Source organism: Chiloscyllium plagiosum, unplaced genomic scaffold (assembly GCF_037043375.1).
Source record: "Chiloscyllium plagiosum isolate Xiang-an unplaced genomic scaffold, Cpla_swu_hap1 HiC_scaffold_44, whole genome shotgun sequence".
In the NCBI taxonomy this organism is placed as follows: domain Eukaryota; kingdom Metazoa; phylum Chordata; class Chondrichthyes; order Orectolobiformes; family Hemiscylliidae; genus Chiloscyllium; species Chiloscyllium plagiosum.
Genome location: NW_028270182.1, coordinates 62,975,262 through 63,119,440, shown reverse-complemented (window position 1 = coordinate 63,119,440; position 144,179 = coordinate 62,975,262).

Below are 144,179 nucleotides of genomic sequence, written 5' to 3'. Positions count from 1 at the left end.
ATATCTTGCAGACTACACACATCTATTACCTCTCCCAGATGTCACTCCTGATTATCTGCGTAATGTCTTGCAGACTTTACACATCGATTACCTCTTCCAGATGTCACTCCTGATTGTCTGTGTAATGTCATGCAGACGAGGCACAGATATTACCTTTTGCAGATGTCACTCCTGATTATCTGTGTAATATCTTGTAGACATGACACATCATTTACCTCTTCCAGATGTCACTCCTGATTGTCTGTGTAATGTCTTTCAGACTATACACATCTATTACCTCTTCCAGATGTGACTCCTGATTGACTGTGTTTTGTCTTGCAGACTATACACATCTGTTAACTCTTCCAGATGACACTCCTGATTATCTGTGTAACATGTTGCAGACGAAACACATCTATTACCTCTTCCAGATGTCACTCCTGATTGTATGTGCAATGTCTTGCAGATTATACCCATCAATTACCTCTTCCAGATGTCACTCCTGTTTATCCGTGAAATATCTTGCAGACTATACACATCTATTACGTCTTTCAGATGTCACTCCTGATTGTCTGTGTAATGTCTTGCAGACTATACACATCTATTACCTATTCCAGATTTCACTCCTGATGGCGTGTGTAATGTCTTGCAGACTATACACATCTATTACCTCTTCCAGATGTGACTCCTTATTGACAGTGTAATGTCTTGCAAACGGTACACATCTGTTACCTCTTCCAGATGTCACCACTGATTGTCTGTGTAATGTCTTTCAGACTATACATATCTTTCACCTCTTTCAGATGTCACTCCTGATTGTCTGTGTCATGTCTTGCAGACTATACACACTTATTACCTCTTCCAGATGTCACTCCTGATTGTCTGTGTAATGTCTTGCAGACTATACACATCTATTACCCCTTCCAGATATCACTCCTGATTGTCTGTGTAATGTCTTGCAGACTATACACATCTTTTACCTCTTCCAGATATCACTCCTAATTATCTGTGTAATATCTTGGAGACTATACACATCTATTACCTCTTCCAGATGTCACTCCTGATTGTCTGTGTCATGTCTTGCAGACTATACACATCTATTATCTCTCGCAGATTTCACTCCTGATTGTCTATGTAATGTCTTGCAGACTATACACATCTATTACCTCTTCCAGATGTCACTCCTGATTGTCTGTGTAATGTCTTGCAAACTATACACATCTATTACCACTTCCAGATGTCACTCCTGATTGTCTGTGTCATGTCTTGCAGATTATACACATCAATTACCTCTCCCAGATTTCACCCCTGATTGTCTGCGTAATGTCTTTCAGACTATACATATCGTTTACCTCTTCCAGATGTGACTCCTGATTGACTGTCTAATGTCTTGCAGACTATACACATCTGTTACCTCTTCCAGATGTCACTCCTGATTATCTGTCCAATATCTTGCAGACTATACACATCTATTACCTCTTCCAGATGTCACTCGTGATTGTCTGTGTAATATTTTGCAGACTATACACATCTATTACCTCTTTCAGATGTCACTCCTGATTATCTGTGTAATGTCTTGCAGATTATACACATCTATTACCTCTTCCAGATGTCACTCCTGATTATCTATGTGATATCTTGCAGACTATACACATCTATTACCTCTTCCAGATGTCACTCCTGATTGTCTGTGTAATGTCTTGCAGACAATACACATCTATTACCTCTTTCAGATGTCACTCCCGATTGTCTGTGTAATGTCTTGCAGAATATACACATCAATTACCTGTCCCAGATTTCACCCCTGATTGTCTGTGTTATGTCTTTCAGAATATACACATCTATTACCTCTTCCAGATGTCACTCCTGATTATCTGTGTAATATCTTGCAGACTATACACATCTATTACCTCTTCCAGATGTCACTCCTGATTGTATGTGCAATGTCTTGCAGACTATACACATCGATTACCTCTTCCAGATGTCACTCCTGATTGTATGTGCAATGTCTTGCAGACTATACACATCGATTACCTCTTCCAGATGTCACTCCTGATTGAATGTGTAATGTCTTGCAGACTATACATGTGTATTACCTTTTCCAGATGTCACTCCTTATTATCTGTGTAATATCTTGTAGACTATACACATCTATAACCTCTTCCAGATGTCACTCCTGATTGTATGTGCAATGTCTTGCAGACTATACACATCTATTTCCCCTTTCAGATGTCACTCCTGTTTGTCTGTGTAATGTCTTGCAGACTTTTCACATCTATTACCTCTTCCATACGTCACTCCTGATTGTCTGTGTCATGTCTTGCAGACTATACACATCTATTACCTCTTCAAGAACTCACTTCTGATTATCTGTGCAATATCTTGCGGACCATACACATCTATTACCTCTTCGAGATGTCACTCCTGATTATCTGTGTAATGTCTTCCAGACGATACACATCTGTTACTACTTCCAGATGTCACTCCTGATTGTCTGTGTAATTTCTTGCAGACTATACACATCTAGAACCTCTTCCAGATATCACTCAAGTTTGTCTGTGTAATGCCTTGCAGACTTTCCACGTCTATTACCTCTCCCAGATGTCACTCCTGATTATCTGTGTAATGTCTTGCAGACTATACACATCGATTACCTCTTCCAGATGTCACTCCTGATTGTCTGGGTTATATCTTACAGACTATACACATCTATTACCTCTTCCAGATGTCACTTCTGATTGAATGTGAAATGGCTTGCAGAGTATATACATCTGTTACCTTTTCCAGATGTCACACCTGATTATCTGTGTAATATCTTGCAGACTATACACATCTATTACCTCTTCCAGATGTCACTGCTGATTGTTTGTGTAATGTCTTGCAGAGTATAAACATCTATTACTTCTCCCAGATGTCACTACTGATTATCTGTGTAATGTCTTGCAGACTATACACATCGATTACCTCTTCCAGATGTCACTCCTGATTGTCTGGGTAATATCTTACAGACTATACACATCTATTACCTCTTCCAGATGTCACTTCTGATTGAATGTGAAATGGCTTGCAGAGTATATACATCTATTACCTTTTCCAGATGTCACACCTGATTATCTGTGTAATATCTTGCAGACAATACACATCTATTACCTCTTTCAGATGTCACTCCCGATTGTCTGTGTAATGTCTTGCAGACTATACACATCAATTACCTGTCCCAGATTTCACCCCTGATTGTCTGTGTTATGTCTTTCAGACTATACACATCTATTACCTCTTCCAGATGTCACTCCTGATTATCTGTGTAATATCTTGCAGACTATACACATCTATTACCTCTTCCAGATGTCACTCCTGATTGTATGTGCAATGTCTTGCAGACAATACACATCGATTACCTCTTCCAGATGTCACTCCTGATTGAATGTGTAATGTCTTGCAGACTATACATGTGTATTACCTTTTCCAGATGTCACTCCTGATTATCTGTGTGATATCTTGTAGACTATACACATCTATAACCTCTTTCAGATGTCACTCGTGATTGTCTGTGTCATGTCTTGCAGAATATACACATCTATTACCACTTCCAGATGTCACTCCTGATTGTCTGTGTAATGTCATGCAGACTGAACACATCAATTACCACTCCCAGATTTCACCCCTGATTGTCTCCGTTATGTCTTTCAGACTATACACCCCTATTACCTCTTCCAGATGTCACTCCTGATTATGTGTGCAATACCTTGCAGACTATACACATCTACTAACTCTTCCAGATGTCACTGCTGATTATCTGTGTAATGTCTTGCAGACTATACACATCTATTACCTTTTCCAGATGTCACTCCTGATCATCTGTGTAATATCTTGCAGACTATACACATCAATTACCTCTTCCAGATGTCACTCCTGAATGTCGGTTTAATGTCTTGCAGTCTATACACATCTATTACCTCTTTCAAATGTCACTCCTGATTGTCTGTGTAATGTCTTGCAGACTATACACATCTATTACCTCTTCAAGAACTCACTTCTGATTATCTGTGCAATATCTTGCGGACCATACACATCTATTACCTCTTCGAGATGTCACTCCTGATTACCTGTGTAATGTCTTCCAGACTATACACATCTGTTACCTCTTCCAGATGTCACTCCTGATTATCTGTGCAATACCTTGCAGACTATAGACATCTACTAACTCTTCCAGATGTCACTGCCGATTATCTGTGTCATGTCTTGCAGACTATACACATCTATTACCTTTTCCAGATGTCACTCCTGATCTTCTGTGTAATATCTTGCAGACTATACACATCAATTACCTCTTCCAGATGTCACTCCTGAATGTCGGTTTAATGTCTTGCAGTCTATACACATCTATTACCTCTTTCAAATGTCACTCCTGATTGTCTGTGTAATGTCTTGCAGACTATACACATCTATTACCTCTTCAAGAACTCACTTCTGATTATCTGTGCAATATCTTGCGGACCATACACATCTATTACCTCTTGGAGATGTCACTCCTGATTACCTGTGTAATGTCTTCCAGACGATACACATCTGTTACTACTTCCAGATGTCACTCCTGATTGTCTGTGTAATTTCTTGCAGACTATACACATCTAGAACCTCTTCCAGATATCACTCAAGTTTGTCTGTGTAATGTCTTGCAGACTTTACACATCGATTACCTCTTCCAGATGTGACTCCTGATTGACTGTGTAATGTCTTGCAAACGGTACACATCTGTTACCTCTTCCATACGTCACTCCTGATTGTCTGTGTAATATCTTGCAGACTATACACATCTATTACCTCTTCCAGATGTCACTCCTGATTATCTGTGTAATATCTTGCAGACTATACACATCTATTACCTCTTCCAGATGTCACTCCTGATTGTATGTGCAATGTCTTTCAGACTATACACATCTATTTCCCCTTTCAGATGTCACTCCTGTTTTTCTGTGTAATGTCTTGCAGACTTTTCACATCTATTACCTCTTCCATACGTCACTCCTGATTGTCTGTGTAATGTCTTGCAGACTATACACATCTATTACCTCTTCCAGATGTCACTCCTGATTGTCTGTGTAATGTCTTGCAGACCGTAGGCATCTGTTACCTCTTCCAGATGTCACTCCTGATTATCTGTGCAATACCTTGCAGACTATACACATCTACTAACTCTTCCAGATGTCACTGCCGATTATCTGTGTAATGTCTTGCAGACTATACACATCTATTAACTCTTCCAGATGTCACTCCTGATTGTCTGTGTAATGTCTTGCAGATTATACACATCTGTTATCTCTTTCAGGTGTCACTCCTGATTGTCTGTGTAATGTCTTGCAGACTATACATATCTATTACCTCTTCCAGATGTCATTCCTGATTGTCTGTGTAATGTCATGCAGACTATACACATCTATTACCTTTTCCAGATGTCACTCCTGATTGTCTGTGTAATATCTTGGAGACTATACACATCTATTACCTTTTCCAGATGTCACTCCTGATTGTCTGTGTAATTTCTTGCAGACTGTACACATCTATTACCTCTCGTATATTTCACTCCTGATTGTCTATGTAATGTCTTGCAGACTACACACATCTATTACCTCTTCCAGATGTCACTCCTGATTGTCTGTGTAATGTCTTGCAGAACATACACATCTATTACCACTTCCAGATGTCACTCCTGATTGTCTGTGTAATGTCTTGCGGACTATACACATCAATTACCTCTCCCAGATTTCACCCCTGATTTTCTGTGTTATGTCTTTCAGACTATGCACATCTTTTACCTCTTCCAGATGTCACTCCTGATTATGTGTGTAATGTCTGGCAGACTATACATGTGTATTACCTTTTCCAGATGTCACTCCTGATTGTCTGTGTAATATCTTGGAGACTATACACATCTGTTACCTTTTCCAGATGTCGCTCCTGATTGTCTGTGTAATTTCGTGCAGACTGTACACATCTATTACCTCTCATATATTTCACTCCTGATTGTCTATGTAATGTCTTGCAGACTACACACATCTATTACCTCTTCCAGATGTCACTCCTGATTGTCTGTGTAATGTCTTGCGGACTATACACATCAATTACCTCTCCCAGATTTCACCCCTGATTTTCTGTGTTATGTCTTTCAGACTATGCACATCTTTTACCTCTTCCAGATGTCACTCCTGATTATGTGTGTAATGTCTGGCAGACTATACATGTGTATTACCTTTTCCAGATGTCACTCCTTATTATCTGTGTAATATCTTGCAGACTATACACATCTATTACCTCTTCCAGTTGTCACTCCTGATTGTCTGAGTAATGTTTTGCAGACTATACACATCTATTTCCTCTTCCAAATGTCTCTCCTGATTATCTGTGTAATATCTTGCAGACTATACACATATATTACCTCTTCGAGATGTCACTCATGATTATCTGTGTAATGTCTTGCATGTGAAACACATCTATTATCTGTTCCAGATTTCTCTGCTGATTTTCTGTGTAATGTCTTGCAGACTATACACATCTGAAACTACTTCCAGATGTCACTCCTGATTGTCTGTGTAGTTTCTTGCAGACTATACACATCTAGAACCTCTTCCAGATATCACTCCAGTTTGTCTGTGTAATGCCTTGCAGACCTTCCACGTCTATTACCTCTTCCAGAAGTCACTCCTGATTATCTGTGTAATTTCTTGCAGACTATACACATCTAGAACCTCTTCCAGATATCACTCCAGTTTGTCTGTGTAATGCCTTGCAGACTTTCCACGTCTATTACCTCTCCCAGATGTCACTCCTGATTATCTGTGTAATGTCTTGCAGACTATACACATCGATTACCTCTTCCAGATGTCACTCCTGATTATCTGTGTAATGTCTTGCAGACTATACACATCGATTACCTCTTCCAGATGTCACTCCTGATTGTCTGTGTAATGTCATGCAGACTATACACATCTATTACCTCTCCCAGATTTCACCCCTGATTGTCTGTGTTATGTCTTTCAGACTATACACATCTATTACCTCTTCCAGATGTCACTCCTGATTATCTGTGTAATGTCTTGCAGACTATACACGTCTATTACCTCTTCCAGATGTCACTCCTGATTATCTGTGTAATGTCTTGTAGACTATACACAACTATTTCCACCTCCAGATGTCACTCCTGATTGTCTGTGCAATCTCATGCAGACTATACACATCTATTACCTCTCCCAGATTTAACCCCTGATTGTCTGTGTCATGTCTTTCAGACTATACATATATTTTACCTCTTCCAGATGTCACTCCTGATTGTCTGTGTAATGTCTTGCAGACTATACACATCTATTACCTCTTCCAGATGTGACTCCTGATTGACTGTGTAATGTCTTGCAAACGGTACACATCTGTTACCTCTTCCAGATGTCACCCCTGATTATCTGTGCAATACCTTGCAGACTATACACATCTACTAACTCTTCCAGATGTCACTGCCGATTATCTGTGTAATGTCTTGCAGACTATACACATCTATTACCTCTTCCAGATGTCACTCCTGATCATCTGTGTAATATCTTGCAGACTATACACATCAATTACCTCTTCCAGATGTCTCTCCTGAATGTCGGTTTAATGTCTTGCAGACTATACACATCTATTACCTCTTTCAAATGTCAGTCCTGATTGTCTGTGTAATGTCTTGCAGACTATACACATCTATTACCTCTTCAAGAACTCACTTCTGATTATCTGTGCAATATCTCGCGGACTATACACATCTATTACCTCTTCGAGATGTCACTCTTGATTACCTGTGTAATGTCTTCCAGACTATACACATCTGTTACTACTTCCAGATGTCACTCCTGATTGTCTGTGTAATTTCTTGCAGACTATACACATCTAGAACCTCTTCCAGATATCACTCCAGTTTGTCTGTGTAATGCCTTGCAGACTTTCCACGTGTATTACCTCTCCCAGATGTCACTCCTGATTATCTGTGTAATGTCCTGCAGACTATACACATCGATTACCTCTTCCAGATGTCACTCCTGATTGTCTGCGTAATGTCTTGCAGACTATTCACATCTATTACCTCTTCCAGATGTCACTCCTGATTATCTGTGTAATGTCTTGCAGACTATACACATCTATTACCTCTTCCAGATATCACTCCTGATTGTCTGTGTAATGTCTTGCAGACTATACACATCTATTACCTCTTCGAGATGTCACTCCTGATTGTCTGTGTAATGTCATGCAGACTTTACACATCTATTACCTCTTCCAGATATCACTCCTGATTGTCTGTGTAATGTCTTGCAGACTATACACATCTATTACCTCTTCGAGATGTCACTCCTGATTGTCTGTGTAATGTCCTGCAGACTATACACATCGATTACCTCTTCCAGATGTCACTCCTGATTGTCTGCGTAATGTCTTGCAGACTATTCACATCTATTACCTCTTCCAGATGTCACTCCTGATTATCTGTGTAATGTCTTGCAGACTATACACATCTATTACCTCTTCCAGATATCACTCCTGATTGTCTGTGTAATGTCTTGCAGACTATACACATCTATTACCTCTTCGAGATGTCACTCCTGATTGTCTGTGTAATGTCATGCAGACTTTACACATCTATTACCTCTTCCAGATATCATTCCAGTTTGTCTGTGTAATGCCTTGCGGACTTTCCATGTCTATTACCTCTTCCAGATGTCACTCCTGATTATCTGTGTAATTTCATGCAGACTATACACATGGATTACCTCTTCCAGATGTCACTCCTGATTGTCTGTGTAATGTCTTGCAGACTATACACATCTATTACCTTTTCCAGATGTCACTCCTGATTTTCTGTGTAATATCTTGGAGACTATACACATCTATTACCTCTTCCAGATGTCACTCCTAATTGTCTGTGTAATATCTTGCAGACTATACACATCTATTACCTCTCACAGACTTCACTCCTGATTGTCTATATAATGTCTTGCAGACTACACACATCTATTACCTCTTCCAGATGTCACTCCTGATTGTCTGTGTCATGACTTGCAGACTATACACATCTATTACCACTTCCAGATGTCACTCCTGATTGTCTGTGTACTGTCATGCAGACTAAACACATCAATTACCACTCCCAGGTATCACCCCTGATTGTCTGTGTTTTGTCTTTCAGACTATACACATCTATTACCTCTTCCAGATGTCACTCCTGATTATCTGTGTAATATCTTGCAGACTATACACATCTATTACCTCTTCCAGATGTCACTCCTGATTATCTGTGTAATGTCTTGCAGACTATACACGTCTATTTCCTCTTCCAGATGTCAATCCTGATTGTATGTGCAATGTCTTGCAGACTACACACATCTATTGCCTCTTTCAGATGTCACTCCTGTTTGTCTGTGTAATGTCTTGCAGACTATACACATCTATTACCTCATCCAGATTTCACTCCTGATTATCTGTGTAATGTCTTGCAGACTATACACATCTATTACCTCTTCCAGATGTCACTCCTGATTGTCTGTGTAATGTCTTGAAGACTATGCACATCTATTACCTCTTCCAGATGTCACTCCGGATTATCTGTGTAATGTCTTGCAGACTATTCACATCTATTACCTCTTCCAGATATCACTCCTGATTGTCGGTGTAATGTCTTGCAGACTGTACACATCTATTACCTCTTCAAGATGTCACTCCTGATTATCTGTGTAATGTCATGCAGACTATACACGTCTATTACCTCTTCCAGATGTCACTCCTGATTGACTGTGTAATGTCATGCAAACGGTACACATCTGTTACCTCTTCCAGATGTCACCCCTGATTATCTGTGCAATACCTTGCAGACTATACACATCTACTAACTCTTCCAGATGTCACTGCCGATTATCTGTGTAATGTCATGCAGACTATACACATCTATTACCTCTTCCAGATGTCACTCCTGATCATCTGTGTAATATCTTGCAGACTATACACATCAATTACCTCTTCCAGATGTCTCTCCTGAATGTCGGTTTAATGTCTTGCCGACTATACACATCTATGACCTCTTTCAAATGTCAGTCCTGATTGTCTGTGTAATTTCATGCAGACTATACACGTCTATTACCTCTTCCAGCTGTCACTCCTAATTATCTGTGTAATATCTTGGAGACTATACACATCTATTACCTCTTCCAGATGTCACTCCTGATTGTCTGTGTAATTTTTTGCAGACTATACACATCTATTACCTCTCGCAGATTTCACTCCTTATTGTCTATGTAATGTCTTGCAGACTATACACATCTATTACCTCTTCCAAATGTCACTCCTGATTATCTGTGTAATGTCTTGCAAACTGCACACATCTATTACCACTTCCAGATGTAACTCCTGATTGTCTGTGTAATGTCTTGCAGATTATACACATCTATTACCTCTCCTAGATTTCAGCCCTGATTGTCTGTGTAATGTCTTTCAGAATATACATATCGTTTACCTCTTCCAGATGTGACTCCTGATTGACTGTCTAATGTCTTGCAGACTATACACATCTGTTACCTCTTCCAGATGTCACTCCTGATTATCTGTCCAATATCTTGCCGACTATACACATCTATTACCTCTTCCAGATGTCACTCGTGATTGTCTGTGTAATATTTTGCAGACTATACACATCTATTACCTCTTCCAGATGTCACTCCCGATTATCTGTGTAATGTCTTGCAGATTATGCACATCTATTACCTCTTCCAGATGTCACTCCTGATTATCTGTGTGATATCTTGCCGACTATACATATCTATTACCTCTTCCAGATGTCACTCCTGATTGTCTGTGTAATGTCTTGCAGACTATACACATCTGTTACCTCTTTCAGATGTCACTCCTGAGTGTCTGTGTAATGTCTTGCAGACTATACACATCTCTTACCTCTTACAGATTTCACTCCTGATTGTCTGTGTAATGTCTTGCAGACTATACACATCTATTACCTCTTCCAGATGTCACTCCTTATTGTCTGTGTAATGTCTTGCAGACTATACACATCTATTACCTCTTTCAGATGTCACTCCTGATTGTCTGTGTAATGTCTTGCAGACTTTTCACATCTATTACTACTTCCAGATGTCACTCCTGATTATCTGTGTAATGTCTTGCAGATTATACACATCTATTACCACTTCCAGATGTCACTCCTGATTATCTGTGTAATATCTTGCAGACTATACACATCTATTACCTGTTCCAGATGTCACTCCTGATTGTATGTGCAATGTCTTGCGGATTATACCCATCAATTACCTCTTCCAGATGTCACACCTGTTTATCCGTGAAATATCTTGCAGACTATACACATCTATTACCTCTTTCAGATGTCACTCCTGATTGTCTGTGTCATGTCTTGCAGACTATACACATCTATTACCTCTTCCAGATGTCACTCCTGATTATCTGTGTAATGTCTTGCAGACTATACACATCTATTACCTCTTCCAGATGTCACCCCTGATTGTCTGTGTAATGTCTTTCAGACTATACATATCTTTCACCTCTTTCAGATGTCACTCCTGATTGTCTGTGTAATGTCTTGCAGACTATACACATGTATTACCTCTTCCAGATGTCACTCCTGATTGTCTGTGTAATGTCTTGCAGACTATACACATCTATTACCTCTTCCAGATATCACTCCTGATTGTCTGTGTAATGTCTTGCAGACTATACGCATCTATTAACTCTTCGAGATGTCACTCCTGATTATCTGTGTAATGTCATGCAGACTATACACGTCTATTACCTCTTCCAGATGTCACTCCTAATTATCTGTGTAATATCTTGGAGACTATACACATCTATTACCTCTGCCAGATGTCACTCCTGATTGTCTGTGTAATGTCTTGCAGACTATACACATCTATTACCTCTCGCAGATTTCACTCCTGATTGTCTATGTAATGTCTTGCAGACTATACACATCTATTACCTCTTCCAGATGTCACTCCTGATTGTCTGTGTAATGTCTTGCAAACTATACACATCTATTACCACTTCCAGATGTCACTCCTGATTGTCTGTGTCATGTCTTGCAGATTATACACATCAATTACCTCTCCCAGATTTCACCCCTGATTGTCTGTGTAATGTCTTTCAGACTATACATATCGTTTACCTCTTCCAGATGTGACTCCTGATTGACTGTCTAATGTCTTGCAGACTATACACATCTGTTACCTCTTCCAGATGTCACTCCTGATTATCTGTCCAATATCTTGCAGACTATACACATCTATTATCTGTGGCACAGTGGTTAGCACTGCTGCCTCACAGCGCCAGAGACCCGGGTTCAATTCCCGCCTCAGGCGACTGACTGTGTGGAGTTTGCACGTTCTCCCCGTGTCTGCGTGGGTTTCCTCCGGGTGCTCCGGTTTCCTCCCACAGTCCAAAAGATGTGCAGGGTCAGGTGAATTGGCCATACTGAATTGCCCATAGTGTTAGGTAAGGGATAAATGTAGGGGTATGGGTGGGTTTCGCTTCGGCGGGTCGGTGTGGACTTGTTGGGCCAAAGGGCCTGTTTCCACACTGTAATCTAATCTAATCTAATCTATTACCTCTTCCAGATGTCACTCGTGATTGTCTGTGTAATATTTTGCAGACTATACACATCTAGAACCTCTTCCAGATATCATTCCAGTTTGTCTGTGTCATGCCTTGCAGACTTTCCATGTCTATTACCTCTTCCAGATGTCACTCCTGATTATCTGTGTAATGTCATGCAGACTATACACATGGATTACCTCTTCCAGATGTCACTCCTGATTGTCTGTGTAATGTCTTGCAGACTATACACATCTATTACCTTTTCCAGATGTCACTCCTGATTTTCTGTGTAATATCTTGGAGACTATACACATCGATTACCTCTTCCAGATGTCACTCCTGATTGTCTGTGTAATATCTTGCAGACTATACACATCTATTACCTCTCACAGACTTCACTCCTGATTGTCTTTGTAATGTCTTGCAGACTACACACATCTGTTACCTCTTCCAGATGTCACTCCTGATTGTCTGTGTCATGACTTGCAGAATATACACATCTATTACCACTTCCAGATGTCACTCCTGATTTTCTGTGTAATGTCATGCAGACTAAACACATCAATTACCACTCCCAGATATCACCCCTGATTGTCTGTGTTATGTCTTTCAGACTATACACATCTATTACCTCTTCCAGATGTCACTCCTGATTATCTGTGTAATATCTTGCAGACTATACACATCTGTTACCTCTTCCAGATGTCACTCCTGATTGTATGTGCAATGTCTTGCAGACTACACACATCTATTTCCTCTTTCAGATGTCACTCCTGTTTGTCTGTGTAATGTCTTGCAGACTATACACATCTATTACCTCATCCAGATTTCACTCCTGATTGAATGTGTAATGTCTTGCAGACTATACATGTGTATTACCTTTTCCAGATGTCACTCCTGATTATCTGTGTAATATCTTGCAGACTATACACATCTATTTCCTCTTCTAGATGTCACTCCTGATTAACTGTGTAATATCTTGCAGATTATACACATCTATTACCTCTTCGAGATGTCACTACTGATTATCTGTGTAATTTCTTGCAGACTATACACATCTATTACCTCTTCCAGATGTCACTCCTGATTGTCTGTGTAATGTCTTGAAGACTATGCACATCCATTACCTCTTCCAGATGTCACACCTGTTTATCCGTGAAATATCGTGCAGACTATACACATCTATTACCTCTTTCAGATGTCACTCCTGATTGTCTGTGTAATGTCTTGCAGATTATACACATCTATTACCACTTCCAGATGTCACTCCTGATTATCTGTGTAATATCTTGCAGACTATACACATCTATTACCTGTTCCAGATGTCACTCCTGATTGTATGTGCAATGTCTTGCAGATTATACCCATCAATTACCTCTTCCAGATGTCACACCTGTTTATCCGTGAAATATCTTGCAGACTATACACATCTATTACCTCTTTCAGATGTCACTCCTGATTGTCTGTGTAATGTCTTGCAGACTATACACATCTATTCCCTCTTCCAGATGTCACTCCTGATGGCGTGTGTAATGTCTTGCAGACTATACACATCTATTACCTCTTCCAGATGTGACTCCTTATTGACAGTGTCATGTCTTGCAAACGGTACACACCTGTTACCTCTTCCAGATGTCACCCCTGATTGTCTGTGTAATGTCTTTCAGACTATACATATATTTCACCTCTTTCAGATGTCACTCCTGATTGTCTGTGTAATGTCTTGCAGACTATACACATGTATTACCTCTTCCAGATGTCACTCCTGATTGTCTGTGTAATGTCTTGCAGACTATACACGTCTATTACCTCTTCCAGATATCACTCCTGATTGTCTGTGTAATGTCTTGCAGACTATACGCATCTATTAACTCTTCGAGATGTCACTCCTGATTATCTGTGTAATGTCATGCAGACTATACACGTCTATTACCTCTTCCAGATGTCACTCCTAATTATCTGTGTAATATCTTGGAGACAAATACACATCTATTACCTCTGCCAGATGTCACTCCTGATTGTCTGTGTAATGTCTTGCAGACTATACACATCTATTACCTCTCGCAGATTTCACTCCTGATTGTCTATGTAATGTCTTGCAGACTATACACATCTATTACCTCTTCCAGATGTCACTCCTGATTGTCTGTGTAATGTCTTGCAAACTATACACATCTATTACCACTTCCAGATGTCACTCCTGATTGTCTGTGTCATGTCTTGCAGATTATACACATCAATTACCTCTCCCAGATTTCACCCCTGATTGTCTGTGTAATGTCTTTCAGACTATACATATCGTTTACCTCTTCCAGATGTGACTCCTGATTGACTGTCTAATGTCTTGCAGACTATACACATCTGTTACCTCTTCCAGATGTCACTCCTGATTATCTGTCCAATATCTTGCAGACTATAAACATCTATTACCTCTTCCAGATGTCACTCATGATTGTCTGTGTAATATTTTGCAGACTATACACATCTAGAACCTCTTCCAGATATCATTCCAGTTTGTCTGTGTCATGCCTTGCAGACTTTCCATGTCTATTACCTCTTCCAGATGTCACTCCTGATTATCTGTGTAATGTCATGCAGACTATACACATGGATTACCTCTTCCAGATGTCACTCCTGATTGTCTGTGTAATGTCTTGCAGACTATACACATCTATTACCTTTTCCAGATGTCACTCCTGATTTTCTGTGTAATATCTTGGAGACTATTCACATCGATTACCTCTTCCAGATGTCACTCCTGATTGTCTGTGTAATATCTTGCAGACTATACACATCTATTACCTCTCACAGACTTCACTCCTGATTGTCTTTGTAATGTCTTGCAGACTACACACATCTATTACCTCTTCCAGATGTCACTCCTGATTGTCTGTGTCATGACTTGCAGAATATACACATCTATTACCACTTCCAGATGTCACTCCTGATTGTCTGTGTAATGTCATGCAGACTAAACACATCAATTACCACTCCCAGATATCACCCCTGATTGTCTGTGTTATGTCTTTCAGACTATACACATCTATTACCTCTTCCAGATGTCACTCCTGATTATCTGTGTAATATCTTGCAGACTATACACATCTGTTACCTCTTCCAGATGTCACTCCTGATTGTATGTGCAATGTCTTGCAGACTGCACACATCTATTTCCTCTTTCAGATGTCATCCTGTTTGTCTGTGTAATGTCTTGCAGACTATACACATCTATTACCTGTTCCAGATTTCACTCCTGATTGAATGTGTAATGTCTTGCAGACTATACATGTGTATTACCTTTTCCAGATGTCACTCCTGATTATCTGTGTAATATCTTGCAGACTATACACATCTATTTCCTCTTCCAGATGTCACTCCTGATTAACTGTGTAATATCTTGCACATTATACACATCTATTACCTCTTCGAGATGTCACTACTGATTATCTGTGTAATTTCTTGCAGACTATACACATCTATTACCTCTTCCAGATGTCACTCCTGATTGTCTGTGTAATGTCTTGAAGACTATGCACATCCATTACCTCTTCAAGATGTCACTCCTGATTATCTGTGTAATATCTTGCAGACTATACACATCTATTACCTCTTCCAGATGTCACTCCTGATTGTATGTGCAATGTCTTGCAGATTATACCCATCAATTACCTCTTCCAGATGTCACACCTGTTTATCCGTGAAATATCTTGCAGACTATACACATCTATTACCTCTTTCAGATGTCACTCCTGATTGTCTGTGTAATGTCTTGCAGACTATACACATCTATTACCTCTTCCAGATGTCACTCCTGATGGCGTGTGTAATGTCTTGCAGACTATACACATCTATTACCTCTTCCAGATGTGACTCCTTATTGACAGTGTAATGTCTTGCAAACGGTACACATCTGTTACCTCTTCCAGATGTCACCCCTGATTGTATGTGTCATGTCTTTCAGACTATACATATCTTTCACCTCTCAGATGTCACTCCTGATTGTCTGTGTAATGTCTTGCAGACTATACACATGTATTACCTCTTCCAGATGTCACTCCTGATTGTCTGTGTAATGTCTTGCAGACTATAAACATCTATTACCTCTTCCAGATATCACTCCTGATTGTCTGTGTAATGTCTTGCAGACTATACACATCTATTAATTCTTCGAGATGTCACTCCTGATTATCTGTGTAATGTCATGCAGACTATACACGTCTATTACCTCTTCCAGATGACACTCCTAATTATCTGTGTAATATCTTGGAGACTATACACATCTATTACCTCTGCCAGATGTCACTCCTGATTGTCTGTGTAATGTCTTGCAGACTATACACATCTATTACCTCTCACAAATTTGACTCCTGATTGTCTATGTAATGTCTTGCAGACTATACACATCTATTACCTCTTCCAGATGTCACTCCTGATTGTCTGTGTAATGTCTTGCAAACTATTCACATCTATTACCACTTCCAGATGTCACTCCTGATTGTCTGTGTCATGTCTTGCAGATTATACACATCGATTACCTCTCCCAGATTTCACCCCTGATTGTCTGTGTAATGTCTTTCAGACTATACATATCGTTTACCTCTTCCAGATGTGACTCCTGATTGACTGTCTAATGTCTTGCAGACTATACACATCTGTTACCTCTTCCAGATGTCACTCCTGATTATCTGTCCAATATCTTGCAGACTATACACATCTATTACCTCTTCCAGATGTCACCCGTGATTGTCTGTGTAATATTTTGCAGACTATACACATCTAGAACCTCTTCCAGATATCATTCCACTTTGTCTGTGTCATGCCTTGCAGAGTTTCCATGTCTATTACCTCTTCCAGATGTCACTCCTGATTGTATGTGCAATGTCTTGCAGACTACACACATCTATTTCCTCTTTCCGATGTCACTCCTGTTTGTCTGTGTAATGTCTTGCAGACGATACACATCTATTACCTCATCCAGATTTCACTCCTGATTGAATGTGTAATGTCTTGCAGACTATACATGTGTATTACCTTTTCCAGATGTCACTCCTGATTATCTGTGTAATATCTTGCAGACTATACAAATCTATTTACTCTTCCAGATGTCACTCCTGATTATCTGTGTAATGTCATGCAGACTATACACATCTATTACCTCGTCCAGATGTCACCCCTGATTGTCTGTGTAATGTCTTGCAGACTATACACATCTATTACCTCTTCAAGAACTCACTTCTGATTATCTGTGCAATATCTTGCGGACCATACACATCTATTACCTCTTCGAGATGTCACTCCTGATTACCTGTGTAATGTCTTCCAGACGATACACATCTGTTACTACTTCCAGATGTCACTCCTGATTGTCTGTGTAATTTCTTGCAGACTATACACATCTAGAACCTCTTCCAGATATCACTCAGGTTTGTCTGTGTAATGCCTTGCAGACCTTCCACATCTATTACCTCTCCCAGATGTCACTCCTGATTATCTGTGTAATGTCTTGCAGACTATACACATCTATTACCTTTTCCAGATGTCACTCCTGAATGTCGGTTTATGTCTTGCAGTCTATACACATCTATTACCTCTTTCAAATGTCACTCCTGATTGTCTGTGTAATGTCTTGCAGACTATACACATCTATTACCTCTTCAAGAACTCACTTCTGATTATCTGTGCAATATCTTGCGGACCATACACATCTATTACCACTTCGAGATGTCACTCCTGATTACCTGTGTAATGTCTTCCAGACGATACACATCTGTTACTACTTCCAGATGTCACTCCTGATTGTCTGTGTAATGTCTTGCAAACTATACACATCTATTACCACTTCCAGATGTCACTCCTGATTGTCTGTGTCATGTCTTGCAGATTATACACATCGATTACCTCTCCCAGATTTCACCCCTGATTGTCTGTGTAATGTCTTTCAGACTATACATATCGTTTACCTCTTCCAGATGTGACTCCTGATTGACTGTCTAATGTCTTGCAGACTATACACATCTGTTACCTCTTCCAGATGTCACTCCTGATTATCTGTCCAATATCTTGCAGACTATACACATCTATTACCTCTTCCAGATGTCACCCGTGATTGTCTGTGTAATATTTTGCAGACTATACACATCTAGAACCTCTTCCAGATATCATTCCAGTTTGTCTGTGTCATGCCTTGCAGAGTTTCCATGTCTATTACCTCTTCCAGATGTCACTCCTGATTGTATGTGCAATGTCTTGCAGACTACACACATCTATTTCCTCTTTCAGATGTCACTCCTGTTTGTCTGTGTAATGTCTTGCAGACTATACACATCTATTACCTCATCCAGATTTCACTCCTGATTGAATGTGTAATGTCTTGCAGACTATACATGTGTATTACCTTTTCCAGATGTCACTCCTGATTATCTGTGTAATATCTTGCAGACTATACACATCTATTTCCTCTTCCAGATGTCACTCCTGATTAACTGTGTAATATCTTGCAGATTATACACATCTATTACCTCTTCGAGATGTCACTCCGGATTATCTGTGTAATGTCATGCAGACTATACACGTCTATTACCTCTTCCAGATGTCACTCCTGATTGACTGTAATGTCTTGCAAACGGTACACATCTGTTACCTCTTCCAGATGTCACCCCTGATTATCTGTGCAATACCTTACAGACTATACACATCTACTCACTCTTCCAGATGTCACTGCCGATTATCTGTGTAATGTCTTGCAGACTATACACATCTATTACCTTTTCCAGATGTCACTCCTGATCATCTTTGTAATATCTTGCAGACTATACACATCAATTACCTCTTCCAGATGTCTCTCCTGAATGTCGGTTTAATGTCTTGCAGACTATACATATCTATTACCTCTTTCAAATGTCAGTCCTGATTGTCTGTGTAATGTCATGCAGACTATACACGTCTATTACCTCTTCCAGATGTCACTCCTAATTATCTGTGTAATATCTTGGAGACTATACACATCTATTACCTCTTCCAGATGTCACTCCTGATTGTCTGTGTAATGTCTTGCAGACTATACACATCTATTACCTCTTCGAGATGTCACTCCTGATTATCTGTGTAATGTCATGCAGACTATACACGTCTATTACCTCTTCCAGATGTCACTCCTGATTGACTGTGTAATGTCTTGCAAACGGTACACATCTGTTACCTCTTCCAGATGTCACCCCTGATTATCTGTGCAATACCTTACAGACTATACACATCTACTCACTCTTCCAGATGTCACTGCCGATTATCTGTGTAATGTCTTGCAGACTATACACATCTATTACCTTTTCCAGATGTCACTCCTGATCATCTTTGTAATATCTTGCAGACTATACACATCAATTACCTCTTCCAGATGTCTCTCCTGAATGTCGGTTTAATGTCTTGCAGACTATACACATCTATTACCTCTTTCAAATGTCAGTCCTGATTGTCTGTGTAATGTCATGCAGACTATACACGTCTATTACCTCTTCCAGATGTCACTCCTAATTATCTGTGTCATATCTTGGAGACTATACACATCTATTACCTCTTCCAGATGTCACTCCTGATTGTCTGTGTAATGTCTTGCAGACTATACACATCTATTACCTCTCGCAGATTTCACTCCTTATTGTCTATGTCATGTCTTGCAGACTATACACATCTATTACCTCTTCCAGATGTCACTCCTGATTATCTGTGTAATGTCTTGCAAACTGTACACATCTATTACCTCTTCCAGATGTCACTCCTGATTGTCTGTGTAATATCTTGCAGATTATACACATCTCTTACCTCTCCTAGATTTCAGCCCTGATTGTCTGTGTAATGTCTTTCAGAATATACATATCGTTTACCTCTTCCAGATGTGACGCCTGATTGACTGTCTAATGTCTTGCAGACTATACACATCTGTTACCTCTTCCAGATGTCACTCCTGATTATCTGTCCAATATCTTGCCGACTATACACATCTATTACCTCTTCCAGATGTCACTCGTGATTGTCTGTGTAATATTTTGCAGACTATACACATCTATTACCTCTTCCAGATGTCACTCCCGATTATCTGTGTAATGTCTTGCAGATTATGCACATCTATTACCTCTTCCAGATGTCACTCCTGATTATCTGTGTGATATCTTGAAGACTATACACATCTATTACCTCTTCCAGATGTCACTCCTGATTGTCTGTGTAATGTCTTGCAGACTATACACATCTGTTACCTCCTTCAGATGTCACTCCTGAGTGTCTGTGTAATGTCTTGCAGACTATACACATCTCTTACCTCTTACAGATTTCACTCCTGATTGTCTGTGTAATGTCTTGCAGACTATACACATCTATTACCTCTTCCAGATGTAACTCCTTATTGTCTGTGTAATGTCTTGCAGACTATACACATCTATTTCCTCTTTCAGATGTCACTCCTGATTGTCTGTGTAATGTCTTGCAGACTTTTCACATCTATTACTACTTCCAGATGTCACTCCTGATTATCTGTGTAATGTCTTGCAGATTATACACATCTATTACCACTTCCAGATGTCACTCCTGATTATCTGTGTAATATCTTGCAGACTATACACATCTATTACCTCTTCCAGATGTCACTCCTGATTGTATGTGCAATGTCTTGCAGATTATACCCATCAATTACCTCTTCCAGATGTCACACCTGTTTATCCGTGAAATATCTTGCAGACTATACACATCTATTACCTCTTTCAGATGTCACTCCTGATTGTCTGTGTAATGTCTTGCAGACTATACACATCTATTACCTCTTCCAGATGTCACTCCTGATGGCGTGTGTAATGTCTTGCAGACTATACACATCTATTACCTCTTCCTGATGTGACTCCTTATTGACAGTATAATGTCTTGCAAACGGTACACATCTGTTACCTCTTCCAGATGTCACCCCTGATTGTCTGTGTAATGTCTTTCAGACTATACATATCTTTCACCTCTTTCAGATGTCACTCCTGATTGTCTGTGTAATGTCTTGCAGACTATACACATGTATTACCTCTTCCAGATGTCACTCCTGATTGTCTGTGTAATGTCTTGCAGACTATACACATCTATTACCTCTTCCAGATATCACTCCTGATTGTCTGTGTAATGTCTTGCAGACTATACACATGTATTACCTCTTCCAGATGTCACTCCTGATTATCTGTGTAATGTCATGCAGACTATACACGTCTATTACCTCTTCCAGATGTCACTCCTAATTATCTGTGTAATATCTTGGAGACTATACACATCTATTACCTCTGCCAGATGTCACTCCTGATTGTCTGTGTAATGTCTTGCAGACTATACACATCTATTACCTCTCGCAGATTTCACTCCTGATTGTCTATGTAATGTCTTGCAGACTATACACATCTATTACCTCTTCCAGATGTCACTCCTGATTGTCTGTGTAATGTCTTGCAAACTATACACATCTATTACCACTTTCAGATGTCACTCCTGATTGTCTGTGTCATGTCTTGCAGATTGTACACATCAATTACCTCTCCCAGATTTCACCCCTGATTGTCTGTGTAATGTCTTTCAGACTATACATATCGTTTACCTCTTCCAGATGTGACTCCTGATTGACTGTCTAATGTCTTGCAGACTATACACATCTGTTACCTCTTCCAGATGTCACTCCTGATTATCTGTCCAATATCTTGCAGACTATACACATCTATTACCTCTTCCAGATGTCACTCGTGATTGTCTGTGTAATATTTTGCAGACTATACACATCTAGAACCTCTTCCAGATATCATTCCAGTTTGTCTGTGTCATGCCTTGCAGACTTTCCATGTCTATTACCTCTTCCAGATGTCACTCCTGATTGTATGTGCAATGTCTTGCAGACTACACACATCTATTTCCTCTTTCAGATGTCACTCCTGTTTGTCTGTGTAATGTTTTGCAGACAATACACATCTATTACCTCATCCAGATTTCACTCCTGATTGAATGTGTAATGTCTTGCAGACTATACATGTGTATTACCTTTTCCAGATGTCACTCCTGATTATCTGTGTAATATCTTGCAGACTATACACATCTATTTCCTCTTCCAGATGTCACTCCTGATTAACTGTGTAATATCTTGCAGATTATACACATCTATTACCTCTTCGAGATGTCACTCCGGATTATCTGTGTAATGTCATGCAGACTATACACGTCTATTACCTCTTCCAGATGTCACTCCTGATTGACTGTGTAATGTCTTGCAAACGGTACACATCTGTTACCTCTTCCAGATGTCACCCCTGATTATCTGTGCAATACCTTACAGACTATACACATCTACTCACTCTTCCAGATGTCACTGCCGATTATCTGTGTAATGTCTTGCAGACTATACACATCTATTACCTTTTCCAGATGTCACTCCTGATCATCTTTGTAATATCTTGCAGACTATACACATCAATTACCTCTTCCAGATGTCTCTCCTGAATGTCGGTTTAATGTCTTGCAGACTATACATATCTATTACCTCTTTCAAATGTCAGTCCTGATTGTCTGTGTAATGTCATGCAGACTATACACGTCTATTACCTCTTCCAGATGTCACTCCTAATTATCTGTGTAATATCTTGGAGACTATACACATCTATTACCTCTTCCAGATGTCACTCCTGATTGTCTGTGTAATGTCTTGCAGACTATACACATCTATTACCTCTTCGAGATGTCACTCCTGATTATCTGTGTAATGTCATGCAGACTATACACGTCTATTACCTCTTCCAGATGTCACTCCTGATTGACTGTGTAATGTCTTGCAAACGGTACACATCTGTTACCTCTTCCAGATGTCACCCCTGATTATCTGTGCAATACCTTACAGACTATACACATCTACTCACTCTTCCAGATGTCACTGCCGATTATCTGTGTAATGTCTTGCAGACTATACACATCTATTACCTTTTCCAGATGTCACTCCTGATCATCTTTGTAATATCTTGCAGACTATACACATCAATTACCTCTTCCAGATGTCTCTCCTGAATGTCGGTTTAATGTCTTGCAGACTATACACATCTATTACCTCTTTCAAATGTCAGTCCTGATTGTCTGTGTAATGTCATGCAGACTATACACGTCTATTACCTCTTCCAGATGTCACTCCTAATTATCTGTGTCATATCTTGGAGACTATACACATCTATTACCTCTTCCAGATGTCACTCCTGATTGTCTGTGTAATGTCTTGCAGACTATACACATCTATTACCTCTCGCAGATTTCACTCCTTATTGTCTATGTCATGTCTTGCAGACTATACACATCTATTACCTCTTCCAGATGTCACTCCTGATTATCTGTGTAATGTCTTGCAAACTGTACACATCTATTACCTCTTCCAGATGTCACTCCTGATTGTCTGTGTAATATCTTGCAGATTATACACATCTCTTACCTCTCCTAGATTTCAGCCCTGATTGTCTGTGCAATGTCTTTCAGAATATACATATCGTTTACCTCTTCCAGATGTGACGCTTGATTGACTGTCTAATGTCTTGCAGACTATACACATCTGTTACCTCTTCCAGATGTCACTCCTGATTATCTGTCCAATATCTTGCCGACTATACACATCTATTACCTCTTCCAGATGTCACTCGTGATTGTCTGTGTAATATTTTGCAGACTATACACATCTATTACCTCTTCCAGATGTCACTCCCGATTATCTGTGTAATGTCTTGCAGATTATGCACATCTATTACCTCTTCCAGATGTCACTCCTGATTATCTGTGTGATATCTTGAAGACTATACACATCAATTACGTCTTCCAGATGTCACTCCTGATTGTCTGTGTAATGTCTTGCAGACTATACACATCTGTTACCTCCTTCAGATGTCACTCCTGAGTGTCTGTGTAATGTCTTGCAGACTATACACATCTCTTACCTCTTACAGATTTCACTCCTGATTGTCTGTGTAATGTCTTGCAGACTATACACATCTATTACCTCTTCCAGACGTAACTCCTTATTGTCTGTGTAATGTCTTGCAGACTATACACATCTATTTCCTCTTTCAGATGTCACTCCTGATTGTCTGTGTAATGTCTTGCAGACTTTTCACATCTATTACTACTTCCAGATGTCACTCCTGATTATCTGTGTAATGTCTTGCAGATTATACACATCTATTACCACTTCCAGATGTCACTCCTGATTATCTGTGTAATATCTTGCAGACTATACACATCTATTACCTCTTCCAGATGTCACTCCTGATTGTATGTGCAATGTCTTGCAGATTATACCCATCAATTACCTCTTCCAGATGTCACACCTGTTTATCCGTGAAATATCTTGCAGACTATACACATCTATTACCTCTTTCAGATGTCACTCGTGATTGTCTGTGTCATGTCTTGCAGACTATACACATCTATTACCTCTTCCAGATGTCACTCCTGATGGCGTGTGTAATGTCTTGCAGACTATACACATCTATTACCTCTTCCAGATGTGACTCCTTATTGACAGTATAATGTCTTGCAAACGGTACACATCTGTTACCTCTTCCAGATGTCACCCCTGATTGTCTGTGTAATGTCTTTCAGACTATACATATCTTTCACCTCTTTCAGATGTCACTCCTGATTGTCTGTGTAATGTCTTGCAGACTATACACATGTATTACCTCTTCCAGATGTCACTCCTGATTGTCTGTGTAATGTCTTGCAGACTATACACATCTATTACCTCTTCCAGATATCACTCCTGATTGTCTGTGTAATGTCTTGCAGACTATACACATGTATTACCTCTTCCAGATGTCACTCCTGATTATCTGTGTAATGTCATGCAGACTATACACGTCTATTACCTCTTCCAGATGTCACTCCTAATTATCTGTGTAATATCTTGGAGACTATACACATCTATTACCTCTGCCAGATGTCACTCCTGATTGTCTGTGTAATGTCTTGCAGACTATACACATCTATTACCTCTCGCAGATTTCACTCCTGATTGTCTATGTAATGTCATGCAGACTATACACATCTATTACCTCTTCCAGATGTCACTCCTGATTGTCTGTGTAATGTCTTGCAAACTATACACATCTATTACCACTTTCAGATGTCACTCCTGATTGTCTGTGTCATGTCTTGCAGATTGTACACATCAATTACCTCTCCCAGATTTCACCCCTGATTGTCTGTGTAATGTCTTTCAGACTATACATATCGTTTACCTCTTCCAGATGTGACTCCTGATTGACTGTCTAATGTCTTGCAGACTATACACATCTGTTACCTCTTCCAGATGTCACTCCTGATTATCTGTCCAATATCTTGAGGACTATACACATCTATTACCTCTTCCAGATGTCACTCGTGATTGTCTGTGTAATATTTTGCAGACTATACACATCTAGAACCTCTTCCAGATATCATTCCAGTTTGTCTGTGTCATGCCTTGCAGACTTTCCATGTCTATTACCTCTTCCAGATGTCACTCCTGATTATCTGTGTAATGTCATGCAGACTATACACATGGATTACCTCTTCCAGATGTCACTCCTGATTGTCTGTGTAATGTCTTGCAGACTATACACATCTATTACCTTTTCCAGATGTCACTCCTGATTTTCTGTGTAATATCTTGGAGACTATACACATCGATTACCTCTTCCAGATGTCACTCCTGATTGTCTGTGTAAGATCTTGCAGACTATACACATCTATTACCTCTCACAGACTTCACTCCTGATTGTCTATGTATTGTCTTGCAGACTACACACATCTATTACCTCTTCCAGATGTCACTCCTGATTGTCTGTGTCATGACTTGCAGAATATACACATCTATTACCACTTCCAGATGTCACTCCTGATTGTCTGTGTAATGTCATGCAGACTAAACACATCAATTACCACTCCCAGATATCACCCCTGATTGTCTGTGTTATGTCTTTCAGACTATACACATCTATTACCTCTTCCCGATGTCACTCCTGATTATCTGTGTAATATCTTGCAGACTATACACACCTGTTACCTCTTCCAGATGTCACTCCTGATTGTATGTGCAATGTCTTGCAGACTATACACATCTATTTCCTCTTTCAGATGTCACTCCTGTTTGTCTGTGTAATGTCTTGCAGACTATACACATCTATGACCTGTTCCAGATTTCACTCCTGATTGAATGTGTAATGTCTTGCAGACTATACATGTGTATTACCTTTTCCAGATGTCACTCCTGATTATCTGTGTAATGTCTTCCAGACTACACACATCTGTTACCTCTTCCAGATGTCACTCCTGATTATCTGTGCAATACCTTGCAGACTATACACATCTACTAACTCTTCCAGATGTCACTGCCGATTATCTGTGTCATGTCTTGCAGACTATACACATCTATTACCTTTTCCAGATGTCACTCCTGAATGTCGGTTTAATGTCTTGCAGTCTATACACATCTATTACCTCTTTCAAATGTCACTCCTGATTGTCTGTGTAATGTCTTGCAGACTATACACATCTATTACCTCTTCAAGAACTCACTTCTGATTATCTGTGCAATATCTTGCGGACCATACACATCTATTACCTCTTCGAGATGTCACTCCTGATTACCTGTGTAATGTCTTCCAGACGATACACATCTGTTACTACTTCCAGATGTCACTCCTGATTGTCTGTGTAATTTCTTGCAGACTATACACATCTAGAACCTCTTCCAGATATCACTCAGGTTTGTCTGTGTAATGCCTTGCAGACCTTCCACGTCTATTACCTCTCCCAGATGTCACTCCTGATTATCTGTGTAATGTCTTGCAGACTATACACATCGATTACCTCTTCCAGATGTCACTCCTGATTGTCTGGGTAATGACTTGCAGACTATACACATCTATTACCTCTTCCAGATGTGACTCCTGATTGACTGTGTAATGTCTTGCAAACGGTACACATCTGTTACCTCTTCCAGATGTCACTCCTGATTATCTGTGCAATACCTTGCAGACTATACACATCTACTAACTCTTCCAGACGTCACTGCCGATTATCTGTGTAATGTCTTGCAGACTATACATAATCTTGCATTGATTACCTCTTCCAGTTGTCACTCCTGATTGTCTGCGTAATGTCTTGCAGACTATACACATTGATTACCTCTTCCAGTTGTCACTCCTGATTGTCTGCGTAATGTCATGCAGACTATACACATCTATTACCTCTCCCAGATTTCACCCCTGATTGTCTGTGTTATGTCTTTCAGACTATACACATCTATTACCTCTTCCAGATGTCACTCTTGATTATCTGTGTAATATCTTGCAGACTATACACATCTATTACCTCTTCCAGATATCACTCCTGATTGTCTGTGTAATGTCTTGCAGACTATAAACATCTACTACCTCTTCGAGATGTCACTCCTGATTATCTGTGTAATGTCATGCAGAATATACACGTCTATTACCTCTTCCAGATGTCACTCCTGATTATCTGTGTAATGTCTTGTAGACAATACACAACTATTTCCTCCTCCAGATGTCCCTCCTGATTGTCTGCGTAATGTCATGCAGACTATACACATCTATTACCTCTCCCAGATTTCACCCCTGATTGTCTGTGTTATGTCTTTCAGACTATACACATCTATTACCTCTTCCAGATGTCACTCCTGATTTTCTGTGTAATATCTTGCAGACTATACACATCTATTACCTCTTCCAGATATCACTCCTGATTGTCTGTGTAATGTCTTGCAGACTATACACATCTATTACCTCTTCCAGATGTCACTCCTGATTGTCTGTGTAATGTCTTTCAGACTATACATATCTTTTACCTCTTCCAGATGTCACTCCTGATTGTCTGTGTAATGTCTTGCAGACTATACACATCAGTTACCTCTTCCAGATGTCACTCCTGATTATCTGTCCAATATCTTGCAGACTATATACATCTATTACCTCTTTCAGATGTCAGTCGTGATTGTCTGCGTCATGTTTTGCAGACTATACACATCTATTACCTCTTTCATATGTCACTCCCGATTATCTGTGTAATGTCTTGCAGATTATACACATCTATTACCTCTTCCAGATGTCACTCCTGATTATCTGTGTGATATCTTGCAGACTGCACACATCTATTACCTCTCCCAGATGTCACTCCTGATTATCTGCGTAATGTCTTGCAGACTTTACACATCGATTACCTCTTCCAGATGTCACTCCTGATTGTCTGTGTAATGTCATGCAGACGAGACACAGATATTACCTTTTGCAGATGTCACTCCTGATTATCTGTGTAATATCGCGTAGACATGACACATCATTTACCTCTTCCAGATGTCACTCCTGATTGTCTGCGTAATGTCTTGCAGGCGATACACATGCATTACCTCTTCCAGATGTGACTCCTGATTGACTGTGTTTTGTCTTGCAGACTATACACATCTGTTACCTCTTCCAGATGTCACTCCTGTTTATCCGTGAAATATCTTGCAGACTATACACATCTATTACCTCTTTCAGATGTCACTCCTGATTGTCTGTGTAATGTCTTGCAGACTATACACATCTATTACCTCTTCCAGATTTCACTCCTGATGGCGTGTGTAATGTCTTGCAGACTATACACATCTATTACCTCTTCCAGATGTGACTCCCTTTAGACAGTGTAATGTCTTGCAAACGGTACACATCTGTTACCTCTTCCAGATGTCACCACTGATTGTCTGTGTAATGTCTTTCAGACTATACATATCTTTCACCTCTTTCAGATGTCACTCCTGATTGTCTGTGTAATGTCTTGTAGACTATACACATCTATTACCTCTTCCAGATGTCACTCCTGATTGTCTGTGTAATGTCTTGCAGACTATACACATCTATTACCTCTTCCAGATATCACTCCTGATTGTCTGTGTAATGTCTTGCAGACTATACACATCTATTAACTCTTCGAGATGTCACTCCTGATTATCTGTGTAATGTCATGCAGACTATACACGTCTATTACCTCTTCCAGATGTCACTCCTACTTATCTGTGTAATATCTTGGAGACTATACACATGTATTACCTCTTCCAGATGTCACTCCTGATTGTCTGTGTCATGTCTTGCAGACTATACACATCTATTACCTCTTCCAGATGTCACTCCTCATTGTCTATGTTATGTCTTGCAAACTATACACATCTATTACCACTTCCAGATGTCACTCCTCATTGTCTGTGTCATGTCTTGCAGATTATACACATCAATTACCTCTCCCAGATTTCACCCCTGATTGTCTGTGTAATGTCTTTCAGACTATACATATCGTTTACCTCTTCCAGATGTGACTCCTGATTGACTGTCTAATGTCTTGCAGACTATACACATCTGTTACCTCTTCCAGATGTCACTCCTGATTATCTGTCCAATATCTTGCAGACTATACACATCTATTACCTCTTCCAGATGTCACTCGTGATTGTCTGTGTAATATTTTGCAGACTATACACATCTATTACCTCTTTCAGATGTCACTCCCGATTATCTGTGTAATGTCTTGCAGATTATACACATCTATTACCTCTTCCAGATGTCACTCCTGATTATCTGTGTGATATCTTGCAGACTATACACATCTATTACCTCTTCCAGATGTCACTCCTGATTGTCTGTGTAATGTCTTGCAGACAATACACATCTATTACCTCTTTAAGATGTCACTCCCGATTGTCTGTGTAATGTCTTGCAGACTATACACATCAATTACCTGTCCCAGATTTCACCCCTGATTGTCTGTGTTATGTCTTTCAGACGAGACACATCATTTACCTCTTCCAGACGTCACTCCTGATTATCTGTGTAATATCTTGCAGACTATACACATCTATTACCTCTTCCAGATGTCACTCCTGATTGTATGTGCAATGTCTTGCAGACTATACACATCGATTACCTCTTCCAGATGTCACTCCTGATTGAATGTTTAATGTCTTGCAGACTATACATGTGTATTACCTTTTCCAGATGTCACTCCTGATTATCTGTGTAATATCTTGTAGACTATACACATCTATAACCTCTTTCAGATGTCACTCCTGATTGTCTGTGTCATGTCTTGCAGAATAAACACATCTATTACCACTTCCAGATGTCACTCCTGATTGACTGTGTCATGTCATGCAGACTGAACACATCAATTACCACTCCCAGATTTCACCCCTGATTGTCGCAGTTATGTCTTTCAGACTATACACACCTATTACCTCTTCCAGATGTCACTCCTGATTATCTGTGTAATATCTTGCAGAAGATACACATCTATTACCTCTTCCAGATGTCACTCCTGATTGTATGTGCAATGTCTTGCAGACTATACACATCTATTTTCCCTTTCAGATGTCACTCCTCTTTGTCTGTGTAATGTCTTGCAGACTACACACATCTATTACCTCATCCAGACGTCACTCCTGATTGAATGTGTAATGTCTTGCAGGCTATACATGTGTATTACCTTTTCCAGATGTCACTCCTGATTATCTGTGTAATATCTTGCAGACTATACACATCTATTACCTCTTCCAGATGTCACTCCTGATTGTCTGTGTAATGTCTTGCAGACTATACACATCTATTACCTCTTTCAGATGTCACTCATGATTGTCTGTGTAATGTCTTGCAGACTATACAAATCTATTACCTCTTCCAGATGTCACTCCTGATTGTCTGTGTAATGTCTTACAGACTATTCACACCTATTACCTCTTCCAGATGTCACTCCTGATTATCTGTGTAATGACTTGCAGACGATACACATCTATTACCTCTTCCAGATATCAGTCCTGATTGTCTGTGTAATGTCTTGCAGACTATACACATCTATTACCTCTTTCAGATGTCACTTCTGATTGTCTGTGTAATATCTTGGAGACTATACACATCTATTACCTCTTCCAGATGTCACTCCTGATTGTCTGTGTAATGTCTTGCAGACTATACACATCTATTACCACTTCCAGATGTCACTCCTGAGTGTCTGTATCATGTCTTGCAGATTATACACATCAATTACCTCTCCCAGATTTCACCCCTGATTGTCTGTGTAATGTCTTTCAGACTATACATATCGTTTACCTCTTCCAGATGTGACTCCTGATTGACTGTCTAATGTCTTGCAGACTATACACATCTGTTACCTCTTCCAGATGTCACTCCTGATTATCTGTCCAATATCTTGCAGACTATACACATCTATTACCTCTTCCAGATGTCACTCGTGATTGTCTGTGTAATATTTTGCAGACTATACACATCTATTACATCTTTCAGATGTCACTCCCGATTATCTGTGTAATGACTTGCAGATTATACACATCTATGACCTCTTCCAGATGTCACTCCTGATTATCTGTGTGATATCTTGCAGACTATACACATCTATTACCTCTTCCAGATGTCACTCCTGATTGTCTGTATAATGTCTTGCAGACAATACACATCTATTACCTCTTTCAGATGTCACTCCCGATTGTCTGTGTAATGTCTTGCAGACTATACACATCAATTACCTGTCCCAGATTTCACCCCTGATTGTCTGTGTTATGTCTTTCAGACGAGACACATCTATTACCTCTTCCAGATGTCACTCCTGATTATCTGTGTAATATCTTGCAGACTATACACATCTATTACCTCTTCCAGATGTCACTCCTGATTGTATGTGCAATGTCTTGCAGACTTTACACATCGATTACCTCTTCCAGATGTCACTCCTGATTGAATGTGTAATGTCTTGCAGACTATACATGTGTATTACCTTTTCCAGATGTCACTCCTGATTATCTGTGTAATATCTTGTAGACTATACACATCTATAACCTCTTTCAGATGTCACTCATGATTGTCTGTGTCTTGTCTTGCAGAATAAACACATCTATTACCACTTCCAGATGTCACTCCGGATTGTCTGTGTAATGTCATGCAGACTGAACACATCAATTACCACTCCCAGATTTCACCCCTGATTGTCGCAGTTATGTCTTTCAGACTATACACACCTATTACCTCTTTCAGATGTCACTCATGATTGTCTGTGTAATGTCTTGCAAACGGTACACATCTGTTACCTCTTCCAGATGTCACTCCTGATTATCTGTGCAATACCTTGCAGACTATACACATCTACTAACTCTTCCAGAAGTCACTGCCGATTATCTGTGTAATGTCTTGCAGACTATACACATCTATTAACTCTTCCAAATGTCACTCCTGATTGTCTGTGTAATGTCTTGCAGACTATACACATCTGTTATCTCTTTCAGGTGTCACTCCTGATTGTCTGTGTAATGTCTTGCAGACTATACATATCTATGACCTCTTCCAGATGTCATTCCTGATTGTCTGTGTAATGTCATGCAGACTATACACATCTATTACCTTTTCCAGATGTCACTCCTGATTGTCTGTGTAATATTATGGAGATTATACACATCTATTACCAATTTCAGCTGTCATTCCTGATTGGTTGTGTAATGTCTTGCAGACTGTACACATCAATTACCTCTCCCAGATTTCACCCCTGATTGTCTGTGTAATGTCTTTCAGACTATACATATCGTTTACCTCTTCCAGATGTGACTCCTGATTGACTGTCTAATGTCTTGCAGACTATACACATCTGTTACCTCTTCCAGATGTCACTCCTGATTATCTGTCCAATATCTTGCAGACTATACACATCTCTTCCCTCTTCCAGATGTCACTCCTGATTATCTGTGTGATATCTTGCAGACGATACACATCTCTTACCTCTTCCAGATGTCACTCCTGATTGTATGTGTAATGTCTTGCAGACAATACACATCTATTACCTCTTTCAGATGTCACACCCGATTGTCTGTGTAATGTCTTGCAGACTATACACATCAATTACCTGTCCCAGATTTCACCCCTGATTGTCTGTGTTATGTCTTGCAGACTATACACATCTATTACCTCGTCCAGATCTCACACCTGATTATCTGTGTGATATCTTGCAGACAATACACATCTATTACCTCTTCCAGATGTCACTCCTGATTGTCTGTGTAATGTCTTGCAGACTATACACATCTATTACCTCTTTCAAATGTCACTCCTGATTGTCTGTGTAATGTCTTTCAGACTATACACATCTATTACCTATTCAAGAACTCACTTCTGATTATCTGTGCAATATCTTGCGGACCATACACATCTATTACCTCTTCGAGATGTCACTCCTGATTACCTGTGTAATGTCTTCCAGACTATACACATCTGTTACCTCTTCCAGATGTCACTCCTGATTATCTGTGCAATACCTTGCAGACTAGACACATCTACTAACTCTTCCAGATGTCACTGCCGATTATCTGTGTCATGTCTTGCAGACTATACACATCTATTACCTCTTTCAGATGTCACTCATGATTGTCTGTGTAATGTCTTGCAGACTATACACATCTATTTCCTCTTCCAGATGTCACTCCTGATTACCTGTGTAATATCTTGCAGATTATACACATCTATTACCTCTTCGAGATGTCACTACTGATTATGTGTGTAATGTCTTGCAGACTATACACATCTATTACCTCTTCCAGATGTCACTCCTGATTGTCTGTGTAATGTCTTACAGACTATTCACACCTATTACCTCTTCCAGATGTCTCTCCTGATTATCTGTGTAATGACTTGCAGACGATACACATCCATTACCTCTTCCAGATGTGACTCCTGATTGACTGTGTAATGTCTTGCAAACGGTACACATCTGTTACCTCTTCCAGATGTCACTCCTGATTATCTGTGCAATACCTTGCAGACTATACACATCTACTAACTCTTCCAGAAGTCACTGCCGATTATCTGTGTAATGTCTTGCAGACTATACACATCTATTAACTCTTCCAGATGTCACTCCTGATTGTCTGTGTAATGTCTTGCAGACTATACACATCTGTTATCTCTTTCAGGTGTCACTCCTGATTGTCTGTGTAATGTCTTGCAGACTATACATATCTATGACCTCTTCCAGATGTCATTCCTGATTGTCTGTGTAATGTCATGCAGACTATACACATCTATTACCTTTTCCAGATGTCACTCCTGATTGTCTGTGTAATATCTTGGAGATTATACACATCTATTACCAATTTCAGCTGTCATTCCTGACTGGTTGTGTAATGTCTTGCAGACTGTACACATCAATTACCTCTCCCAGATTTCACCCCTGATTGTCTGTGTAATGTCTTTCAGACTATACATATCGTTTACCTCTTCCAGATGTGACTCCTGATTGACTGTCTAATGTCTTGCAGACTATACACATCTGTTACCTCTTCCAGATGTCACTCCTGATTATCTGTCCAATATCTTGCAGACTATACACATCTATTACCTCTTCCAGATGTCACTCCTGATTATCTGTGTGATATCTTGCAGACGATACACATCTATTACCTCTTCCAGATGTCACTCCTGATTGTATGTGTAATGTCTTGCAGACAATACACATCTATTACCTCTTTCAGATGTCACACCCGATTGTCTGTGTAATGTCTTGCAGACTATACACATCAATTACCTGTCCCAGATTTCACCCCTGATTGTCTGTGTTATGTCTTTCAGACGAGACACATCTATTACCTCTTCCAGATGTCACTCCTGATTGTATGTGCAATGTCTTGCAGACTATACACATCGATTACCTCTTCCAGATGTCACTCCTGATTGAATGTGTAATGTCTTGCAGACTATACATGTGTATTACCTTTTCCAGATGTCACTCCTGATTATCTGTGTAATATCTTGTAGACTATACACATCTATAACCTCTTTCAGATGTCACTCCTGATTGTCTGTGTCATGTCTTGCAGAATAAACACATCTATTACCACTTCCAGATGTCACTCCTGATTGTCTGTGTCATGTCATGCAGACTGAACACATCAATTACCACTCCCAGATTTCACCCCTGATTGTCGCAGTTATGTCTTTCAGACTATACACACCTATTACCTCCTCCAGATGTCACTCCTGATTATCTGTGTAATATCTTGCAGACGATACACATCTATTACCTCTTCCAGATGTCACTCCTGATTGTATGTGCAATGTCTTGCAGACTATACACATCTAATTTCCCTTTCAGATGTCACTCCTGTTTGTCTGTGTAATGTCTTGCAGACTACACACATCTATTACCTCATCCAGACGTCACTCCTGATTGAATGTGTAATGTCTTGCAGGCTATACATGTGTATTACCTTTTCCAGATGTCACTCCTGATTAGCTGTGTAATATCTTGCAAACTATACACATCTATTACCTCTTCCAGATGTCACTCCTGATTGTCTGTGTAATGTCTTGCAGACTATACACATCTATTACCTCTTTGAGATGTCACTCATGATTGTCTGTGTAATGTCTTGCAGACTATACACATCTATTTCCTCTTCCAGATGTCACTCCTGATTATCTGTGTAATATCTTGCAGATTATACACATCTATTACCTCTTCGAGATGTCACTACTGATTATGTGTGTAATGTCATGCAGACTATACACATCTATTACCTCTTCCAGATGTCACTCCTGATTGTCTGTGTAATGTCTTACAGACTATTCAGACCTATTACCTCTTCCAGATGTCACTCCTGATTATCTGTGTAATGACTTGCAGACGATACACATCTATTACCTCTTCCAGATATCAGTCCTGATTGTCTGTGTAATGTCTTGCAGACTATACACATCTATTACATCTTTCAGATGTCACTTCTGATTGTCTGTGTAATATCTTGGAGACTATACACATCTATTACCTCTTTCAAATGTCACTCCTGATTGTCTGTGTAATGTCTTTCAGACTATACACATCTATTACCTATTCAAGAACTCACTTCTGATTATCTGTGCAATATCTTGCGGACCATACACATCTATTACCTCTTCGAGATGTCCCTCCTGATTACCTGTGTAATGTCTTCCAGACTATACACATCTGTTACCTCTTCCAGATGTCACTCCTGATTGTCTGTGTAATGTCTTGCAGACTATACACATCTATTACCTCTTTCAGATGTCACTCATGATTGTCTGTGTACTGTCTTGCAGACTATACACATCTATTTCCTCTTCCAGATGTCACTCCTGATTACCTGTGTAATATCTTGCAGATTATACACATCTATTACCTCTTCGAGATGTCACTACTGATTATGTGTGTCATGTCTTGCAGACTATACACATCTATTACCTCTTCCAGATGTCACTCCTGATTGTCTGTGTAATGTCTTACAGACTATTCAGACCTATTACCTCTTCCAGATGTCACTCCTGATTATCTGTGTAATGACTTGCAGACGATACACATCTATTACCTCTTCCAGATATCAGTCCTGATTGTCTGTGTCATGTCTTGCAGACTATACACATCTATTACCTCTTTCAGATGTCACTTCTGATTGTCTGTGTAATATCTTGGAGACTATACACATCTATTACCTCTTCCAGATGTCACTCCTGATTGTCTGTGTAATGTCTTGCAGACTATACACATCTATTACCTCTTTCAAATGTCACTCCTGATTGTCTGTGTAATGTCTTTCAGACTATACACATCTATTACCTGTTCAAGAACTCACTTCTGATTATCTGTGCAATATCTTGCGGACCATACACATCTATTACCTCTTCGAGATGTCACTCCTGATTACCTGTGTAATGTCTTCCAGACTATACACATCTGTTACCTCTTCCAGATGTCACTCCTGCTTATCTGTGCAATACCTTGCAGACTATACACATCTACTAACTCTTCCAGATGTCACTGCCGATTATCTGTGTCATGTCTTGCAGACTATACACATCTATTACCTCTTTCAGATGTCACTCATGATTGTCTGTGTAATGTCTTGCAGACTATACACATCTATTTCCTCTTCCAGATGTCACTCCTGATTACCTGTGTAATATCTTGCAGATTATACACATCTATTACCTCTTCGAGATGTCACTACTGATTATGTGTGTCATGTCTTGCAGACTATACACATCTATTACCTCTTCCAGATGTCACTCCTGATTGTCTGTGTAATGTCTTACAGACTATTCACACCTATTACCTCTTCCAGATGTCACTCCTGATTATCTGTGTAATGACTTGCAGAAGATACACATCTATTACCTCTTCCAGATGTGACTCTTGATTGACTGTGTAATGTCTTGCAAACGGTACACATCTGTTACCTCTTCCAGATGTCACTCCTGATTATCTGTGCAATACCTTGCAGACTATACACATCTACTAACTCTTCCAGAAGTCACTGCCGATTATCTGTGTAATGTCTTGCAGACTATACACATCTATTAACTCTTCCAAATGTCACTCCTGATTGTCTGTGTAATGTCTTGCAGACTATACACATCTGTTATCTCTTTCAGGTGTCACTCCTGATTGTCTGTGTAATGTCTTGCAGACTATACATATCTATGACCTCTTCCAGATGTCATTCCTGATTGTCTGTGTAATGTCATGCAGACTTTCCGCATCTATTACCTTTTCCAGATGTCACTCCTGATTGTCTGTGTAATATCTTGGAGATTATACACATCTATTACCAATTTCAGCTGTCATTCCTGATTGGTTGTGTAATGTCTTGCAGACTGTACACATCAATTACCTCTCCCAGATTTCACCCCTGATTGTCTGTGTAATGTCTTTCAGACTATACATATCGTTTACCTCTTCCAGATGTGACTCCTGATTGACTGTCTAATGTCTTGCAGACTATACACATCTGTCACCACTTCCAGATGTCACTCCTGATTATCTGTGAAAGAGCTTGGAGGCAATACACATCTATTACCTCTTCCAGATGTCACTCCTGATTGTCTGCGTAATGTCTTGCAGACTATACACATCTATTACCTCTTTCAGATTTCACTACTGATTGTCTGTGTAATGTCTTGCAGACTATACAGATCTAATACCTCTTCCAGATGTGACTCCTGCTAGACTGTGTAATGTCTTGCAGACTATACACACCTGTTACCTCTTCCAGATGGCACTCCTGCTTATCTGTGCAATATCTTGCAGACTATACTCATCTATTACCTCTTCCAGATGGCACTCCTGATTGTCTGTGTAATGTCTTGCAGACTATACACATCTATTACCTCTTCCAGATGTTACTCCTGATTATCTATTTAATATCTTGCAGTCTATACACATCTATTACCTCTTCCAGATATCACTCCTGATTCTCTGTGTAATGTCTTGCAGACTATACACATCTATTACTACTTCCAGATGGCACTCCTGATTGTCTGTATAATATCTTGCAGACTATACACATCTATTACCTCTTTCAGATGTCACTCCTGTTTGTCTGTGTCATGTCTTGCAGACTATACACATTTATTACCTCTTCCAGATGTCACTCCTGATGATATGTGTAATGTCTTGCAGACTATACACAGCTATTACCTCTTCCTGATGTCACTCCTGATTATATGTGTAATGTCTTGCAGACTATACACATCTATTACCTCTTCCAGATTTCACTCCTGATTGTCTGTGTCACGTCTTGCAGACGATACACATCTATTACATCTTCCAGATGTCACTCCTGATTGTCTGTGTAATTTCTGGCAGACTGTACACATCTATTACCTCTATCAGATGTCAATCCTGATTGTCTGTGTAATATCTTACAGACAATACACATCTATTACCTCTTCCAGATGTCACTCCTGATTGAATGTGTTCTGTCCTGCAGAGTATACACATCTATTACCTTTTCCAGATGTCACTCCTGATTATCTGTGTAATATCTTGCAGACTATACACATCTATTACCTCTTCCAGATGTCACTCCTGATTGTCTGTGTAATGTCTTGCAGACTATACACATCTATTACCTCTTTCAGATTTCACTCCTGATTGTCTGTGTAATGTCTTGCAGACTATACACATCTATTACTACTTCCAGATGTCACTCCTGATTGTCTGTGTAATGTCTTGCAGATTATACACATCGAGAACATCTTCCAGATATCACACCTGTTTCTCTGTGGAAAGTCTTGCAGACGATACACCTCGATAACCTCTTCCAGATATCACTCCTGATTGTCTGTGTAATGTCTTGCGGACTATACACATCTATTATCTCTTCCAGATGTCATTCCTGATTGTCTGTGTAATGTCTTGTAGACTATACAGATCTAATACCTCTTCCAGATGTGACTCCTGATTGACTGTGTAATGTCTTGCAGACTATACACATCTGTTACCTCTTCCAGATGGCACTACTGCTGATCTGGGCAATATCTCGCAGACTATACTCATCTATTACCTCTTCCAGATGGCACTCCTGATTGTCTGTACAATGTCTTGCAGACGATACACATCTATTACCTCTTCCAGATCTCACTCCTGTTTGTCTGTGTCATGACTTGCAGACTATACACATTTATTACCTCTTCCAGATGTCACTCCTGATTATCAGTGTAATGTCTTGCAGACTATACACATCTATTACCTCTTCCTGATATCACTCCTGTTTGTCTGTGTAATGTCTTGCAGACTATACACATCAATTACCTCTTCCAGATGTCACTCCTAATTACCTGTGTGATATCTTGCAGACAATACACATCTATTACCTCTTCCAGATGTCACTCCTGATTGTCTGTGTAATGTCTTGCAGACTATACACATCTATTACCTCTTCCAGATTTTACTCCTGATTGTCTGTGTAATGTCTTGCAGACGATACACATCTATTATATCTTACAGATGTCACTCCTGATTGTCTGTGTAATGTCTTGCAGACTATACACATCTATTACCTCTTTCAGATGTCAATCCTGATTGTCTGTGTAATATCTTACAGACTATACACATCTATTACCTCTTCCAGATGTCACTCCTGATTGAATGTGTTCTGTCCTGCAGAGTATACACATCTATTACATTTTCCAGATGTCACTCCTGATTATCTGTGTAATATCTTGCAGACAATACACATCTATTACCTCGTCCAGATGTCACCCCTGATTGTCCGTGTAATGTCTTGCAGACTATACACATCTATTACCTCTTTCAGATGTCACTCCTGATTATCTGTGTAATGTCTTGCAGACTACACACATCTATTACCTCGTCCAGATCTCACAGCTGATTATCTGTGATATCTTGCAGACAATACACATCTATTACCTCTTCCAGATGTCACTTCTGATTGTCTGTGTAATGTCTTGCAGACTATACACATCTATTACCTCTTTTAGATGTCACTCCTGATTGTCTGTGAAATGTCTTGCAAACTATACACATCTATTACCTCTTCCAGATATCACTCCTGATTGTCTGTGTAATGTCTTGCAGACGATACACATCTATTACATCTTCCAGATGTCACTCCTGATTGTCTGTGTAATGTCTTGCAGACTATACACATCTATTACCTCTTTCTGATGTCAATCCTGATTGTCTGTGCAATATCTTACAGACTATACACATCTATTACCTCTTCGAGATGTCACTCCTGATTGAATGTGTTATGTCCTGCAGAGTATACACATCTATTACCTTTTCCAGATGTCACTCCTGATTATCTGTGTAATATCTTGCAGACTATACACATCTTTTACCTCTTCCAGATGTCACTCCTGATTGTCTGTGTAATGTCTTGCAGACTATACACATCTATTACCTCTTTCAGATTTCACTCCTGATTGTCTGTGTAATGTCTTGCAGACTATACACATCTATTACTACTTCCAGATGTCGCTCCTGATTGTCTGTGCAATGTCTTGCAGATTATACACATCTATAACATCTTCCAGATATCACACCTGTTTCTCTGTGGAAAGTCTTGCAGACGATACACCTCGATAACCTCTTCCAGATATCACTCCTGATTGTCTGTGTAATGTCTTGCAGACTAAACACATCCATTACCTCTTCCAGATGTCATTCCTGATTGTCTGTGTAATGTCTTGTAGACTATACAGTTCTAATACCTCTTCCAGATGTGACTCCTGATTGACTGTGTCATGTCTTGCAGACTATACACATCTGTTACCTCTTCCAGATGGCACTCCTGCTTATCTGTGCAATATCTCGCAGACTATACTCATCTATTACCTCTTCCAGATGTCACTCCTGATTGTCTGTGTAATGTCTTGCAGACTATACACATCTATTACCTCTTTCAGATTTCACTCCTGATTGTCTGTGTAATGTCTTGCAGCCTATACACATCTATTACCTCTTCCAGATGTCACTCCTGTTTGTCTGTGTCATGTCTTGCAGACTATACACATTTATTACCTCTTCCAGGTGTCACTCCTGATTATCTGTGTAATATCTTGCAGACTATACACATCTATTACCTCTTCCTGATGTCACTCCTGATGATATGTGTAATGTCTTGCAGACTATACACATCTATTACCTCTTTCAGATATCACTCCTGTTTGTCTGTGTAATGTCTTGCAGACGAAACACATCAATTACCTCTTCCAGTGGTCACTCCTAATTATCTGTGTGATATCTTGCAGACAATACACATCTTTTACCTCTTCCAGATGTCACTCCTGATTGTCTGTGTAATGTCTTGCAGACTATACACATCTATTACCTCTTTCAGATGTCACTCCTGATTGTCTGTGAAATGTCTTGCAAACTATACACATCTATTACCTCTTCCAGATTTCACTCCTGATTGTCTGTGTCATGTCTTGCAGACGATACACATCTATTACATCTTCCAGATGTCACTCCTGATTGTCTGTGTAATGTCTTGCAGACTATACACATCTATTACCCCTTCCTGATGTCACTCCTGATTATATGTGTAATGTCTTGCAGACTATACACATCTATTACCTCTTCCAGATATCACTCCTGTTTGTCTGTGTAATGTCTTGCAGACAATACACATCTATGACCTCTTCCAGATGTCACTCCTGATTGTCTGTGTCATGTCTTGCAGACTATACACATTTATTACCTCTTCCAGATGTCACTCCTGATTATCAGTGTAATGTCCTGCAGACTATACACATCTATTAGCTCTTCCTGATGTCACTCCTGATTAAATGTGTAATGTCTTGCAGACTATACACATCTATTACCTCTTCCAGATATCACTCCTGTTTGTCTGTGTAATGTCTTGCAGACTATACACATCTATTACCTCTTCCAGATGTCACTCCTAATTACCTGTGTGATATCTTGCAGACAATACACATCGATTACCTCTTCCAGATGTCACTCCTGATTGTCTGTGTAATGTCTTGCAGACTATACACATCTATTACCGCTTCCAGATTTTACTCCTGATTGTCTGTGTAATGTCTTGCAGACGATACACATCTATTATATCTTACAGATGTCACTCCTGATTGTCTGTGTAATGTCTTGCAGACTATACACATCTATTACCTCTTTCAGATATCACTCCTGATTGTCTGTGTCATGTCTTGCAGACTATACACATCTGTCACCTCTTCCAGATGTCACTCCTGATTATCTGTGAAATATCTTGGAGGCAATACACATCGAAAACCTCTTCCAGATGTCACTCCTGATTGTCTGCGTAATGTCTTGCAGACTATACACATGTATTACCTCTTTCAGATTTCACTCCTGATTGTCTGTGTAATGTCTTGCAGACTATACACATCTATTACCACTTCCAGATGTCACTCCTGATTGTCTGTGTAATGTCTTGCAGACTATACAGATCTAATACCTCTTCCAGATGTGACTCCTGCTAGACTGTGTAATGTCTTGCAGACTATACACACCTTTTACCTCTTCCAGATGGCACTCCTGCTTATCTGTGCAATATCTTGCAGACTATACTCATCTATTACCTCTTCCAGATGGCACTCCTGATTGTCTGTGTAATGTCTTGCAGACTAAACACATCCATTACCTCTTCCAGATGTCATTCCTGATTGTCTGTGTAATGTCTTGTAGACTATACAGTTCTAATACCTCTTCCAGATGTGACTCCTGATTGACTGTGTCATGTCTTGCAGACTATACACATCTGTTACCTCTTCCAGATGGCACTCCTGCTTATCTGTGCAATATCTCGCAGACTATACTCATCTATTACCTCTTCCAGATGTCACTCCTGATTGTCTGTGTAATGTCTTGCAGACTATACACATCTATTACCTCTTTCAGATTTCACTCCTGATTGTCTGTGTAATGTCTTGCAGCCTATACACATCTATTACCTCTTCCAGATGTCACTCCTGTTTGTCTGTGTCATGTCTTGCCGACTATACACATTTATTACCTCTTCCTGATGTCACTCCTGATTATCTGTGTAATATCTTGCAGACTATACACATCTATTACCTCTTCCTGATGTCACTCCTGATGATATGTGTAATGTCGTGCAGACTATACACATCTATTACCTCTTTCAGATATCACTCCTGTTTGTCTGTGTAATGTCTTGCAGACGAAACACATCAATTACCTCTTCCAGTGGTCACTCCTAATTATCTGTGTGATATCTTGCAGACAATACACATCTTTTACCTCTTCCAGATGTCACTCCTGATTGTCTGTGTAATGTCTTGCAGACTATACACATCTATTACCTCTTTCAGATGTCACTCCTGATTGTCTGTGAAATGTCTTGCAAACTATACACATCTATTACCTCTTCCAGATTTCACTCCTGATTGTCTGTGTCATGTCTTGCAGACGATACACATCTATTACATCTTCCAGATGTCACTCCTGATTGTCTGTGTAATGTCTTGCAGACTATACACATCTATTACCCCTTCCTGATGTCACTCCTGATTATATGTGTCATGTCTTGCAGACTATACACATCTATTACCTCTTCCAGATATCACTCCTGTTTGTCTGTGTAATGTCTTGCAGACAATACACATCTATTACCTCTTCCAGATGTCACTCCTGATTGTCTGTGTCATGTCTTGCAGACTATACACATTTATTACCTCTTCCAGATGTCACTCCTGATTATCAGTGTAATGTCCTGCAGACTATACACATCTATTAGCTCTTCCTGATGTCACTCCTGATTATATGTGTAATGTCTTGCAGACTATACACATCTATTACCTCTTCCAGATATCACTCCTGTTTGTCTGTGTAATGTCTTGCAGACTATACACATCTATTACCTCTTCCAGATGTCACTCCTAATTACCTGTGTGATATCTTGCAGACAATACACATCAATTACCTCTTCCAGATGTCACTCCTGATTGTCTGTGTAATGTCTTGCAGACTATACACATCTATTACCTCTTCCAGATTTTACTCCTGATTGTCTGTGTAATGTCTTGCAGACGATACACATCTATTATATCTTACAGATGTCACTCCTGATTGTCTGTGTAATGTCTTGCAGACTATACACATCTATTACCTCTTTCAGATATCACTCCTGATTGTCTGTGTCATGTCTTGCAGACTATACACATCTGTCACCTCTTCCAGATGTCACTCCTGATTATCTGTGAAATATCTTGGAGGCAATACACATCTATTACCGCTTCCAGATGTCACTCCTGATTGTCTGCGTAATGTCTTGCAGACTATACACATCTATTACCTCGTCCAGATCTCACAGCTGATTATCTGTGATATCTTGCAGACAATACACATCTATTACCTCTTCCAGATGTCACTCCTGATTGTCTGTGTAATGTCTTGCAGACTATACACATCTATTACCTCTTTCAGATGTCACTCCTGATTGTCTGTGAAATGTCTTGCAAACTATACACATCTATTACCTCTTCCAGATATCACTCCTGATTGTCTGTGTAATGTCTTGCAGACGATACACATCTATTACATCTTCCAGATGTCACTCCTGATTGTCTGTGTAATGTCTTGCAGACTATACACATCTATTACCTCTTTCTGATGTCAATCCTGATTGTCTGTGCAATATCTTACAGACTATACACATCTATTACCTCTTCGAGATGTCACTCCTGATTGAATGTGTTATGTCCTGCAGAGTATACACATCTATTACCTTTTCCAGATGTCACTCCTGATTATCTGTGTAATATCTTGCAGACTATACACATCTTTTACCTCTTCCAGATGTCACTCCTGATTGTCTGTGTAATGTCTTGCAGACTATACACATCTATTACCTCTTTCAGATTTCACTCCTGATTGTCTGTGTAATGTCTTGCAGACTATACACATCTATTACTACTTCCAGATGTCACTCCTGATTGTCTGTGTAATGTCTTGCAGATTATACACATCTATAACATCTTCCAGATATCACACCTGTTTCTCTGTGGAAAGTCTTGCAGACGATGCACCTCGATAACCTCTTCCAGATATCACTCCTGATTGTCTGTGTAATGTCTTGCAGACTAAACACATCCATTACCTCTTCCAGATGTCATTCCTGATTGTCTGTGTAATGTCTTGTAGACTATACAGTTCTAATACCTCTTCCAGATGTGACTCCTGATTGACTGTGTCATGTCTTGCAGACTATACACATCTGTTACCTCTTCCAGATGGCACTCCTGCTTATCTGTGCAATATCTCGCAGACTATACTCATCTTTTACCTCTTCCAGATGTCACTCCTGATTGTCTGTGTAATGTCTTGCAGACTATACACATCTATTACCTCTTTCAGATTTCACTCCTGATTGTCTGTGTAATGTCTTGCAGGCTATACACATCTATTACCTCTTCCAGATGTCACTCCTGTTTGTCTGTGTCATGTCTTGCAGACTATACACATTTATTACCTCTTCCAGATGTCACTCCTGATTATCTGTGTAATATCTTGCAGACTATACACATCTATTACCTCTTCCTGATGTCACTCCTGATGATATGTGTAATGTCTTGCACACTATACACATCTATTACCTCTTTCAGATATCACTCCTGTTTGTTTGTGTAATGTCTTGCAGACGAAACACATCAATTACCTCTTCCAGTGGTCACTCCTAATTATCTGTGTGATATCTTGCAGACAATACACATCTTTTACCTCTTCCAGATGTCACTCCTGATTGTCTGTGTAATGTCTTGCAGACTATACACATCTATTACCTCTTTCAGATGTCACACCTGATTGTCTGTGAAATGTCTTGCAAACTATACACATCTATTACCTCTTCCAGATTTCACTCCTGATTGTCTGTGTCATGTCTTGCAGACGATACACATCTATTACATCTTCCAGATGTCACTCCTGATTGTCTGTGTAATGTCTTGCAGACTATACACATCTATTACCCGTTCCTGATGTCACTCCTGATTATATGTGTAATGTCTTGCAGACTATACACATCTATTACCTCTTCCAGATATCACTCCTGTTTGTCTGTGTAATGTCTTGCAGACAATACACATCTATTACCTCTTCCAGATGTCACTCCTGATTGTCTGTGTCATGTCTTGCAGACTATACACATTTATTACCTCTTCCAGATGTCACTCCTGATTATCAGTGTAATGTCTTGCAGACTATACACATCTATTAGCTCTTCCTGATGTCACTCCTGATTATATGTGTAATGTCTTGCAGACTATACACATCTATTACCTCTTCCAGATATCACTCCTGTTTGTCTGTGTAATGTCTTGCAGACTATACACATCTATTACCTCTTCCAGATGTCACTCCTAATTACCTGTGTGATATCTTGCAGACAATACACATCGATTACCTCTTCCAGATGTCACTCCTGATTGTCTGTGTAATGTCTTGCAGACTATACACATCTATTACCTCTTCCAGATTTTACTCCTGATTGTCTGTGTAATGTCTTGCAGACGATACACATCTATTATATCTTACAGATGTCACTCCTGATTGTCTGTGTAATGTCTTGCAGACTATACACATCTATTACCTCTTTCAGATATCACTCCTGATTGTCTGTGTCATGTCTTGCAGACTATACACATCTGTCACCTCTTCCAGATGTCACTCCTGATTATCTGTGAAATATCTTGGAGGCAATACACATCTATTACCTCTTCCAGATGTCACTCCTGATTGTCTGCGTAATGTCTTGCAGACTATACACATCTATTACCTCTTTCAGATTTCACTCCTGATTGTCTGTGTAATGTCTTGCAGACTATACACATCTATTACCACTTCCAGATGTCACTCCTGATTGTCTGTGTAATGTCTTGCAGACTATACAGATCTAATACCTCTTCCAGATGTGACTCCTGCTAGACTGTGTAATGTCTTGCAGACTATACACACCTGTTACCTCTTCCAGATGGCACACCTGCTTATCTGTGCAATATCTTGCAGACTATACTCATCTATTACCTCTTCCAGATGGCACTCCTGATTGTCTGTGTAATGTCTTGCAGACTATACACATCTATTACCTCTTCCAGATGTTACTCCTGATTATCTATTTAATATCTTGCAGTCTATACACATCTATTACCTCTTCCAGATATCACTCCTGATGATCTGTGTAATGTCTTGCAGACTATACACATCTATTACTACTTCCAGATGGCACTCCTGATTGTCTGTATAATATCTTGCAGACTATACACATCTATTACCTCTTCCAGATGTCACTCCTGTTTGTCTGTGTCATGTCTTGCAGACTATACACATTTATTACCTCTTCCAGATGTCACTCCTGATGATATGTGTAATGTCTTGCAGACTATACACAGCTATTACCTCTTCCTGATGTCACTCCTGATTATCTGTGTAATGTCTTGCAGACTATACACATCTATTACTACTTCCAGATGGCACTCCTGATTGTCTGTATAATATCTTGCAGACTATACACATCTATTACGTCTTCCAGATGTCACTCCTGTTTGTCTGTGTCATGTCTTGCAGACTATACACATTTATTACCTCTTCCAGATGTCACTCCTGATTGTCTGTGTAATGTCTTGCAGACTATACACAGCTATTACCTCTTCCTGATGTCACTCCTGATTATATGTGTAATGTCTTGCAGACTATACACATCTATTACCTCTTCCAGATTTCACTCCTGATTGTCTGTGTCACGTCTTGCAGACGATACACATCTTTTACATCTTCCAGATGTCACTCCTGATTGTCTGTGTAATGTCTGGCAGACTGTACACATCTATTACCTCTATCAGATGTCAATCCTGATTGTCTGGGTAATATCTTACAGAATATAGACATCTATTACCTCTTCCAGATGTCACTCCTGATTGAATGTGTTCTGTCCTGCAGAGTATATACATCTATTACCTTTTCCAGATGTCACTCCTGATTATCTGTGGAAAATCTTGCAGACTATACACATCCATTACCTCTTCCAGATGTCACTCCTGATTGTCTGTGTAATGTCTTGCAGACTATACACATCTATTACCTCTTTCAGATTTCACTCCTGATTGTCTGTGTAATGTCTTGCAGACTATACACATCTATTACTACTTCCAGATGTCACTCCTGATTGTCTGTGTAATGTCTTGCAGATTATACACATCGAGAACATCTTCCAGATATCACACCTGTTTCTCTGTGGAAAGTCTTGCAGACGATACACCTCGATAACCTCTTCCAGATATCACTCCTGATTGTCTGTGTAATGTCTTGCGGACTATACACATCTATTATCTCTTCCAGATGTCATTCCTGATTGTCTGTGTAATGTCTTGTAGACTATACAGATCTAATACCTCTTCCAGATGTGACTCCTGATTGATTGTGTAATGTCTTGCAGACTATACACATCTGTTACCTCTTCCAGATGGCACTACTGCTGATCTGGGCAATATCTCGCAGACTATACTCATCTATTACCTCTTCCAGATGGCACTCCTGATTGTCTGTACAATGTCTTGCAGACGATACACATCTATTACCTCTTCCAGATCTCACTCCTGTTTGTCTGTGTCATGTCTTGCAGACTATACACATTTATTACCTCTTCCAGATGTCACTCCTGATTATCAGTGTAATGTCTTGCAGACTATACACATCTATTACCTCTTCCTGATGTCACTCCTGATTATATGTGTAATGTCTTGCAGACTATACACATATTTACCTCTTCCAGATATCACTCCTGTTTGTCTGTGTAATGTCTTGCAGACTATACACATCAATTACCTCTTCCAGATGTCACTCCTAATTACCTGTGTGATATCTTGCAGACAATACACATCTATTACCTCTTCCAGATGTCACTCCTGATTGTCTGTGTAATGTCTTGCAGACTATACACATCTATTAGCTCTTCCAGATTTTACTCCTGATTGTCTGTGTAATGTCTTGCAGACGATACACATCTATTATATCTTACAGATGTCACTCCTGATTGTCTGTGTAATGTCTTGCAGACTATACACATCTATTACCTCTTTCAGATGTCAATCCTGATTGTCTGTGTCATGTCTTGCAGACTATACACATCTATTACCTCTTCCAGATGTCACTCCTGATTGAATGTGTTCTGTCCTGCAGAGTATACACATCTATTACCTTTTCCAGATGTCACTCCTGATTATCTGTGTAATATCTTGCAGACAATACACATCTATTACCTCGTCCAGATGTCACCCCTGATTGTCCGTGTAATGTCTTGCAGACTATACACATCTATTACTTCTTTCAGATGTCACTCCTGATTATCTGTGTAATGTCTTGCAGACTACACACATCTATTACCTCGTCCAGATCTCACAGCTGATTATCTGTGATATCTTGCAGACAATACACATCTATTACCTCTTCCAGATGTCACTTCTGATTGTCTGTGTAATGTCTTGCAGACTATACACATCTATTACCTCTTTCAGATGTCACTCCTGATTGTCTGTGAAATGTCTTGCAAACTATACACATCTATTACCTCTTTCAGATGTCACTCCTGATTGTCTGTGTAAGGTCTTGCAGACGATACACATCTATTACATCTTCCAGATGTCACTCCTGATTGTCTGTGTAATGTCTTGCAGACTATACACATCTGTTACCTCTTTCTGATGTCAATCCTGATTGTCTGTGCAATATCTTACAGACTATACACATCTATTACCTCTACGAGATGTCACTCCTGATTGAATGTGTTATGTCCTGCAGAGTATACACATCTATTACCTTTTCCAGATGTCACTCCTGATTATCTGTGTAATATCTTGCAGACTATACACATCTTTTACCTAATCCAGATGTCACTCCTGATTGTCTGTGTAATGTCTTGCAGACTATACACATCTATTACCTCTTTCAGATTTCACTCCTGATTGTCTGTGTAATGTCTTGCAGACTATACACATCTATTACTACTTCCAGATGTCACTCCTGATTGTCTGTGTAATGTCTTGCAGATTATACACATCTATAACATCTTCCAGATATCACACCTGTTTCTCTGTGGAAAGTCTTGCAGACGATACACCTCGATAACCTCTTCCAGATATCACTCCTGATTTTCTGTGTAATGTCTTGCAGACTAAACACATCCATTACCTCTTCCAGATGTCATTCCTGATTGTCTGTGTAATGTCTTGTAGACTATACAGTTCTAATACCTCTTCCAGATGTGACTCCTGATTGACTGTGTAATGTCTTGCAGACTATACACATCTGTTACTTCTTCCAGATGGCACTCCTGCTTATCTGTGCAATATCTCGCAGACTATACTCATCTATTACCTCTTCCAGATGTCACTCCTGATTGTCTGTGTAATGTCTTGCAGACTATACACATCTATAACCTCTTTCAGATTTCACTCCTGATTGTCTGTGTAATGTCTTGCAGCCTATACACATCTATTACCTCTTCCAGATGTCACTCCTGTTTGTCTGTGTCATGTCTTGCAGACTATACACATTTATTACCTCTTCCAGATGTCACTCCTGATTATCTGTGTAATGTCTTGCAGACTATACACATCTATTACCTCTTCCTGATGTCACTCCTGATTGTCTGTGTAATGTCTTGCAGACTATACACATCTATTACCTCTTTCAGATATCACTCCTGTTTGTCTGTGTAATGTCTTGCAGACGAAACACATCAATTACCTCTTCCAGTGGTCATTCCTAATTATCTATGTGATATCTTGCAGACAATACACATCTTTTACCTCTTCCAGATGTCACTCCTGATTGTCTGTGTAATGTCTTGCAGACTATACACATCTATTACCTCTTTCAGATGTCACTCCTGATTGTCTGTGAAATGTCTTGCAAACTATACACATCTATTACCTCTTCCAGATTTCACTCCTGATTGTCTGTGTCATGTCTTGCAGACGATACACATCTATTACATCTTCCAGATGTCACTCCTGATTGTCTGTGTAATGTCTTGCAGACTATACACATCTATTACCCCTTCCTGATGTCACTCCTGATTATATGTGTAATGTCTTGCAGACTATACACATCTATTACCTCTTCCAGACATCACTCCTGTTTGTCTGTGTAATGTCTTGCAGACTATACACATCTATTACCTCTTCCAGATGTCACTCCTAATTACCTGTGTGATATCTTGCAGACAATACACATCTATTACCTCTTCCAGATGTGACTCCTGATTGTCTTTGTAATGTCTTGCAGACTATACACATCTATTACCCCTTCCAGATTTTACTCCTGATTGTCTGTGTAATGTCTTGCAGACTATACACATCTATTACCTCTTTCAGATGTCAATCCTGATTGTCTGTGTAATATCTTACAGACTATACACATCTATTACCTCTTCCAGATGTCACTCCTGATTGAATGTGTTATGTCCTGCAGAGTATACACATCTATTACCTTTTCCAGATGTCACTCCTGATTATCTGTGTAATATCTTGCAGACTATACACATCTATTACCTCTTCCAGATGTCACTGCTGATTGTCTGTGTAATGTCTTGCAGACTATACACATCTATTACCTCTTTCAGATTTCACTCCTGATTGTCTGTGTAATGTCTTGCAGACTATACACATCTGTTACCACTTCCAGATGTCACTCCTGATTGTCTGTGTAATGTCTTGCAGACTATACAGATCTAATACCTCTTCCAGATGTGACTCCTGCTAGACTGTGTAATGTCTTGCAGACTATACACACCTGTTACCTCTTCCAGATGTTACTCCTGATTATCTATTTAATATCTTGCAGTCTATACACATCTATTACCTCTTCCAGATATCACTCCTTCTTATCTGTGCAATATCTTGCAGACTATACTCATCTATTACCTCTTCCAGATGGCACTCCTGATTGTCTGTGTAATGTCTTGCAGACTATCCACATCTATTACCTCTTCCAGATGTTACTCCTGATTATCTATTTAATATCTTGCAGTCTATACACATCTATTACCTCTTCCAGATATCACTCCTGATTATCTGTGTAATGTCTTGCAGACTATACACATCTATTACTACTTCCAGATGGCACTCCTGATTGTCTGTATAATGTCTTGCAGACTATACACATCTATTACCTCTTCCAGATGTCACTCCTGATGATATGTGTAATGCCTTGCAGACTATACACATCTATTACCTCTTCCAGATATCACTCCTGTTTGTCTGTGTAATGTCTTGCAGACTATACACATCTATTACCTCTTCCAGATGTCACTCCTGATTATCTGTGTAATGTCTTGCAACGATACACATCTTTTACCTCTTCCAGTTGTCACTCCTGATTATATGTTTAATATCTTGATGACTATACACATCTATTACCTCTTCCAGATGTCAATCCTGATTGTCTGTGTAGTGTCTTGCAGTCTTTACACATCTATTACCCTTTCCAGATGTCACTCCTGATTATCTGTGTAATATCTTGCAGTCTATACACATCTATTACCTCTTCGAGATGTCACTCCTGATTATCTGTGTAATGTCTTGCAGATTATACACATCGAGGACATCTTCCAGATGTCACTCCTGATTGTCTGTGTCATGTCTTGCAGAATTTTCACATCTATTACCTCTTCCAAATGTCACTCCTGATTATCTGTGTAATGTCTTGCAGACTATACACATCTATTACCTCTTCCAGATGTCACTCCAGATTATCTGTGTTATGTCATGCAGACAATACACATCTATTACGTCTTCCAGATGACACTCCTGTTTGTCTGTGTAATGTCTTGCGGACTATGCACATCTATTACCTATTCCAGATGTCACTCGTGATAATCTGTAATATCTTGCAGTCTATACACATCTATTACCTCTTCCATATGTCAGTCCTGATTATCTGTGTAATGTCTTGCAGACTATACACATCTATTACCTCTTCCAGGTGTCACTCCTGATTGTCAGTGTAATGTCTTGCAGACTATACACATCTATTACAACTTCCAGATGTCACTCCTGTTGTCTGTGTAATGTCTTGCAGACTATACAGATCTAATATCTCTTCCAGATGTGACTCCTGCTCGACTGTGTAATGTCTTGCAGACTATACACACCTGTTACCTCTTCCAGATGGCACTCCTGCTGATCTGTGCAATATCTTGCCGACTATACACATCTATTACCTCTTCCAGATGTCACTCATGATTATCTATTTAATATCTTGCTGTCTATACACATCTATTACCTCTTCCAGATATCACTCCTGATTATCTGTGTAATGTCTTGCAGACTATACACATCTATTACAACTTCCAGATGTCACTCCTGATTGTCTGTGTAATGTCTTGCAGATTATACACATCTATAACATCTTCCAGATATCACAGCTGTTTCTCTGTGGAATGTCTTGCAGACGATACACCTCGTTCACCTCTTCCAGATGTCACTTCTGATTGTCTGTGTAATATCTTGCAGTCTATACACATCTATTACCCTTTCCAGATGTCACTCCTGATTATCTGTGTATTATCTTGCAGTCCATACACATGTATTACATCTTCGAAATGTCACTCCTTATTATCTGTGTAATGTCTTGCAGACTATACACATCTATTACCTCTTCCAGATGTCACTCCTGATTGTCTGTGTAATGTCTTGCGGACTATACACATCTATTACCTCTTCCAGATGTCACTCCTGATTATCTGTGTAATATCTTGCAGTCTTTCCACATCTATTACCTCTTCCAGATGTCACTCCTGATTATCTGTGTAATGTCATGCAGACTATACACCTCTCTTACCTCTTCCAGATGTCACTCCTGATTATCTGTGTAATGTCATGCAGACTATACACATCTATTACGTCTTCCAGATGACACTCTTGTTTGTCTGTGTAATGTCTTGCAGACTATGCACATCTATTACCTCTTCCAGATGTCACTCATGATTAACTGTGTAATGTCTTGCAGACGATACACATCTATTACCTCTTCCAGATGACACTCCTGATTATCTGTGTAATATCTTGCAGACTATACACATCTAATACGTCTTCCAGATGTCACTCCTGATTGTCTGCGTAATGACTTGCAGACGATACACATCTATTACTTCTTCCAGATGTCACTCCTGATTGTCTGTGTAATGTCTTCCAGATTATACACATCTAATACTACTTCCAGGTGTCACTCCAGATTATCTGTGTAATGTCTTGCAGACTATACACATCTATTACCTCTTCCAGATGTCACTCCTGATTGTCTGTGTAATGTCATGCAGACGATACACATCTATTACCTTTTCCAGATGTCACTCATGATTATCTGTGTAATATCTTGGAGACTATACATATCTATTACCTCCTCCAGATTTCACTCCTGATTGTCTGTGTTATGTCTTGCAGACTAAACACATCTATTACCTCTCCCAGATTTCACTCCTGATTGTCTATGTAATGTCTTTCCGACTATACACATCCATTACCTCATCCAGAGGTCACTCCTGATTGTCTGTGTAATGTCTTGCAGACTATACACATCTATTACCACTTCCAGATGTCACTCCTGATTGTCTGTGTAATGTCTTGCAGACTATACACATGTATTACCTCTTCCAGATGTGACTCCTGATTGACTGTGTCATGTCTTGCAGACTATACACATCTGTTACCTCTTCCAGATGGCACTCCTGCTTTTCTGTGAAAAATCTTGCAGACTATACTCATCTATTACCTCTTCCAGATGGCACTCCTGATTGTCTGTGTAATGTCTTGCAGACTATATACATCTATAACATCTTCCAGATATCACACCAGTTTGTCTGTGGAATGTCTTGCAGACGATACTCCTCTATAACCTCTTCCAGATGTCACTCCTGATTGTCTGTGTAATATCTTGCAGTCAATACACATCTATTACCTCTTGCAGATGTCACTCCTGATTATCTGTGTAATATCTTGCAGTCTATACACATCTATTACCTCTTCGAGATGTCACTCCTGATTATCTGTGTAATGTCTTGCAGACTATACACATCTATTACCTCTTCCAGATATCACTCCTGATTGTCAGTGTAATGTCTTGCAGACTATACACATCTATTACCTCTTCCAAATGTCACTCCTGATTATCTGTGTAATGTCTTGCAGATTATACACATCTATTACCTCTTCCAGATGTCACTCCTGATTATCTGTGTAATGTCATGCAGACTATACACATCTATTACCTCTTCCAGATATCACACCAGTTTGTCTGTGGAATGTCTTGCAGACGATACTCCTCTATAACCTCTTCCAGATGTCACTCCTGATTGTCTGTGTAATATCTTGCAGTCTATACACATCTATTACCTCTTCCAGATGTCAGTCCTGATTATCTGTGTAATGTCTTGCAGACTATACACATCTATTACCTCTTCCAGGTGTCACTCCTGATTGTCAGTGTAATGTCTTGCAGACTATACACATCTACTACCACTTCCAGATGTCACTCCTGATTGTCTGTGTAATGTCTTGCAGACTATACAGATCTAATACCTCTTCCAGATGTGACTCCTGATTGACTGTGTAATGTCTTGTAGACGATACACACCTGTTACCTCTTCCAGATGGCACTCCTGCTTATCTATTTAATATCTTGCAGTCTATACACATCTATTACCTCTTCGAGATTTCACTCCTGATGATCTGTGTAATGCCTTGCAGACTATACACATCTATTACCTCTTCCAGATATCACTCCTGATTATCTGTGTAATGTCTTGCAGACTATACACATCTATTACTACTTCCAGATGTCACTCCTGATTGTCTGTGTCATGTTTTGCAGATTATACACATCTATAACATCTTCCAGATATCACACCTGTTTCTCTGTGGAATATCTTGCAGTCTATACACATCTATTACCCTTTCCAGATGTCACTCCTGATTATCTGTGTAATATCTTGCAGTCCATACACATGTATTACATCTTCGAAATGTCACTCCTGATTGTCTGTGAAATGTCTTGCAGACAATATACATCTATTACCTCTTCCAGATTTAACTCCTGATTGTCTGTGTAATGTCTTGCAGACTATACACATCTATTACATCTTCCAGATGTCACTCCTGATTGTCTGTGTAATGTCTTGCAGACTATACACATGTATTATCTCTTTCAGATGTCAATCCTGATTGTCTGTGTTATATCTTACAGACTATACACATCTATTACCTCTTCCAGATGTCACTCCTGATTGAATGTGTTATGTCTTGCAGAGTATACACATCTATTACCTCTTCTAGATGTCACTCCTGATTGTCTGTGTAATGTCTTGCGGACTATACACATCTACTACCTCTTCCAGATGTCACTCCTGATTATCTGTGTAATGTCATGCAGACTATACACCTCTATTACCTCTTCCAGATGTCACTCCTCATTATCTGTGTAATGTCATGCAGTCAATACACATCTATTACGTCTTCCAGATGACACTCCTGTTTGTCTGTGTAATGTCTTGCAGACGATGCACATCTATTACCTCTTCCAGATGTCACTCCTGATTAACTGTGTAATGTCTTGCAGACTATACACATCTATTACCTCTTCCAGATGTCACTCCTGATTATCTGTGTAATATCTTGCAGACTATACAGATCTAATACGTCTTCCAGATGTCACTCCTCATTGTCTGTGTAATGACTTGCAGACGATACACATCTATTACTTCTTCCAGATGTCACTCCTGATTGTCTGTGTAATGTATTGCAGACTATACACATCTAATACTACTTCCAGATGTCACTCCAGATTGTCTGTGTAATGTCTTGTAGACTATACAGATCTAATACCTCTTCAAGCTGTCACTCCTGATTATCTGTGTAATGTCTTGCAGACGATACTCATCTATTACCTCTTCCAGATGTCACTCCTGATATCTGTTTAATATCTTGCAGACTATACACATCTATAACCTCTTCCATATATCAGTCCAGTTTGTCTGTGTAATGTCTTGCAGACTATACATGTCTATTACCTCTTCCAGATGTCACTCCTGATTATCTGTGTAATGTCTTGCAGACTATACACATCTATGACCTCTATCAGATGTCACTCCTGATTGTCTGTGTAATGTCTTGCAGACTATACACATCTATTACCTCGTCCAGATCTCACTCCTGATTGTCTGTGAAATGTCTTGCAGATTATACACATCTATTACCTCTTCGAGATGTCACTCCTCATTATTTGTGTAATGTCTTGCAGACTATTCACATCTATTACCTCTTCCAGATGTCACTCCTGATTGTCTGTGTAATGTCTTGCAGAGTATACACATCCATTACTACTTCCAGATGTCACTCCGGATTGTCTGTGTAATGTCTTGCAGACAATACACATCTATTACCTCTTCCAGATATCACCCCTGATTGTCTGTGTAATGTCTTGCAGACTATACACATGCATTACCTCTTCGAGATGTCACTCCTGATTATCTGTGTAATGTCTTGCAGACTATACACATCTATTACCTCTTCCAGATATCAGTCCTGATTGTCTGTGTAATGTCTTGCAGACTATAGACATCTATTACCTCTTCCATATGTGACTCCTGATTGTCTGTGTAATGTCTTCCAGACGATACACATCTGTTACTACTTCCAGATGTCACTCCTGATTGTCTGTGTAATTTCTTGCAGACTATACACATCTAGAACCTCTTCCAGATATCACTCAAGTTTGTCTGTGTAATGCCTTGCAGACTTTCCACGTCTATTACCTCTCCCAAATGTCACTCCTGATTATCTGTGTAATGTCTTGCAGACTATACACATCGATTACCTCTTCCAGATGTCACTCCTGATTGTCTGGGTAATGACTTGCAGACTATACACATCTATTACCTCTTCCAGATGTGACTCCTGATTGACTGTGTAATGTCTTGCAAACGGTACACATCTGTTACCTCTTCCAGATGTCACTCCTGATTATCTGTGCAATACCTTGCAGACTATACACATCTACTAACTCTTCCAGAAGTCACTGCCGATTATCTGTGTAATGTCTTGCAGACTATACACATCTATTAACTCTTCCAGATGTCACTCCTGATTGTCTGTGTAATGTCTTGCAGACTATACACATCTGTTATCTCTTTCAGGTGTCACTCCTGATTGTCTGTGTAATGTCTTGCAGACTATACATATCTATGACCTCTTCCAGATGTCATTCCTGATTGTCTGTGTAATGTCATGCAGACTATACACATCTATTACCTTCTCCAGATGTCACTCCTGATTGTCTGTGTAATATCTTGGAGACTATACACATCTATTACCAATTTCAGCTGTCACTCCTGATTGTCTGTGTAATGTCTTGCAGACTGTACACATCAATTACCTCTCCCAGATTTCACCCCTGATTGTCTGTGTAATGTCTTGCAGACTATACACATCGATTACCTCTTCCAGATGTCACTCCTGATTGTCTGGGTAATGACTTGCAGACTATACACATCTATTACCTCTTCCAGATGTGACTCCTGATTGACTGTGTAATGTCTTGCAAACGGTACACATCTGTTACCTCTTCCAGATGTCACTCCTTATTATCTGTGCAATAACTTGCAGACTATACACATCTACTAACTGTTCCAGAAGTCACTGCCGATTATCTGTGTAATGTCTTGCAGACTATACACATCTATTAACTCTTACAGATGTCACTCCTGATTGTCTGTGTAATGTCTTGCAGACTATACACATCTGTTATCTCTTTCAGGTGTCACTCCTGATTGTCTGTGTAATATCTTGCAGACTATACATATCTATGACCTCTTCCAAATGTCATTCCTGATTGTCTGTGTAATGTCATGCAGACTATACACATCTATTACCTTTTCCAGATGTCACTCCTGATTGTCTGTGTAATATCTTGGAGACTATACACATATATGACCAATTTCAGCTGTCACTCCTGATTGTCTGTGTAATGTCTTGCAGACTGTACACATCAATTACCTCTCCCAGATTTCACCCCTGATTGTCTGTGTAATGTCTTTCAGACTATACAAATCCTTTACCTCTTCCAGATGTGACTCCTGATTGACTGTCTAATGTCTTGCAGACTATACACATCTGTTACCTTTTCCAGATGTCACTCCTGATTATCTGTCCAATATCTTGCAGACTATACACATCTATTACCTCTTCCAGATGTCACTCGTGATTGTCTGTGTAATATTTTGCAGACTATACACATCTATTTCCTCTTTCAGATGTCACTCCCGATTATCTGTGTAATGTCTTGCAGATTATACACATCTATTACCTCTTCCAGATGTCACTCCTGATTATCTGTGTGATATCTTGCAGACTATACACATCTATTACCTCTTCCAGATGTCACTCCTGATTGTCTGTGTAATGTCTTGCAGACAATACACATCTATTACCTCTTTCAGATGTCACACCCGATTGTCTGTGTAATGTCTTGCAGACTATACACATCAATTACCTGTCCCAGATTTCACCCCTGATTGTCTGTGTTATGTCTTTCAGACGAGACACATCTATTACCTCTTCCAGATGTCACTCCTGATTATCTGTGTAATATCTTGCAGACTATACACATCGATTACCTCTTCCAGATGTCACTCCTGATTGTATGTGCAATGTCTTGCAGACTATACACATCGATTACCTCTTCCAGATGTCACTCCTGATTGAATGTGTAATGTCTTGCAGACTATACATGTGTATTACCTTTTCCAGATGTCACTCCTGATTATCTGTGTAATATCTTGTAGACTATACACATCTATAACCTCTTTCAGATGTCACTCCTGATTGTCTGTGTCATGTCTTGCAGAATAAACACATCTATTACCACTTCCAGATGTCACTCCTGATTGTCTGTGTCATGTCATGCAGACTGAACACATCAATTACCACTCCCAGATTTCACCCCTGATTGTCGCAGTTATGTCTTTCAGACTATACACACCTATTACCTCTTCCAGATGTCACTCCTGATTATCTGTGTAATATCTTGCAGACGATACACATCTATTACCTCTTCCAGATGTCACTCCTGATTGTATGTGCAATGTCTTGCAGACTATACACATCTATTTTCCCTTTCAGATGTCACTCCTGTTTGTCTGTGTAATGTCTTGCAGACTACACACATCTATTACCTCATCCAGACGTCACTCCTGATTGAATGTGTAATGTCTTGCAGGCTATACATGTGTATTACCTTTTCCAGATGTCACTCCTGATTATCTGTGTAATATCTTGCAGACTATACACATCTATTACCTCTTCCAGATGTCACTCCTGATTGTCTGTGTAATGTCTTGCAGACTATACACATCTATTACCTCTTTCAGATGTCACTCATGATTGTCTGTGTAATGTCTTGCAGAATATACACGTCTATTTCCTCTTCCAGATGTCACTCCTGATTATCTGTGTAATATCTTGCAGATTATACACATCTATTACCTCTTCGAGATGTCACTACTGATTATGTGTGTAATGTCTTGCAGACTATACACATCTATTACCTCTTCCAGATGTCACTCCTGATTGTCTGTGTAATGTCTTACAGACTATTCACACCTATTACCTCTTCCAGATGTCACTCCTGATTATCTGTGTAATGACTTGCAGACAATACACATCTATTACCTCTTCCAGATATCAGTCCTGATTGTCTGTGTAATGTCTTGCAGACTATACACATCTATTACCTCTTTCAGATGTCACTTCTGATTGTCTGTGTAATATCTTGGAGACTATACACATCTATTTCCTCTTCCAGATGTCACTCCTGATTGTCTGTGTAATGTCTTGCAGAATATACACATCTATTACCTCTTTCAAATGTCACTCCTGATTGTCTGTGTAATGTCTTTCAGACTATACACATCTATTACCTATTCAAGAACTCACTTCTGATTATCTGTGCAATATCTTGCGGACCATACACATCTATTACCTCTTCGAGATGTCACTCCTGATTACCTGTGTAATGTCTTCCAGACTATACACATCTGTTACCTCTTCCAGATGTCACTCCTGCTTATCTGTGCAATACCTTGCAGACTATACACATCTACGAACTCTTCCAGATGTCACTGCCGATTATCTGTGTCATGTCTTGCAGACTATGCACATCTATTACCTTTTCCAGATGTCACTCCTGAATGTCGGTTTAATGTCTTGCAGTCTATACACATCTATTACCTCTTTCAAATGTCACTCCTGATTGTCTGTGTAATGTCTTGCAGACTATACACATCTATTACCTCTTCAAGAACTCACTTCTGATTATCTGTGCAATATCTTGCGGACCAGACACATCTGTTACCTCTTCCAGATGTCACTCCTGATTATCTGTCCAATATCTTGCAGACTATACACATCTATTACCTCTTCCAGATGTCACTCGTGATTGTCTGTGTAATATTTTGCAGACTATACACATCTATTACCTCTTTCAGATGTCACTCCCGATTATCTGTGTAATGTCTTGCAGATTATACACATCTATTACCTCTTCCAGATGTCACTCCTGATTATCTGTGTGATATCTTGCAGACTATACACATCTATTACCTCTTCCAGATGTCACTCCTGATTGTCTGTGTAATGTCTTGCAGACAATACACATCTATTACCTCTTTCAGATGTCACACCCGATTGTCTGTGTAATGTCTTGCAGACTATACACATCAATTACCTGTCCCAGATTTCACCCCTGATTGTCTGTGTTATGTCTTTCAGACGAGACACATCTATTACCTCTTCCAGATGTCACTCCTGATTGTATGTGCAATGTCTTGCAGACTATACACATCGATTACCTCTTCCAGATGTCACTCCTGATTGAATGTGTAATGTCTTGCAGACTATACATGTGTATTACCTTTTCCAGATGTCACTCCTGATTATCTGTGTAATAGCTTGGAGACGATACACATCTATAACCTCTTTCAGATGTCACTCCTGATTGTCTGTGTCAGTCTTGCAGAATATACACATCTATTACCACTTCCAGATGTCACTCCTGATTGTCTGTGTAATGTCTTGCAGACTATACACATCTATTACCTCTTCCAGGTGTCACTCCTGATTGTCAGTGTAATGTCTTGCAGACTATACACATCTACTACCACTTCCAGATGTCACTCCTGATTGTCTGTGTAATGTCTTGCAGACTATACAGATCTAATACCTCTTCCAGATGTGACTCCTGATTGACTGTGTAATGTCTTGTAGACGATACACACCTGTTACCTCTTCCAGATGGCACTCCTGCTTATCTATTTAATATCTTGCAGTCTATACACATCTATTACCTCTTCGAGATTTCACTCCTGATGATCTGTGTAATGCCTTGCAGACTATACACATCTATTACCTCTTCCAGATATCACTCCTGATTATCTGTGTAATGTCTTGCAGACTATACACATCTATTACTACTTCCAGATGTCACTCCTGATTGTCTGTGTCATGTTTTGCAGATTATACACATCTATAACATCTTCCAGATATCACACCTGTTTCTCTGTGGAATGTCTTGCAGACGATACACCTCGATAACCTCTTCCAGATGTCACTCCTGATTGTCTGTGTAATATCTTGCAGTCTATACACATCTATTACCCTTTCCAGATGTCACTCCTGATTATCTGTGTAATATCTTGCAGTCCATACACATGTATTACATCTTCGAAATGTCACTCCTGATTGTCTGTGAAATGTCTTGCAGACAATATACATCTATTACCTCTTCCAGATTTAACTCCTGATTGTCTGTGTAATGTCTTGCAGACTATACACATCTATTACATCTTCCAGATGTCACTCCTGATTGTCTGTGTAATGTCTTGCAGACTATACACATGTATTATCTCTTTCAGATGTCAATCCTGATTGTCTGTGTTATATCTTACAGACTATACACATCTATTACCTCTTCCAGATGTCACTCCTGATTGAATGTGTTATGTCTTGCAGAGTATACACATCTATTACCTCTTCTAGATGTCACTCCTGATTGTCTGTGTAATGTCTTGCGGACTATACACATCTACTACCTCTTCCAGATGTCACTCCTGATTATCTGTGTAATGTCATGCAGACTATACACCTCTATTACCTCTTCCAGATGTCACTCCTCATTATCTGTGTAATGTCATGCAGTCAATACACATCTATTACGTCTTCCAGATGACACTCCTGTTTGTCTGTGTAATGTCTTGCAGACGATGCACATCTATTACCTCTTCCAGATGTCACTCCTGATTAACTGTGTAATGTCTTGCAGACTATACACATCTATTACCTCTTCCAGATGTCACTCCTGATTATCTGTGTAATATCTTGCAGACTATACAGATCTAATACGTCTTCCAGATGTCACTCCTCATTGTCTGTGTAATGACTTGCAGACGATACACATCTATTACTTCTTCCAGATGTCACTCCTGATTGTCTGTGTAATGTATTGCAGACTATACACATCTAATACTACTTCCAGATGTCACTCCAGATTGTCTGTGTAATGTCTTGTAGACTATACAGATCTAATACCTCTTCAAGCTGTCACTCCTGATTATCTGTGTAATGTCTTGCAGACGATACTCATCTATTACCTCTTCCAGATGTCACTCCTGATATCTGTTTAATATCTTGCAGACTATACACATCTATAACCTCTTCCATATATCAGTCCAGTTTGTCTGTGTAATGTCTTGCAGACTATACATGTCTATTACCTCTTCCAGATGTCACTCCTGATTATCTGTGTAATGTCTTGCAGACTATACACATCTATGACCTCTATCAGATGTCACTCCTGATTGTCTGTGTAATGTCTTGCAGACTATACACATCTATTAACTCTTCCAGATGTCACTCCTGATTGTCTGTGTAATGTCTTGCAGACTATACACATCTGTTATCTCTTTCAGGTGTCACTCCTGATTGTCTGTGTAATGTCTTGCAGACTATACATATCTATGACCTCTTCCAGATGTCATTCCTGATTGTCTGTGTAATGTCATGCAGACTATACACATCTATTACCTTCTCCAGATGTCACTCCTGATTGTCTGTGTAATATCTTGGAGACTATACACATCTATTACCAATTTCAGCTGTCACTCCTGATTGTCTGTGTAATGTCTTGCAGACTGTACACATCAATTACCTCTCCCACATTTCACCCCTGATTGTCTGTGTAATGTCTTGCAGACTATACACATCGATTACCTCTTCCAGATGTCACTCCTGATTGTCTGGGTAATGACTTGCAGACTATACACATCTATTACCTCTTCCAGATGTGACTCCTGATTGACTGTGTAATGTCTTGCAAACGGTACACATCTGTTACCTCTTCCAGATGTCACTCCTTATTATCTGTGCAATAACTTGCAGACTATACACATCTACTAACTGTTCCAGAAGTCACTGCCGATTATCTGTGTAATGTCTTGCAGACTATACACATCTATTAACTCTTCCAGATGTCACTCCTGATTGTCTGTGTAATGTCTTGCAGACTATACACATCTGTTATCTCTTTCAGGTGTCACTCCTGATTGTCTGTGTAATATCTTGCAGACTATACATATCTATGACCTCTTCCAAATGTCATTCCTGATTGTCTGTGTAATGTCATGCAGACTATACACATCTATTACCTTTTCCAGATGTCACTCCTGATTGTCTGTGTAATATCTTGGAGACTATACACATATATGACCAATTTCAGCTGTCACTCCTGATTGTCTGTGTAATGTCTTGCAGACTGTACACATCAATTACCTCTCCCAGATTTCACCCCTGATTGTCTGTGTAATGTCTTTCAGACTATACAAATCCTTTACCTCTTCCAGATGTGACTCCTGATTGACTGTCTAATGTCTTGCAGACTATACACATCTATTACATCTTCCAGATGTCACTCCTGATTGTCTGTGTAATGTCTTGCAGACTATACACATCTATTACCTCTTCCAGATGTCACTCCTGATTGTCTGTGTTATGTCTTTCAGACGAGATACATCTATTACCTCTTCCAGATGTCACTCCTGATTGTATGTGCAATGTCTTGCAGACTATACACATCGATTACCTCTTCCAGATGTCACTCCTGATTGAATGTGTAATGTCTTGCAGACTATACATGTGTATTACCTTTTCCAGATGTCACTCCTGATTATCTGTCCAATATCTTGCAGACTATACACATCTATTACCTCTTCCAGATGTCACTCGTGATTGTCTGTGTAATATTTTGCAGACTATACACATCTATTTCCTCTTTCAGATGTCACTCCCGATTATCTGTGTAATGTCTTGCAGATTATACACATCTATTACCTCTTCCAGATGTCACTCCTGATTATCTGTGTGATATCTTGCAGACTATACACATCTATTACCTCTTCCAGATGTCACTCCTGATTGTCTGTGTAATGTCTTGCAGACAATACACATCTATTACCTCTTTCAGATGTCACACCCGATTGTCTGTGTAATGTCTTGCAGACTATACACATCAATTACCTGTCCCAGATTTCACCCCTGATTGTCTGTGTTATGTCTTTCAGACGAGACACATCTATTACCTCTTCCAGATGTCACTCCTGATTATCTGTGTAATATCTTGCAGACTATACACATCTATTACCTCTTCCAGATGTCACTCCTGATTGTATGTGCAATGTCTTGCAGACTATACACATCGATTACCTCTTCCAGATGTCACTCCTGATTGAATGTGTAATGTCTTGCAGACTATACATGTGTATTACCTTTTCCAGATGTCACTCCTGATTATCTGTGTAATATCTTGTAGACTATACACATCTATAACCTCTTTCAGATGTCACTCCTGATTGTCTGTGTCATGTCTTGCAGAATAAACACATCTATTACCACTTCCAGATGTCACTCCTGATTGTCTGTGTCATGTCATGCAGACTGAACACATCAATTACCACTCCCAGATTTCACCCCTGATTGTCGCAGTTATGTCTTTCAGACTATACACACCTATTACCTCTTCCAGATGTCACTCCTGATTATCTGTGTAATATCTTGCAGACGATACACATCTATTACCTCTTCCAGATGTCACTCCTGATTGTATGTGCAATGTCTTGCAGACTATACACATCTATTTTCCCTTTCAGATGTCACTCCTGTTTGTCTGTGTAATGTCTTGCAGACTACACACATCTATTACCTCATCCAGACGTCACTCCTGATTGAATGTGTAATGTCTTGCAGGCTATACATGTGTATTACCTTTTCCAGATGTCACTCCTGATTATCTGTGTAATATCTTGCAGACTATACACATCTATTACCTCTTCCAGATGTCACTCCTGATTGTCTGTGTAATGTCTTGCAGACTATACACATCTATTACCTCTTTCAGATGTCACTCATGATTGTCTGTGTAATGTCTTGCAGAATATACACATCTATTTCCTCTTCCAGATGTCACTCCTGATTATCTGTGTAATATCTTGCAGATTATACACATCTATTACCTCTTCGAGATGTCACTACTGATTATGTGTGTAATGTCTTGCAGACTATACACACCTATTACCTCTTCCAGATGTCACTCCTGATTGTCTGTGTAATGTCTTACAGACTATTCACACTTATTACCTCTTCCAGATGTCACTCCTGATTATCTGTGTAATGACTTGCAGACAATACACATCTATTACCTCTTCCAGATATCAGTCCTGATTGTCTGTGTAATGTCTTGCAGACTATACACATCTATTACCTCTTTCAGATGTCACTTCTGATTGTCTGTGTAATATCTTGGAGACTATACACATCTATTTCCTCTTCCAGATGTCACTCCTGATTGTCTGTGTAATGTCTTGCAGAATATACACATCTATTACCTCTTTCAAATGTCACTCCTGATTGTCTGTGTAATGTCTTTCAGACTATACACATCTATTACCTATTCAAGAACTCACTTCTGATTATCTGTGCAATATCTTGCGGACCATACACATCTATTACCTCTTTCAGATGTCACTCCTGATTACCTGTGTAATGTCTTCCAGACTATACACATCTGTTACCTCTTCCAGATGTCACTCCTGATTATCTGTGCAATACCTTGCAGACTATACACATCTACGAACTCTTCCAGATGTCACTGCCGATTATCTGTGTCATGTCTTGCAGACTATGCACATCTATTACCTTTTCCAGATGTCACTCCTGAATGTCGGTTTAATGTCTTGCAGTCTATACACATCTATTACCTCTTTCAAATGTCACTCCTGATTGTCTGTGTAATGTCTTGCAGACTATACACATCTATTACCTCTTCAAGAACTCACTTCTGATTATCTGTGCAATATCTTGCGGACCAGACACATCTGTTACCTCTTCCAGATGTCACTCCTGATTATCTGTCCAATATCTTGCAGACTATACACATCTATTACCTCTTCCAGATGTCACTCGTGATTGTCTGTGTAATATTTTGCAGACTATACACATCTATTACCTCTTTCAGATGTCACTCCCGATTATCTGTGTAATGTCTTGCAGATTATACACATCTATTACCTCTTCCAGATGTCACTCCTGATTATCTGTGTGATATCTTGCAGACTATACACATCTATTACCTCTTCCAGATGTCACTCCTGATTGTCTGTGTAATGTCTTGCAGACAATACACATCTATTACCTCTTTCAGATGTCACACCCGATTGTCTGTGTAATGTCTTGCAGACTATACACATCAATTACCTGTCCCAGATTTCACCCCTGATTGTCTGTGTTATGTCTTTCAGACGAGATACATCTATTACCTCTTCCAGATGTCACTCCTGATTGTATGTGCAATGTCTTGCAGACTATACACATCGATTACCTCTTCCAGATGTCACTCCTGATTGAATGTGTAATGTCTTGCAGACTATACATGTGTATTACCTTTTCCAGATGTCACTCCTGATTATCTGTGTAATAGCTTGGAGACGATACACATCTATAACCTCTTTCAGATGTCACTCCTGATTGTCTGTGTCAGTCTTGCAGAATATACACATCTATTACCACTTCCAGATGTCACTCCTGATTGTCTGTGTAATGTCTTGCAGACTATACACATCTATTACCTCTTCCAGGTGTCACTCCTGATTGTCAGTGTAATGTCTTGCAGACTATACACATCTACTACCACTTCCAGATGTCACTCCTGATTGTCTGTGTAATGTCTTGCAGACTATACAGATCTAATACCTCTTCCAGATGTGACTCCTGATTGACTGTGTAATGTCTTGTAGACGATACACACCTGTTACCTCTTCCAGATGGCACTCCTGCTTATCTATTTAATATCTTGCAGTCTATACACATCTATTACCTCTTCGAGATTTCACTCCTGATGATCTGTGTAATGCCTTGCAGACTATACACATCTATTACCTCTTCCAGATATCACTCCTGATTATCTGTGTAATGTCTTGCAGACTATACACATCTATTACTACTTCCAGATGTCACTCCTGATTGTCTGTGTCATGTTTTGCAGATTATACACATCTATAACATCTTCCAGATATCACACCTGTTTCTCTGTGGAATGTCTTGCAGACGATACACCTCGATAACCTCTTCCAGATGTCACTCCTGATTGTCTGTGTAATATCTTGCAGTCTACACACATCTATTACCCTTTCCAGATGTCACTCCTGATTATCTGTGTAATATCTTGCAGTCCATACACATGTATTACATCTTCGAAATGTCACTCCTGATTGTCTGTGAAATGTCTTGCAGACAATATACATCTATTACCTCTTCCAGATTTAACTCCTGATTGTCTGTGTAATGTCTTGCAGACTATACACATCTATTACATCTTCCAGATGTCACTCCTGATTGTCTGTGTAATGTCTTGCAGACTATACACATGTATTATCTCTTTCAGATGTCAATCCTGATTGTCTGTGTTATATCTTACAGACTATACACATCTATTACCTCTTCCAGATGTCACTCCTGATTGAATGTGTTATGTCTTGCAGAGTATACACATCTATTACCTCTTCTAGATGTCACTCCTGATTGTCTGTGTAATGTCTTGCGGACTATACACATCTACTACCTCTTCCAGATGTCACTCCTGATTATCTGTGTAATGTCATGCAGACTATACACCTCTATTACCTCTTCCAGATGTCACTCCTCATTATCTGTGTAATGTCATGCAGTCAATACACATCTATTACGTCTTCCAGATGACACTCCTGTTTGTCTGTGTAATGTCTTGCAGACGATGCACATCTATTACCTCTTCCAGATGTCACTCCTGATTAACTGTGTAATGTCTTGCAGACTATACACATCTATTACCTCTTCCAGATGTCACTCCTGATTATCTGTGTAATATCTTGCAGACTATACAGATCTAATACGTCTTCCAGATGTCACTCCTCATTGTCTGTGTAATGACTTGCAGACGATACACATCTATTACTTCTTCCAGATGTCACTCCTGATTGTCTGTGTAATGTATTGCAGACTATACACATCTAATACTACTTCCAGATGTCACTCCAGATTGTCTGTGTAATGTCTTGTAGACTATACAGATCTAATACCTCTTCAAGCTGTCACTCCTGATTATCTGTGTAATGTCTTGCAGACGATACTCATCTATTACCTCTTCCAGATGTCACTCCTGATATCTGTTTAATATCTTGCAGACTATACACATCTATAACCTCTTCCATATATCAGTCCAGTTTGTCTGTGTAATGTCTTGCAGACTATACATGTCTATTACCTCTTCCAGATGTCACTCCTGATTATCTGTGTAATGTCTTGCAGACTATACACATCTATGACCTCTATCAGATGTCACTCCTGATTGTCTGTGTAATGTCTTGCAGACTATACACATCTATTACCTCGTCCAGATCTCACTCCTGATTGTCTGTGAAATGTCTTGCAGATTATACACATCTATTACCTCTTCGAGATGTCACTCCTCATTATTTGTGTAATGTCTTGCAGACTATTCACATCTATTACCTCTTCCAGATGTCACTCCTGATTGTCTGTGTAATGTCTTGCAGAGTATACACATCCATTACTACTTCCAGATGTCACTCCGGATTGTCTGTGTAATGTCTTGCAGACAATACACATCTATTACCTCTTCCAGATATCACCCCTGATTGTCTGTGTAATGTCTTGCAGACTATACACATGCATTACCTCTTCGAGATGTCACTCCTGATTATCTGTGTAATGTCTTGCAGACTATACACATCTATTACCTCTTCCAGATATCAGTCCTGATTGTCTGTGTAATGTCTTGCAGACTATAGACATCTATTACCTCTTCCATATGTGACTCCTGATTGTCTGTGTAATGTCTTGCAGACGATACACATCTGTTACTACTTCCAGATGTCACTCCTGATTGTCTGTGTAATTTCTTGCAGACTATACACATCTAGAACCTCTTCCAGATATCACTCAAGTTTGTCTGTGTAATATTTTGCAGACTATACACATCTATTTCCTCTTTCAGATGTCACTCCCGATTATCTGTGTAATGTCTTGCAGATTATACACATCTATTACCTCTCCCAAATGTCACTCCTGATTATCTGTGTAATGTCTTGCAGACTATACACATCGATTACCTCTTCCAGATGTCACTCCTGATTGTCTGTGTAATGTCTTGCAGACAATACACATCTATTACCTCTTTCAGATGTCACACCCGATTGTCTGTGTAATGTCTTGCAGACTATACACATCAATTACCTGTCCCAGATTTCACCCCTGATTGTCTGTGTTATGTCTTTCAGACGAGACACGTCTATTACCTCTTCCAGATGTCACTCCTGATTATCTGTGTAATATCTTGCAGATTATACACATCTATTACCTCTTCGAGATGTCACTACTGATTATGTGTGTAATGTCTTGCAGACTATACACATCTATTACCTCTTCCAGATGTCACTCCTGATTGTCTGTGTAATGTCTTACAGACTATTCACACCTATTACCTCTTCCAGATGTCACTCCTGATTATCTGTGTAATGACTTGCAGACAATACACATCTATTACCTCTTCCAGATATCAGTCCTGATTGTCTGTGTAATGTCTTGCAGACTATACACATCTATTACCTCTTTCAGATGTCACTTCTGATTGTCTGTGTAATATCTTGGAGACTATACACATCTATTTCCTCTTCCAGATGTCACTCCTGATTGTCTGTGTAATGTCTTGCAGACTATACACATCTATTACCTCTTTCAAATGTCACTCCTGATTGTCTGTGTAATGTCTTTCAGACTATACACATCTATTACCTATTCAAGAACTCACTTCTGATTATCTGTGCAATATCTTGCGGACCATACACATCTATTACCTCTTCGAGATGTCACTCCTGATTACCTGTGTAATGTCTTCCAGACTATACACATCTGTTACCTCTTTCAGATGTCACTCCTGATTATCTGTGCAATACCTTGCAGACTATACACATCTACGAACTCTTCCAGATGTCACTGCCGATTATCTGTGTCATGTCTTGCAGACAATACACATCTATTACCTCTTCCAGATATCAGTCCTGATTGTCTGTGTAATGTCTTGCAGACTATACACATCTATTACCTCTTTCAGATGTCACTTCTGATTGTCTGTGTAATATCTTGGAGACTATACACATCTATTTCCTCTTCCAGATGTCACTCCTCATTGTCTGTGTAATGACTTGCAGACGATACACATCTATTACTTCTTCCAGATGTCACTCCTGATTGTCTGTGTAATGTATTGCAGACTATACACATCTAATACTACTTCCAGATGTCACTCCAGATTGTCTGTGTAATGTCTTGTAGACTATACAGATCTAATACCTCTTCAAGCTGTCACTCCTGATTATCTGTGTAATGTCTTGCAGACGATACTCATCTATTACCTCTTCCAGATGTCACTCCTGATATCTGTTTAATATCTTGCAGACTATACACATCTATAACCTCTTCCATATATCAGTCCAGTTTGTCTGTGTAATGTCTTGCAGACTATACATGTCTATTACCTCTTCCAGATGTCACTCCTGATTATCTGTGTAATGTCTTGCAGACTATACACATCTATGACCTCTATCAGATGTCACTCCTGATTGTCTGTGTAATGTCTTGCAGACTATACACATCTATTACCTCGTCCAGATCTCACTCCTGATTGTCTGTGAAATGTCTTGCAGATTATACACATCTATTACCTCTTCGAGATGTCACTCCTCATTATTTGTGTAATGTCTTGCAGACTATTCACATCTATTACCTCTTCCAGATGTCACTCCTGATTGTCTGTGTAATGTCTTGCAGAGTATACACATCCATTACTACTTCCAGATGTCACTCCGGATTGTCTGTGTAATGTCTTGCAGACAATACACATCTATTACCTCTTCCAGATATCACCCCTGATTGTCTGTGTAATGTCTTGCAGACTATACACATGCATTACCTCTTCGAGATGTCACTCCTGATTATCTGTGTAATGTCTTGCAGACTATACACATCTATTACCTCTTCCAGATATCAGTCCTGATTGTCTGTGTAATGTCTTGCAGACTATAGACATCTATTACCTCTTCCATATGTGACTCCTGATTGTCTGTGTAATGTCTTCCAGACGATACACATCTGTTACTACTTCCAGATGTCACTCCTGATTGTCTGTGTAATTTCTTGCAGACTATACACATCTAGAACCTCTTCCAGATATCACTCAAGTTTGTCTGTGTAATGCCTTGCAGACTTTCCACGTCTATTACCTCTCCCAAATGTCACTCCTGATTATCTGTGTAATGTCTTGCAGACTATACACATCGATTACCTCTTCCAGATGTCACTCCTGATTGTCTGGGTAATGACTTGCAGACTATACACATCTATTACCTCTTCCAGATGTGACTCCTGATTGACTGTGTAATGTCTTGCAAACGGTACACATCTGTTACCTCTTCCAGATGTCACTCCTGATTATCTGTGCAATACCTTGCAGACTATACACATCTACTAACTCTTCCAGAAGTCACTGCCGATTATCTGTGTAATGTCTTGCAGACTATACACATCTATTAACTCTTCCAGATGTCACTCCTGATTGTCTGTGTAATGTCTTGCAGACTATACACATCTGTTATCTCTTTCAGGTGTCACTCCTGATTGTCTGTGTAATGTCTTGCAGACTATACATATCTATGACCTCTTCCAGATGTCATTCCTGATTGTCTGTGTAATGTCATGCAGACTATACACATCTATTACCTTCTCCAGATGTCACTCCTGATTGTCTGTGTAATATCTTGGAGACTATACACATCTATTACCAATTTCAGCTGTCACTCCTGATTGTCTGTGTAATGTCTTGCAGACTGTACACATCAATTACCTCTCCCAGATTTCACCCCTGATTGCCTGTGTAATGTCTTGCAGACTATACACATCGATTACCTCTTCCAGATGTCACTCCTGATTGTCTGGGTAATGACTTGCAGACTATACACATCTATTACCTCTTCCAGATGTGACTCCTGATTGACTGTGTAATGTCTTGCAAACGGTACACATCTGTTACCTCTTCCAGATGTCACTCCTTATTATCTGTGCAATAACTTGCAGACTATACACATCTACTAACTGTTCCAGAAGTCACTGCCGATTATCTGTGTAATGTCTTGCAGACTATACACATCTATTAACTCTTACAGATGTCACTCCTGATTGTCTGTGTAATGTCTTGCAGACTATACACATCTGTTATCTCTTTCAGGTGTCACTCCTGATTGTCTGTGTAATATCTTGCAGACTATACATATCTATGACCTCTTCCAGATGTCATTCCTGATTGTCTGTGTAATGTCATGCAGACTATACACATCTATTACCTTTTCCAGATGTCACTCCTGATTGTCTGTGTAATATCTTGGAGACTATACACATATATGACCAATTTCAGCTGTCACTCCTGATTGTCTGTGTAATGTCTTGCAGACTGTACACATCAATTACCTCTCCCAGATTTCACCCCTGATTGTCTGTGTAATGTCTTTCAGACTATACAAATCCTTTACCTCTTCCAGATGTGACTCCTGATTGACTGTCTAATGTCTTGCAGACTATACACATCTGTTACCTTTTCCAGATGTCACTCCTGATTATCTGTCCAATATCTTGCAGACTATACACATCTATTACCTCTTCCAGATGTCACTCCTGATTGTCTGTGTAATGTCTTGCAGACAATACACATCTATTACCTCTTTCAGATGTCACACCCGATTGTCTGTGTAATGTCTTGCAGACTATACACATCAATTACCTGTCCCAGATTTCACCCCTGATTGTCTGTGTTATGTCTTTCAGACGAGACACGTCTATTACCTCTTCCAGATGTCACTCCTGATTATCTGTGTAATATCTTGCAGACTATACACATCTATTACCTCTTCCAGATGTCACTCCTGATTGTATGTGCAATGTCTTGCAGACTATACACATCGATTACCTCTTCCAGATGTCACTCCTGATTGAATGTGTAATGTCTTGCAGACTATACATGTGTATTACCTTTTCCAGATGTCACTCCTGATTATCTGTGTAATATCTTGTAGACTATACACATCTATAACCTCTTTCAGATGTCACTCCTGATTGTCTGTGTCATGTCTTGCAGAATAAACACATCTATTACCACTTCCAGATGTCACTCCTGATTGTCTGTGTCATGTCATGCAGACTGAACACATCAATTACCACTCCCAGATTTCACCCCTGATTGTCGCAGTTATGTCTTTCAGACTATACACACCTATTACCTCTTCCAGATGTCACTCCTGATTATCTGTGTAATATCTTGCAGACGATACACATCTATTACCTCTTCCAGATGTCACTCCTGATTGTATGTGCAATGTCTTGCAGACTATACACATCTATTTTCCCTTTCAGATGTCACTCCTGTTTGTCTGTGTAATGTCTTGCAGACTACACACATCTATTACCTCATCCAGACGTCACTCCTGATTGAATGTGTAATGTCTTGCAGGCTATACATGTGTATTACCTTTTCCAGATGTCACTCCTGATTATCTGTGTAATATCTTGCAGACTATACACATCTATTACCTCTTCCAGATGTCACTCCTGATTGTCTGTGTAATGTCTTGCAGACTATACACATCTATTACCTCTTTCAGATGTCACTCATGATTGTCTGTGTAATGTCTTGCAGAATATACACATCTATTTCCTCTTCCAGATGTCACTCCTGATTATCTGTGTAATATCTTGCAGATTATACACATCTATTACCTCTTCGAGATGTCACTACTGATTATGTGTGTAATGTCTTGCAGACTATACACATCTATTACCTCTTCCAGATGTCACTCCTGATTGTCTGTGTAATGTCTTACAGACTATTCACACCTATTACCTCTTCCAGATGTCACTCCTGATTATCTGTGTAATGACTTGCAGACAATACACATCTATTACCTCTTCCAGATATCAGTCCTGATTGTCTGTGTAATGTCTTGCAGACTATACACATCTATTACCTCTTTCAGATGTCACTTCTGATTGTCTGTGTAATATCTTGGAGACTATACACATCTATTTCCTCTTCCAGATGTCACTCCTGATTGTCTGTGTAATGTCTTGCAGACTATACACATCTATTACCTCTTTCAAATGTCACTCCTGATTGTCTGTGTAATGTCTTTCAGACTATACACATCTATTACCTATTCAAGAACTCACTTCTGATTATCTGTGCAATATCTTGCGGACCATACACATCTATTACCTCTTCGAGATGTCACTCCTGATTACCTGTGTAATGTCTTCCAGACTATACACATCTGTTACCTCTTTCAGATGTCACTCCTGATTATCTGTGCAATACCTTGCAGACTATACACATCTACGAACTCTTCCAGATGTCACTGCCGATTATCTGTGTCATGTCTTGCAGACTATGCACATCTATTACCTTTTCCAGATGTTACTCCTGAATGTCGGTTTAATGTCTTGCAGTCTATACACATCTATTACCTCTTTCAAATGTCACTCCTGATTGTCTGTGTAATGTCTTGCAGACTATACACATCTATTACCTCTTCAAGAACTCACTTCTGATTATCTGTGCAATATCTTGCGGACCAGACACATCTGTTACCTCTTCCAGATGTCACTCCTGATTATCTGTCCAATATCTTGCAGACTATACACATCTATTACCTCTTCCAGATGTCACTCGTGATTGTCTGTGTAATATTTTGCAGACTATACACATCTATTACCTCTTTCAGATGTCACTCCCGATTATCTGTGTAATGTCTTGCAGATTATACACATCTATTACCTCTTCCAGATGTCACTCCTGATTATCTGTGTGATATCTTGCAGACTATACACATCTATTACCTCTTCCAGATGTCACTCCTGATTGTCTGTGTAATGTCTTGCAGACAATACACATCTATTACCTCTTTCAGATGTCACACCCGATTGTCTGTGTAATGTCTTGCAGACTATACACATCAATTACCTGTCCCAGATTTCACCCCTGATTGTCTGTGTTATGTCTTTCAGACGAGACACATCTATTACCTCTTCCAGATGTCACTCCTGATTGTATGTGCAATGTCTTGCAGACTATACACATCGATTACCTCTTCCAGATGTCACTCCTGATTGAATGTGTAATGTCTTGCAGACTATACATGTGTATTACCTTTTCCAGATGTCACTCCTGATTATCTGTGTAATAGCTTGGAGACGATACACATCTATAACCTCTTTCAGATGTCACTCCTGATTGTCTGTGTCAGTCTTGCAGAATATACACATCTATTACCACTTCCAGATGTCACTCCTGATTGTCTGTGTAATGTCATGCAGACTGAACACATCAATTAACACTCCCAGATTTCACCACTGATTGTCTCAGTTATGTCTTTCAGACTATACACAAATATTACCTCTTCCAGATGTCACTCCTGATTATCTGTGTAATATCTTGCAGACGATACACATCTATTACCTCTTCCAGATGTCACTCCTGATTGTATGTGCAATGTCTTGCAGACTATACACATCTAATTCCCCTTTCAGATGTCACTCCTGTTTGTCTGTGTAATGTCTTGCAGACTACACACATCTATTACCTCATCCAGACGTCACACCTGATTGAATGTGTAATGTCTTGCAGGCTATACATGTGTATTACCTTTTCCAGATGTCACTCCTGATTATCTGTGTAATATCTTGCAGACTATACACATCTATTACCTCTTCCAGATGTCACTCCTGATTGTCTGTGTAATGTCTTGCAGACTATACACATCTATTACCTCTTTCAGATATCAGTCCTGATTGTCTGTGTAATGTCTTGCAGACTATACACATCTATTACCTCTTTCAGATGTCACTTCTGATTGTCTGTGTAATATCTTGGAGACTATACACATCTATTTCCTCTTCCAGATGTCACTCCTGATTGTCTGTGTAATGTCTTGCAGACTATACACATCTATTACCTCTTTCAAATGTCACTCCTGATTGTCTGTGTAATGTCTTTCAGACTATACACATCTATTACCTATTCAAGAACTCACTTCTGATTATCTGTGCAATATCTTGCGGACCATACACATCTATTACCTCTTCGAGATGTCACTCCTGATTACCTGTGTAATGTCTTCCAGACTATACACATCTGTTACCTCTTTCAGATGTCACTCCTGATTATCTGTGCAATACCTTGCAGACTATACACATCTACGAACTCTTCCAGATGTCACTGCCGATTATCTGTGTCATGTCTTGCAGACTATGCACATCTATTACCTTTTCCAGATGTTACTCCTGAATGTCGGTTTAATGTCTTGCAGTCTATACACATCTATTACCTCTTTCAAATGTCACTCCTGATTGTCTGTGTAATGTCTTGCAGACTATACACATCTATTACCTCTTCAAGAACTCACTTCTGATTATCTGTGCAATATCTTGCGGACCAGACACATCTGTTACCTCTTCCAGATGTCACTCCTGATTATCTGTCCAATATCTTGCAGACTATACACATCTATTACCTCTTCCAGATGTCACTCGTGATTGTCTGTGTAATATTTTGCAGACTATACACATCTATTACCTCTTTCAGATGTCACTCCCGATTATCTGTGTAATGTCTTGCAGATTATACACATCTATTACCTCTTCCAGATGTCACTCCTGATTATCTGTGTGATATCTTGCAGACTATACACATCTATTACCTCTTCCAGATGTCACTCCTGATTGTCTGTGTAATGTCTTGCAGACAATACACATCTATTACCTCTTTCAGATGTCACACCCGATTGTCTGTGTAATGTCTTGCAGACTATACACATCAATTACCTGTCCCAGATTTCACCCCTGATTGTCTGTGTTATGTCTTTCAGACGAGACACATCTATTACCTCTTCCAGATGTCACTCCTGATTGTATGTGCAATGTCTTGCAGACTATACACATCGATTACCTCTTCCAGATGTCACTCCTGATTGAATGTGTAATGTCTTGCAGACTATACATGTGTATTACCTTTTCCAGATGTCACTCCTGATTATCTGTGTAATAGCTTGGAGACGATACACATCTATAACCTCTTTCAGACGTCACTCCTGATTGTCTGTGTCAGTCTTGCAGAATATACACATCTATTACCACTTCCAGATGTCACTCCTGATTGTCTGTGTAATGTCATGCAGACTGAACACATCAATTAACACTCCCAGATTTCACCACTGATTGTCTCAGTTATGTCTTTCAGACTATACACAAATATTACCTCTTCCAGATGTCACTCCTGATTATCTGTGTAATATCTTGCAGACGATACACATCTATTACCTCTTCCAGATGTCACTCCTGATTGTATGTGCAATGTCTTGCAGACTATACACATCTAATTCCCCTTTCAGATGTCACTCCTGTTTGTCTGTGTAATGTCTTGCAGACTACACACATCTATTACCTCATCCAGACGTCACACCTGATTGAATGTGTAATGTCTTGCAGGCTATACATGTGTATTACCTTTTCCAGATGTCACTCCTGATTATCTGTGTAATATCTTGCAGACTATACACATCTATTACCTCTTCCAGATGTCACTCCTGATTGTCTGTGTAATGTCTTGCAGACTATACACATCTATTACCTCTTTCAGATGTCACTCATGATTGTCTGTGTAATGTCTTGCAGACTATACACATCTATTTCCTCTTCCAGATGTCACTCCTGATTATCTGTGTAATATCTTGCAGTTATACACATCTATTACCTCTTCAAGATGTCACTACTGATTATGTGTGTAATGTCTTGCAGACTACACACATCTATTACCTCTTCCAGATGACACTCCTGATTGTCTGTGTAATGTCTTGCAGACTATACACATCTATTCCTCTTCCAGATTTCACTCCTGATTGTCTGTGTAATGTCTTGCAGACCGTAGCCATCTGTTACCTCTTCCAGATGTCACTCCTAATTGTCTGTGTAATGTCTTGCAGAATATACACATCTATTACCTCTCCCAGATTTAACCCCTGATTGTCTGTGTAATGTCTTTCAGACTATACATATCTTTTACCTCTTCCAGATGTCACTCCTGATTGTCTGTGTAATGTCTTGCAGACCGTAGGCATCTGTTACCTCTTCCAGATGTCACTCCTAATTGTCTGTGTAATGTCTTGCAGATTATACACATCTATTACCTCTCCCAGATTTAACCCCTGATTGTCTGTGTAATGTCTTTCAGACTATACATATCTTTTACCTCTTCCAGATGTCACTCCTGATTATCTGTGCAATACCTTGCAGACTATACACATCTATTAACTCATCCAGATGTCACTGCTGATTATCTGTGTAATGTCTTGCAGACTATACACATCTATTACCTTTTCCAGATGTCACTCCTGATCATCTGTGTAATATCTTGCAGACTATACACATCAATTACCTCTTCCAGATGTCACTCCTGAATGTCGGTTTAATGTCTTGCAGTCTATACACATCTATTACCTCTTTCAAATGTCACTCCTGATTGTCTGTGTAATGTCTTTCAGACTATACACATCTATTACCTATTCAAGAACTCACTTCTGATTATCTGTGCAATATCTTGCGGACCATACACATCTATTACCTCTTCGAGATGTCACTCCTGATTGCCTGTGTAATGTCTTCCAGACTATACACATCTGTTACCTCTTCCAGATGTCACTCCTGATTATCTGTGCAATACCTTGCAGACTATACACATCTACTAACTCTTCCAGAAGTCACTGCCGATTATCTGTGTCATGTCTTGCAGACTATACACATCTATTACTTTTTCCAGATGTCACTCCTGAATGTCGGTTTAATGTCTTGCAGTCTATACACATCTATTACCTCTTTCAAATGTCACTCCTGATTGTCTATGTAATGTCTTGCAGACTATACACATCTATTACCTCTTCAAGAACTCACTTCTGATTATCTGTGCAATATCTTGCGGACCATACACATCTATTACCTCTTCGAGATGTCACTCTGTTACTACTTCCAGATGTCACTCCTGATTGTCTGTGTAATTTCTTGCAGACTATACACATCTACAACCTCTTCCAGATATCACTCAAGTTTGTCTGTGTAATGCCTTGCAGACTTTCCACGTCTATTACCTCTCCCAGATGTCACTCCTGATTATCTGTGTAATGTCTTGCAGACTATACACATCGATTACCTCTTCCAGATGTCACTCCTGATTGTCTGGGTAATGACTTGCAGACTATACACATCTATTACCTCTTCCAGATGTGACTCCTGATTGACTGTGTAATGTCTTGCAAACGGTACACATCTGTTACCTCTTCCAGATGTCACTCCTGATTGTCTGTGTAATGTCTTGCAGACTGTACACATCTATTACCTCTCACAGATTTCACTCCTGATTGTCTATGTAATGTCTTGCAGACTACACACATCTATTACCTCTTCCAGATGTCACTCCTGATTGTTTGTGCAATGTCTTGCAGACTATACACATCTGTTACCTCTTCCAGATGTCACTCCTGTTTGTCTGTGTAATGTCTTGCAGACTATACACATCTATTACCTCATCCAGATGTCACACCTGATTGAATGTGTAATGTCTGGCAGACTATACATGTGTATTACCTTTTCCAAATGTCACTCCTGATTATCTGTGTAATATCTCGCAGACAATACACATCTATTACCTCTTCCAGTTGTCACTCCTGATTGCCTGAGTAATGTCTTGCAGACTATACACATCTATTTCCTCTTCCAAATGTCTCTCCTGATTATCTGTGTAATATCTTGCAGACTATACACATATATTACCTCTTCGAGATGTCACTCCTGATTATCTGTGTAATGTCTTGCAGACTATACACATCGATTACCTCTTCCAGATGTCACTCCTGATTATCTGTGTAATGTCTTGCAGACTATACACATCGATTACCTCTTCCAGATGTCACTCCTGATTGTCTGTGTAATGTCATGCAGACTATACATATCTATTTCCTCTCCCAGATTTCACCCCTGATTGTCTGTGTTATGACTTTCAGACTATACACATCTATTTCCTCTTCCAGAAGTCACTCCTGATTATCTGTGTAATATCTTGCAGACTATACACATCTATTACCTCTTCCAGATATAACTCCTGATTGTCTGTGTAATGTCTTGCAGACTATAAACATCTACTACCTCTTCGAGATGTCACTCCTGATTATCTGTGTAATGTCATGCAGACTATACACGTCTATTACCTCTTCCAGATGTCACTCCTGATTATCTGTGTAATGTCTTGTAGACTATACACAACTATTTCCTCCTCCAGATGTCACTCCTGATTGTCTGTGTAATCTCATGCAGACTATACACATCTATTACCACTTCCAGATGTCACTCCTGATTGTCTGTGTAATGTCTTGCAGACGATACACATCTATTACCTCTCACAGAGTTCTATCCTGATTGTCTATCTAATGTCTTGCAGAGTATACACATCTATTACCTCTCCCAGATTTAACCCCTGATTGTCTGTGTAATGTCTTTCAGACTATACATATATTTTACCTCTTCCAGATGTCACTCCTGATTGTCTGTGTAATGTCTTGCAGACTATACACATCTATTACCTCTTCCAGATATCACTCCTGATTGTCTCTGTATTGTCTTGCAGACTATATACATCTATGTCCTCTTCCAGATGTCACTCCTGATTATCTGTGTAATATCTTGCAGACTCTACACATCTATTACGTCTTCGAGATGTCACTCCTGATTATCTGTGTAATGTCTTGCAGACTATACACATCTATTACCTCTTCCAGATGTCACTCCTGATTATCTGTGTAATGTCATGCAGACTATACACATCTATTACCACTTCCAGATGTCACTCCTGATTGTCTGTGTAATGTCTTGCAAACTGTACACATCTATTACCTCTTTCAGATGTCACTCCCGATTATCTGTGTAATGTCTTGCCGATTATACACATCTATTACCTCTTCGAGATGTCACTACTGATTATCTGTGTAATGTCTTGCAGACTATACACATCGATTACCTCTTCCAGATGTCACTCCTGATTGTCTGTGTAATGTCTTGCAGACTATTCACATCTATTACCTCTTCCAGATATCACTCCTGATTGTCTGTGTAATGTCTTGTAGACTATACACAACTATTTCCTCCTCCAGATGTCACTCCTGATTGTCTGTGTAATCTCATGCAGACTATACACATCTATTACCACTTCCAGATGTCACTCCTGATTGTCTGTGTAATGTCTTGCAGACGATACACGTCTATTACCTCTCGCAGAGTTCTATCCTGATTGTCTATCTAATGTCTTGCAGAGTATACACATCTATTACCTCTCCCAGATTTAACCTCTGATTGTCTGTGTAATGTCTTTCAGACTATACATATATTTTACCTCTTCCGGATGTCACTCCTGATTGTCTGTGTAATGTCTTGCAGACTATACACATCTATTACCTCTTCCAGATATCACTCCTGATTGTCTCTGTATTGTCTTGCAGACTATATACATCTATGTCCTCTTCCAGATGTCACTCCTGATTATCTGTGTAATATCTTGCAGACTCTACACATCTATTACGTCTTCGAGATGTCACTCCTGATTGTCTGTGTAATGTCTTGCAGACCATAGGCATCTGTTACCTCTTCCAGATGTCACTCCTGATTATCTGTGTAATGTCATGCACACTATACACATCTATTACCACTTCCAGATGTCACTCCTGATTGTCTGTGTAATGTCTTGCAAACTGTACACATCTATTACCTCTTTCAGATGTCACTCCCGATTATCTGTGTAATGTCTTGCCGATTATACACATCTATTACCTCTTCGAGATGTCACTACTGATTATCTGTGTAATGTCTTGCAGACTATACACATCGATTACCTCTTCCAGATGTCACTCCTGATTATCTGCGTAATGTCTTGCAGACTATACACATCTATTACCTCTTCCAGATATCACTCCTGATTGTCTGTGTAATGTTTTGCAGACTATACACATCTATTACCTCTTCGAGATGTCACTCCTGATTATCTGTGTAATGTCATGCAGACTTTACACATCTATTACCTCTTCCAGATGTCACTCCTGATTGTCTGTGTAATGTCTTGCAGACCATAGGCATCTGTTACCTCTTCCAGATGTCACTCCTGATTGTCTGTGTAATATCTTGCAGATTATACACATCAATTACCTCTCCCAGATTTCACCCCTGATTGTCTGTGTCATGTCTTTCAGACTATACATATCGTTTACCTCTTCCAGATGTCACTCCTGATTGTCTGTGTAATGTCTTGCAGACTATACACATCTATTACCTCTTTCGGATGTGACTCCTGATTGACTGTCTAATGTCTTGCAGACTATACACATCTGTTACCTCTTCCAGATGTCACTCCTGATTGTCTGTCCAATATCTTGCAGACTATACACATCTATTACCTCTTCCAGATGTCACTCCAGTTTGTCTGTGTAATGCCTTGCAGACTTTCCATGTCTATTACCTCTTCCAGATGTCACTCCTGATTATCTGTGTAATGTCATGCAGAATATACACATGGATTACCTCTTCCAGATGTCACTCCTGATTGTCTGTGTAATGTCTTGCAGACTATACACATCTATTACCTTTTCCAGATGTCACTCCTGATTTTCTGTGTAATGTCATGCAGACTTTACACATCTATTACCTCTTCCAGATGTCACTCCTGATTGTCTGTGTAATGTCTTGCAGACCATAGGCATCTGTTACCTCTTCCAGATGTCACTCCTGATTGTCTGTGTAATATCTTGCAGATTATACACATCAATTACCTCTCCCAGATTTCACCCCTGATTGTCTGTGTAATGTCTTTCAGACTATACATATCGTTTATCTCTTCCAGATGTCACTCCTGATTGTCTGTGTAAAGTCTTGCAGACTATACACATCTATTACCTCTTTCGGATGTGACTCCTGATTGACTGTCTAATGTCTTGCAGACTATACACATCTGTTACCTCTTCCAGATGTCACTCCTGATTGTCTGTCCAATATCTTGCAGACTATACACATCTATTACCTCTTCCAGATGTCACTCGTGATTGTCTGTGTAATATTTTGCAGACTATGCACATCTAGAACCTCTTCCAGATCTCATTCCAGTTTGTCTGTGTAATGCCTTGCAGACGTTCCATGTCTATTACCTCTTCCAGATGTCACTCCTGATTATCTGTGTAATGTCATGCAGAATATACACATGGATTACCTCTTCCAGATGTCACTCCTGATTGTCTGTGTAATGTCTTGCAGACTATACACATCTATTACCTTTTCCAGATGTCACTCCTGATTTTCTGTGTAATGTGTTGCAGACTATACACATCTATTACCTCTCACAGATGTCACTCCTGATTGTCTGGGTAATGACTTGCAGACTATACACATCTATTACCTCTTCCAGATGTGACTCCTGATTGACTGTGTAATGTCTTGCAAACGGTACACATCTGTTACCTCTTCCAGATGTCACTCCTGATTGTCTGTGCCATGACTTGCAGAATATACACATTTATTACCACTTCCAGATGTCACTCCTGATTGTCTGTGTAATGTCATGCAGACTAAACACAGCAATTACCACTCCCAGATATCACCCCTGATTGTCTGTGTTATGTCTTTCAGACTATAAACATCTCTTACCTCTTCCAGATGTCACTCCTGATTATCTGTGTAATATCTTGCAGACTATACACATATGTTACCTCTTCCAGATGTCACTCCTGATTGTATGTGCAATGTCTTGCAGACTACACACATCTATTTCCTCTTTCAGATGTCACTCCTGTTTGTCAGTGTAATGTCTTGCAGACTATACACATCTATTACCTCATCCAGATATCACTCCTGATTGAATGTGTAATGTCTTGCTGACTATACATGTGTATTACCTTTTCCAGATGTCACTCCTGATTATCTGTGTCATATCTTGCAGACTATACACATCTATTACCTCTTCCAGATGTCACTCCTGATTGTCTGTGTAATGTCTTGCAGACTATACACATCTATGACCTCTTTCAGATGTCACTCATGATTGTCAGTGTAATGTCTTGCAGACTATACACATCTATTTCCTCTTCCAGATGTCACTCCTGATTATCTGTGTAATATCTTGCAGATTATACACATCTATTACCTCTTCTAGATGTCACTACTGATTATCTGTGTAATGTCTTGCAGACTATGCACATCTATTACCTCTTCCAGATTTCACTCCTGATTATCTATGTAATGTCTTGCAGACTATACACATCTATTACCTCTTCCAGATATCACTCCTGATTGTCGGTGTAATGTCTTGCAGACTATACACATCTATTACCTCTTCGAGATTTCACTCCTGATTACCTGTGTAATGTCATGCAGACTAGTAACGTCTATTACCTCTTCCAGATGTCACTCCTAATTATCTGTGTAATATCTTGGAGACTATACACATCTATTACCTCTTCCAGATGTCACTCCTGATTGTCTGTGTAATGTCTTGCAGACTATACACATCTATTAGCTCTCGCAGATTTCACTCCTGATTGTATATGTAATGTCTTGCAGACTATACACATCTATTACCTCTTCCAGATGTCACTCCTGATTGTCTGTGTTATGTCTTGCAAACTATTCACATCTATTACCACTTCCAGATGTCACTCCTGATTGTCTGTGTAATGTCTTGCAGATTATACACATCTACTACCTCTCCCAGATTTCACCCCTGATTGTCTGTGTAATGTCTTTCAGAATATACATATCGTTTACCTCTTCCAGATGTGACTCCTGATTGACTGCCTAATGTCTTGCAGACTATACACATCTGTTACCTCTTCCAGATGTCACTCCAGATTATCTGTCCAATATCTTGCAGATTATACACATCTATTACCTCTTCCAGATGTCACTCGTGATTGTCCGTGTAATATTTTGCAGACTATACACATCTATTACCTCACCCAGATTTCACCCCTGATTGTCTGTGTAATGTCTTTCAGACTATACATATCTTTTACCTCTTCCCGACGTCACTCCTGATTGTCTGTGTAATGTCTTGCAGATTATACACATCTATTACCTCTTCCAGATGTCACTCCTGATTATCTGTGTGATATCTTGCAGACTATACACATCTATTACCTCTTCCAGATGTCACTCCTGATTGTCTGTGTAATGTCTTGCAGACTATACACATCTGTTACCTCTTTCAGATGTCACTCCTGAGTGTCTGTGTAATGTCTTGCAGACTATACACATCTCTTACCTCTTACAGATTTCACTCCTGATTGTCTGTGTAATGTCTTGCAGACTATACACATCTATTACCTCTTCCAGTTGCCACTCCTTATTGTCTGTGTAATGTCTTGCAGACTATACACATCCATTACCTCTTTCAGATGTCACTCCTGATTGTCTGTGTCATGTCTTGCAGACTATACACATCTATTACTACTTCCAGATGTCACTCCTGATTATCTGTGTAATGTCTTGCAGACTATACACATCTATTACCTCTTCCAGATTTCACTCCTGATTGTCTGTGTAATATCTTGCAGACTATACATATCTTTTACCTCTTCCAGACGTCACTCCTGATTGTCTGTGTAATGTCTTGCAGACTATACACATCTATTACCTCTTCCAGATATGACTCCTGATTGACTGTGTAATGACTTGCAGACTATACACATCTGTTACCTCTACCAGATGTCTCTCCTGATTATCTGTCCGATATCTTGCAGACTATACACATCTATTAACTCTTCCAGATGTCACTCGTGATTGTCTGTGTAATATTTTGCAGACTATACACATCTACTACCTCTTTCAGATGTCACTCCCGATTATCTGTGTAATGTCTTGCAGATTATACACATCTATTACCTCTTCCAGATGTCACTCCTGATTATTTGTGTAATGTCTTGCAGACTATACACATCTATTACCTCTCGCAGATTTCACTCCTGATTGTCTATGTAATGTCTTGCAGACTATACACATCTATTACCTCTTCCAGAAGTCACTCATGATTGCCTGTGTAATGTCTTGCAAACTATACACAGCTGTTACCACTTCCAGATGTCACTCCTGATTGTCTGTGTAATGTCTTGCAGATTATACATATCTATTACCTCACCCAGATTTCATCCCTGATTGTCTGTGTAATGTCTTTCAGACTATACATATCCTTTACCTCTTCCAGACATCACTCCTGATTATCTGTGTAATGTCTTGCAGACTATACACATCCATTACCTCTTCCAGATTTCACTCCTGATTGTCTGTGTAATATCTTGCAGACTATACATATCTTTTACCTCTTCCAGACGTTACTCCTGATTGTCTGTGTAAAGTCTTGCAGACTATACACATCTATTACCTCTTCCAGATGTCACTCATGATTGTCTGTGTAATGTCTTGCAGATTATACATGTCTATTACCTCACCCAGATTTCATCCCTGATTGTCTGTGTAATGTCTTTCAGACTATACATATCCTTTACCTCTTCCAGACGTCACTCCTGATTGTCTGTGTAATGTCTTGCAGACTATACACATCTATTACCTCTTCGAGATGTCACTCCTGATTATCTGTGTAATGTCATGCAGACTATACACGTCTATTACCTCTTCCAGATGTCACTCCTAATTATCTGTGTAATATCTTGGAGACTATACACATCTATGACCTCTTCCAGATGTCACTCCTGATTGTCTGTGTAATGTCTTGCAGACTATACACATCTATTACCTCTCGCAGATTTCACTCCTGATTGTCTATGTAATGTCTTGCAGACTATACACATCTATTACCTCTTCCAGATGTCACTCCTGATTGTCTGTGTAATGTCTTGCAAACTATACACATCTATGACGACTTCCAGATGTCACTCCTGATTGTCTGTGTAATGTCTTGCAGATTATACACATCAATTACCTCTCCCAGATTTCACCCCTGATTGTCTGTGTAATGTCTTTCAGACTATACATATCGTTTACCTCTTCCAGATGTAACTCCTGACTGACTGTCTAATGTCTTGCAGACTATACACATCTGTTACCTCTTCCAGATGTCACTCCTGATTATCTGTCCAATATCTTGCAGACTAGACACGTCTATTACCTCTTCCAGATGTCACTCGTGATTGCCTGTGTAATATTTTGCAGACTATACACATCTATTACCTCTTTCAGATGTCACCCCGATTATCTGTGTAATGTCTTGCAGATTATACACATCTATTACCTCTTTCAGATGTCTCTCCTGATTATCTGTGTAATGTCTTGCAGACTATACACATCTATTACCTCTTCCAGATGTCACTCCTGATTATCTGTGTAATATCTTGGAGACTATACACATCTATGACCGCTTCCAGATGTCACTCCTGATTGTCTGTGTAATGTCTTGCAGACTATACACATCTATTACCTCTCGCAGATTTCACTCCTGATTGTCTATGTAATGTCTTGCAGACTATACACATCTATTACCTCTTCCAGATGTCACTCCTGATTGTCTGTGTAATGTCTTGCAAACTATACACATCTATGACGACTTCCAGATGTCACTCCTGATTGTCTGTGTAATGTCTTGCAGATTATACACATCAATTACCTCTCCCAGATTTCACCCCTGATTGTCTGTGTAATGTCTTTCAGACGATACATATCGTTTACCTCTTCCAGATGTAACTCCTGACTGACTGTCTAATGTCTTGCAGACTATACACATCTGTTACCTCTTCCAGATGTCACTCCTGATTATCTGTCCAATATCTTGCAGACTAGACACGTCTATTACCTCTTCCAGATGTCACTCGTGATTGCCTGTGTAATATTTTGCAGACTATACACATCTATTACCTCTTTCAGATGTCACCCCGATTATCTGTGTAATGTCTTGCAGATTATACACATCTATTACCTCTTTCAGATGTCTCTCCTGATTATCTGTGTAATGTCTTGCAGACTATACACATCTATTACCTCTTCCAGATGTCACTGCTGATTATCTGTGTAATGTCTTGCAGACTATACACATCTATTACCTCTTCGAGATGTCACTCCTGATTATCTATGTAATGTCATGCAGACTTTACACATCTATTACCTCTTCGAGATGTCACTCCTGATTGTCTGTGTAATGTCTTGCAGACCATAGGCATCTGTTACCTCTTCCAGATGTCACTCCTGATTGTCTGTGTAATGTCTTGCAGACTATACACATCTATTACCTCTTTCGGATGTGACTCCTGATTGACTGTCTAATGTCTTGCAGACTATACACATCTGTTACCTCTTCCAGATGTCACTCCTGATTATCTGTCCAATATCGTGCAGACTACACACATCTATTACCTCTTCCAGATGTCACTCGTGATTGTCTGTGTAATATTTTGAAGACTATACACATCTAGAACCTCTTCCAGATATCATTCCAGTTTGTCTGTGTTATGCCTTGCAGACTTTCCATGTCTATTACCTCTTCCAGATGTCACTCCTGATTATCTGTGTAATGTCATGCAGACAATACACATGGATTACCTCTTGCAGATGTCACTCCTGATTGTCTGTGTAATGTCTTGCAGACTATACACATCTATTACCTTTTCCAGATGCCACTCCTGATTTTCTGTGTAATATCTTGGAGACTATACACATCAATTACCTCTTCCAGATGTCACTCCTGATTGTCTGTGTAATGTCTTTCAGACTATACACATCTATTACCTCTCACAGACTTCACTCCTGATTGTCTATGTAATGTCTTGCAGACTACACACATCTATTACCTCTTCCAGATGTCACTCCTGATTGTCTGTGTCATGACTTGCAGAATATACACATCTATTACCACTTCCAGATGTCAATCCTGATTGTCTGTGTAATGCCTTGCAGACTTTCCATGTCTATGACCTCTTCCAGATGTCACTCCTGATTATCTGTGTAATGTCATGCAGACAATACACATGGATTACCTCTTGCAGATGTCACTCCTGATTATCTGTGTAATGTCATGCAGACTATACACGTCTATTACCTCTTTCAGAGGTCACTCCTGATTATCTGTGTAATATCTTGGAGACTATACACATCTATTACCTCTCTCAGATGTCACTCCTGATTGTCTGTGTAATGTCTTGCAGACTATACACATCTATTACCTCTCGCAGATGTCACTCCTGATTGTCTGTGTCATGTCTTGCAGACCATAGGCATCTGTTACCTCTTCCAGATGTCACTCCTGATTGTCTGTGTAATGTCTTGCAGACTATACACATCTATTACCTCTTCCAGATATCACTCCTGATTGTCTCTGTATTGTCTTGCAGACTATATACATCTATGTCCTCTTCCAGATGTCACTCCTGATTATCTGTGTAATATCTTGCAGACTCTACACATCTATTACGTCTTCGAGATGTCACTCCTGATTATCTGTGTAATGTAATGCACACTATACACGTCTATTACCTCTTCCAGAGGTCACTCCTAATTATCTGTGTAATATCTTGGAGAATATACACATCTATTACCTCTTCCAGATGTCACTCCTGATTGTCTATGTAATGTCTTGCAGACGAAACACATCTATTGCTACTTCCAGATGTCACTCCTGATAATCTGTGTAATGTCATGCAGACGATACACGTCTATTACCTCTTCCAGATGTCTCTCCTGATTGTCTGTGTAATGTCATGCAGACTATACACATTTATAACTTCTTCCAGATGTCACTCCTGATTATCTGTGTAATATTTTGGAGACTATACACATCTTTTCCCTCTTCCAGATGTCAATCCTGATTGTCTGTGTAATGTCTTGCAGACTATACACATCTATTACCTCTTCGAGAAGTCACTCCTGATTATCTGTGTAATGTCATGCAGACTATACACGTCTATTGCCTCTTCCAGATGTCACTCCTAATTATCTGTGTAATATCTTGGAGACTATACACATCTATGACCTCTTCCAGATGTCAATCCTGATTGTCTGTGTAATGTCTTGCAGACTATACACATCTATTACCTCTCGCAGATTTCACTCCTGATTGTCTATGTAATGTCTTGCAGACTATACACATCTATTACCTCTTCCAGATGTCACTCCTGATTGTCTGTGTAATGTCTTGCAAACTATACACATCTATTATGACTTCCAGATGTCACTCCTGATTGTCTGTGTAATGTCTTGCAGATTATACACATCAATTACCTCTCCCAGATTTCACCCCTGATTGTCTGTGTCATGTCTTTCAGACTATACATATCGTTTACCTCTTCCAGATGTCACTCCTGATTGACTGTCTAATGTCTTGCAGACTATACACATCTGTTACCTCTTCCAGATGTCACTCCTGATTATCTGTCCAATATCTTGCAGACTATTCACATCTATTACCTCTTCCAGATGTCACTCGTGATTGCCTGTGTAATATTTTGCAGACTATACACATCTATTACCTCTTTCAGATGTCACCCCGATTATCTGTGTAATGTCTTGCAGATTATACACATCTATTACCTCTTCGAGATGTCACTACTGATTATCTGTGTAATGTCTTGCAGACTATACACATCTATTACCTCTTCCAGATGTCACTCCTGATTGTCTGTGTAATGTCTTGCAGACTATTCACATCTATTACCTCTTCCAGATGTCTCTCCTGATTATCTGTGTAATGTCTTGCAGACTATACACATCTATTACCTCTTCCAGATATCACTCCTGATTGTGTAATGTCTTGCAGACTATACACATCTATTACCTCTTCGAGATGTCACTCCTGATTATCTGTGGAATGTCATGCAGACTTTACACATCTATTACCTCTTCCAGATATCACTCCTGATTGTCTGTGTAATGTCTTGCAGACTATACACATCTATTACCTCTTCGAGATGTCACTCCTGATTATCTATGTAATGTCATGCAGACTTTACACATCTATTACCTCTTCGAGATGTCACTCCTGATTGTCTGTGTAATGTCTTGCAGACCATAGGCATCTGTTACCTCTTCCAGATGTCACTCCTGATTGTCTGTGTAATGTCTTGCAGACCATAGGCATCTGTTACCTCTTCCAGATGTCACTCCTGATTATCTGTGTAATGTCTTGCAGACTATACACATCTATTACCTCTTCCAGATATCACTCCTGATTGTGTAATGTCTTGCAGACTATACACATCTATTACCTCTTCGAGATGTCACTCCTGATTATCTGTGGAATGTCATGCAGACTTTACACATCTATTACCTCTTCCAGATATCACTCCTGATTGTCTGTGTAATGTCTTGCAGACTATACACATCTATTACCTCTTCGAGATGTCACTCCTGATTATCTATGTAATGTCATGCAGACTTTACACATCTATTACCTCTTCCAGATGTCACTCCTGATTGTCTGTGTAATGTCTTGCAGACCATAGGCATCTGTTACCTCTTCCAGATGTCACTCCTGATTGTCTGTGTAATGTCATGCAGACTTTACACATCTATTACCTCTTCGAGATGTCACTCCTGATTGTCTGTGTAATGTCTTGCAGACTATACACATCTATTACCTCTTCGAGATGTCACTCCTGATTATCTGTATAATGTCATGCAGACTATACACGTCTATTACCTCTTCCAGATGTCACTCCTAATTATCTGTGTAATATCTTGGAGACTATACACATCTATGACCTCTTCCAGATGTCACTCCTGATTGTCTGTGTAATGTCTTGCAGACTATACACATCTATTACCTCTCGCAGATTTCACTCCTGATTGTCTATATAATGTCTTGCAGACTATACACATCTATTACCTCTTCCAGATGTCACTCCTGATTGTCTGTGTAATGTCTTGCAAACTATACACATCTATGACGACTTCCAGATGTCACTCCTGATTGTCTGTGTAATGTCTTGCAGATTATACACATCAATTACCTCTCCCAGATTTCACCCCTGATTGTCTGTGTAATGTCTTTCAGACTATACATATCGTTTACCTCTTCCAGATGTAACTCCTGACTGACTGTCTAATGTCTTGCAGACTATACACATCTGTTACCTCTTCCAGATGTCACTCCTGATTATCTGTCCAATATCTTGCAGACTAGACACGTCTATTACCTCTTCCAGATGTCACTCGTGATTGCCTGTGTAATATTTTGCAGACTATACACATCTATTACCTCTTTCAGATGTCACACCGATTATCTGTGTAATGTCTTGCAGATTATACACATCTATTACCTCTTTCAGATGTCTCTCCTGATTATCTGTGTAATGTCTTGCAGACTATACACATCTATTACCTCTTCCAGATGTCACTCCTGATTATCTGTGTAATGTCTTGCAGACTATACACATCTATTACCTCTTCGAGATGTCACTCCTGATTATCTATGTAATGTCATGCAGACTTTACACATCTATTACCTCTTCGAGATGTCACTCCTGATTGTCTGTGTAATGTCTTGCAGACCATAGGCATCTGTTACCTCTTCCAGATGTCACTCCTGATTGTCTGTGTAATGTCTTGCAGATTATACACATCTATTACCTCTTCCAGATGTCACTCCTGATTGTCTGTGTAATGTCTTGCAAACTATACACATCTATGACGACTTCCAGATGTCACTCCTGATTGTCTGTGTAATGTCTTGCAGATTATACACATCAATTACCTCTCCCAGATTTCACCCCTGATTGTCTGTGTAATGTCTTTCAGCCTATACATATCGTTTACCTCTTCCAGATGTAACTCCTGACTGACTGTCTAATGTCTTGCAGACTATACACATCTGTTACCTCTTCCAGATGTCACTCCTGATTATCTGTCCAATATCTTGCAGACTAGACACGTCTATTACCTCTTCCAGATGTCACTCGTGATTGCCTGTGTAATATTTTGCAGACTATACACATCTATTACCTCTTTCAGATGTCACCCCGATTATCTGTGTAATGTCTTGCAGATTATACACATCTATTACCTCTTTCAGATGTCTCTCCTGATTATCTGTGTAATGTCTTGCAGACTATACACATCTATTACCTCTTCCAGATGTCACTCCTGATTATCTGTGTAATGTCTTGCAGACTATACACATCTATTACCTCTTCGAGATGTCACTCCTGATTATCTATGTAATGTCATGCAGACTTTACACATCTATTACCTCTTCGAGATGTCACTCCTGATTGTCTGTGTAATGTCTTGCAGACCATAGGCATCTGTTACCTCTTCCAGATGTCACTCCTGATTGTCTGTGTAATGTCTTGCAGATTATACACATCAATTACCTCTCCCAGATTTCACCCCTGATTGTCTGTGTAATGTCTTTCAGACTATACATATCGTTTACCTCTTCCAGATGTAACTCCTGACTGACTGTCTAATGTCTTGCAGACTATACACATCTGTTACCTCTTCCAGATGTCACTCCTGATTATCTGTCCAATATCTTGCAGACTAGACACGTCTATTACCTCTTCCAGATGTCACTCGTGATTGCCTGTGTAATATTTTGCAGACTATACACATCTATTACCTCTTTCAGATGTCACCCCGATTATCTGTGTAATGTCTTGCAGATTATACACATCTATTACCTCTTTCAGATGTCTCTCCTGATTATCTGTGTAATGTCTTGCAGACTATACACATCTATTACCTCTTCCAGATGTCACTCCTGATTATCTGTGTAATGTCTTGCAGACTATACACATCTATTACCTCTTCGAGATGTCACTCCTGATTATCTATGTAATGTCATGCAGACTTTACACATCTATTACCTCTTCGAGATGTCACTCCTGATTGTCTGTGTAATGTCTTGCAGACCATAGGCATCTGTTACCTCTTCCAGATGTCACTCCTGATTGTCTGTGTAATGTCTTGCAGACTATACACATCTATTACCTCTTTCGGATGTGACTCCTGATTGACTGTCTAATGTCTTGCAGACTATACACATCTGTTACCTCTTCCAGATGTCACTCCTGATTATCTGTCCAATATCGTGCAGACTACACACATCTATTACCTCTTCCAGATGTCACTCGTGATTGTCTGTGTAATATTTTGAAGACTATACACATCTAGAACCTCTTCCAGATATCATTCCAGTTTGTCTGTGTAATGCCTTGCAGACTTTCCATGTCTATTACCTCTTCCAGATGTCACTCCTGATTATCTGTGTAATGTCATGCAGACAATACACATGGATTACCTCTTGCAGATGTCACTCCTGATTGTCTGTGTAATGTCTTGCAGACTATACACATCTATTACCTTTTCCAGATGCCACTCCTGATTTTCTGTGTAATATCTTGGAGACAATACACATCAATTACCTCTTCCAGATGTCACTCCTGATTGTCTGTGCAATGTCTTGCAGACTATACACATCTATTACCTCTTCCAGATGTCACTCCTGATTGTCTGTGTCATGACTTGCAGAATATACACATCTATTACCACTTCCAGATGTCAATCCTGATTGTCTGTGTAATGCCTTGCAGACTTTCCATGTCTATGACCTCTTCCAGATGTCACTCCTGATTATCTGTGTAATGTCATGCAGACAATACACATGGATTACCTCTTGCAGATGTCACTCCTGATTATCTGTGTAATGTCATGCAGACTATACACGTCTATTACCTCTTTCAGAGGTCACTCCTGATTATCTGTGTAATATCTTGGAGACTATACACATCTATTACCTCTCTCAGATGTCACTCCTGATTGTCTGTGTAATGTCTTGCAGACTATACACATCTATTACCTCTCGCAGATGTCACTCCTGATTGTCTGTGTCATGTCTTGCAGACCATAGGCATCTGTTACCTCTTCCAGATGTCACTCCTGATTGTCTGTGTAATGTCTTGCAGACTATACACATCTATTACCTCTTCCAGATATCACTCCTGATTGTCTCTGTATTGTCTTGCAGACTATATACATCTATGTCCTCTTCCAGATGTCACTCCTGATTATCTGTGTAATATCTTGCAAACTCTACACATCTATTACGTCTTCGAGATGTCACTCCTGATTATCTGTGTAATGTAATGCACACTATACACGTCTATTACCTCTTCCAGAGGTCACTCCTAATTATCTGTGTAATATCTTGGAGAATATACACATCTATTACCTCTTCCAGATGTCACTCCTAATTATCTGTGTAATGTCTTGCAGACGAAACACATCTATTGCTACTTCCAGATGTCACTCCTGATAATCTGTGTAATGTCTTGCAGACTATACACATCTATTACCTCTCGCAGATTTCACTCCTGATTGTCTATGTAATGTCTTGCAGACTATACACATCTATTACCTCTTCCAGATGTCACTCCTGATTGTCTGTGTAATGTCTTGCAAACTATACACATCTATTATGACTTCCAGATGTCACTCCTGATTGTCTGTGTAATGTCTTGCAGATTATACACATCAATTACCTCTCCCAGATTTCACCCCTGATTGTCTGTGTCATGTCTTTCAGACTATACATATCGTTTACCTCTTCCAGATGTCACTCCTGATTGACTGTCTAATGTCTTGCAGACTATACACATCTGTTACCTCTTCCAGATGTCACTCCTGATTATCTGTCCAATATCTTGCAGACTATTCACATCTATTACCTCTTCCAGATGTCACTCGTGATTGCCTGTGTAATATGTTGCAGACTATACACATCTATTACCTCTTTCAGATGTCACCCCGATTATCTGTGTAATGTCTTGCAGATTATACACATCTATTACCTCTTCGAGATGTCACTACTGATTATCTGTGTAATGTCTTGCAGACTATACACATCTATTACCTCTTCCAGATGTCACTCCTGATTGTCTGTGTAATGTCTTGCAGACTATTCACATCTATTACCTCTTCCAGATGTCTCTCCTGATTATCTGTGTAATGTCTTGCAGACTATACACATCTATTACCTCTTCCAGATATCACTCCTGATTGTGTAATGTCTTGCAGACTATACACATCTATTACCTCTTCGAGATGTCACTCCTGATTATCTGTGGAATGTCATGCAGACTTTACACATCTATTACCTCTTCCAGATATCACTCCTGATTGTCTGTGTAATGTCTTGCAGACTATACACATCTATTACCTCTTCGAGATGTCACTCCTGATTATCTATGTAATGTCATGCAGACTTTACACATCTATTACCTCTTCCAGATGTCACTCCTGATTGTCTGTGTAATGTCTTGCAGACCATAGGCATCTGTTACCTCTTCCAGATGTCACTCCTGATTGTCTGTGTAATGTCTTGCAGACCATAGGCATCTGTTAACCTCTTCCAGATGTCACTCCTGATTATCTGTGTAATGTCTTGCAGACTATACACATCTATTACCTCTTCCAGATATCACTCCTGATTGTGTAATGTCTTGCAGACTATACACATCTATTACCTCTTCGAGATGTCACTCCTGATTATCTGTGGAATGTCATGCAGACTTTACACATCTATTACCTCTTCCAGATATCACTCCTGATTGTCTGTGTAATGTCTTGCAGACTATACACATCTATTACCTCTTCGAGATGTCACTCCTGATTATCTATGTAATGTCATGCAGACTTTACACATCTATTACCTCTTCCAGATGTCACTCCTGATTGTCTGTGTAATGTCTTGCAGACCATAGGCATCAGTTACCTCTTCCAGATGTCACTCCTGATTGTCTGTGTAATGTCTTGCAGACCATAGGCATCTGTTACCTCTTCCAGATGTCACTCCTGATAATCTGTGTAATGTCTTGCAGACTATACACATCTATTACCTCTTTCAGATGTCACCCCGATTATCTGTGTAATGTCTTGCAGATTATACACATCTATTACCTCTTTCAGATGTCTCTCCTGATTATCTGTGTAATGTCTTGCAGACTATACACATCTATTACCTCTTCCAGATGTCACTCCTGATTATCTGTGTAATGTCTTGCAGACTATACACATCTATTACCTCTTCGAGATGTCACTCCTGATTATCTATGTAATGTCATGCAGACTTTACACATCTATTACCTCTTCGAGATGTCACTCCTGATTGTCTGTGTAATGTCTTGCAGACCATAGGCATCTGTTACCTCTTCCAGATGTCACTCCTGATTGTCTGTGTAATGTCTTGCAGATTATACACATCTATTACCTCTCCCAGATTTCACCCCTGATTGTCTGTGTAATGTCTTTCAGACTATACATATCGTTTACCTCTTCCAGATGTAACTCCTGACTGACTGTCTAATGTCTTGCAGACTATACACATCTGTTACCTCTTCCAGATGTCACTCCTGATTATCTGTCCAATATCTTGCAGACTAGACACGTCTATTACCTCTTCCAGATGTCACTCGTGATTGCCTGTGTAATATTTTGCAGACTATACACATCTATTACCTCTTTCAGATGTCACCCCGATTATCTGTGTAATGTCTTGCAGATTATACACATCTATTACCTCTTTCAGATGTCTCTCCTGATTATCTGTGTAATGTCTTGCAGACTATACACATCTATTACCTCTTCCAGATGTCACTCCTGATTATCTGTGTAATGTCTTGCAGACTATACACATCTATTACCTCTTCGAGATGTCACTCCTGATTATCTATGTAATGTCATGCAGACTTTACACATCTATTACCTCTTCGAGATGTCACTCCTGATTGTCTGTGTAATGTCTTGCAGACCATAGGCATCTGTTACCTCTTCCAGATGTCACTCCTGATTGTCTGTGTAATGTCTTGCAGACTATACACATCTATTACCTCTTTCGGATGTGACTCCTGATTGACTGTCTAATGTCTTGCAGACTATACACATCTGTTACCTCTTCCAGATGTCACTCCTGATTATCTGTCCAATATCGTGCAGACTACACACATCTATTACCTCTTCCAGATGTCACTCGTGATTGTCTGTGTAATATTTTGAAGACTATACACATCTAGAACCTCTTCCAGATATCATTCCAGTTTGTCTGTGTAATGCCTTGCAGACTTTCCATGTCTATTACCTCTTCCAGATGTCACTCCTGATTATCTGTGTAATGTCATGCAGACAATACACATGGATTACCTCTTGCAGATGTCACTCCTGATTGTCTGTGTAATGTCTTGCAGACTATACACATCTATTACCTTTTCCAGATGCCACTCCTGATTTTCTGTGTAATATCTTGGAGACAATACACATCAATTACCTCTTCCAGATGTCACTCCTGATTGTCTGTGTAATGTCTTGCAGACTATACACATCTATTACCTCTTCCAGATGTCACTCCTGATTGTCTGTGTCATGACTTGCAGAATATACACATCTATTACCACTTCCAGATGTCAATCCTGATTGTCTGTGTAATGCCTTGCAGACTTTCCATGTCTATGACCTCTTCCAGATGTCACTCCTGATTATCTGTGTAATGTCATGCAGACAATACACATGGATTACCTCTTGCAGATGTCACTCCTGATTATCTGTGTAATGTCATGCAGACTATACACGTCTATTACCTCTTTCAGAGGTCACTCCTGATTATCTGTGTAATATCTTGGAGACTATACACATCTATTACCTCTCTCAGATGTCACTCCTGATTGTCTGTGTAATGTCTTGCAGACTATACACATCTATTACCTCTCGCAGATGTCACTCCTGATTGTCTGTGTCATGTCTTGCAGACCATAGGCATCTGTTACCTCTTCCAGATGTCACTCCTGATTGTCTGTGTAATGTCTTGCAGACTATACACATCTATTACCTCTTCCAGATATCACTCCTGATTGTCTCTGTATTGTCTTGCAGACTATACACATCTATGTCCTCTTCCAGATGTCACTCCTGATTATCTGTGTAATATCTTGCAAACTCTACACATCTATTACGTCTTCGAGATGTCACTCCTGATTATCTGTGTAATGTAATGCACACTATACACGTCTATTACCTCTTCCAGAGGTCACTCCTAATTATCTGTGTAATATCTTGGAGAATATACACATCTATTACCTCTTCCAGATGTCACTCCTAATTATCTGTGTAATGTCTTGCACACGAAACACATCTATTGCTACTTCCAGATGTCACTCCTGATAATCTGTGTAATGTCTTGCAGACTATACACATCTATTACCTCTCGCAGATTTCACTCCTGATTGTCTATGTAATGTCTTGCAGACTATACACATCTATTACCTCTTCCAGATGTCACTCCTGATTGTCTGTGTAATGTCTTGCAAACTATACACATCTATTATGACTTCCAGATGTCACTCCTGATTGTCTGTGTAATGTCTTGCAGATTATACACATCAATTACCTCTCCCAGATTTCACCCCTGATTGTCTGTGTCATGTCTTTCAGACTATACATATCGTTTACCTCTTCCAGATGTCACTCCTGATTGACTGTCTAATGTCTTGCAGACTATACACATCTGTTACCTCTTCCAGATGTCACTCCTGATTATCTGTCCAATATCTTGCAGACTATTCACATCTATTACCTCTTCCAGATGTCACTCGTGATTGCCTGTGTAATATGTTGCAGACTATACACATCTATTACCTCTTTCAGATGTCACCCCGATTATCTGTGTAATGTCTTGCAGATTATACACATCTATTACCTCTTCGAGATGTCACTACTGATTATCTGTGTAATGTCTTGCAGACTATACACATCTATTACCTCTTCCAGATGTCACTCCTGATTGTCTGTGTAATGTCTTGCAGACTATTCACATCTATTACCTCTTCCAGATGTCTCTCCTGATTATCTGTGTAATGTCTTGCAGACTATACACATCTATTACCTCTTCCAGATATCACTCCTGATTGTGTAATGTCTTGCAGACTATACACATCTATTACCTCTTCGAGATGTCACTCCTGATTATCTGTGGAATGTCATGCAGACTTTACACATCTATTACCTCTTCCAGATATCACTCCTGATTGTCTGTGTAATGTCTTGCAGACTATACACATCTATTACCTCTTCGAGATGTCACTCCTGATTATCTATGTAATGTCATGCAGACTTTACACATCTATTACCTCTTCCAGATGTCACTCCTGATTGTCTGTGTAATGTCTTGCAGACCATAGGCATCTGTTACCTCTTCCAGATGTCACTCCTGATTGTCTGTGTAATGTCTTGCAGACCATAGGCATCTGTTACCTCTTCCAGATGTCACTCCTGATTATCTGTGTAATGTCTTGCAGACTATACACATCTATTACCTCTTCCAGATATCACTCCTGATTGTGTAATGTCTTGCAGACTATACACATCTATTACCTCTTCGAGATGTCACTCCTGATTATCTGTGGAATGTCATGCAGACTTTACACATCTATTACCTCTTCCAGATATCACTCCTGATTGTCTGTGTAATGTCTTGCAGACTATACACATCTATTACCTCTTCGAGATGTCACTCCTGATTATCTATGTAATGTCATGCAGACTTTACACATCTATTACCTCTTCCAGATGTCACTCCTGATTGTCTGTGTAATGTCTTGCAGACCATAGGCATCTGTTACCTCTTCCAGATGTCACTCCTGATTGTCTGTGTAATGTCTTGCAGACCATAGGCATCTGTTACCTCTTCCAGATGTCACTCCTGATTTTCTGTGTAATGTCTTGCAGATTATACACATCAATTATCTCTCCCAGATTTCACCCCTGATTGTCTGTGTAATGTCTTTCAGACTATACATATCGTTTACCTCTTCCAGATGTCACTCCTAATTGTCTGTGTAATGTCTTGCAGACTATGCACATCTATTACCTCTTTCGGATGTGACTCCTGATTGACTGTCTAAAGTCTTGCAGACTATACACATCTGTTACCTCTTCCAGATGTCACTCCTGATTATCTCTCCAATATCTTGCAGACTATACACATCTATTACCTCTTCCAGATGTCACTCGTGATTGTCTGTGTAATATTTTGCAGACTATACACATCTAGAACCTCTTCCAGATATCATTCCAGTTTGTCTGTGTAATGACTTGCAGACTTTCCATGTCTATTACCTCTTCCAGATGTCACTCCTGATTATTTGTGTTATGTCATGCAGACTATACACATGGATTACCTCTTCCAGATGTCACTCCTGATTGTCTGTGTAATGTCTTGCAGACTATACACATCTATTACCTCTTCGAGATGTCACTCCTGATTATCTGTGTAATGTCATGCAGACGATACACGTCTATTACCTCTTCCAGATGTCTCTCCTGATTGTCTGTGTAATGTCATGCAGACTATACACATTTATAACTTGTTCCAGATGTCACTCCTGATTATCTGTGTAATATTTTGGAGACTATACACATCTTTTCCCTCTTCCAGATGTCAATCCTGATTGTCTGTGTTATGTCTTGCAGACTATACACATCTATTACCTCTCGCAGATTTCACTCCTGATTGTCTATGTAATGTCTTGCAGACTAAACACATCTATTACCTCTTCCAGATGTCACTCATGATTGTCTGTGTGATATCTTGCAGACAATACACATCTATTACCTCTTCCAGATGTCACTCCTGATTGTCTGTGTAATGTCTTGCAGACTATACACATCTATTACCTCTTCCAGATGTCACTCCTGATTGAATGTGTTATGTCCTGCAGAGTATACACATCTATTACCTTTTCCAGATGTCACTCCTGAGTATCTGTGTAATATCTTGCAGACTATACACATCTATTACCTCTTCCAGATGTCACTGCTGATTGTCTGTGTAATGTCTTGCGGACTATACACATCTATTACCTCTTTCAGATTTCACTCCTGATTGTCTGTGTAATGTCTTGCAGACTATACACATCTATTACTTCTTCCAGATGTCACTCCTGATTGTCTGTGTAATGTCTTGCAGATTATACACATCTATAACATCTTCCAGATATCACACCTGTTTCTCTGTGGAAAGTCTTGCAGACGATACACCTCGATAACCTCTTCCAGATATCACTCCTGATTGTCTGTGTAATGTCTTGCAGACTATACACATCTCTTACCTCTTCCAGATGTCACTCCTGATTGTCTATGTAATGTCTTGTAGACTATACAGATCTAATACCTCTTCCAGATGTGACTCCTGATTGACTGTGTAATGTCTTGCAGACTATACACATCTATTACCTCTTCCAGATATCACTCCTGTTTGTCTGTGTAATGTCTTGCAGACTATACACATCTTTTACCTCTTCCAGTAGTCACTCCTGATTATATGTTTAATATCTTGATGACTATACACATCTATTACCTCTTCCAGATGTCACTCCTGATTTTCTGTGTAGTGTCTTGCAGTCTATACCCATCTATTACCCTTTCCAGATGTCACTCCTGATTATCTGTGTAATATCTTGCAGTCTATACACATCTATTACCTCTTCGAGATGTCACTCCTGATTATCTGTGTAAAGTCTTGCAGACTATACACATCTATTACCTCTTCCAGATGTCACTCCTGATTGTCTGTGTAATGTCTTGCGGACTATACACGTCTATTACCTCTTCCAGATGTCACTCCTGATTATCTGTGCAATATCTTGCAGACTATACTCATCTATTACCACTTCCAGATGGCACTCCTAATTGTATGTATAATGCCTTGCAGACTATACACATTTATTACCTCTTCCAGATGTCACTCCTGATTATCTGTGTAATGTCTTGCAGACTATGCACATCTATTACCTCTTCCTGATGTCACTCCTGATGATATGTGTAATGTCTTGCAGACGATATACATCTGTTACCTCTTCCAGATATCACTCCTGTTTGTCTGTGTAATGTCTTGCAGACTATACACATCTATTACCACTTCCAGATGTCACTCCTAATTATCTGTGTGATATCTTGCAGACAATACACATCTATTACCTCTTCCAGAAGTCACTACTGATTGTCTGTGTAATGTCTTGCAGACTATACACATCTATTACCTCTTTCAGATGTCACTCCTGACTGTCTGTGAAATGTCTTGCAGACCATACACATCTATTACCTCTTCCAGATTTCACTCCTGATTGTCTGTGTCATGTCTTGCAGACGATACACATCTATTACATCTTCCAGATGTCACTCCTGATTGTCTGTGTAATGTCTTGCAGACTGTACACATCTATTACCTCTATCAGATGTCAATCCTGATTGGCTGGGTAATATCTTACAGACTATACACATCTATTACCTCTTCCAGATGTCACTCCTTATTGAATGTGTTCTGTCCTGCAGAGTATACACATCTATTACCTTTTCCAGATGTCACTCCTGATTATCTGTGTAATATCTTGCAGACTATACACATCTATTACCTCTTCCAGATGTCACTCCTGATTGTCTGTGTAATGTCTTGCAGACTATACACATCTATTACCTCTTTCAGATTTCACTCCTGATTGTCTGTGTAATGTCTTGCAGACTATACACATCTATTACTACTTCCAGATGTCACTCCTGATTGTCTGTGTAATGTCTTGCAGATTATACACATCGAGAACATCTTCCAGATATCACACCTGTTTCTATGTGGAAAGTCTTGCAGACGATACACCTCGATAACCTCTACCAGATATCACTCCTGTTTGTCTGTGTAATGTCTTGCAGACTATATACATCCATTACCTCTTCCAGATGTCATTCCTGATTGTCTGTGTAATGTCTTGTAGACTATACAGATCTAATACCTCTTCCAGATGTGACTCCTGATTGACTGTGGAATGTCTTGCAGACTATACACATCTGTTACCTCTTCCAGATGGCACTCCTGCTGATCTGTGCAATATCTCGCAGACTATACTCATCTATTACCTCTTCCAGATGGCACTCCTGATTGTCTGTATAATGTCTTGCAGACTATACACATCTATTACCTCTTCCAGATGTCACTCTTGTTTGTCTGTGACATGTCTTGCAGACTATACACATTTATTACCTCTTCCAGATGTCACTCCTGATTATCAGTGTAATGTCTTGCAGACTATACACATCTATTAGCTCTTCCTGATGTCACTCCTGATTATATGTGTAATGTCTTGCAGACTATACACATCTATTACCTCTTCCAGATATCACTCCTGTTTGTCTGTGTAATGTCTTGCAGACTATACACATCTATTACCTCTTCCAGATGTCACTCCTGATTGTCTGTGTAATGTCTTGCAGATTATACACATCTATTACCTCTTCCAGATTTTACTCCTGATTGTCTGTGTAATGTCTTGCAGACGATACACATCTATTACATCTTCCAGATGGCACTCCTGATTGTCTGTGTAATGTCTTGCAGACTATACACATCTATTACCACTTTCAGATGTCACTCCTGATTGTCTGTGTAATATTTTACTGACGATACACATCTATTACCTCTTCCAGATGTCACTTCTGATTGAATGTGAAATGTCTTGCAGAGTATACACATCTATTACCTTTTCCAGATGTCACACCTGATTATCTGTGTAATATCTTGCAGACTATACACATTTATTACCTCTTCCTGATGTCACTCCTGACTGTCTGTGTAATGTCTTGCAGACTATACACATCTATTACCTCTATCAGATGTCACTCCTGATTATCTGTATAATGTCTTGCAGACTATACACATCTAATACCTCGTCCAGATCTCACTCCTGATTGTCTGTGAAATGTCTTGCAGACTATACACATGTATTACCTCTTCGAGATGTCACTCCTGATTATCTGTGTAATGTCTTGCAGACTATACACATCTATTACCTCTTCCAGATATCACTCCTGATTGTCTGTGTAATGTCTTGCAGACTATAGACATCTATTACCTCTTCCATATGTGACTCCTGATTGACTGCGGAATGTCTTGCAAACTATACACATCTATTACCTCTTCCAGATGTCACTCCTAATAATCTGTGTGATATCTTGCAGACAATACACATCTATTACCTCTTCCAGATGTCACTCCCGATTGTCTGTGTAATGTCTTGCAGAGTATACACATCTATTACCTCTTTCAGATGTCACTCCTGATTGTCTGTGAAATGTCTTGCAGACAATACACATCTATTACCTCTTCCAGATTTAACTCCTGATTATCGGTGTAATGTCTTGCAGACTATACACATCTATTACATCTTCCAGATGTCACTCCTGATTGTCTGTGTAATGTCTTGCAGACTATACACATCTATTATCTCTTTCAGATGTCAATCCTGATTGTCTGTGTAATATCTTACAGACTATACACATCTATTACCTCTTCCAGATGTCACTCCTGATTGAATGTGTTATGTCTTGCAGAGTATACACATCTACTACCTTTTCCAGATGTCACTCCTGATTGTCTGTGTAATATCTTGCAGACTATACACATCTATTACCTCTTCCAGATGTCACTCCTGATTGAATGTGTTATGTCTTGCAGAGTATACACATCTATTACCTCGTCCAGATGTCACCCCTGATTGTCCGTGCAATGTCTTGCAGACTATAGACATCTATTACCTCTTTCAGATGTCACTCCTGATTGTCTGTGTAAATTCTTGCAGACTACACACATCTATTACCTCGTCCAGATCTCACAGCTGATTATCTGTGATATCTTGCAGACAATACACATCTATTACCTCTTCCAGATGTCACTTCTGATTGTCTGTGTAATGTCTTGCAGACTATACACATCTATTACCTCTTTCAGATGTCACTCCTGATTGTCTGTGAAATGTCTTGCAAACTATACACATCTATTACCTCTTCCAGATTTCACTCGGATTGTCTGTGTAATGTCTTGCAGACGATACACATCTATTACATCTTCCAGATGTCATTCCTGATTGTCTGTGTAATGTCTTGCAGACTATACACATCTATTACCTCTTTCTGATGTCAATCCTGATTGTTTGTGTAATATCTTACAGACGATACACATCTATTACCTCTTCGAGATGTCACTCCTGATTGAATGTGTTATGTCCTGCAGAGTATGCACATCTATTACCTTTTCCAGATGTCACTCCTGATTATCTGTGTAATATCTTGCAGACTATACACATCTTTTACCTCTTCCAGATGTCACTCCTGATTGTCTGTGTAATGTCTTGCAGACTATACACATCTATTACCTCTTTCAGATTTCACTCCTGATTGTCTGTGTAATGTCTTGCAGACTATACACATCTATTACTACTTCCAGATGTCACTCCTGATTGTCTGTGTAATATCTTGCAGATTATACACATCTATAACATCTTCCAGATATCACACCTGTTTCTCTGTGGAAAGTGTTGCAGACGATACACCTCGATAACCTCTTCCAGATATCACTCCTGATTGTCTGTGTCATGTCTTGCAGACTAAACACATCTATTACGTCTTCCAGATGTCATTCCTGATTGTCTGTGTAATGTCTTGTAGACTATACAGTTCTAATACCTCTTCCAGATGTGACTCCTGATTGACTGTGTAATGTCTTGCAGACTATACACATATGTTACCTTTTCCAGATGGCACTCCTGATTATCGGTGCAATATCTTGCAGACTATACTCATCAATTACCTCTTCCAGATTTCACTCCTGATTGTCTGTATAATGTCTTGCAGACGATACACATCTATAACCTCTTCCAGATGTCACTCCTGTTTGTCTGTGTCATGTCTTGCAGACTATACACATTTATTACCTCTTCCAGATGTCACTCCTGATTATCTGTGTAATGTCTTGCAGACGATACACATCTATTACCTCTTCCTGATATCACTCCTGTTTGTCTGTGTAATGTCTTGCAGACTATACACATCTATTACCTCTTCCAGATGTCACTCCTGATTGTCTGTGTAATGTCTTGCAGAATATACACATCTATTACCTCTTTCAGATGTCACTCCTGATTGTCTGTGAAATGTCTTGCAAACTATACACATCTATTACCTCTTCCAGATTTCACTCCTGATTGTCTGTGTCATGTCTTGCAGACGATACACATCTATTACATCTTCCAGATGTCACTCCTGATTGTCTGTGTAATGTCTGGCAGACTGTACACATCTATTACCTCTCTCAGATGTCAATCCTGATTGTCTGGGTAATATCTTACAGACTATACACATCTATTACCTCTTCCAGATGTCACTCCTGATTGAATGTGTTCTGTCCTGCAGAGTATACACATGTATTACCTTTTCCAGATGTCACTCCTGATTATCTGTGTAATATCTTGCAGACTATACACATCTATTACCTCTTCCAGATGTCACTCCTGATTGTCTGTGTAATGTCTTGCAGACTGTACACATCTATTACCTCTTTCAGATTTCACTCCTGATTGTCTGTGTAATGTCTTGCAGACTATACACATCTATTACCTCGTCCAGATGTCACTCCTGATTGTCTGTGTAATGTCTTGCAGATTATACACATCGAGAACATCTTCCAGATATCACACCTGTTTCTCTGTGGAAAGTCTTGCAGACGATACACCTCGATAACCTCTTCCAGATATCACTCCTGATTGTCTGTGTAATGTCTTGCGGACTATACACATCTATTACCTCTTCCAGATGTCATTCCTGATTGTCTGTGTAACGTCTTTTAGAATATACAGATCTAATACCTCTTCCAGATGTGACTCCTGATTGACTGTGTAATGTCTTGCAGACTACACACATCTGTTACCTCTTCCAGATGGCACTCCTGCTGATCTGGGCAATATCTCGCAGACTATACTCATCTATTACCTCTTCCAGATGGCACTCCTGATCGTCTGTATAATGTCTTGCAGACGATACACATCTATTAACTCTTCCAGATGTCACTCCTGTTTGTCGGTGTCATGTCTTGCAGACTATACACATTTATTACCTCTTCCAGATGTCACTCCTGATAATCAGTGTAATGTCTTGCAGACTATACACATCTATTAGCTCTTCCTGATGTCACTCCTGATTATATGTGTAATGTCTTGCAGACTATACACATCTATTACCTCTTCCAGATATCACTCCTGTTTGTCTGTGTAATGTCTTGCAGACTATACACATCTATTACCTCTTCCAGATGTCACTCCTAATTACCTGTGTGATATCTTGCAGACAATACACATCGATTACCTCTTCCAGATGTCACTCCTGATTATCTGTGTAATGTCTTGCAGACTATACACATCTATTACCTCTTCCAGATGTCACTCCTGATTATCTGTGTAATGTCATGCAGACTATACACATCTATTACCTCTTCCAGATATCACACCAGTTTGTCTGTGGAATGTTTTGCAGACGATACTCCTCTATAACCTCTTCCAGATGTCATTCCTGATTGTCTGTGTAATATCTGGCAGTCTATACACATCTATTACCTCTTCCAGATGTCAGTCCTGATTATCTGTGTAATGTCTTGTAGACTATACACATCTATTACCTCTTCCAGGTGTCACTCCTGATTGTCAGTGTAATGCCTTGCAGACTATACACATCTATTACCACTTCCAGATGTCACTCCTGATTGTCTGTGTAATGTCTTGCAGACTATACAGATCTAATACCTCTTCCAGATGTGACTCCTGATTGACTGTGTAATGTCTTGCAGACTATACAGATCTAATACCTCTTCCAGATGTGACTCCTGATTGACTGTGTAATGTCTTGCAGACGATACACACCTGTTACCTCTTCCAGATGGCACTCCTGCTTATCTGTGCAATATCTTGCAGACTATACTCATCTATTACCTCTTCCAGATGGCACTCCTGATTGTCTGTGTAATGTCTTGCAGATTATACACATCTATTACCTCTTCCAGATGTTACTCCTGATTATCTATTTAATATCTTGCAGTCTATACACATCTATTACCTCTTCGAGATGTCACTCCTGATTATCTGTGTAATGCCTTGCAGAATATACACATCTATTACCTCTTCCAGATATCACTCCTGATTATCTGTGTAATGTCTTGCAGACTATACACATCTATTACTAATTCCAGATGTCACTCCTGATTGTCTGTGTAATGTTTTGCAGATTATACACATCTATAACATCTTCCTGATATCACACCTGTTTCTCTGTGGAATGTGTTGCAGACGTTACACCTCGATAACCTCTTCCAGATGTCACTCCTGATTGTCTGTGTAATATCTTGCAGTCTATACACATCTATTACCCTTTCCAGATGTCACTCCTGATTATCTGTGTAATATCTTGCAGTCCATACACATGTATTACATCTTCGAAATGTCACTCCTGATTGTCTGTGAAATGTCTTGCAGACAATACACATCTATTACCTCTTCCAGATTTAACTCCTGATTGTCTGTGTAATGTCTTGCAGACTATACACATCTATTACATCTTCCAGATGTCACTCCTGATTGTCTGTGTAATGTCTTGCAGACTATACACATCTATTATCTCTTTCAGATGTCAATCCTGATTGTCTGTGTAATATCTTACAGACTATACACATCTATTACCTCTTCCAGATGTCACTCCTGATTGAATGTGTTATGTCTTGCAGAGTATACACATCTATTACCTCTTCCAGATGTCACTCCTGATTGTCTGTGTAATGTCTTGCGGACTATACACATCTATTACCTCTTCCAGATGTCACTCCTGATTATCTGTGTAATATATTGCAGTCTATACACATCTATTACCTCTTCCAGATGTCACTCCTGATTATCTGTGTAATGTCATGCAGACTATACACATCTATTACTACTTCCAGATGTCACTCCTGATTATCTGTGAAATATCTTGCAGACTATACACATCAGATACGTCTTCCAGATGTCACTCCTGATTGTCTGTGTAATGACTTGCAGACGATACACTTCTATTACTTCTTCCAGATGTCACTCCTGATTGTCTGTGTAATGTCTTGCAGACTATACACATCTAATATTACTTCCAGATGTCACTCCTGATTATCTGTGTAATATCTTGCAGACTATACACATCTAATACGTCTTCCAGATGTCACTCCTGATTATCTGTGTAATGTCTTGCAGACGATACGCATCTATTACCTCTTCCAGATGTCACTCCTGATATCTGTTTAATATCTTGCAGACTATACACATCGATAACCTCTTCCATATATCAGTCCAGTTTGTCTGTGTAATGTCTTGCAGACTATCCACGTCTATTACCTCTTCCAGATGTCACTCCTGATTATCTGTGTAATGTCTTGCAGACTATACACATCTATGACCTCTATCAGATGTCACTCCTGATTGTCTGTGTAATGTCTTGCAGACTATACACATCTATTACCTCGTCCAGATCTCACTCCTGATTGTCTGTGAAATGTCTTGCAGACTATACACATCTATTACCTCTTCGAGATGTCACTCCTCATTATTTGTGTAATGTCTTGCAGACTATACACATCTATTACCTCTTCCAGATGTCACTCCTGATTGTCTGTGTAATGTCTTGCAGACTATACACATCCATTACTACTTCCAGATGTCACTCCGGATTGTCTGTGTAATGTCTTGCAGACAATACACATCTATTACCTCTTCCAGATATCACCCCTGATTGTCTGTGTAATGTCTTGCAGACTATACACATGTATTACCTCTTCGAGATGTCACTCCTGATTATCTGTGTAATGTCTTGCAGACTATAGACATCTATTACCTCTTCCATATGTGACTCCTGATTGACTGTGGAATGTCTTGCAGACTATACACATCTATTACCTCTTCCAGATGTCACTCCTAATTATCTGTGTGATATCTTGCAGACAATACACATCTATTACCTCTTCCAGATGTCACTGCCGATTGTCTGTGTAATGTCTTGCAGAGTATACACATCTATTACCACTTCCAGATGTCACTCCTGATTGTCTGTGTAATGTCTTGCAGACTATACAGATCTCATACCTCTTCCAGATGTGACTCCTGCTAGACTGTGTAATGTCTTGCAGACTATACCCACCTGTTACCTCTTCCAGATGGCACTCCTGCTTATCTGTGCAATATCTTGCAGACTATACTCATCTATTACCTCTTCCAGATATCACTCCTGATTATCTGTGTAATGTCTTGCAGACTATACACATCTATTACGACTTCCAGATGGCACTCCTGATTGTCTGTATAATATCTTGCAGACTATACACATCTATTACCTCTTCCAGATGTCACTCCTGTTTGTCTGTGTCATGTCTTGCAGACTATACACATTTATTACCTCTTCCAGATGTCACTCCTGATGATATGTGTAATGTCTTGCAGACGATACACATCTATTACATCTTCCAGATGTCACTCCTGATTGTCTGTGTAATGTCTGGCAGACTGTACACATCTATTACCTCTATCAGATGTCAATCCTGATTGTCTGGGTAATATCTTACAGACTATACACATCTATTACCTCTTCCAGATGTCACTCCTGATTGAATGTGTTCTGTCCTGCAGAGTATACACATCTATTACCTTTTCCAGATGTCACTCCTGATTATCTGTGTAATATCTTGCAGACTATACACATCTATTACCTCTTCCAGATGTCACTCCTGATTGTCTGTGTAATGTCTTGCAGACTATACACATCTATTACCTCTTTCAGATTTCACTCCTGATTGTCTGTGTAATGTCTTGCAGACTATACACATCTATTACTACTTCCAGATGTCACTCCTGATTGTCTGTGTAATGTCTTGCAGATTATACACATCGAGAACATCTTCCAGATATCACACCTGTTTCTCTGTGGGAAGTCTTGCAGACGATACACCTCGATAACCTCTTCCAGATATCACTCCTGATTGTCTGTGTAATGTCTTGCGGACTATACACATCTATTATCTCTACCAGATGTCATTCCTGATTGTCTGTGTAATGTCTTGTAGACTATACAGATCTAATACCTCTTCCAGATGTGACCCCTGATTGACTGTGTAATGTCTTGCAGACTATACACATCTGTTACCTCTTCCAGATGGCACTCCTGCTGATCTGGGCAATATCTCGCAGACTATACACATCTATTACCTCTTCCAGATGGCACTCCTGATTGTCTGGATAATGTCTTGCAGACGATACACATCTATTACCTCTTCCAGATCTCACTCCTGTTTGTCTGTGTCATGTCTTGCAGACTATACACATTTATTACCTCTTCCGGATGTCCCTCCTGATTATCAGTGTAATGTCTTGCAGACTATACACATCTGTTACCTCTTCCTGATGTCACTCCTGATTATATGTGTAATGTCTTGCAGATTATACACATCTATTACCTCTTCCAGATATCACTCCTGTTTGTCTGTGTAATGTCTTGCAGACTATACACATCAATTACCTCTTCCAGATGTCACTCCTAATTACCTGTGTGATATCTTGCAGACAATACACATCTATTACCTCTTCCAGATGTCACTCCTGATTGTCTGTGTAATGTCTTGCAGACTATACACATCTATTACCTCTTCCAGATTTTACTCCTGATTGTCTGTGTAATGTCTTGCAGACGATACACATCTATTATATCTTACAGATGTCACTCCTGATTGTCTGTGTAATGTCTTGCAGACTATACACATCTATTACCTCTTTCAGATGTCAATCCTGATTGTCTGTGTAATATCTTACAGACTGTACACATTTATTACCTCTTCCAGATGTCACTCCTGATTGAATGTGTTCTGTCCTGCAGAGTATACACATCAATTACCTTTTCCAGATGTCACTCCTGATTATCTGTGTAATATCTTGCAGACAATACACATCTATTACCTCGTCCAGATGTCACCCCTGATTGTCCGTGTAATGTCTTGCAGACAATACACATCTATTACCTCTTCCAGATGTCACTTCTGATTGTCTGTGTAATGTCTTGCAGACTATACACATCTATTACCTCTTTCAGATGTCACTCCTGATTGTCTGTGAAATGTCTTGCAAACTATACACATCTATTACCTCTTCCAGATTTCACTCCTGATTGTCTGTGTAATGTCTTGCAGACGATACACATCTATTACATCTTCCAGATGTCACTCCTGATTGTCTGTGTAATGTCTTGCAGACTATACACATCTATTACCTCTTTCTGATGTCAATCCTGATTGTCTGTGTAATATCTTACAGACTATACACATCTATTACCTCTTCGAGATGTCACTCCTGATTGAATGTGTTATGTCCTGCAGAGTATACACATCTATTGCCTTTTCCAGATGTCACTCCTGATTATCTGTGTAATATCTTGCAGACTATACACATCTTTTACCTCTTCCAGATGTCACTCCTGATTGTCTGTGTAATGTCTTGCAGACTATACACATCTATTACCTCTTTCAGATTTCACTCCTGATTGTCTGTGTAATGTCTTGCAGACTATACACATCTATTACTACTTCCAGATGTCACTCCTGATTGTCTGTGTAATGTCTTGCAGATTATACACATCTATAACATCTTCCAGATATCACACCTGTTTCTCTGTGGAAAGTCTTGCAGACGATACACCTCGATAACCTCTTCCAGATATTACTCCTGATTGTCTGTGTAATGTCTTGCAGACTAAACACATCCATTACCTCTTCCAGATGTCATTCCTGATTGTCTGTGTAATGTCTTGTAGACTATACAGTTCTAATACCTCTTCCAGATGTGACTCCTGATTGACTGTGTAATGTCTTGCAGACTATACACATCTGTTACCTCTTCCAGATGGCACTCCTGCTTATCTGTGCAATATCTTGCAGACTATACTCATCTATTACCTCTTCCAGATGGCACTCCTGATTGTCTGTATAATGTCTTGCAGCCTATACACATCAATTACCTCTTCCAGATGTCACTCCTGTTTGTCTGTGTCATGTCTTGCAGACTATACACATTTATTACCTCTTCCAGATGTCACTCCTGATTATCTGTGTAATGTCTTGCAGACTATACACATCTATTACCTCTTCCTGATGTCACTCCTGATGATATGTCTAATGTCTTGAAGACTATACACATCTATTACCTCTTTCAGATATCACTCCTGTTTGTCTGTGTAATGTCTTGCAGACGAAACACATCAATTACCTCTTCCAGTGGTCACTCCTAATTATCTGTGTGATATCTTGCAGACAATACACATCTTTTACCTCTTCCAGATGTCACTCCTGATTGTCTGTGTAATGTCTTGCAGACTATACACATCTATTACCTCTTTCAGATGTCACTCCTGATTGTCTGTGAAATGTCTTGCAAACTATACACATCTATTACCTCTTCCAGATTTCACTCCTGATTGTCTGTGTCATGTCTTGCAGACGATACACATCTATTACATCTTCCAGATGTCACTCCTGATTGTCTGTGTAATGTCTTGCAGACTATACACATCTTTTACCCCTTCCTGATGTCACTCCTGATTATATGTGTAATGTCTTGCAGACTATACACATCTATTACCTCTTCCAGATATCACTCCTGTTTGTCTGTGTAATGAATTGCAGACTATACACATCTATTACCTCTTCCAGATATCACTCCTGTTTGTCTGTGTAATGTCTTGCAGACTATACACATCTATTACCTCTTTCAGATATCACTCCTGTTTGTCTGTGTAATGTCTTGCAGACGAAACACATCAATTACCTCTTCCAGTGGTCACTCCTAATTATCTGTGTGATATCTTGCAGACAATATACATCTTTTACCTCTTCCAGATGTCACTCCTGATTGTCTGTGTAATGTCTTGCAGACTATACACATCTATTACCTCTTTCAGATGTCACTCCTGATTGTCTGTGAAATGTCTTGCAAACTATACACATCTATTACCTCTTCCAGATTTCACTCCTGATTGTCTGTGTCATGTCTTGCAGACGATACACATCTATTACATCTTCCAGATGTCACTCCTGATTGTCTGTGTAATGTCTTGCAGACTATACACATCTATTACCCCTTCCTGATGTCACTCCTGATTATATGTGTAATGTCTTGCAGACTATACACATCTATTACCTCTTCCAGATTTTACTCCTGATTGTCTGTGTAATGTCTTGCAGACGATACACATCTATTACCTCTCGCAGATGTCACTCCTGATTGTCTGTGTAATGTCTTGCAGACTATACACATCTATTCCCTCTTTCAGATGTCAATCCTGATTGTCTGTGTAATATCTTACAGACTATACACATCTATTACCTCTTCCAGATGTCACTCCTGATTGAATGTGTTATGTCCTGCAGAGTATACACATCTATTACCTTTTCCAGATGTCACTCCTGATTATCTGTGTAATATATTGCTGGGTATACACATCTATTACCTCTTCCAGATGTCACTGCTGATTGTCTGTGTAATGTCTTGCAGACTATACACATCTATTACATCTTCCAGATGTCACTCCTGATATCTGTTTAATATCTTGCAGACTATACACATCTATAACCTCTTCCATATATCAGTCCAGTTTGTCTGTGTAATGTCTTGCAGACTATACACGTTTATTACCTCTTCCAGATGTCACTCCTGATTATCTGTGTAATGTCTTGCAGACTATACACATCTATTACCTCTTCCAGATGTCACTCCTGATTGTCTGTGTAATGTCATGCAGACGATACACATCTATTACCTTTTCCAGATGTCACTCATGATTATCTGTGTAATATCTTGGAGACTATACATATCTATTACCTCCTCCAGATTTCACTCCTGATTGTCTGTGTTATGTCTTGCAGACTATACACATCTATTACCTCTCCCAGATTTCACTCCTGATTGTCTATGTAATGTCTTGCCGACTATACACATCCATTACCTCTTCCAGATGTCACTCCTGATTGTCTGTGTAATGTCTTGCAGACTATACACATCTATTACCACTTCCAGATGTCACTCCTGATTGTCTGTGTAATGTCGTGCAGATTATACATATCTAATACCTCTTCCAGATGTGACTCCTGATTGACTGTGTAATGTCTTGCAGACTATACACATCTGTTACCTCTTCCAGATGGCACTCCTGCTTTTCTGTGAAATATCTTGCAGACTATACTCATCTATTACGTCTTCCAGATGGCACTCCTGATTGTCTGTGTAATGTCTTGCAGACTATATACATCTATAACATCTTCCAGATATCACACCAGTTTGTCTGTGGAATGTCTTGCAGACGATACTCCTCTATAACCTCTTCCAAATGTCACTCCTGATTGTCTGTGTAATATCTTGCAGTCAATACACATCTATTACTACTTCCAGATGTCACTCCTGATTATCTGTGTAATGTCATGCAGACTATACACATCTATTACCTCTTCCAGATATCACACCAGTTTGTCTGTGGAATGTCTTGCAGACGATACTCCTCTATAACCTCTTCCAGATGTCACTCCTGATTGTCTGTGTAATATCTTGCATTCTATACACATGTATTACCTCTTCCAGATGTCAGTCCTGATTATCTGTGTAATGTCTTGCAGACAATACACATCTATTACCTCTTCCAGGTGTCACTCCTGATTGTCAGTGTAATGTCTTGCAGACTATACACATCTATTACCACTTCCAGATGTCACTCCTGATTGTCTGTGTAATGTCTTGCAGACTATACAGATCTAATACCTCTTCCAGATGTGACTCCTGATTGACTGTGTAATGTCTTGCAGACGATACACATCTGTTACCTCTTCCAGATGGCACTCCTGCTTATCTGTGCAATATCTTGCAGACGATACTCATCTATTACCTCTTCCAGATGGCACTCCTGATTGTCTGTGTAATGTCTTGCAGATTATACACATCTATTACCTCTTCCAGATGTCACTCCTGATTATCTATTTAATATCTTGCAGAATATACACATCTATTACCTCTTCCAGATATCACTCCTGATTATCTGTGTAATGTCTTGCAGACTATACACATCTATTACTAATTCCAGATGTCACTCCTGATTGTCTGTGTAATGTTTTGCAGATTATACACATCTATAACATCTTCCAGATATCACACCTGTTTCTCTGTGGAATGTCTTGCAGACGATACACCTCGATAACCTCTTCCAGATGTCACTCCTGATGGTCTGTGTAATATCTTGCAGTCTATACACATCTATTACCCTTTCCAGATGTCACTCCTGATTATCTGTGTAATATCTTGCAGTCCATACACATGTATTACATCTTCGAAATGTCACTCCTGATTGTCTGTGAAATGTCTTGCAGACAATACACATCTATTACCTCTTCCAGATTTAACTCCTGATTGTCTGTGTAATGTCTTGCAGACGATACACATCTATTACATCTTCCAGATGTCACTCCTGATTGTCTGTGTAATGTCTTGCAGACTATACACATCTATTATCTCTTTCAGATGTCAATCCTGATTGTCTGTGTGATATCTTACAGACTATACACATCTATTACCTCTTCCAGATGTCACTCCTGATTGAATGTGTTATGTCTTGCAGAGTATACACATCTATTACCTCTTCCAGATGTCACTCCTGATTATCTGTGTAATGTCTTGCGGACTATACACATCTATTACCTCTTCCAGATGTCACTCCTGATTATCTGTGTAATATCTTGCAGTCTATACACATCTATTACCTCTTCCAGATGTCACTCCTGATTATCTGTGTAATGTCTTGCAGACTATACACATCTATTACCTCTTCCAGATGTCACTCCTGATTATCTGTGTAATATCTTGCAGACTATACACATCAGATACGTCTTCCAGATGTCACTCCTGATTGTCTGTGTATTGACTTGCAGACGATACACTTCTATTACTTCTTCCAGATGTCACTCCTGATTGTCTGTGTAATGTCGTGCAGACTATACATATCTAATACCTCTTCCAGATGTGACTCCTGATTGACTGTGTAATGTCTTGCAGACTATACACATCTGTTACCTCTTCCAGATGGCACTCCTGCTTTTCTGTGAAATATCTTGCAGACTATACTCATCTATTACGTCTTCCAGATGGCACTCCTGATTGTCTGTGTAATGTCTTGCAGACTATATACATCTATAACATCTTCCAGATATCACACCAGTTTGTCTGTGGAATGTCTTGCAGACGATACTCCTCTATAACCTCTTCCAAATGTCACTCCTGATTGTCTGTGTAATATCTTGCAGTCAATACACATCTATTACTACTTCCAGATGTCACTCCTGATTATCTGTGTAATGTCATGCAGACTATACACATCTATTACCTCTTCCAGATATCACACCAGTTTGTCTGTGGAATGTCTTGCAGACGATACTCCTCTATAACCTCTTCCAGATGTCACTCCTGATTGTCTGTGTAATATCTTGCATTCTATACACATGTATTACCTCTTCCAGATGTCAGTCCTGATTATCTGTGTAATGTCTTGCAGACAATACACATCTATTACCTCTTCCAGGTGTCACTCCTGATTGTCAGTGTAATGTCTTGCAGACTATACACATCTATTACCACTTCCAGATGTCACTCCTGATTGTCTGTGTAATGTCTTGCAGACTATACAGATCTAATACCTCTTCCAGATGTGACTCCTGATTGACTGTGTAATGTCTTGCAGACGATACACATCTGTTACCTCTTCCAGATGGCACTCCTGCTTATCTGTGTAATATCTTGCAGACGATACTCATCTATTACCTCTTCCAGATGGCACTCCTGATTGTCTGTGTAATGTCTTGCAGATTATACACATCTATTACCTCTTCCAGATGTCACTCCTGATTATCTATTTAATATCTTGCAGAATATACACATCTATTACCTCTTCCAGATATCACTCCTGATTATCTGTGTAATGTCTTGCAGACTATACACATCTATTACTAATTCCAGATGTCACTCCTGATTGTCTGTGTAATGTTTTGCAGATTATACACATCTATAACATCTTCCAGATATCACACCTGTTTCTCTGTGGAATGTCTTGCAGACGATACACCTCGATAACCTCTTCCAGATGTCACTCCTGATTGTCTGTGTAATATCTTGCAGTCTATACACATCTATTACCCTTTCCAGATGTCACTCCTGATTATCTGTGTAATATCTTGCAGTCCATACACATGTATTACATCTTCGAAATGTCACTCCTGATTGTCTGTGAAATGTCTTGCAGACAATAAACATCTATTACCTCTTCCAGATTTAACTCCTGATTGTCTGTGTAATGTCTTGCAGACGATACACATCTATTACATCTTCCAGATGTCACTCCTGATTGTCTGTGTAATGTCTTGCAGACTATACACATCTATTATCTCTTTCAGATGTCAATCCTGATTGTCTGTGTAATATCTTACAGACTATACACATCTATTACCTCTTCCAGATGTCACTCCTGATTGAATGTGTTATGTCTTGCAGAGTATACACATCTATTACCTCTTCCAGATGTCACTCCTGATTATCTGTGTAATGTCTTGCGGACTATACACATCTATTACCTCTTCCAGATGTCACTCCTGATTATCTGTGTAATATCTTGCAGTCTATACACATCTATTACCTCTTCCAGATGTCACTCCTGATTATCTGTGTAATGTCTTGCAGACTATACACATCTATTACCTCTTCCAGATGTCACTCCTGATTATCTGTGTAATATCTTGCAGACTATACACATCAGATACGTCTTCCAGATGTCACTCCTGATTGTCTGTGTATTGACTTGCAGACGATACACTTCTATTACTTCTTCCAGATGTCACTCCTGATTGTCTGTGTAATGTCTTGCAGACTATACACATCTAATACTACTTCCAGATGTCACTCCTGATTATCTGTGTAATATCTTGCAGACTATACACATCTAATACGTCTTCCAGATGTCACTCCTGATTGTCTGTGTAATGTCTTGCAGACGATACTCATCTATTACCTCTTCCAGATGTCACTCCTGATATCTGTTTAATATTTTGCAGTCTATACACATCTATAACCTCTTCCATATATCAGTCCAGTTTGTCTGTGTAATGTCTTGCAGACTATCCACGTCTATTACCTCTTCCAGATGTCACTCCTGATTATCTGTGTAATGTCTTGCAGACTATACACATCTATGACCTCTATCAGATGTCACTCCTGATTGTCTGTGTAATGTCTTGCAGACTATACACATCTATGACCTCTATCAGATGTCACTCCTGATTGTCTGTGAAATGTCTTGCAGACTATACACATCTATTACCTCTTCCAGATGTCACTCCTGATTGTCTGTGTAATGTCTTGCAGACTATACACATCCATTACTACTTCCAGATGTCACTCCGGATTGTCTGTGAAATGTCTTGCAGACAATACACATCTATTACCTCTTCGAGATTTAACTCCTGATTGTCTGTGTAATGTCTTGCAGACTATACACATCTATTACATCTTCCAGATGTCACTCCTGATTGTCTGTGTAATGTCTTGCAGACTATACACATCTATTATCTCTTTCAGATGTCAATCCTGATTGTCTATGTAATATCTTACAGACTATCCACGTCTATTACCTCTTCGAGATGTCACTCCTGATTATCTGTGTAATGTCTTGCAGACTATAGACATCTATTACCTCTTCCATATGTGACTCCTGATTGACTGTGGAATGTCTTGCAGACTTTACACATCTATTACCTCTTCCAGATGTCACTCCTAATTATCTGTGTGATATCTTGCAGACAATACACATCTATTACCTCCTCCAGATGTCACTCCCGATTGTCTGTGTAATGTTTTGCAGAGTACACACATCTATTACCTCTTTCAGATGTCACTCCTGATTGTCTGTGAAATGTCTTGCAGACAATACACATCTATTACCTCTTCCAGATTTAACTCCTGATTGTCTGTGTAATGTCTTGCAGACTATACACATCTATTACATCTTCCAGATTTCACTCCTGATTGTCTGTGTAATGTCTTGCAGACTATACACATCTATTATCTCTTTCAGATGTCAATCCTGATTGTCTGTGTAATATCTTACAGACTATACACATCTATTACCTCTTCCAGATGTCACTCCTGATTGAATGTGTTATGCCTTGCAGAGTATACACATCTATTACCTTTTCCAGATGTCACTCCTGATTATCTGTGTAATATCTTGCAGACAATACACATCTATTACCTCGTACAGATGTCACCCCTGATTGTCTGTGCAATGTCTTGCAGACGATACACATCTATTACCTCTTTCAGATGTCACTCCTGATTGCCTGTAATGTCTTGCAGACTATACACATCTATTACCTCGTCCAGATGTCACTTCTGATTGTCTGTGTAATATCTTGCAGACTATACACATCTATTACCTCTTTCAGATGTCACTCCTGATTGTCTGTGAAATGTCTTGCAAAATTTACATGTCTATTACCTCTTCCAGATTTTACTCCTGATTGTCTGTGTAATGTCTTGCAGACTATACACATCTATTACCTCGTCCAGATGTCACTTCTGATTGTCTGTGCAATGTCTTGCAGACTATACACATCTATTACCTCTTTCAGATGTCACTCCTGATTATCTGTGATATCTTGCAGACAATACACATCTATTACCTCTTCCAGATGTCACTTCTGATTGTCTGGGTAATATCTTGCAGACTATACACATCTATTACCTCTTTCAGATGTCACTCCTGATTGTCTGTGAAATGTCTTGCAAAATTTACATGTCTATTACCTCTTCCAGATTTTACTCCTGATTGTCCGTGTAATGTCTTGCAGACGATACACATCTATTACATCTTCCAGATGTCACTCTTGATTGTCTCTGTAATGTCTTGCAGACTATAGACATCTATTACCTCTTTCAGATGTCAATCCTGATTGTCTGTGTAATATCTTACAGACTATACACATTTATTACCTCTTCCAGATGTCACTCCTGATTGAATGTGTTCTGTCCTGCAGAGTATACACATCTATTACCTTTTCCAGATGTCACTCCTGATTATCTGTGTAATGTCTTGCGGACTATACACATCTATTACCTCTTCCAGATGTCACTCCTGATTGTCTGTGTAATGTCTTGCAGACTATACACATCTATGACCTCTTTCAGATTTCACTCCTGATTGTCTGTGTAATGTCTTGCAGACTATACACATCTATTACTACTTCCAGATGTCACTCCTGATTGTCTGTGTAATGTCTTGCAGATTATACACATCGAGAACATCTTCCAGATATCACACCTGTTTCTCTGTGGAAAGTCTTGCAGACGATACACCTCTATAACCTCTTCCAGATATCACTCCTGATTGTCTGTGTAATGTCTTGCAGACTATACACATCTATTACCTCTTCCAGATGTCATTCCTGATTGTGTGTGTAATGTCTTGTAGACGAGACAGATCTAATACCTCTTCCAGATGTCACTCCTGATTGAATGTGTTATGTCCTGCAGAGTATACACATCTATTGCCTTTTCCAGATGTCACTCCTGATTATCTGTGTAATATCTTGCAGACAATACACATCTATTACCTCGTCCAGATGTCACCCCTGATTGTCTGTGCAATGTCTTGCAGACGATACACATCTATTACCTCTTTCAGATGTCACTCCTGATTGCCTGTAATGTCTTGCAGACTATACACATCTATTACCTCGTCCAGATGTCACTTCTGATTGTCTGTGTAATATCTTGCAGACTATACACATCTATTACCTCTTTCAGATGTCACTCCTGATTGTCTGTGAAATGTCTTGCAAAATTTACATGTCTATTACCTCTTCCAGATTTTACTCCTGATTGTCTGTGTAATGTCTTGCAGACTATACACATCTATTACCTCGTCCAGATGTCACTTCTGATTGTCTGTGCAATGTCTTGCAGACTATACACATCTATTACCTCTTTCAGATGTCACTCCTGATTATCTGTGATATCTTGCAGACAATACACATCTATTACCTCTTCCAGATGTCACTTCTGATTGTCTGTGTAATATCTTGCAGACTATACACATCTATTACCTCTTTCAGATGTCACTCCTGATTGTCTGTGAAATGTCTTGCAAAATTTACATGTCTATTACCTCTTCCAGATTTTACTCCTGATTGTCCGTGTAATGTCTTGCAGACGATACACATCTATTACATCTTCCAGATGTCACTCTTGATTGTCTCTGTAATGTCTTGCAGACTATAGACATCTATTACCTCTTTCAGATGTCAATCCTGATTGTCTGTGTAATATCTTACAGACTATACACATTTATTACCTCTTCCAGATGTCACTCCTGATTGAATGTGTTCTGTCCTGCAGAGTATACACATCTATTACCTTTTCCAGATGTCACTCCTGATTATCTGTGTAATGTCTTGCGGACTATACACATCTATTACCTCTTCCAGATGTCACTCCTGATTGTCTGTGTAATGTCTTGCAGACTATACACATCTATGACCTCTTTCAGATTTCACTCCTGATTGTCTGTGTAATGTCTTGCAGACTATACACATCTATTACTACTTCCAGATGTCACTCCTGATTGTCTGTGTAATGTCTTGCAGATTATACACATCGAGAACATCTTCCAGATATCACACCTGTTTCTCTGTGGAAAGTCTTGCAGACGATACACCTCTATAACCTCTTCCAGATATCACTCCTGGTTGTCTGTGTAATGTCTTGCAGACTATACACATCTATTACCTCTTCCAGATGTCATTCCTGATTGTGTGTGTAATGTCTTGTAGACGAGACAGATCTAATACCTCTTCCAGATGTCACTCCTGATTGAATGTGTTATGTCCTGCAGAGTATACACATCTATTGCCTTTTCCAGATGTCACTCCTGATTATCTGTGTAATATCTTGCAGACTATACACATCTATTATCTCTTTCAGATGTCAATCCTGATTGTCAGTGTAATATCTTACAGACTATACACATCTATTACCTCTTCCAGATGTCACTCCTGATTGAATGTGTTATGTCCTGCAGAGTATACACATCTATTGCCTTTTCCAGATGTCACTCCTGATTATCTGTGTAATATCTTGCAGACTATACACATCTTTTACCTCTTCCAGATGTCACTCCTGATTGTCTGTGTAATGTCTTGCAGACTATACACATCTATTACCTCTTTCAGATTTCTCTCCTGATTGTCTGTGTAATGTCTTGCAGACTATACACATCTATAACATCTTCCAGATATCACACCTGTTTCTCTGTGGAAAGTCTTGCAGACGATACACCTCGATAACCTCTTCCAGATATTACTCCTGATTGTCTGTGTAATGTCTTGCAGACTAAACACATCCATTACCTCTTCCAGATGTCATTCCTGATTGTCTGTGTAATGTCTTGTAGACTATACAGTTCTAATACCTCTTCCAGATGTGACTCCTGATTGACTGTGTAATGTCTTGCAGACTATACACATCTGTTACCTCTTCCAGATGGCACTCCTGCTTATCTGTGCAATATCTCGCAGACTATACTCATCTATTACCTCTTCCAGATGGCACTCCTGATTGTCTGTATAATGTCTTGCAGCCTATACACATCAATTACCTCTTCCAGATGTCACTCCTGTTTGTCTGTGTCATGTCTTGCAGACTATACACATTTATTACCTCTTCCAGATGTCACTCCTGATTATCTGTGTAATGTCTTGCAGACTATACACATCTATTACCTCTTCCTGATGTCACTCCTGATGATATGTCTAATGTCTTGAAGACTATACACATCTATTACCTCTTTCAGATATCACTCCTGTTTGTCTGTGTAATGTCTTGCAGACGAAACACATCAATTACCTCTTCCAGTGGTCACTCCTAATTATCTGTGTGATATCTTGCAGACAATACACATCTTTTACCTCTTCCAGATGTCACTCCTGATTGTCTGTGTAATGTCTTGCAGACTATACACATCTATTACCTCTTTCAGATGTCACTCCTGATTGTCTGTGAAATGTCTTGCAAACTATACACATCTATTACCTCTTCCAGATTTCACTCCTGATTGTCTGTGTCATGTCTTGCAGACGATACACATCTATTACATCTTCCAGATGTCACTCCTGATTGTCTGTGTAATGTCTTGCAGACTATACACATCTTTTACCCCTTCCTGATGTCACTCCTGATTATATGTGTAATGTCTTGCAGACTATACACATCTATTACCTCTTCCAGATATCACTCCTGTTTGTCTGTGTAATGAATTGCAGACTATACACATCTATTACCTCTTCCAGATATCACTCCTGTTTGTCTGTGTAATGTCTTGCAGACTATACACATCTATTACCTCTTTCAGATATCACTCCTGTTTGTCTGTGTAATGTCTTGCAGACGAAACACATCAATTACCTCTTCCAGTGGTCACTCCTAATTATCTGTGTGATATCTTGCAGACAATATACATCTTTTACCTCTTCCAGATGTCACTCCTGATTGTCTGTGTAATGTCTGGCAGACTATACACATCTATTACCTCTTTCAGATGTCACTCCTGATTGTCTGTGAAATGTCTTGCAAACTATACACATCTATTACCTCTTCCAGATTTCACTCCTGATTGTCTGTGTCATGTCTTGCAGACGATACACATCTATTACATCTTCCAGATGTCACTCCTGATTGTCTGTGTAATGTCTTGCAGACTATACACATCTATTACCCCTTCCTGATGTCACTCCTGATTATATGTGTAATGTCTTGCAGACTATACACATCTATTACCTCTTCCAGATTTTACTCCTGATTGTCTGCGTAATGTCTTGCAGACGATACACATCTATTACCTCTCGCAGATGTCACTCCTGATTGTCTGTGTAATGTCTTGCAGACTATACACATCTATTCCCTCTTTCAGATGTCAATCCTGATTGTCTGTGTAATATCTTACAGACTATACACATCTATTACCTCTTCCAGATGTCACTCCTGATTGAATGTGTTATGTCCTGCAGAGTCTACACATCTATTACCTTTTCCAGATGTCACTCCTGATTATCTGTGTAATATATTGCTGGGTATACACATCTATTACCTCTTCCAGATGTCACTGCTGATTGTCTGTGTAATGTCTTGCAGACTATACACATCTATTACATCTTCCAGATGTCACTCCTGATATCTGTTTAATATCTTGCAGACTATACACATCTATAACCTCTTCCATATATCAGTCCAGTTTGTCTGTGTAATGTCTTGCAGACTATACACGTTTATTACCTCTTCCAGATGTCACTCCTGATTATCTGTGTAATGTCTTGCAGACTATACACATCTATTACCTCTTCCAGATGTCACTCCTGATTGTCTGTGTAATGTCATGCAGACGATACACATCTATTACCTTTTCCAGATGTCACTCATGATTATCTGTGTAATATCTTGGAGACTATACATATCTATTACCTCCTCCAGATTTCACTCCTGATTGTCTGTGTTATGTCTTGCAGACTATACACATCTATTACCTCTCCCAGATTTCACTCCTGATTGTCTATGTAATGTCTTGCCGACTATACACATCCATTACCTCTTCCAGATGTCACTCCTGATTGTCTGTGTAATGTCTTGCAGACTATACACATCTATTACCACTTCCAGATGTCACTCCTGATTGTCTGTGTAATGTCGTGCAGATTATACATATCTAATACCTCTTCCAGATGTGACTCCTGATTGACTGTGTAATGTCTTGCAGACTATACACATCTGTTACCTCTTCCAGATGGCACTCCTGCTTTTCTGTGAAATATCTTGCAGACTATACTCATCTATTACGTCTTCCAGATGGCACTCCTGATTGTCTGTGTAATGTCTTGCAGACTATATACATCTATAACATCTTCCAGATATCACACCAGTTTGTCTGTGGAATGTCTTGCAGACGATACTCCTCTATAACCTCTTCCAAATGTCACTCCTGATTGTCTGTGTAATATCTTGCAGTCAATACACATCTATTACTACTTCCAGATGTCACTCCTGATTATCTGTGTAATGTCATGCAGACTATACACATCTATTACCTCTTCCAGATATCACACCAGTTTGTCTGTGGAATGTCTTGCAGACGATACTCCTCTATAACCTCTTCCAGATGTCACTCCTGATTGTCTGTGTAATATCTTGCATTCTATACACATGTATTACCTCTTCCAGATGTCAGTCCTGATTATCTGTGTAATGTCTTGCAGACAATACACATCTATTACCTCTTCCAGGTGTCACTCCTGATTGTCAGTGTAATGTCTTGCAGACTATACACATCTATTACCACTTCCAGATGTCACTCCTGATTGTCTGTGTAATGTCTTGCAGACTATACAGATCTAATACCTCTTCCAGATGTGACTCCTGATTGACTGTGTAATGTCTTGCAGACGATACACATCTGTTACCTCTTCCAGATGGCACTCCTGCTTATCTGTGCAATATCTTGCAGACGATACTCATCTATTACCTCTTCCAGATGGCACTCCTGATTGTCTGTGTAATGTCTTGCAGACGATACACATCTATTACATCTTCCAGATGTCACTCCTGATTGTCTGTGTAATGTCTTGCAGACTATACACATCTATTATCTCTTTCAGATGTCAATCCTGATTGTCTGTGTAATATCTTACAGACTATACACATCTATTACCTCTTCCAGATGTCACTCCTGATTGAATGTGTTATGTCTTGCAGAGTATACACATCTATTACCTCTTCCAGATGTCACTCCTGATTATCTGTGTAATGTCTTGCGGACTATACACATCTATTACCTCTTCCAGATGTCACTCCTGATTATCTGTGTAATATCTTGCAGTCTATACACATCTATTACCTCTTCCAGATGTCACTCCTGATTATCTGTGTAATGTCTTGCAGACTATACACATCTATTACCTCTTCCAGATGTCACTCCTGATTATCTGTGTAATATCTTGCAGACTATACACATCAGATACGTCTTCCAGATGTCACTCCTGATTGTCTGTGTATTGACTTGCAGACGATACACTTCTATTACTTCTTCCAGATGTCACTCCTGATTGTCTGTGTAATGTCGTGCAGACTATACATATCTAATACCTCTTCCAGATGTGACTCCTGATTGACTGTGTAATGTCTTGCAGACTATACACATCTGTTACCTCTTCCAGATGGCACTCCTGCTTTTCTGTGAAATATCTTGCAGACTATACTCATCTATTACGTCTTCCAGATGGCACTCCTGATTGTCTGTGTAATGTCTTGCAGACTATATACATCTATAACATCTTCCAGATATCACACCAGTTTGTCTGTGGAATGTCTTGCAGACGATACTCCTCTATAACCTCTTCCAAATGTCACTCCTGATTGTCTGTGTAATATCTTGCAGTCAATACACATCTATTACTACTTCCAGATGTCACTCCTGATTATCTGTGTAATGTCATGCAGACTATACACATCTATTACCTCTTCCAGATATCACACCAGTTTGTCTGTGGAATGTCTTGCAGACGATACTCCTCTATAACCTCTTCCAGATGTCACTCCTGATTGTCTGTGTAATATCTTGCATTCTATACACATGTATTACCTCTTCCAGATGTCAGTCCTGATTATCTGTGTAATGTCTTGCAGACAATACACATCTATTACCTCTTCCAGGTGTCACTCCTGATTGTCAGTGTAATGTCTTGCAGACTATACACATCTATTACCACTTCCAGATGTCACTCCTGATTGTCTGTGTAATGTCTTGCAGACTATACAGATCTAATACCTCTTCCAGATGTGACTCCTGATTGACTGTGTAATGTCTTGCAGACGATACACATCTGTTACCTCTTCCAGATGGCACTCCTGCTTATCTGTGCAATATCTTGCAGACGATACTCATCTATTACCTCTTCCAGATGGCACTCCTGATTGTCTGTGTAATGTCTTGCAGATTATACACATCTATTACCTCTTCCAGATGTCACTCCTGATTATCTATTTAATATCTTGCAGAATATACACATCTATTACCTCTTCCAGATATCACTCCTGATTATCTGTGTAATGTCTTGCAGACTATACACATCTATTACTAATTCCAGATGTCACTCCTGATTGTCTGTGTAATGTTTTGCAGATTATACACATCTATAACATCTTCCAGATATCACACCTGTTTCTCTGTGGAATGTCTTGCAGACGATACACCTCGAAAACCTCTTCCAGATGTCACTCCTGATTGTCTGTGTAATATCTTGCAGTCTATACACATCTATTACCCTTTCCAGATGTCACTCCTGATTATCTGTGTAATATCTTGCAGTCCATACACATGTATTACATCTTCGAAATGTCACTCCTGATTGTCTGTGAAATGTCTTGCAGACAATACACATCTATTACCTCTTCCAGATTTAACTCCTGATTGTCTGTGTAATGTCTTGCAGACGATACACATCTATTACATCTTCCAGATGTCACTCCTGATTGTCTGTGTAATGTCTTGCAGACTATACACATCTATTATCTCTTTCAGATGTCAATCCTGATTGTCTGTGTAATATCTTACAGACTATACACATCTATTGCCTCTTCCAGATGTCACTCCTGATTGAATGTGTTATGTCTTGCAGAGTATACACATCTATTACCTCTTCCAGATGTCACTCCTGATTATCTGTGTAATGTCTTGCGGACTATACACATCTATTACCTCTTCCAGATGTCACTCCTGATTATCTGTGTAATATCTTGCAGTCTATACACATCTATTACCTCTTCCAGATGTCACTCCTGATTATCTGTGTAATGTCTTGCAGACTTTACACATCTATTACCTCTTCCAGATGTCACTCCTGATTATCTGTGTAATATCTTGCAGACTATACACATCAGATACGTCTTCCAGATGTCACTCCTGATTGTCTGTGTATTGACTTGCAGACGATACACTTCTATTACTTCTTCCAGATGTCACTCCTGATTGTCTGTGTAATGTCTTGCAGACTATACACATCTAATACTACTTCCAGATGTCACTCCTGATTATCTGTGTAATATCTTGCAGACTATACACATCTAATACGTCTTCCAGATGTCACTCCTGATTGTCTGTGTAATGTCTTGCAGACGATACTCATCTATTACCTCTTCCAGATGTCACTCCTGATATCTGTTTAATATTTTGCAGTCTATACACATCTATAACCTCTTCCATATATCAGTCCAGTTTGTCTGTGTAATGTCTTGCAGACTATCCACGTCTATTACCTCTTCCAGATGTCACTCCTGATTATCTGTGTAATGTCTTGCAGACTATACACATCTATGACCTCTATCAGATGTCACTCCTGATTGTCTGTGTAATGTCTTGCAGACTATACACATCTATGACCTCTATCAGATGTCACTCCTGATTGTCTGTGAAATGTCTTGCAGACTATACACATCTATTACCTCTTCCAGATGTCACTCCTGATTGTCTGTGTAATGTCTTGCAGACTATACACATCCATTACTACTTCCAGATGTCACTCCGGATTGTCTGTGAAATGTCTTGCAGACAATACACATCTATTACCTCTTCGAGATTTAACTCCTGATTGTCTGTGTAATGTCTTGCAGACTATACACATCTATTACATCTTCCAGATTTAACTCCTGATTGTCTGTGTAATGTCTTGCAGACTATACACATCTATTATCTCTTTCAGATGTCAATCCTGATTGTCTATGTAATATCTTACAGACTATCCACGTCTATTACCTCTTCGAGATGTCACTCCTGATTATCTGTGTAATGTCTTGCAGACTATAGACATCTATTACCTCTTCCATATGTGACTCCTGATTGACTGTGGAATGTCTTGCAGACTTTACACATCTATTACCTCTTCCAGATGTCACTCCTAATTATCTGTGTGATATCTTGCAGACAATACACATCTATTACCTCCTCCAGATGTCACTCCCGATTGTCTGTGTAATGTTTTGCAGAGTACACACATCTATTACCTCTTTCAGATGTCACTCCTGATTGTCTGTGAAATGTCTTGCAGACAATACACATCTATTACCTCTTCCAGATTTAACTCCTGATTGTCTGTGTAATGTCTTGCAGATTATACACATCTATAACATCTTCCAGATATCACACCTGTTTCTCTGTGGAATGTCTTGCAGACGATACACCTCGATAACCTCTTCCAGATGTCACTCCTGATTGTCTGTGTAATATCTTGCAGTCTATACACATCTATTACCCTTTCCAGATGTCACTCCTGATTATCTGTGTAATATCTTGCAGTCCATACACATGTATTACATCTTCGAAATGTCACTCCTGATTGTCTGTGAAATGTCTTGCAGACAATACACATCTATTACCTCTTCCAGATTTAACTCCTGATTGTCTGTGTAATGTCTTGCAGACGATACACATCTATTACATCTTCCAGATGTCACTCCTGATTGTCTGTGTAATGTCTTGCAGACTATACACATCTATTATCTCTTTCAGATGTCAATCCTGATTGTCTGTGTAATATCTTACAGACTATACACATCTATTACCTCTTCCAGATGTCACTCCTGATTGAATGTGTTATGTCTTGCAGAGTATACACATCTATTACCTCTTCCAGATGTCACTCCTGATTATCTGTGTAATGTCTTGCGGACTATACACATCTATTACCTCTTCCAGATGTCACTCCTGATTATCTGTGTAATATCTTGCAGTCTATACACATCTATTACCTCTTCCAGATGTCACTCCTGATTATCTGTGTAATGTCTTGCAGACTATACACATCTATTACCTCTTCCAGATGTCACTCCTGATTATCTGTGTAATATCTTGCAGACTATACACATCAGATACGTCTTCCAGATGTCACTCCTGATTGTCTGTGTATTGACTTGCAGACGATACACTTCTATTACTTCTTCCAGATGTCACTCCTGATTGTCTGTGTAATGTCGTGCAGACTATACATATCTAATACCTCTTCCAGATGTGACTCTTGATTGACTGTGTAATGTCTTGCAGACTATACACATCTGTTACCTCTTCCAGATGGCACTCCTGCTTTTCTGTGAAATATCTTGCAGACTATACTCATCTATTACGTCTTCCAGATGGCACTCCTGATTGTCTGTGTAATGTCTTGCAGACTATATACATCTATAACATCTTCCAGATATCACACCAGTTTGTCTGTGGAATGTCTTGCAGACGATACTCCTCTATAACCTCTTCCAAATGTCACTCCTGATTGTCTGTGTAATATCTTGCAGTCAATACACATTTATTACTACTTCCAGATGTCACTCCTGATTATCTGTGTTATGTCATGCAGACTATACACATCTATTACCTCTTCCAGATATCACACCAGTTTGTCTGTGTAATGTCTTGCAGACGATACTCCTCTATAACCTCTTCCAGATGTCACTCCTGATTGTCTGTGTAATATCTTGCATTCTATACACATGTATTACCTCTTCCAGATGTCAGTCCTGATTATCTGTGTAATGTCTTGCAGACAATACACATCTATTACCTCTTCCAGGTGTCACTCCTGATTGTCAGTGTAATGTCTTGCAGACTATACACATCTATTACCACTTCCAGATGTCACTCCTGATTGTCTGTGTAATGTCTTGCAGACTATACAGATCTAATACCTCTTCCAGATGTGACTCCTGATTGACTGTGTAATGTCTTGCAGACGATACACATCTGTTACCTCTTCCAGATGGCACTCCTGCTTATCTGTGCAATATCTTGCAGACGATACTCATCTATTACCTCTTCCAGATGGCACTCCTGATTGTCTGTGTAATGTCTTGCAGATTATACACATCTATTACCTCTTCCAGATGTCACTCCTGATTATCTATTTAATATCTTGCAGAATATACACATCTATTACCTCTTCCAGATATCACTCCTGATTATCTGTGTAATGTCTTGCAGACTATACACATCTATTACTAATTCCAGATGTCACTCCTGATTGTCTGTGTAATGTTTTGCAGATTATACACATCTATAACATCTTCCAGATATCACACCTGTTTCTCTGTGGAATGTCTTGCAGACGATACACCTCGATAACCTCTTCCAGATGTCACTCCTGATTGTCTGTGTAATATCTTGCAGTCTATACACATCTATTACCCTTTCCAGATGTCACTCCTGATTATCTGTGTAATATCTTGCAGTCCATACACATGTATTACATCTTCGAAATGTCACTCCTGATTGTCTGTGAAATGTCTTGCAGACAATACACATCTATTACCTCTTCCAGATTTAACTCCTGATTGTCTGTGTAATGTCTTGCAGACGATACACATCTATTACATCTTCCAGATGTCACTCCTGATTGTCTGTGTAATGTCTTGCAGACTATACACATCTATTATCTCTTTCAGATGTCAATCCTGATTGTCTGTGTAATATCTTACAGACTATACACATCAATTGCCTCTTCCAGATGTCACTCCTGATTGAATGTGTTATGTCTTGCAGAGTATACACATCTATTACCTCTTCCAGATGTCACTCCTGATTATCTGTGTAATGTCTTGCGGACTATACACATCTATTACCTCTTCCAGATGTCACTCCTGATTATCTGTGTAATATCTTGCAGTCTATACACATCTATTACCTCTTCCAGATGTCACTCCTGATTATCTGTGTAATGTCTTGCAGACTATACACATCTATTACCTCTTCCAGATGTCACTCCTGATTATCTGTGTAATATCTTGCAGACTATACACATCAGATACGTCTTCCAGATGTCACTCCTGATTGTCTGTGTATTGACTTGCAGACGATACACTTCTATTACTTCTTCCAGATGTCACTCCTGATTGTCTGTGTAATGTCTTGCAGACTATACACATCTAATACTACTTCCAGATGTCACTCCTGATTATCTGTGTAATATCTTGCAGACTATACACATCTAATACGTCTTCCAGATGTCACTCCTGATTGTCTGTGTAATGTCTTGCAGACGATACTCATCTATTACCTCTTCCAGATGTCACTCCTGATATCTGTTTAATATTTTGCAGTCTATACACATCTATAACCTCTTCCATATATCAGTCCAGTTTGTCTGTGTAATGTCTTGCAGACTATCCACGTCTATTACCTCTTCCAGATGTCACTCCTGATTATCTGTGTAATGTCTTGCAGACTATACACATCTATGACCTCTATCAGATGTCACTCCTGATTGTCTGTGTAATGTCTTGCAGACTATACACATCTATGACCTCTATCAGATGTCACTCCTGATTGTCTGTGAAATGTCTTGCAGACTATACACATCTATTACCTCTTCCAGATGTCACTCCTGATTGTCTGTGTAATGTCTTGCAGACTATACACATCCATTACTACTTCCAGATGTCACTCCGGATTGTCTGTGAAATGTCTTGCAGACAATACACATCTATTACCTCTTCGAGATTTAACTCCTGATTGTCTGTGTAATGTCTTGCAGACTATACACATCTATTACATCTTCCAGATGTCACTCCTGATTGTCTGTGTAATGTCTTGCAGACTATACACATCTATTATCTCTTTCAGATGTCAATCCTGATTGTCTATGTAATATCTTACAGACTATCCACGTCTATTACCTCTTCGAGATGTCACTCCTGATTATCTGTGTAATGTCTTGCAGACTATAGACATCTATTACCTCTTCCATATGTGACTCCTGATTGACTGTGGAATGTCTTGCAGACTTTACACATCTATTACCTCTTCCAGATGTCACTCCTAATTATCTGTGTGATATCTTGCAGACAATACACATCTATTACCTCCTCCAGATGTCACTCCCGATTGTCTGTGTAATGTTTTGCAGAGTACACACATCTATTACCTCTTTCAGATGTCACTCCTGATTGTCTGTGAAATGTCTTGCAGACAATACACATCTATTACCTCTTCCAGATTTAACTCCTGATTGTCTGTGTAATGTCTTGCAGACTATACACATCTATTACCTCCTCCAGATGTCACTCCCGATTGTCTGTGTAATGTTTTGCAGAGTACACACATCTATTACCTCTTTCAGATGTCACTCCTGATTGTCTGTGAAATGTCTTGCAGACAATACACATCTATTACCTCTTCCAGATTTAACTCCTGATTGTCTGTGTAATGTCTTGCAGATTATACACATCTATAACATCTTCCAGATATCACACCTGTTTCTCTGTGGAATGTCTTGCAGACGATACACCTCGATAACCTCTTCCAGATGTCACTCCTGATTGTCTGTGTAATATCTTGCAGTCTATACACATCTATTACCCTTTCCAGATGTCACTCCTGATTATCTGTGTAATATCTTGCAGTCCATACACATGTATTACATCTTCGAAATGTCACTCCTGATTGTCTGTGAAATGTCTTGCAGACAATACACATCTATTACCTCTTCCAGATTTAACTCCTGATTGTCTGTGTAATGTCTTGCAGACGATACACATCTATTACATCTTCCAGATGTCACTCCTGATTGTCTGTGTAATGTCTTGCAGACTATACACATCTATTATCTCTTTCAGATGTCAATCCTGATTGTCTGTGTAATATCTTACAGACTATACACATCTATTACCTCTTCCAGATGTCACTCCTGATTGAATGTGTTATATCTTGCAGAGTATACACATCTATTACCTCTTCCAGATGTCACTCCTGATTATCTGTGTAATGTCTTGCGGACTATACACATCTATTACCTCTTCCAGATGTCACTCCTGATTATCTGTGTAATATCTTGCAGTCTATACACATCTATTACCTCTTCCAGATGTCACTCCTGATTATCTGTGTAATGTCTTGCAGACTATACACATCTATTACCTCTTCCAGATGTCACTCCTGATTATCTGTGTAATATCTTGCAGACTATACACATCAGATACGTCTTCCAGATGTCACTCCTGATTGTCTGTGTATTGACTTGCAGACGATACACTTCTATTACTTCTTCCAGATGTCACTCCTGATTGTCTGTGTAATGTCGTGCAGACTATACATATCTAATACCTCTTCCAGATGTGACTCCTGATTGACTGTGTAATGTCTTGCAGACTATACACATCTGTTACCTCTTCCAGATGGCACTCCTGCTTTTCTGTGAAATATCTTGCAGACTATACTCATCTATTACGTCTTCCAGATGGCACTCCTGATTGTCTGTGTAATGTCTTGCAGACTATATACATCTATAACATCTTCCAGATATCACACCAGTTTGTCTGTGGAATGTCTTGCAGACGATACTCCTCTATAACCTCTTCCAAATGTCACTCCTGATTGTCTGTGTAATATCTTGCAGTCAATACACATCTATTACTACTTCCAGATGTCACTCCTGATTATCTGTGTAATGTCATGCAGACTATACACATCTATTACCTCTTCCAGATATCACACCAGTTTGTCTGTGGAATGTCTTGCAGACGATACTCCTCTATAACCTCTTCCAGATGTCACTCCTGATTGTCTGTGTAATATCTTGCATTCTATACACATGTATTACCTCTTCCAGATGTCAGTCCTGATTATCTGTGTAATGTCTTGCAGACAATACACATCTATTACCTCTTCCAGGTGTCACTCCTGATTGTCAGTGTAATGTCTTGCAGACTATACACATCTATTACCACTTCCAGATGTCACTCCTGATTGTCTGTGTAATGTCTTGCAGACTATACAGATCTAATACCTCTTCCAGATGTGACTCCTGATTGACTGTGTAATGTCTTGCAGACGATACACATCTGTTACCTCTTCCAGATGGCACTCCTGCTTATCTGTGCAATATCTTGCAGACGATACTCATCTATTACCTCTTCCAGATGGCACTCCTGATTGTCTGTGTAATGTCTTGCAGATTATACACATCTATTACCTCTTCCAGATGTCACTCCTGATTATCTATTTAATATCTTGCAGAATATACACATCTATTACCTCTTCCAGATATCACTCCTGATTATCTGTGTAATGTCTTGCAGACTATACACATCTATTACTAATTCCAGATGTCACTCCTGATTGTCTGTGTAATGTTTTGCAGATTATACACATCTATAACATCTTCCAGATATCACACCTGTTTCTCTGTGGAATGTCTTGCAGACGATACACCTCGATAACCTCTTCCAGATGTCACTCCTGATTGTCTGTGTAATATCTTGCAGTCTATACACATCTATTACCCTTTCCAGATGTCACTCCTGATTATCTGTGTAATATCTTGCAGTCCATACACATGTATTACATCTTCGAAATGTCACTCCTGATTGTCTGTGAAATGTCTTGCAGACAATACACATCTATTACCTCTTCCAGATTTAACTCCTGATTGTCTGTGTAATGTCTTGCAGACGATACACATCTATTACATCTTCCAGATGTCACTCCTGATTGTCTGTGTAATGTCTTGCAGACTATACACATCTATTATCTCTTTCAGATGTCAATCCTGATTGTCTGTGTAATATCTTACAGACTATACACATCTATTACCTCTTCCAGATGTCACTCCTGATTGAATGTGTTATGTCTTGCAGAGTATACACATCTATTACCTCTTCCAGATGTCACTCCTGATTATCTGTGTAATGTCTTGCGGACTATACACATCTATTACCTCTTCCAGATGTCACTCCTGATTATCTGTGTAATATCTTGCAGTCTATACACATCTATTACCTCTTCCAGATGTCACTCCTGATTATCTGTGTAATGTCTTGCAGACTATACACATCTATTACCTCTTCCAGATGTCACTCCTGATTATCTGTGTAATATCTTGCAGACTATACACATCAGATACGTCTTCCAGATGTCACTCCTGATTGTCTGTGTATTGACTTGCAGACGATACACTTCTATTACTTCTTCCGATTGTCACTCCTGATTGTCTGTGTAATGTCTTGCAGACTATACACATCTAATACTACTTCCAGATGTCACTCCTGATTATCTGTGTAATATCTTGCAGACTATACACATCTAATACGTCTTCCAGATGTCACTCCTGATTGTCTGTGTAATGTCTTGCAGACGATACTCATCTATTACCTCTTCCAGATGTCACTCCTGATATCTGTTTAATATTTTGCAGTCTATACACATCTATAACCTCTTCCATATATCAGTCCAGTTTGTCTGTGTAATGTCTTGCAGACTATCCACGTCTATTACCTCTTCCAGATGTCACTCCTGATTATCTGTGTAATGTCTTGCAGACTATACACATCTATGACCTCTATCAGATGTCACTCCTGATTGTCTGTGTAATGTCTTGCAGACTATACACATCTATGACCTCTATCAGATGTCACTCCTGATTGTCTGTGAAATGTCTTGCAGACTATACACATCTATTACCTCTTCCAGATGTCACTCCTGATTGTCTGTGTAATGTCTTGCAGACTATACACATCCATTACTACTTCCAGATGTCACTCCGGATTGTCTGTGAAATGTCTTGCAGACAATACACATCTATTACCTCTTCGAGATTTAACTCCTGATTGTCTGTGTAATGTCTTGCAGACTATACACATCTATTACATCTTCCAGATGTCACTCCTGATTGTCTGTGTAATGTCTTGCAGACTATACACATCTATTATCTCTTTCAGATGTCAATCCTGATTGTCTATGTAATATCTTACAGACTATCCACGTCTATTACCTCTTCGAGATGTCACTCCTGATTATCTGTGTAATGTCTTGCAGACTATAGACATCTATTACCTCTTCCATATGTGACTCCTGATTGACTGTGGAATGTCTTGCAGACTTTACACATCTATTACCTCTTCCAGATGTCACTCCTAATTATCTGTGTGATATCTTGCAGACAATACACATCTATTACCTCCTCCAGATGTCACTCCCGATTGTCTGTGTAATGTTTTGCAGAGTACACACATCTATTACCTCTTTCAGATGTCACTCCTGATTGTCTGTGAAATGTCTTGCAGACAATACACATCTATTACCTCTTCCAGATTTAACTCCTGATTGTCTGTGTAATGTCTTGCAGACTATACACATCTATTACCTCCTCCAGATGTCACTCCCGATTGTCTGTGTAATGTTTTGCAGAGTACACACATCTATTACCTCTTTCAGATGTCACTCCTGATTGTCTGTGAAATGTCTTGCAGACAATACACATCTATTACCTCTTCCAGATTTAACTCCTGATTGTCTGTGTAATGTCTTGCAGATTATACACATCTATAACATCTTCCAGATATCACACCTGTTTCTCTGTGGAATGTCTTGCAGACGATACACCTCGATAACCTCTTCCAGATGTCACTCCTGATTGTCTGTGTAATATCTTGCAGTCTATACACATCATTTACCCTTTCCAGATGTCACTCCTGATTATCTGTGTAATATCTTGCAGTCCATACACATGTATTACATCTTCGAAATGTCACTCCTGATTGTCTGTGAAATGTCTTGCAGACAATACACATCTATTACCTCTTCCAGATTTAACTCCTGATTGTCTGTGTAATGTCTTGCAGACGATACACATCTATTACATCTTCCAGATGTCACTCCTGATTGTCTGTGTAATGTCTTGCAGACTATACACATCTATTATCTCTTTCAGATGTCAATCCTGATTGTCTGTGTAATATCTTACAGACTATACACATCTATTACCTCTTCCAGATGTCACTCCTGATTGAATGTGTTATGTCTTGCAGAGTATACACATCTATTACCTCTTCCAGATGTCACTCCTGATTATCTGTGTAATGTCTTGCGGACTATACACATCTATTACCTCTTCCAGATGTCACTCCTGATTATCTGTGTAATATCTTGCAGTCTATACACATCTATTACCTCTTCCAGATGTCACTCCTGATTATCTGTGTAATGTCTTGCAGACTATACACATCTATTACCTCTTCCAGATGTCACTCCTGATTATCTGTGTAATATCTTGCAGACTATACACATCAGATACGTCTTCCAGATGTCACTCCTGATTGTCTGTGTATTGACTTGCAGACGATACACTTCTATTACTTCTTCCAGATGTCACTCCTGATTGTCTGTGTAATGTCGTGCAGACTATACATATCAAATACCTCTTCCAGATGTGACTCCTGATTGACTGTGTAATGTCTTGCAGACTATACACATCTGTTACCTCTTCCAGATGGCACTCCTGCTTTTCTGTGAAATATCTTGCAGACTATACTCATCTATTACGTCTTCCAGATGGCACTCCTTATTGTCTGTGTAATGTCTTGCAGACTATATACATCTATAACATCTTCCAGATATCACACCAGTTTGTCTGTGGAATGTCTTGCAGACGATACTCCTCTATAACCTCTTCCAAATGTCACTCCTGATTGTCTGTGTAATATCTTGCAGTCAATACACATCTATTACTACTTCCAGATGTCACTCCTGATTATCTGTGTAATGTCATGCAGACTATACACATCTATTACCTCTTCCAGATATCACACCAGTTTGTCTGTGGAATGTCTTGCAGACGATACTCCTCTATAACCTCTTCCAGATGTCACTCCTGATGTCTGTGTAATATCTTGCATTCTATACACATGTATTACCTCTTCCAGATGTCAGTCCTGATTATCTGTGTAATGTCTTGCAGACAATACACATCTATTACCTCTTCCAGGTGTCACTCCTGATTGTCAGTGTAATGTCTTGCAGACTATACACATCTATTACCACTTCCAGATGTCACTCCTGATTGTCTGTGTAATGTCTTGCAGACTATACAGATCTAATACCTCTTCCAGATGTGACTCCTGATTGACTGTGTAATGTCTTGCAGACGATACACATCTGTTACCTCTTCCAGATGGCACTCCTGCTTATCTGTGCAATATCTTGCAGACGATACTCATCTATTACCTCTTCCAGATGGCACTCCTGATTGTCTGTGTAATGTCTTGCAGATTATACACATCTATTACCTCTTCCAGATGTCACTCCTGATTATCTATTTAATATCTTGCAGAATATACACATCTATTACCTCTTCCAGATATCACTCCTGATTATCTGTGTAATGTCTTGCAGACTATACACATCTATTACTAATTCCAGATGTCACTCCTGATTGTCTGTGTAATGTTTTGCAGATTATACACATCTATAACATCTTCCAGATATCACACCTGTTTCTCTGTGGAATGTCTTGCAGACGATACACCTCGATAACCTCTTCCAGATGTCACTCCTGATTGTCTGTGTAATATCTTG